The following is a 144179-nucleotide window of genomic DNA, read 5'->3' on the forward strand; positions in this document are numbered from 1 at the left end:
TTGAGTTTGTTCTTCTATGTCTGACTCTTTCAATGATTTGGACCATGTTGCCTTCAATGCCTTCCTTCTTCCTTGCTTCACGTTCGGACACTTTCGCTTGTAGTGTCCTTTCTTATTGCACCCATAGTAAGTTACTTCTAATTTGGGCTTTGTGGTTTGCTTCAGACTTGGTTGCTTGCTCTTGGATTAGATCATTTTTTTCTTCTTAAGCACTTTCTAAACTAAGTTGACTAGTTTTGTGGTGATGCGTCTTCATCTTCAGAATTTGATTCATCTTCAGATTCAGGTTCCAGTTGGTACTTGGGCTTCACCTTCTTAGTCTTGATTTTTCCTACAAGTAACGTGATACCTTTCACAGTAAAGGTAGAATTAGATTATTCATGCAATTCAAATTTTAAAAATATCTCATCTAATCTAATTAAAGAAAGGTCCTTAGATACTTTGTAAGCATCTACCATCGATGCCCACAAGGTATTCCTCGAAAAGGTATTTAATGTATTCCTTATTATATCACAATTCTCTACCTTCTAGCCAATCGTGTGTAGTCCATTAAGCAGGTCTTGGATCCGAGTGTGTAATTGGCTTGTCGATTCACCATCCTGCATTTTAACATTATATAACTTATTTAAAATTAAGTCTTGTTTGCTTACCTTAGTGTCGGTGGTCCTCTTATGCAATTTAATTAGCTTTTCCCATAGGTCCTTCGCACTTGTGAAGACCAACTCGGTTCAACTCTTCTTTGGTCAAGCCACATTAGAGGGTCTGGGTTACCTTTGCATCAACTTCAATCTTCTTACAAGTTGGTGCATCCCATTTGTCGTAGGGGATAAGAGCTCCGTCATCGATGGGATATGTGAATCCCGTCTAGATGATTATCTACATTTTCACCTCTGTTTTGAGGTGGTACTCCATTCATCTTTTCAAGTAACCGAAATCTTCACTGGAGAATAGTGGTGGGCATGTAGTGCTATAGCATTCTTGGTGGGCCATTAATAGAAAAACCTCACACATAAAAAGAACAGGGAATGTGTTGGGGATCTTGTGGCGGGCTAGAAGGGGAGTTGAATAGTCATACACCCCTAAGTCAATTACTTCTTTACAAGAAGGTTAGTTTGCGCAAGCAGAAAAGAAACTAAAATAAGAAATCAATCAAATGAACACAAAATCCAACACGTTCGATGTAACATGGTTTGGAGATTGTTTACTCCTACTCCATGGCTAGTCCTTGAGGTGGATGAACTCTTAATCCTAAGATGGATTAGTGTCCGACAATCTCCATCTAAAGTTTTCTCCTCGGTGGAGTAAACATTTCACAAAGTTTTCTTCCTCTTACAAGATAGAACTTAGGTTTAGGAGGAAGAGAAAGACTTGGAAGCTTTGGGTAAAGACTTAGGAGTTATTCAACAAGCATAAGTAAACTCCTTCATACCCCAAAGCTCCCCTTAAATAGGAGGAGAGAGTTGAACAACAAATCAACTCATCTCAGCACCAGTCGACTGGTCCATGCACCAGTCGACTAATGTAGCCATTGGACATGGCCAACGACACTCCATAGAATCCGTAATCCTTCCAACGGCCATATACTAGTCGATTGGTGTCAACACTAGTTGACTGGTCTTCGTAGCTGACGAGCACAAAACCTTTCTGTGCTCTCGTGAATTTGGACCAATCGACTGGTACCTTACATTCACTCACACTCATCCTTTCCGAAGTCACCCTTGAAGCCTTTTTCCTTGGCCTTCATCCCTCAGATGCACCTGAGCCCGCGACTCCTCTCCATGTCATCCTTCATGTTGCCTTGAAGTCTGCTTCCCTCAGCTCCACTCCATTGCTCCTCATATGGCGGTCCCTCAGATGTCTTCCACACCATCCTTCACCAACTCAAGGATCCAAGCCCTCGGATGAGCTTTTGCTCATGTGCTTCACCAAGCCCTGCAAAACTCAAACACATATTAAACCAATATGAAAGCCTAACTTAAACTCTTTGACACATACATCAAAACCATGATCATACCGATCAAACCTAGGTCGATTACACCAACAATCTCCCCCATTTTGATGTGTGGCAATATGTTTAAGTTAGACACAAATAACAACTTAAAAATTACAAGCATAGTATAAACATGAAACAAAAAACCCAAGCTCCCCCTTAACATATGCTCTATTACTCAAATTTCAAGTTTTTCACCAAATGGAGAAATAAAAGTTTCTAACTTAAACCTCCTCATTTCTCCCCCTTTGACACCATCAAAAAAAATTGTAACAAACAATCATACATCCATGGCATCAAATTTTGGTCTAAGCTAACAAAGACCAGCTTCTGAAAGTGCTGAAAAACATGTACTAGTTGACTGGTACACATGCAGTTCAAATTTCACCATTTTAAATCCAACTTCAGAAATGCATAAAAAATTTCAAAAAATTTAAAAAATCATGAAATTTTGAAAACATATTTCTTTTAAGGTCCTATATTAAGGAAAAATATATTTTTATAGAAAATCAAAGTATTTTAAAATTTTGACCAAATCTCCAAAACCTTAAAAACATACAATTGTGTATCAATTTGAAACCTTGTTTTAAATTCATATGTTTCAAAATAACTATACCACAGTAAATAAGACATATAATTATTTTCAAAACATTTGAAATGTCTAATTATGATCTATGGACAAGATGCCCAATAATTAAACATTTACTTTCCCCATAGTTGGACTATTATCACTATTTTGACACATTTCATAATTCCTCAAAATGCCATAAGCACAAGTGAATTGTGAGTATCATCCTATCATCTCACATATGTTTAGAAATATGATGTAAGTCCTTGTGAGATGAAATAAAGGTAACCTCTACTTAGCCCTCTTTATCATGAATTTCTATCAAGGCTAAGTGTTCCCTCCCCTTTAGGTCTAAAGTTAACCATATAGAAAAAATTGAATTATGGCTTTCATGGTTGATTAACCCAAAATCCTCTAACCTTTGAGGATTGACTTTGGCACCCAATATAAGTTATTCCTAATTGGGTTTACCAAATACTCCTTGGGAATCCATTGTCTATCTATGGTCTTTGTCTTGGATTGCCCCCTAGCAATTAGACAACGATAGCATTTTTCATTGTTGGATTCCTTATACACTAAACCCTTTTTGTTGAAACATGTTCGTTGGCTCTCAATGATCATATTTAGGGTTCTAGAGTCAATTTCAAATTTCTCAAGGACCTTGGTAAGGTATTCTACCTTTTCCCTTAATTTCCTATTTTCTTCTTCTAAACATGAATCATTTGAATTAGTAGAAGAAGCATGCTTATCAATATCCTTAATAGTCGTGGATCCTAATTTTTCTTCAAGTATGCTAATATCATGTTTCAAAGACTTGTTTTTCCTTTTAGCCTTAAACAAATCCTCATTTGTACTTGAAATAATTTTAATTAAAACATGAGGAGGAAGATTGTGTACCTCACTTACCGAGATGTCCGAATCTGAAATTTGACCTCCCCCTTCTCTTGAGTTCCCTTCTTCTTCACTTGAGCTCCTTTCTTCTTCTGGATGAAGTGGAGGAACATCATCAATTCTCATTAGAGTAAAATGGGAGACATGGTATTCTTCTTCCTCCGATGATGATGGAACATCCCATGTTGTGAATAAACTTTTGACCTTCTTCCCTTTTTCTTTTGTCTTCTTCTCCTCTTCCTTCTTCTTTCCTTCCTTCTTCTTCAAGAGAGGACAATCATCCCTCATGTGTCCTCCTTGGCAATTGTAGCATTTGATCTTCCTTCTTCTACTATTTTCCCTTGAACTTCTCCTAGCATGTGATTTGTTAGAATTAAAATTCTTAAATGATTTTCTCATCTTCCTTACGATATATGCCTCTTGATCACTATCCATTGAAGCACTTGACTCCTTAGAATCGGAGGATGGTCGAGATGGAGATTTCTTCTTCTTTCCTTTTTCCTTGTTTGCCACAAGTGCTACTCCTCTTAATCTATGAGCTTCTCTATCAGCCCTTCAACTCTAGTTTCTTGTGTTGGGTTTTTCGGGTCACAAAAACCGCTTTTTGCGTTGCGGAAACCCCGAAACCCCCATGCCACGTATCCGTGCGAAGAAATAAAATTACGTAAAACTTTCACGTATGAGTTTTCTATGCCTAGATCTACTTTAGATCTACAAGATAAGAGTTTTACCCTTGATGTGAAGCCCTTCGCAATCCCGCTCGTCCAAGGTTCATCGCCGGATCTCGAGAGTATCAAAGTAGATACTCCTCTATGTGTATCCACACAAGCAAGAGATGGAGAGACCGAACAAAAGCTGTGCTAGCACCTTTTAGGGTTCAGCCAAGGGAGGAGAGGGAGAGAAGAGAAGAGCTTAAGGAAGAAGATGACTTGAATGAAAAATCAATTCAAGGTTGTAACTCCACATAAGTGGTCGGCCACCTTTGGAAAAGGTTTATATACTCCATGGAATTTCAAGAGTCAAAAACTCTTGATCTCCCTCATGAGGTGGCACACTGTAACGCCCCGCCCCCTCCTGCCAGTGGAGGCGGTGTTACACTCTACTATACATAGCGTACGTATGAATAGTTTCTTTATTTTTTTCTTTCAAAACAGAGGAATTAATTTGTTCATTTAAATCATAACTGATCGTACTAGTATGCTTAACATGGTTATAAACTTAAGAAATCATAATCATCCATTCCTAACATAAGCGTAAGTAGAAATGGTCATGCAAGTCACCAACATAAAATAAACATAAGCAGGTCATTTATTTTCTTTAGCCAAGCCACCACCACACACATCTCTTGCCCCTCCTGCTGCTCCTTTAGTTTATCCATCCTTTACCTTTATCTGCGGTACAAGGAAAGTAAGCTATGAGCACACAAGGCTCAGTAAGATCCTTTCCTACTCACAAAAACCGTACATATCATATAAGAGAAATCATATCACAAATCATAGCATGAATGAAAACTCATACCATAGCATAAATGACAATCATATCATATCATAAAGTGAGCATCATATCTTGGCATAAACTTATCATATCATAGCATAAAAAAACATCATATCATGACATAAACTTATCATGGCACAAATGGCATTCATATCATAATGTAAAGTAAGCATCATAACATATCATGTCATATCATAATAATAAGCATCATGACATATCATATCATAGTATAAAGAACATCCTATCATAGCATGTGAGTAGCATCATATCATATCATTCCATATCATAAACATATATGCATGATGTCCTTTAAATCATGGATGATGTCATGTGCAAGATGCTTTTCAAAACATGCTTCATGTCATGTGCAAATGTCTTAAAAACAATATCATATAATACTTAAAAATAATCTCAACATGAGGGGGCCCGGCTTAGTACCACATGCATACATAAATGCGCGCATCCTAAGTAGACCCAAGGTAGCTAGTCTTGAACCTACTAGGAAACTAGGCCCGTAGCTCGACCTAGGGGCACGTAAGGAGCCCACCCTTTACTAGGCCTGTTTCTTAGTCCATCGACCTAGGGGCGCATAAGGAGCTCACCCTTTTGGTACAAGCCATACAAAGTAAAATATTTTGTCATATACATATCATATACATGTCATTCATAGCATATCATATTCATATCATTCATAGCATATCATGTACATGTCATTCATGGCATATCATATTCATGTCGTTCATAGCATATCATGTACATGTCATTCATAGCATATCATATTCATGTCATTCATAGCATATCATGTACATGTCATTCATAGCATTTCATATTCATGTCATTCGTAACTTTTCATAACATAAAGAGTGCTCTTAGTCCCACTTGATAGGGAAGCAACTCTTAGGCCTTTCATTTAGCTTGTCATAAAGAGTGCTCTTAGTCCCAACAATAAGGAAGCATCTCTTAGGCCTTTTCTTTCATTTCATAAAGCATTCATACTTGAGCATTTTACATATCATAGGAGACATTTTCATGCATGATTCATAAGCATACATAAATGAGCATTTAACACATCGTGAAAAAAAAACATAAGAATGCAGGGAACATAAGTTGGCATCTCCCAATTCATATCATGGCAAAGTGAAGCACATAAAGAGTCATAATTGGGTCTCAACATTAACTTGCTAAGGGTGGCCGAAACATGCAAGGGTCCACCTAGATTGCAAGAAATCATAATAGCATATAAACCCTAAATTAATTTCATAACATTTATCCTAAGGAGCTTCATAAGCATATTAAATTTTGGTTCCAAGCTTCCTAGGTCTAAACTTCATAAGGTGGCCGAAACATACAGGGCCTAGATCTAGGTTACAAATAGCATACAACATGTGAACCCTAAACAATTTTCATAACATTTATTCTAAGCAACAACATGAGCATATTGAGTTTAGGTTTCAAGCTTCCTAGGTCCACAACTATAAGTGGCCGAATGTCCTAAATGTGAAGCTAGGTTCTCAACCAAATTCAAGCATGAGGATATCATGTTAATTTCATATCATATCATGGGGAAAATCATGAGCATGTTAGAGTTGAGTTTAAGCTTGTCTAAGCCTTAAATTTCATCTTGGCCGAAAGTTAAAAAGTGTGAAGACCTAGTTCTAAACAACATGAAATCTTAAGTACATCAAGTTATCTTCATATCATATCATGAGGAAGATCTTAAGCAAGTTAGATTTGAGATTGAGCCTCACTAGGGTTTTAATTTCTTCCAAGGCTGAAACCCTAAGGTAAGGTTCTCCTAGTTCCAAGCAACATACAAGCAAGAAGCAATCAAGGAACATTCATAACATATCATAACAGAGATCCTAAGCATGCTAGTTTTGAGTATGAGCTTCTCTAGGGTTTGTAATCCCTTCATGGCCAAAACCCTAAGGTGAAGTTCACCTAGGTTTAAGCAACAAACAAACATGAAATATCAAGGAACATTTATAACATATCATAAGAGAAATCCTAAGCATGCTAGTTTTGAGTTTGAGCTTCTCTAGGGTTTGTAATCCCTTCATGGCCGAAACCCTAAGGTGGGGTTCACCTAGGTTTAAGCAACAAACAAACATGAAATATCAAGGAACATTCATAACATATCATAAGAGAAATCCTAAGCATGCTAGTTTTGAGTTTAAGCTTTCATAAATCTTACAACTCATCATGGCCGAAAGTTTCAAGGAAAAAATCTAGGTTTTTTAAGTCATCTAATTTGAAGAAAATCACATAACCACTTGTACCACAGGTGAGGGGATACTTACATCCTCTTGCTTGGTCTTTTTATTAAGAAATATACCCTTGTGAAGAAGAAGAAGAGAGCTCCTCCTTCTAGTATTTCCTTCGCTTCTCTTTCTTGTAAGAAGTAGGTCTTGAGGCTTTCTTCTTGGGGTTTAGTTTTCTTAGGAAGAGAGCTTGGTTGAATCTCGAAAACTTGGGAGAGGGATGGCTCAAGGTCTCGGCAATGGTGAGGAAAGAAAGGAGGAAAATGAAACTTTTTTTTTTCTATTTTCCTTCTTATGCCAAGTGGAAGGAAGAATACAAGATGAATTTTGCCTTCCCTTTCTCATTCACTCCTTCCTAATTATCCTTAATGAGGCAAGGTGTCCCCATTCATCCCCTTAGTTCCTCTTCTCTCATTCCCTCATGTATCTCCACGAAAATGGAGAGATGGAAGAAGGAAAAGACAACTTGTCTTTTGCTAGCTTTCTTCTTAATCATGAGAAGGAGGGAGAAAGCTACTTGATGTTTTCTTGCTTCCTTCTCTTAATCATTCATTTGATGGTCTAGTGGTAAATCTATAATCCTTAAAGATTAAAAAGGTTCAAGGTTCAATCCTTGACTAATTCCTTTTTATATATTTTTTTTGGTTCTATCTTATCTTTTTATTCTAAAAGAGAATCTTCACATACTTAGCTCAAGAAATTCGTGGGTGTTACACACACACATGTGCTAGCCTTGATGATGTGGCACATCACCATTAGCCACTTAATGTCAACTCACCAATGAAGTGGCAAATGGTCAAGTTAAACTTGACCCTTCATCTTCCTCTCAAGTCAAGTCAAACTTGACCACTTCTCTCCCTTAGTTGATCTTATCTAACCATTGGTTCAAGTCAATTTTAATTTCATGAATCTATATTCATTGAATTAAATTAATTAAATGAGTCTAAGTCTAAATTAGACTCACTTAACACATGAACCAAATTGAGTCCAACTCAATTAGCCTAATTTGGATTACTCTTAATCCAATTTAGTTCATCACATGAACCTAATTCTTTAGGTTCATCAAATGAACCTAATCTCCATCTAATCTCCCTTTGTGTGTGACCCTATAGGTTCTTATAATGTTGGCAATGCTCCTGAACCCATTTAGAAGCATAAGTAATGAGTGGTATCTAGCAACACATCATTACTACCCAAGTTATAAGAATGTTGAGATCCAACATCACCTTGTGACTACTAATTGTGACTCTTCACAATATATGACAAGTGTCCTTCTATCATAGACATCTAGATTGATCAATATGATGCATAGACCATGTTATCCTCTAATCAATCTAAATCTTGAACTCCAAGTAGACTCACTCGATCAAATGAGCTCAATATCTTATATTGACTCATTTGGGCATGGCCATGCACTTCGTGGTCTCACTCTATCAAGAATATTGATGTCTCTCCCATCATATAGGAGGGATAGATCCCATCTACATCGCACACATCCCTCCGCTTAATTTGTTACATACCCAGTAATCGCCTTTATAGTCCACCCAGTTACGGGTGACGTTTGACGAAGCCAAAGTATGTAACTCCTTATGTAGGGAACCATGGTGACTTCAGATCCAAGGACTAGTAGTCATACTAATAGCCACATGAGAAAGCATATGACACTCATATAATGATCCATGATACTTTCTCATGGAAGGTCATTCAGTATACATTCTCCAATGCATACCCATGTGTCAACTTGATATCTCTATATCCATGACTTGTGAGATCAAGTCATCTAGTTGACATACATGCTAGTCTCGTCGCATTAACATTGTCCTTGAATATTAATACTCGACTAGGAATGATTAAGAGTAGTGTTCCCTATATCATCTCACTATCGGTTCAACTAACTGATTGACATAGGTAAGAACCCTCTACTCAAGGATGCTATTATACTTAGTTATTTGGCACCAATACAAGTAAGTATAATAACCAAAACAAATGCCTTTATTTATATACAAGAATATGATACAATGAGTCCATACAATAATCAGCAAATGATTGGCTCTAGGGCTCTAACTAACATCTTGGAGCTCCATTGCTGAGAAAACTCATCTAGAGAAGATTTCTCTAGATCCTTTGAGATGTAGAATGAGTCTATAATATGTTAGTTAGAGCCCTAGAGCCAAGCATTTGATGATTGTTGTATAGACTCATTGTATCATATCTTGTATATAAATAAAGGCATTTGTTTTGGTTATTATACTTACTTGTATTGGTGCCAAATAACTAAGTATAATAGCGTCCTTGAGTAGAAGGTTCTTACCTATATCAATCGGTTAGTTGAATCGATAGTGAGATGATATAGGAAACACTACTCTTAATCATTCCTAGTCGAGTATTAACATTCAGGGACAATGTTAATGCGACGAGACTAGCATGTAGGTCAACTCGATGACTTGATCTCACAAGTCATGGATATGGAGATATCAAGTTGACACATGGGTATGCATTAGAGAATGTATACTGAATGACCCGCCATGAGAAAGTATCATGAATCGTTATATGAGTGTCATATACTTTCTCATGTGGCTATTAGTATGACTACTAGTCCTTGGACCTGAAGTCGTCATGGTTCCCTACATAAGGAGTTACGTACTTTGGTTTCATCAAACGTCACCCGTAACTGGGTGGACTATAAAGGCGATTACTGGGTCTGTAACAAATTATGTGGAGGGATGTGAGTGATGTAGATGGGATATATCCCTCCTATATGATGGGAGAGACATCGATATTCTTGATAGAGTGAGACCACTAAGTGCATGGTCATGCCCAAATGAGTCAATATAAGATATTGAGCTCATTTGATTGAGTGAGTCTACTTGGAGTTCAAGATTTAGATTGATTAGAGGATGACACAGTCTATGCCTCATATTGATCAATCTAGATGTCTAGTATAGTAGGACAATGTCATATTTTGTGAGGAGTCACAATTAGTAGTCACAAGGTGATGTTGGATCTCAACATTTTTGTAACTTGGGTAGTAATGATGTGTTGCTAGATACCGCTCATTACTTATGCTTCTAAATGGGTTTAGAAGCATTGCCAACGTTACAAGAACCTATAGGGTCACACACAAAGGATAATTAGATGGAGATTAGGTTCATATGATGAACCAAGAGGATTAGATTCATGTGATGAATCAAATTGGATTAAGAGTAATCCTAATTGAACTAATTGAGTTGGACTCAATTTGATTCATGTATTCAATGAGTCTAATTTAGATTATGACTCATTGAATCAATTTAATTAAATGAATTAGATCCATTATATTAAATTGGCTTGAAACAAATGGTTGGATTTGATCAACCATGGGAGTTATAATGTCATGTTTGACTTGACTTGAGAGGAAAATGAAAAAAAGTCAAGTTTGACTTGATTATATGCCACCTCATTTGTGAGTTGGCATTAAGTGGCCAATAATGGTGTTACACATCATTAAGTTTAGCACATGTGTGTGCCACCTCATGGAGGTTACAAATATCCTCTTTAATGGCCACATTAAATGAGAAAGGAGGTTACACTCCTTAATGTGGCCGTCCATTTATTGTGGATTGAATGAATTCATTTTTTTTAATTAAAGCCAATTCATTCCATCCTCTTCCTCCTCTCATTTTCTCCTCTCCCTCTCCTCCTCCTTGGCCGAACCACCTAAGGTGCTAGCACACCTTTGTTTGATCTTCTCCACCTAGTTTGTTCGTGTGGATACGCATAGAGGATCGTACACTTGACGATCTCGAGATCCGGCGAACCTTTGGACGAGCGGGATTGCGAAGGGCATCGCATCAAAGGTAAAATCTCTCAACCATGTAGTTCTAGTGTAGATCTAGATGTAAGAAACTTGTACATGTAAAATTTTGTTTTATTTTACTTCGCACGGATCCAGTGGCATGGGAATCAGGGTTTCCGCAACGCGAAAAAGCGATTTTTGCGGCCCGAAAATCCCAACAGTGGTATCAGAGCCACGTGCGAAGTCTTGTACGAGTTTAATTTGTATTTTTAAGGAAAAATATCAGTACTATACTTTTCTATTAATTTCTGATTTTTTTATGATTTTTATGGGTATTTTCTCGTAGAAGCGAAGCACAAGTGTTTAGACACTTGTAGGCTTCGACTACCGAGAAGATTTTTCCGAAACGGTAAGGTTTCGCCCCAAATCATTTTTGGACAGTGGGATAAGGCGCTGTAGGATCTCTTAGGAACACTCATGATGGTTATATCATGGGTAGGGGTACTACCCCTGGCCCCGCAAGGGGATTCGTTCCGCGATTGCGTCCGAAAATCGCTAAACGGGACCGCCGGGAATTTTACTCATAAAAATTGTAAAAAAATTGTAGTAAAATTACAGAAAATTATAGAAAATACATAATTTAGAATTATGTATTATTTTGTAATAGTCATGGCCCAAAAGACCCAATTGGATTGGAAAAATTGTGTTGTAATTCATAATATGGCCTGCGTGCCATTTTGTGTGTTTGCGCGTGTTGTACTTGATTCGCGACCTGCACGTTATGCCTTCCTTCATTTATATTCTTGTTGTAAATAGTATAAACTCGAATGTAACTCGAGTTTCACCCTTTTGTAATGTACAAAATGAGCCGGTGGATGGTCCACTCGAGACGGAGCTACGAGGAGGGCGTGAGCAACAAGGTGGTCAAAGGGGAAGAGCTTAAAGAAGATGTTGACCCTAGGTTGACCATCCAATCTTCTCATTGGCTTGAGAAGATCGTAGTAGGGCCATGACTAATCGCAAATAGTATAATTAATTGATTGTGTGTGTGTATTTGATGCATGCTAGTAAAGTAGTTAATTAGCGCCTCAACGATTCGATTCGATCAATCGCGTACATGATGCGCCATAACGATTAGATTAGATCTAAATCGAGTATATGATACACATCGTTGATTAGATTAGATCTAAATCACATCAACTCTAATGACTAACATGCCGTGATACCTATCACTACCTCGATCGCATGTTGTTGTTGAATCTGCCAAAGCAGAGCAACGCATACTATCTTGGTAGGGTACGGAGGGACAATTTTGGTCCCGCCTATCAATGCATGAGTGAGTACAACTCAATTAGATTGAGTAACTAGTTAACTCAATTGGATCGAGTTTAACTATAGGCATTTTCCAATGGTTGGTATATAGGTCACAATCACGTTTATATTAACTCTTGGGTGTATTAGCCAAAGCTAACTCGAGTTTTAATATAAATGCGGATCTTGATCCTATAAACAAGAGTTGCATAGAGATGTAATTGGTAATTAGTTACCTACCGATCATACTAAGTCTTGGGCGATTTAGCCAAAGCTAATTGAAGGCGTAGTATGATGTGGATCTTATCCCACATGAATTATAGAATTCAGTGGGAGCATCATTTAATTAAAATGCCTAATTAAGTGATTACTATAATATGATGTTTATTTATTTTCTGTATTTTTCTGTTGTAGATTACCATGACGTCAAACACGAACACCTTCTCTCTGCGTTCTGTCCTTGACAAGGACAAGCTCAACGGAGCAAATTTCCTGGACTGGTATAGGAATCTGAGAATAGTTCTCACCCAAGAACGTAAACTGTACGTTCTAGAGCAGCCCATTCCGGAGGCTCCTCCTGCCAATGCCACGCGAGTAGACAAAGATGCTTACAAGAAGCATCAAGATGATGCATTAGATGTATCATGTCTAATGCTCGCGACCATGAACTCTGAGCTTCAGAAGCAACATAAGTTAATGGGTGCTTATGATATGGTTGAACATCTTCGTCAACAATATCAAGGACAAGTGCGGCACGAGAGATTTGAGATCTCAAGGGCACTATTTCAGTACAAGATGTCAGATGGGGCTCCCGTAGGTCCATATGTACTCAAGATGATTGGGTACATAGAGAATCTACAGAGGTTGGGATTCCCACTTAGCCAAGAGCTGGCCACTGACCTGATCTTGCAGTCTTTACTAGAGATCTACAGTCAGTTTGTCATGAACTACAACATGAACGAAATTGACAAGTCACTTCCCGAATTGCTTAGTATGTTACGAACTGCTGAGCTCAACCTTAAGAAGGTTAAGCCCAACTCTATTCTGATGGTTCAGAAACACAAGGGCAAGGGCAAGCCTAAAGTCAAGGGAAAGTCTCAAGCCAAGGGCAAAGGCAAGGCACTGAAGCCTAAAGGAGGGGTCGCCAAGGATGTTACCTGCTTCCACTGCGGTCAAACGGGGCACTGGAAGAGGAACAGCAAAGTCTACCTGGAAGATCTTAAGAAGAAGAGAAGTGAGACTTCCACTTTAGGTATATATGTTATAGAAGTCAATCTATCTATTTCTTCATCATGGGTATTAGATACCGGATGTGCTTCTCACATTTGTACTAATGTGCAGGCGCTGAGAAATAGCAGGGCATTGACGAAGGGCGAGGTGGACCTACGAGTAGGCAATGGAGCACGGGTTCCTGCTGTTGCTGTAGGGACTTATTTTCTATCTCTGCCCTCTGGGCTTGTACTAGAGTTGGATGATTTTTGTTATGTGCCTGCTTTAACTAAGAACATAATTTCAGTTTCTTGTTTGGACAAGAACGGTTTTTCATTTATTATAAAGAACAAATGTTGTTCAGTTTATTTAAATGAAATGTTCTATTCTAGTGTACCTCTGAAGAACGGACTCTATATTCTAGACCTTGAGAGCCTTATCTATAACATAAGTACCAAGAGGTTCAAGTCAAATGACATGAACCCAACCTATCTCTGGCACTATCGCTTAGGTCATATAAATGACAAATGCTTATCCCAGCTCTATAAAGATGGTTTGCTGGACTCATTTGATTTTGAATCATATGAGACATGCGAGTCATGCCTACTAGGCAAGATGACCAAGACTCCCTTTAGTGGACACAGTGAGAGAGCGACTGACTTGTTAGGTCTTATACATAGTGATGTATGTGGCCCTTTCAATGTCACTGCTAGAGGAGTTATAGGTACTTCATTACATTTACTGATGACTTCAGTAGATATGGATGTGTACTTGATGACACATAAGTCTGAATCCTTTGAAAAGTTCAAAGAATTCAAGAATGAAGTACAGAACCAGCTTGGCAAGAGTATTAAGATACTTCGATCAGATCGAGGTGGGGAATACCTTATCCATGAGTTTCGTGACTATCTAGCTGAGTGTGGGATTCTATTCCAACTCACTCCTCCTGGAACACCACAGTGGAATGGTGTATCCGAAAGGATGAATCGTACCCTATTAGATATGGTACGATCTATGATGAGTCACACAGATCTTCCGACATCCCTTTGGGGCTATGCTCTAGATACGGCAGCTTTTATACTCAACCGAGTTCCATCCAAGGCCGTGATAAAGACACCATATAGGAAATGGACTGGGAGAGATGTCCAGGTGTCTTCTATGAGGATTTGGGGTTATGAGGCTTACGTTAGACGTCAAGTCTCAGACAAACTAGGACCCAAATCCGACAAGTGCTATTTTATCGGATATCCCAAGGAAACTAAGGGATATTACTTCTACATTCCCAGTCAACACAAGGTAGTTGTGGCTAAGACTGGGGTTTTTCTAGAAAAGGACTTTGTTTCTAGAAAGACTAGTGGGAGTACGTTCAATCTTGAAGAAATTCAAGATGCGAACAATAGCACTGCAGCCTCGATGGAAGTTGAACTGGAACCACAAAGTGTTGTGGATGATGATGTTCCACAAGGAGTTGAGGAACCACAACTAGTTCAAGTAGACATACCTCTTCGCAGGTCTGATAGGATACGTTATCAGCCTGAGAGATACTCATTTCTCTTGTCTGACCATGATGACGTTGTGCTCATAGAGGATGAGCCCACCTCCTATTAGGAAGCTATGATGAGACCAGATTCCAAGAAATGGCTAGAGGCCATGAGATCCGAGATGGAATCCATGTACACTAACCAAGTATGGACTTTGGTTGATCCACCTGAGGGTGTAAAACCCATAGTGTGTAAGTGGGTCTTTAAGAGAAAGACTGACATGGATGGACTTATCTATAAGGGTCGCTTGGTAGCTAAAGGTTTCAAGCATATTCATGGTATTGACTATGATGAAACCTTTTCTCCAGTAGCAATGTTTAAGTCCATTCGGATCATGCTTTCTATTGCAGCATACCATGACTATGAGATATGGCAGATAGATTTCAAAATCACATTTCTGAATGGAAACTTGCTCGAGGATGTGTACATGACACAACCTGAGGGTTTTGAAGATCCATAGCATACTGGCAGAGTATGCAAGCTGCATAGGTCCATTTATGGACTAAAGCAAGCTTCTCGTTGCTGGAATCTTCGATTCGATGATGCAATCAAACAGTTTAGTTTCATCAAGAATGAAGATGAACCTTGTGTCTACAAGAAGGTTGTAGGGGACATAGTTGTCTTCCTCATATTGTATGTGGATGACATACTACTCATTGGGAAAGACATCCCTTTGCTACAGTCTGTCAAGACTTGGCTAGGGACATGTTTCTCAATGAATGACTTAGGTGAAGCATCCCGCATTCTAGGCATACAGATCTATAGAGATAGATCTAAGAGGTTGCTTGGCCTAAGTCAGAGTACATATATTGACAAGGTACTCCTTCGATTTGCCTTGCAGAACTCCAAGAAGGGATTTCTGCCGATGTCACATGGTGTAAGTCTTTCGAAGACTCAAGGTCCCTCTTCTAGAGAGGAGAGAGACCGCATGGATCAGATCCCTTATGCCTCAGCCATAGGATCTATCATGTACGACATGCTATGTACTCGTCCTGATGTCTCGTATGCTTTGAGCATGACGAGCAAATACCAGTCAGATCCAGGTGAAAGTCACTAGATAGCGGTCAAGAATATTCTTAAGTACTTAAGAAGGACTAAAGAATATTTCTTGATATATGGAGGCGATGACGAGCTAGCTGTAAAGGGTTACCATGATGCCAGCTTCCAGACCGACCAGGATGATTATCGATCGCAGTCAGGGTTCGTGTTTTGCATTAATGGTGGTGCTGTGAGCTGGAAGAGTTCAAAGCAGGACACAGTAGCTGATTGTATGACAGAGGCCGAGTATATTGCTGCATTAGAAGCAGCAAAGGAGGCAGTTTGGATCCGCAAGTTTATCACTGAACTTGGGGTGGTTCCTAGCATTGCTGACCCTATTGAGCTCTATTGTGACAATAATGGAGCAATTGCACAGGCTAAGGAACCTCGCTCACACCAGCGGACCAAACACATACTACGGCGCTTCCATCTCATTCGAGAGATTATCGAGAGAGGAGATGTGAAGATTTGCAGAGTACCCACTGAGGCTAACATCGCAGATCCCTTGACCAAGGTTTTGGCACAGAGAAAGCATGATGGTCACACTAGGTCATTAGGCCTTAGAGCCTTTACTGATTGGCACTAGTGCTAGTGGGAGATTGTTAGATAGAGCCCTAGAGCCAATCATTTAATGATTGTTGTATGGACTCATTGTATCATATTCTTGTATATAAATAAAGGCATTTGTTTTGGTTATTATACTTATTTGTATTGGTGTCAAATAACTAAGTATAATAGCATCCTTGAGTAGAAGGTTCTTACATATATCAATCAGTTAGTTGAATTGATAGTGAGATGATATAGGGAACACTACTCTTAATCATTCCTAGTCGAGTATTAACATTCAGGGATAATGTTAATGCGATGAGACTAGCATGTAGGTTAACTCGATGACTTGATCTCACAAGTCATGGATATAGAGATATCAAGTTGACACATGGGTATGCATTAGAGAATGTATACTGAATGTCCCATCATGAGAAAGTATCATGGATCGTTATATGAGTGTCATATACTTTCTCATGTTGCTATTAGTATGACTACTAGTCCTTGGACCTGAAGTCGCCATGGTTCCCTACATAAGGAGTTACGTACTTTGGTTTCGTCAAACGTCACCCGTAACTGGGTGGACTATAAAGGCGATTACTGGGTCTGTAACAAATTATGCGGAGGGATGTGAGTGATGTAGATGGGATCTATACCTCCTATATGATGGGAGAGACATAGATATTCTTGATAGAGTGAGACCACTAAGTGCATGGTCATGCCCAAATGAGTCAATATAAGATATTGAGCTCATTTGATTGAGTGAGTCTACTTGGAGTTCAAGATTTAGATTGATTAGAGGATGACACGGTCTATGCCTCATATTGATCAATCTAGATGTCTAGGATAGAAGGGCAATGTCATATTTTGTGAGGAGTCACAATTAGTAGTCACAAGGTGATGTTTGATCTCCACATTCTTGTAACTTGGGTAGTAATGATGTGTTGCTAGATACTGCTCATTACTTATTGATGGACTTGAGTTGGGTGTTTTGGCCAAACACAGGAAGCCCAAGCCCATCAGGAGACCTAAACCAATTCCTCCACTAGGTTCCTGTTGTAGCCTCTATATAAAGCCTCGCATCCACCCATCCATGAGTTGTTGGTTTTGGTTTTTCGGTACCACCTCCTCCTCTTTGCCTTCTTAGGGCCGGCGGCACTTCTTTGTTTTCCTAGGGATGGCGGTCCTCTTCCCTTGCTTAGGGTTGGTGCCTCCTCTCCTTGGTGGTCGGCGCCTCCTCCTCCTTGGTGGTCGGTGCCTCCTCCTCCTTGGTGGTCGGCACCTCCTCCTCTACTCCTTGGTGGCTGGCGATTTCGGAAAGAAGCAAAGAGAAGGGTAGTTGTTGTCTTGGTAGATTGTTGCCCACACGACGTCCAAGAAGAGAAGAGAAATACAGCAGAAGATCAAGAGGTCTTTAGCTACAAAGGAAAGGTACAACTTGTTGGGTTTTTCGGGCCGCGAAAATCGCTTTTCCGCGTCGCGGAAACCCTGAAAGCCCCTAGCCAACGGATCCGTGCAAATAAAATTTTGAAAAACATATGAATACGAGTTTCTACCTAGATCTACACTTAGATCTACAAAAGAAAAGGTTATACCTTTGAAGCGAAGCCCTTCGCTTTCCCGCTCGTCCAAATAGTGTCAGATCTCGAAGTTGTCAACGTAAACAACTCTCTATATGTATCCACACAAACAAGTAGGTGGAGAAAAACCACACAAAAGGTGTGCTAGCACCTTTGGATGGTTCGGCCAAGAGAGGAGAGGGAGAGCAAAATTGGAGCAAGGAAGAAGATGAAGGAATGAATGAGATTAATTCCCAAAATGAAAACACATCATCCCATTCAAGTGGTCGGCCACATTAAGTGGGTGTGTAACTCCCATGGAATGCCAAGAGTCACAACTCTTGGTAACTCCCATAAGGTGGCATCCCACTTAAGCAACCATGATGATGTGGAGCATCATCATTGGCCCACTTAATGCCAACTCACCAATGAGGTGGCATAAAGTCAAGTTAAACTTGACCCTTCATCTTCCTCTCAAGTCAAGTCAAACTTGACTTAATCTCTCTCATGGTTGATCTAATCCAACCATTTAATTCAAGCCAATTTAATATAATGAATCTAATTCATTTAATTAAATTGATTCAATGAGTCATAATCCAAATTAGACTCATTAAACACATGAATCAACTTGAGTCTAACTCAATTAGCCCAATTAGGATTACTCTTAATCCAATTTGATTCATCAAATGAATCTAATCCTCTTGGTTCATCATATGAACCTAATCTCCATCTAATTGTCCTTAGTGTGTGACCCTATAGGTTCTTGTAACGTTGGCAATGCCCCTAAACCCATTTAGGAGCATAAGTAATGAGCGGTATCTAGCAACACATCATTACTACCCAATGTTACAAGAATGTTGAGATCCAACATCACCTTTGTGACTACTAATTGTGACTCCTCACAAAATATGACAAGTGTCCTTCTATCCTAGACATCTAGATTGATCAATGTGAGGCATAGACTGTGTCATCCTCTGACCAATCTAAATCTTGAACTCCAAGTAGACTCACTCAATCAAATGAGCTCAATATCTCATATTGACTCATTTGGGCATGGCCATGCACTTCGTGGTCTCACTCTATCAAGAATATCGATGTCACTCCCGTCATATAGGAGGGATAGATCCCATCTACATCACTCACATCCCTCCGCATAATTTGTTACATACCCAGTAATCGCCTTTATAGTCCACCCAGTTACGGGTGACGTTTGACGAAACTAAAGTACATAACTCCTTATGTAGGGATCCATGGTGACTTCAGGTCTAAGGACTAGTAGTCATACTAATAGCCACATGAGAAAGTATATGACACTCATATAACGATCCATGATACTTTCTCATGGCGGGTCATTCAGTATACATTTTCTAATGTATACCCATGTGTCAACTTGATATCTCTATATCCATGACTTGTGAGATCAAGTCATCGAGTTGACCTACATGTTAGTCTTATTGCATTAACATTGTCCCTGAATGTTAATACTCGACTAGGAATGATTAAGAGTAGTGTTCCCTATATCATCTCACTATCGGTTCAACTAACCGATTGATATAGGTGAGAACCTTCTACTCAAGGATGCTATTATACTTAGTTTATTTGGCACCAATACAAGTAAGTATAATAACCAAAACAAATGCCTTTTATTTATATAGAATATGATACAACAAGTCCATAATACAATCATCAAATGATTGGCTCTAGGGCTCTAGCTAAAACAACTAGTTCTTTAATTCTGATGCATAATTAGTTTAGTTTTCTTTGTATCAATTTTGAATACTAACACAAGAGGTCAATGATCTTGTACTTCAATCAAGGTGTGCTTTGATCCATCAAGAATTTGCTTGATTGATCAAGCACATGTCTGATCGAACATGCGGGTTGCTAGGAATAGTTCTGTACTTGTACAATTTTTGTACAAGGAAATCTAAACAGAACGAAATTCCAGCGCCTTCAAGTGGTATCAAGCATGTTTTCTGGTTCTGTGTGATTGGTTTTTAGCTAAATTATGCACTGATCATATATAAGTTTTGGCCGGATAATAGTAGGATGTGCAAGAAATATTAACTCTGTGGTTGCAGGCGTCCTAAGTCCAACTATTATGGCTTTGTGTGTTTGTGTGTGATTTGAACCCTCGGGCATGTCGAGGTTGTTTTGTGTGCATGATTGTAATAATTAAATACAGCCGGTTGTTATATCATTATTATTTTTTATGTTCTGTTCGATCTATATTACATGTAAATTCCTTTGTGGAATATAAGATCGATAAATGTACATTTTTAATTTTTTTATTGTTGCGGCTTGTATCCTTGATATGCGTGGTGCTATTTTGAGGACCGGAGGCACGGCGAAGAAGGAAGCGAGATAGACGTGACGGCTTGATCCATTGGCGGCATATTGGAGGACATCGGTCGAAGACCATAATAGTTGGAAATTTATTTTCATATTTATTGTCTTTATATGCTGTTTTGTTATGTGTTGTGATGTGTGTGCACATTAAAATTCCTCAATTTAAATAACTAAGTGGGAGAGGGATTATTTAAATAAATCTCACGGTCTCCATTACTAGTTTGTAAGTGATGCATTTTAAGTGCCTCCTCCATATCGGATGAGTTTGTTTATGGATCACTAGATAAACTTCCTCTATGGATGATTATAGGAAATTATTTAGGTATGTGTGATCTTCTCCATCTGAAGGGGCACAATCCTAATTAATGGACTAAGTATCAAGTAATGGTATACACTTAGGCGCATTTAATATTATCCTCCCCATTGGAGTCACTGCTATTATTCGTGTGACCGAAGATCAACCGACTATTAATTTTATTTGTCATAAAGTTAGGTTGACAAGATAATAAAATTAATGGATAAAACCTCCTCTTACAAATGTTTGAATTAGTATATGTCCACACTATCGTGGCATACGAAATTCACGGTGTTTTGAGGTGTTGGTGAATTTAAATTTTATTGTTTGAGGAATCAATATTATTTTAAATTCTAAAGTTTTGACCAAATATTTTATTTCGTGATTCTCAGGATTTCAAAATGGCTTTCAATCCTCTTACTCTTATTTTAAAAGAAAATAATCTTACTGGTCCAAATTATATTGATTAGAAACGGAACTTGGGCATTGTCTTAACTGCTGAAGAATACAAGTTCGTACTTTTCGAGGTCTATCCTAGCGTGCCTGATAAGGATTCTAGTGAAGAGAAGATAGAGAGACATAGGAAATGGGTCAAGGCAGATGAGATGCCGCGGTGTTACATTTTGGCTTCTATGTCAAATGTGCTGCAATATCAGCATCAGGCCATACCCACTGCCTATGACCTGATGCTCAATCTCAAGGAACTCTTTGGACACCAGAATCAGGCTGCTAGGCAGGAGGACATGAGAAACTTAATGACGACCACCATGACTGAGGCGACATCCGTAAGAGATCATATCCTCAAGATGATGGCTCATTTGAATTAGATGGAAGTCCTTGGAGTAGAAATCGATGGGGAAGCCCAGGTCGATATCATTCTGCAAACGTTTCCCAAGAGTTTTAAGCAGTTCCACCTAAACTACAACATGAACAAAAGGGTGTATTCGTTGGTGGAACTTCTGACAGAACTCCAAGGGACAGAAGGGCTATTTCGTCAAAGTTCTCAAGTCACATTGCTGAAAACATTTCTGCCTCTAAGCTGAAAGGCGGAAAGAAGAAGAAAAAATAAGTTGGTTCAGCAAAGAAAGTCATTCGACCTCAACGGACTGGGCCGCAGGTAGGTGTGAAGAAGCCGAAGGGTAAGTGCTTCACATGCAAGCAGTCTGGACATTGGAATGTGGACTGTTCTCGTAGAAAAGAGAACAATAAAGGTATATCTTATTCATTAGTTGTTGAAACATGTTTAGCGATGTTATCTACTTGTATCTAGTGTGTAGATACGGGAACCACTAATTATATCTGTAATTCATTGCAGGGGTTCCAGGAAACCAGACAACTACATGAATGGGAGATCACCGTCTACATAGGCAATGCTACGAGAGTGGCGGCTGTTGCAGTGGGAGATATTTATTTATCTTTTGATAGGAATAAAACTTTGATTTTGAAAAATTATCTTTACGTACCATGTTTTAGAAAGAACTTGATTTCAGTTTCTAAATTATTTATGGATGGATATTCTATTTCTTTTGATGACAAAGTGGTTGTCAAGAAAAATAGGGTGGTTATCTGTTCTGGTGCGTTGGTTAACAATTTGTATACTCTAAATCCAATAACACCCACTATGCAACAAATGGAAATTAATAACAGAAAGCAACCTTCAAAAATGAACCAAACATATCTTTGGGTTAGCTGATATTAACTTGAGTAGGATTCAAAGGTTAATAGCTGATCGACCTTTGGGTTCATTGGTAGTGGAAAACTTTCCGACCTGCGAGCCTTGCTTGGAAGGAAAAATGACCAAGAGGCCTTTTAAGGCAAAGGGATATAGAGCTAAAGAAGTGTTGGAATTGGTTCATTCTGATTTGTGTGGGCCTATGACTATCCAGGCAAGAGGTGGTTTCTAATATTTTGTCTCTTTTACATATGACTATTCAAGATATGGGTACATTTACTTAATGTGCCGCAAGTCTGAGTGCTTTGTTAAGTTTAAAGAGTACAAGGTTGATGTGGAGAAGCGTCATGGTAAAAGTATCAAGACACTACGGTCTGATCATAGCGGAGAGTACCTCTTAGGAGAGTTTAAAAGTTACTTATCAGAGGTCAGGATTCAATCCCAATTGTCTGCACTTAGTACACCCCAACAGAATGGTGTGGCGGAACGAAGGAATAGGATTCTTATGGAAATAGTTAGATCAATGATGAGTTATTTAGAATTACCAAATTCATTTTGGGGATATGCTCTGGAAACGGCGACGTACATTCTGAACTTGGTACCTTCTAAGTCAGTACCCTCTACTCCCATAGAATTGTGGAATGGGCGTAAGCCTAGTTTGAAACACATTCAGATTTGGGGTAGTCCAGCACATGTGCTAAAGGGAGACGCTGATAAGTTGGAATCACGTATAGAAGTTCGCTTGTTCGTGGGATATCCTAATGGAAAAGTACAACAAGTTCTTTAATTCCGCTGCATAATTAGTTTAGTTTTCTTTGTATCGATTTTGAATACCAACACAAGAGGCCAGCGATCTTGTATTTCGATCAAGGGTGCTTTGATCCGGCAAGAACTTGCTTGATTGATCAAACACATGTCTGATCGAACATGCGGGTTGCTAGGAATAGTTATGTACTTGTACAATTTTTGTATAGGGAAATCTAAACAGAACAGAATTCCAGCGCCTTCAAAACCAATATGAGAGCCCAACTTAAACTCTTTGACACATACGTCAAAACCATCATCGTACCAATCAAACTTAGGTCCATTGAACCAATAGAATGTTCCAAGACTGGGTCTTGGATTAGTAGTAGTACATGATAAAGAAAAACTAAGAACTCGAGTGGTGTTGCATCGACTTTGAAAAACAAAAACTCCATCCAGAAAAATTATCAAAAGGGGTGATAGCACCGATTCCAATTGACCCAAAAATCTCAAAATGTAAAAATTGACAAAAAGGCATAAGAATACATTTACTAGTGAAAATCACAAAAAAATTTGCTCGAATAGTGGTTTCACCAATTTAGAACGACCCCCCTCTGATACCAATTATAGGATTGTTGCGCTAGAGGAGGGTGAATAGCGCTCATCGCTTTTTCGCATTTTCAAAAAACATAGAATAAATGCAATGGAAATGAAAGAAAGAAAATAAAAGCAATGCAGATACTTTTGGTTTTACTTAGTTTAGAGCCTTTGACGTCTTCTACTCCAAGGTTCGCGATCATTGATCTCTTTCGTTTAGCAATCACTAATAGTTCGAACAAGATTACAAGTTTGAAGTACAATGGCTACAAAATAAAGTCACTGATAAGAAGAAAATTAGAAGTTGTTTGTCGGTTGTCGGAGCAGCATTTGGGCATTGTTGAATTATTCTGGAGCAATACGCAAGAGCAAAAATTGTTCTGAATGATGTTTGAAGTAGCTGTTGGGATATGCCTGATGCGGTATGTACTAAAACACGTTTCGTAAACATGCGCAATGAAAAATAAAATAATAATAATTCCTAAATTATTACATCACACGCATCACATGCATATAAGGATACAACATGTCAAACATGATCGCATAATTAAATTTTTATAGAAAGTAAATTTATGTTAGGTGTACCTTACGGATGACCTATAATGAGAAGGGCATCAACCGTAGCGATGTTGTCGAACCTCACCTCTATTCGTATCCTCGCCGAGCTCCTCAAGACACCTCCTTGAGTACAAGCCTCTCCTTCGGAAGTTACTAGCCACGAGCGAAGAAGAGGGATCAAGAGGAAGAGTAAGAGAAGCATACAAGGAAGAGATTTATTCCTTGTGGTGGTCATGGCAATAATGGGAAGGGCTTCCCCTTGTTGGCAGCAGCAAAGAGAGAGGGGAGAGGGAGAAGAGAAGAGAAATTGGGTTAAGATTTTCCAAAAACCTTACAAGCCAATTAATGATCTCATGTGTATAATTTCCTCTCAACCATATCAATATATATAGCCCTCATTAATAAGTTGGATTAGAAAGTCCAAATCCAACCCATTATTCCTTAACCAAAAATTGGTCCATTAACCCCTTGGTTTGGTTCACAACTAAACCAAGTTGGTTCATAACTAATTCATGATTAAACCAAATATGGTCCAACTCTTCCATAAGAGATGTGGCTCATCCGTGCTTCCATTATGATAAATATTTCCATATTTATCTTATGTATGGTCCAACCAAACATTTATCTCTTGATATAAGAATCTTATTCTTTAACTTATTTTACGTCTTTTAGAGACTCGTTAGTGCGTGTGACCCAATAAGTTCCTGGTTTATCTTGGTCACCCATAATTAACTACTTAATTATAGAACAATCATGAGTGACACCTAGTAGTACATCGTGATCCCCAATTAGTCAGAAAATCATAGTTGATCTTAGAATTAATTCTAAACCCTTCAGCAGCTACAGTGAGTCGTGCCTCGTTCCTTTCACTTGTCATATACCAACTTGGTTCAAGATATGGTTTGTGTCTTGTTCCCACTAGGCTGACTACATCACACCTAGTCCAAGTAATACTTCCTCGTTCTACGGATTCAAATTACTCATATACCCAATCATCCCGGGTCCACACCTTAATGAGATGCTTGCTTAAGATGTCAAAATATAAGTCCCCAGACCAAGATGACTTGTATACCTCAAGTCAAAGGAAAATTGCACTCGAGCTGTAGTAAGAACTTCATAGACATATCTATATATATGTAGAAAATCATATGAAGTCTTACAGCGAGTCACTCTAATGAACTAATTACCATAACTAGCATCCACGTTTAACTCTCGCCATCCCAATGTCTCCAGCCAAGTTGAAAATAGCTACTTGGCTGAACTAAGGAGTATAACTCGTGCTAGTCTTACAAAATTGATGATTTCCGAATGTATCAATTCGACAACTAAGGAAATTTCAATATATATATAATTGCACATGTAGAGATAATCACTAGTTGCGATCCAATCACAAATTCTCTAATGCTATGAATTATATTACAGACATTCCGTAAATGAGTTTAAGACAATCAAATATATAATATGCACTCAAATAGTGAATCTATACTTATCAAATAAATAGAAAAAATTATAAGGTGATTGTCTTAGAACATCCCTCAAATTCTAACACTAGTCGAGTCCTCTTTTTATAGCCGAGTTGAATCTGATCTAGATCCACTGATCTAGGGATCACTATTTGACTCGACCCTGATTGGTCAATTGATCCTCCCTGATTGATTGACTAATCCTTCTAAATCTACCCAACTTTCTTTCTAAATGCTGCCACTTCTGATAGAAGCCTTTGTTCGATCGATCGATCCTATCATTCAATCGATCAAACCTTCGACACTCCTTAGCTTATCTAGTTCGATCAACTTGATCTGATCGATTTACCATCTATCCACTGTTTGGTCGATTGAACCCAAGGTTTGGTTGACCAATCCCTTGGTCGAAAACTTAGCTGTGAGCTGATATGATCTTTGGCATTTGGTCGACTGATCCTGACGTTTAGTCGACCGAACAAGGCAAAATCTTAACGTACAAAATGTTAGTTTCCTGTAAAATAGAGTTAGAATAATAAGTAGATAAAGTATTTTAACAATCTCTGGATTATTCGATTCTGACTTTCAGATTTCCTGAAACCCCTAGGTCGAACCGATGTCTACTGTTCCCTCAACAGGAAATGCATCATCACCTACTCCTCTTAGAAGAGTTTATCTTTTACCAGACCGGTCCTCCAAACCATCTAGACTTTTACTCAGCATCCAAGACATCAGGACTTCATGATGGATGTCTAATCCCTGACCCATCCAATCTTCCACTAGTGTCCACAACCCCCACGATTTTTACCTAGTATGCTCAACTCTAGGATTTTAGCCAACATCTTCGATCAGCCAAGACTATACCCAGTCCCCTAGACCAGGACTTTGTTACCTAACCATAACTAGGACCTTCCACCTACCTAGCCTCAACTAGGACTTTCCTTTGTCTAAGATCACTTAGGACTTTCCTACACGCTTAGTTACACATGTTAGATCACAAGATAGCTTAACTTTAAACAACTTTTTCATTATCAAAATATAGGTTCGATCGTCTGGTGCTTCCTGATCCAACATTGTCACACCCTAGAGGAGTCCCTACCAGACAAAAATTCGGCAGCATCTCCCCGTACCGGTGACAATCTGAAGCATACATACATACAAACTACATCAGTCAAATACGGCTGGAATATATTCACAACCACGCAGTTAATATACTCAGCTACCCGGCTGGACAAAAATGAACAAACACAACCACGTCGTTTATAATAGTCCACACGGCTGGAAGTAAACACAGTGGAAAATCACTAAATAATATGAATGTAAAACCAAAAAAGTCACTAACTAAAATACCTACAACCACCACACTAGACTCCAAAATCCACATCGACCTATTGAAAAGCAAAATGCGCAAAACCAATATACCATCGAACATAAACAAGACTGAAAAGAAATCCATCCTCGAGAGTGTAGTGGGACTGGCAGCTAGTGTTGGTTGCTACTCGGAATACCATCCTAGTTCCCCTGTATAAAAATTTATACAAGCATAGAACTTTCCTAGCTACCTATGTGCTCTACTAAAGTTAAATTTGGATTGCAAACGATGCTTAACATTATTAATCCAAATTCAACCGATGTGATCTTCCTAAGTTAAACCATATTACAGAAGTTATCAAATATCTATTTCTAAGATCGGCTTCCAGGTTAAACATGGCGAGGCACTAGGCCTTCTTAGGTATGGGATCATCCACCACTTCTTAGACAAAGCCTCACAGAGAAATTGGATATTTAACTTCTTACAGTAAACTAGGTTTAACTATAGAGACCTCAATAGAAGCATAATATCGAAACATGAAATCAAAATGAAAATCGATAACCTCTTGTGTTTGGTTTTTCAAGATCTATACAAAAGATGAACTAGTTATGATGCAGAAACTAATAACTAGTTATACCTTATGTAGCTTATAGACTTCTTGATCTTCTATTGTATTCCTCTCCTTCTCTTGGATGTCGTGTGGGCGACGATCTACCAAGATGAAATCTACCCAAGCCCTCTCTTCTTACTTCCAAGTTTCGGCCACCAACAACCTTCAAGGATGATGAGTTCCGGCCACCAACCAATCTCCAAGGGATGCTAGGAAACAATGTCTCCTATCTCTTCTTCTTCTCCAAGCAAAATCCAGCCACCAAGATCTCTCCAAGAAGGTGATGCCGCCGTCCACAAAGAAGAAGAATAGGGGAAGAGGAAGGGCCGGCCACAAGGAATAAGAGAGGAGGAATAATAGATGTGTTGTTATGAGGTGAGGCATCTCTACCCTCTCTTTTTTATTCCTTGGTCTTGGCAAATAAGAAAAGTTTTAAACATAATTAAAACTTCCTTATATTCCTTGCCAATGACTAAAAAGGAAAGTTTTAAAATAAAATTTTAAAACTTTCTTTTCTTCTTGTCATGGTCGGCCATCCCCTTTAAATCCAAACAAGGAAAGTTTTAAACATTAAATTAAAACTTCCTTATTTGTTTCCGGTAAGAAATTTTAATTAAAAATTTCTTTCTTTAAATCCCTTGTTGGTTGTAAATGGAAAATTATATAAATTAAAATCTTTCTTTTAAAACATGTGGATGGTTGCAAAAAAAGGAAAGTTTTATCAAAAATTAAAATCTTCCTTTCAACTACAAATAAGGAAAGATATCAAACCTTTCTCTTAATCCTTTGTAGAAAGCTATAAAAGGAAAGATTTAAAATTTTAAAACTCTCTTTTAAAACCATGGCTTCCACATAAGAAAAGATTTAAAATTTAAAAAACTCCTTTTAATATATATGTGGTCGGTCACCCTTGCTTGGGCTCCAAGCTACGGCCGACCACAACTTGGCTAACAACTTGGTTTGGTTTGGCCGGCCCTAGCTTGGGCTCCAAGCTAGGCTTGGCCGACCACCAAGAGGTGGGTAAGAAGTTGGGTTTTTGGTGGATATAAGACTTTATAAATAAGAGGCTACAATAGGGACTGAGAGAAAGAATTGGTTTTGGTCTCCTGATGAGCTTGAGCTTCCCGTGTTCGCCCCGAACACCCAACTCAAGTTCATCAATAATATCTCATTCCACTAAAGAGTTATTATTGCACTAAGTTCAAAGAACTACAGAATTAAGGTAAGAAGTACCCTCCTTTATTTGTCGATCGTGCTAAAAATCTCACCTTGAGACGCTTGTCTCTAATCTAGGTCCTGCAATAGGATATACCATTTAGCTAAATCTCATCACATATCAACTAGCTAAACTAAATCCAATCTAATCAATACATGAAACTGGCAATCCAACTAATCCATTAGCTCTTATCACTATAATTGATTATCCTACCAATAAGAATGAGCTAACAATCCAACTATTGATCATACACATGCTACTACCAATCATGAACATGGATAACCAATTAATCAAAATAATCTTCTGTTAATATACCTAATGATCGAAATCAAATCTATCATGATCAATTGTCAACCACCCCAATCTGATAACAATCTCCATTTATAAATTCCCAATCAATCCGAGGTTATCAATGAGATGTAGATTAATCAACTAATTAATCTATTAAGAGTTAGTTTGTTACCTAAATCAAACAGGGGAGTCCTCTACGGTGGCAACTCATGATGATCAGCTGAGACACCCATCAGGACTAGCTGCTAGTGAAGCTACTGGGGGCCCAGCAAGGCTGCAGAAATCCATGGCCAAAGCTACAAGATCAACCATCCTAATTAGCACAAACTTCCCAAATCAGAAACCACAATCTAGATCTCTACAACCATAGGATCCAAATCGAAGTGCCTTACTAAAGCTTGTGTCCACAGCTTCCTCTCCAGCTAGAACCCACCTCAATGAACCCTAGTGACCGACGAAGGAGAAAATGGCCAGGGGACTCAGTATTAGGGCACGGCAGCAAGTGATGGAGAGGCGTCGCATTTACCACTGGCTCGTTGCAACCTGCTGTGGTGCAGTGTCTTTGATGCTGGCATGAAGAGGTGAGGCCGACGGCATCCGGGGGGGTACTTGTGCGAGGGAGAAAGAGCTGCGACTTTGGTGCTCACGTGAGGAGAAGAGGCCGACGAATGAAGCTGGTCGGAGATGCTCTCTGCCTTCTGTCCATGAGGAGAAGTTTGCCGTCAAAACTAGATTTGGCTGAAGGTTTGGCGTCAAAAGATGGAGAGGGGGAAGAGAGGACCGAACGTCCGGCGGCGGTGAAGGATGGAGCCGCCAACCCTTGGTGGAGGAGAGGGAGGTGCGGCGGTGGAGAGGGGGAGGAGATGTCGGGTAAGAAATTTAGTGCTGAGGAGTTTTTTATAACTATACTTAGGTTTAATACAATTAAACCCTAAGTTGATTCCATAATCAACTCTCACTTCCGGGTATTCCAAATAGGCTTTTCTCGAGCCCATAAGTGCATCCCCTCTAAATACGTCGTACGAGCTCTGATTAATTCCATAAAAATTTCTAAAAATTCCTAAAAATTTCGTTAAGGCTATTAGCCATTAAACCTTATTATTTAATTATTATCTGGTTCGGTATTTTACATTATCGCCTACTAATAAAAATTTGATCCCCAAATTTACTACTCAACTCAGGGATCCTCATCTAAGGATAACAATCAAGCAACATACTCATATACTATTCCAACCAAATATCATGAACAAATCTCCAACCGTAAGAGATGACTCTGTGGGTTATGAGCTCACCCTGCTTCTGCTGCTTCCGCTGCTTCCTCTCTACTATCTAACCACTGAAGGTAAGATCTACTAAACATAAATGGTCTCCACCACTGTCTCCGAAATCCATATCGCACACTAACAGATCCCCTAACATCTATATAGTACGCTTAAATTATCCATCTGTATGGGATTGGAAACCCTTACTACTCATGATCTACTATAAACTCTTCTAGAACTGTAATATGAATCGCGGATCTCCATCGGGTACGATACTCATAGATATACCATGAGGTCCGATAATCTCTCTACAATACCACCCCACTAAACAATCTAAAGAATTCATCCTACAGATCGATAGGAAGGAAACAAATCTAGTCAACTAATCAATGATTACCCATACCACATCACATCCACTCCATGTCCAGGTCCATTTAGTTAGATTAATCGAGAAACTCGATTTAATCATATCTAAACACGCAAGTAAATATGCATAGTTCTTCTACTAACATACACAGGGTGATCTATTTGGTATTGCTAACAATTCTAATACCTAGAAATAAATCACAATTCAAACCCAAAACCATTCTAGTTCCATTTCTCCCAAATCTGTTCACGAAATCCCAACACCACAAAAAAAATACCATTATGACTTAAAGAAAAATCAAATCAACAATTCCAAAACTGTTAGAATTCCATAAATTCACAAGAACCAACATACCTCATGATTTCTACTAACCGAAGCAATACGATATTTAGCAGAAATCATCTACTATTCAACTAGTAATAGAAAAACTAGTAATACTGTTGGTATTATAGGAGAAATCCTATGAGATTGAAATCCATGATTTCCAACAAGGTTTGATGGACCTAAAAACGATGGTTGACCCAACACCTATCATACATGGTATAGACAACTAGACAGTATACATGGTATAAGCACATGGTACGAACAACTAAACAAGTACACATGGTATAAACAACTAGCCAAGTACTAATAAATATGTATGATAACAGTTTACAAACATACCTCCTATAGCTTGGAGATGTCCTACCATTGTCTGGTCCCAAAACTCGAAAGTTACATCGAGGAATCAAATTGAGAAAGGAAATTTGAAACACCGACATAGGCATCGTAAAACCACGCTCAGATACCAATAAATTAGTATCAGATTAACTCGAAAATCCATAACACGAAAGACAAACATCGAAAACCTGTGGCTCCGATACCAAAAATTGGTATCAGATTAACTTAAAAATTCTGAATACGAAAAAAATAGACATCGTAAACCTGCTCTGATACCAAGTAAATTGGTATCAGATTAACTCGGCAAATCGTAAATCACAACAAGATCAAAATCCCAAAAACACACAACCCAACATTTGACTCGAACCATGCGCTGATACCACTAAATTGGTATCAGATTAACTTGAAAAATCGTAAATCAAAACAAGATCAAAATACTAAAAACATAAAACCCAGCATTTGACTCGAACCTAGCTCTGATACCACTAAATTGTCACGCCCCCAGAGGAGTTCCTGCTAGACAAAAATCCGGCAGCATTTCCCCTGTACTGGTGACAATCTGAAACATACATACATACAAACTACATCAGTCACATACGGCTGGAATATATTCACAACCACTCAGCTAATATACTCAGCCTACCCGGCTGGATAAAAATGAAAAAACACAACCACGCAGTTTATAACAGCCCACACGGCTAGAAGTAAACACAGTGGAAAATCATAAAATAATATGAATGCAAAACCAACAAAGTCACTAACTAAAATACTTGCAACCACCACACTAGACTCCAAAATCCACATCGACCTATTGGAAAGCAAAATGCGCAAAATCAATATACCACCGAACAGAAACAAGACTGAAAAGAAATCCATCCTCGAGAGTGTAGTGGGACTGGCAGCTAGGACTCTCCAAGCATCCTTAATTCATCTACCTGCTACCTGGCGAAAGAAAAACCAATTTGTGGGGGTGGTGAGTATTGGAACTCAGCGGGTAAAAGAAAGATAGTGCATGAACATAATATACAAATACAGAGTGCCAACAGTATACAGTCTCATAAAGAAAATAGTAGATACTAAAATAAAACCATAATAAATGATCATACCCGAAACCATATCCTAGGCCAGGTAATAGAAGGTCAGGAGTGGTACAAACCTGCTACAGTACTGCTTATAACTACAGAGGTAATAAGTGAGAGGTATCCATTTTACCAATCAATAAACCAGAGTCTAAACCCCTACAACGAGTGTATATCTCAACATAAGTAAGCATAACAACATAAGTGAACCATAGCAATAAGTGATGGCAACAGAAGTATACAACAGCAGCACAAGGGCGCTCACTTGGCTACCAGGATTCATAAACTCTAGTATTTAAGCCTGGAGGTCTAGAGTTCGAATCCTGGGTGAGGCAAAAATCCATTGGCCAGGGGTGGAAAGTTCTAGTGAGTAACGGCATGGCCTACGGTCGACGGTCGATGACCCGAGGGTCGCCAAATGGGCCACCAAACCAAACAAAAGAAGTATGTTTTTGAAAGAAAATGGTGATATTGGAACTGAGAGTGAGTCTGAAGATGATAATGCTTTGCTCCCATTGATGGAAAGTGATGTAGAAGAGGATTCTGTTGAAGGGGAAGCCCTTGTCACTAGGCGTGATCTAAATGTGCAAGTGAAGGAAGAAGATGAAGAACAACGAGACAACATATTTCATACCCGTTGCCACATCAAAGACAAGGTATGTAGTATGATTATAGACGGAGGAAGTTGCACTAATGTTGCTAGTACTATCTTGGTTGAGAAATTATGCTTGCCTACCACTAAACATCCTAGACCTTATAAACTACAATGACTGAATGATTACGGGGAGGTTAAGGTCACTAAGCAAGTGTTGGTTTCATTATCCATGGGTAGGTATCATTATGATGTTCTTTGTGATGTAGTACCAATGCATGCAAGTCATTTTCTTTTAGGTAGACCATGGCAATTTGATAGGAGGGTTATGCATGATGGGTTCACAAATAAATATTGTTTTAAGATGCATGGTAAACTTGTAACTCTTGTACCATTGACTCCTAAGCAAGTATATGAAGATCAATTGAGGATAAAAAAAGAGAGTGAAAAAAGAAAAGATTGTGAGAGAAAAAAAATGAAAAAGAAAAGGAGTGTGAGAAAACAAAAAGTGAGGATGAGAGTAGTGAAAAAAAGAATGAAAAAGAAACAAAAAAAAATAGAGCAAGAGAGTAAAAAAGGGAGCTTTTATGCAAAAGAAAGAGAGGTTAAGAGCTTTTTTTTCTCAACAGCCGATGATTGTACTTTTGTATAAGGAGGCTTATTTCAACACTAACAATCTTAACCCTTCTTTGCCTAGTATTGTTAAATCTCTTTTGCAGGAATTTGATGATGTCTTTCTGGAAGAAGTTCCTAATGGATTGTCACCACTTAGGGGAATAGAGCACCAGATTGACTTCATCCCAGGAGCAGTCATTCCTAATCGACTAGCCTATAGGTGCAAGCCTATGGAGATGAAGGAGCTTCAAAAGCAAGTTGAAGAGTTGATACGAAAAGGGTATGTTCGAGAAAGTTTGAATCCTTGTGCAGTTCCTGTTTTGCTTGTGCCTAAGAATGATGGAACTTAGAGAATGTGTGTTGATTGCAGGGCTATTAACAAAATTACGGTAAATTATCGTCATCCTATTCCTAGATTAGATGATATGCTAGATGAACTATATGGTTCTTGTATTTTCTCTAAAATTGATTTGAAGTCTGGCTATCATCAAATTTGTATACGTGAGGGAGATGAATGGAAAACTGCTTTTAAGACTAGGTATGGTTTGTACGAATGGTTAGTCATGTCATTTGGGCTAACTAATGCACCTAGTACTTTCATGAGATTAATGAACCATATTGTGTGTGCTTATATTGGGAACTTTGTTGTAGTATATTTTGATGACATCTTGATTTATAGTAAGAATTTAGATGAGCATGTCAACCATTTACAAAAAGTTCTACTTGTTTTGCGAAATGAGATGTATGCATTGGTGAGGGCTTTAGATACTTGGCAGCACTACTTGTGGCCTAAAGAATTTGTTATTCACACTGATCATGAATCGTTGAAGTATTACTTACTTTGAATATGCGTCATGCAAAATGGGTAGAATTCATTGAATCATTCCCTTATGTGATCAAGTATAAACAAGGTATGGAAAACATTGTTGCCGATGCTTTGTCTCGAAGATATACCTTGATCTCTACTTTAAACACTAAATTGATAGGATTTGAATACATTAAAGATTTATATTCTAATGATTCTGATTTAGGAAATGTGTTTGAAGTTTGTGAACATGCCACTTTTGGGATAAGTTGTGTGTGCCTAATTGTTCATTAAGGGAATTATTAATCCAAGAATCTCATGGTGGGGGACTAATGGGACATTTTGGAGTAAGAAAAACTCTAGAAGTGTTAGTAGAGCATTTCTTTTGGCCACACATGAAACAAGATGTAGTTAAATTTTGTGAGAAGTGTATTACATGTAGGCAAGCAAAATCTAAATCTTTACCTCATGAACTGTATACACCTTTATCAATTCCTAGTGAACCTTGGGTTGATATTTCCATGGACTTTGTTTTAGGACTACCAAGGTCCAAACGAGGTATGGATTCTATTTTTCTGGTTGTGGACAGATTTTCTAAAATCACTCATTTTATTCCTTGTAGGAAAACAGATGATGCTAACAATATTGTTGATCAATTATTTAGGGAGATCGTGCGGCTTCATGGAGTACTGAGGAGCAAAATTTCAAATCGTGATGCAAAGTTCCTAAGCTACTTTTGGAAGACACTATGGGGAAAATTAGGAGCAAAGCTTTTGTTTTCTACAACTTGTCATCCACAAATAGATGGACAAATTGAGGTAGTAAATCAAACTTTATCTACTTTATTGAGAGCTATCATTCAAAAGAATTTAAAAGGTTGGCAAGATTGTTTACCACATGTTGAATTTGCTTATAATAGATCTGTGCATTCTACTATTAATGTTTTCACCTTTTGAAGTGGTATATGGGTTCAACCCTTTAACTCCTTTAGATTTTTCACCTTTGCCAATCTCTGAGCGTGCCAGTTTAGATGGTACCAGAAAAGCTGAGTTTGTGAGGCAACTGCATGAGAAAGTTCGATTACAAATTGAAAAGAGGACTGAACGATATGCTGCGCAAGCCAACAAGGGGCAAAAGAAAGTGATCTTTGAACCTGGAGATTGGGTTTGGGATCATATGAGGAAGGAAAGATTCCCTACTAAACGTCGTACTAAGTTGCATCCCCGAGGAGATGGTCCATTTCAAGTCATTGCTCGAATCAATGATAATGCATACAAGCTTGACTTACCAAGTGAGTATAATGTGAGTGCTACATTTAATGTTTCTGATCTTTCTCCTTTTGATGTAGGTGATCAAGATTCGAGGACGAATCCTTCTGAGGAGAGGGGGAATGATGGAGTCAAAGAAAGAGAACAACAAGCTAACGATATGGATAATGGTCAACCCACTCTAGATATTAATGATGAACCATTATACATCAATGGAGGCCCAATTACAAGGGCTAAGGCTAGAAAGATGAAGGAAGCACTTAATGTACTCATTGAAGATGCGAAGGCAAAAGCTACCATTGAAAAAGGTTTGACCAAGAGCAAGTCATTCGGCATAGTCAACCTAATTCAAGCCTTAGATGAGCTTAATTAGCACTTAAAGTCTCATGTCTATGTAATAGGGATATGTAGGCTCAATTTAGACTCAATTTCTACTTTTATTTGGGTTGTAATAAACCCATAAGCTTAAAATGGCTAAGTAGTCTACATAGGCCTTTGCTAAATGGGCTTTCTTTTGGCCTTTTAGGGGTTTTTGGTCACCTTATAGCTATAAATAAAGGGGGTGACGGCCACACATGTATCTTTGACATATTTTTCAATCTAAAGCACGGTGAGGCTCTCGCTTGTTGGTTCTTCATTGAACTTGAACTTATCAATGCATCTTCTTGTGGTGTTCAAAGACTTATCAACCTCAATCACAAGGTTGTGGTGTCTTCCATCTTCTATACCAAGGTTCATGCTTTCCTAAGCATTGGATCAAGGTTTCTTTTCATCCATCTTGTCGATTTAGTTCTTTCTTTCTTTCTTCTTCCATTCGTTGTGAGTTCTTGAGATATCTTTCTCATTGGGTTCACATCAACACCTTTACCAATTCCTAGTGAACCTTGGGTTGATATTTCCATGGACTTTATTTTAGGACTACCAAGGTCCAAACGAGGTATGGATTCTATTTTTCTGGTTGTGGACATATTTTCTAAAATCACTCATTTTATTCCTTGTAGGAAAACAGATGATGCTAACCATACATGGAGTTCCGAGTAGCATAGTTTCAGATTGTGATGCAAAGTTTCTAAGCTACTTTTGGAAGACATTATGGGGAAAGTTAGGAACAAAGCTTTTGTTTTCCACAACTTGTCATCCACAAACAGATGGACAAACTGAGGTAGTAAATCGAACTTTATCTACTCTATTGAGAGCTATCATTCAAAAGAATTTAAAAGTTTGGGAAGATTGTTTACCACATGTTGAATTTGCTTACAATAGATCTATGCATTCTACTACTAATTTTTCACCTTTTGAAGTGGTATATGGGTTCAAACCTTTAACTCCTTTAGATTTGTCACCTTTGCCAATCTCTGAGTGTGCCAGTTTAGATGGTACCAGAAAAGCTGAGTTTGTAATGCAACTGCATGAGAAAGTTCGATTGCAAATTGAAAAGAGGACTGAACAATATGCTGCGCAAGCCAACAAGGGGTGAAAGAAAGTGATCTTTGAACCTGGAGATTGGGTTTGGGATCATATGAGGAAGGAAAGATTCCCTACTAAACATCGTACTAAGTTGCATCCCCGAGGAGATGGTCCATTTCAAGTCATTGCTCGAATCAATGATAATGCATACAAGCTTGACTTACCAAGTGAGTATAATGTGAGTGCTACATTTAATGTTTCTGATCTTTCTCCTTTTGATGTAGGTGATCAAGATTCGAGGACGAATCCTTCTGAGGAGAGGGGGAATGATGGAGTCAAAGAAAGAGAGCAACAAGCTAACGATATGGATAATGGTCAACCCACTCTAGATATTAATGATGAACCATTATACATCAATGGAGGCCAAATTACAAGGGCTAAGGCTAGAAAGATGAAGGAAGCACTTAATGTACTCATTGAAGATGCGAAGGCAAAAGCTACCATTGAAAAAGGTTTGACCAAGAGCAAGTCATTCGGCATAGTCAACTTAATTCAAGCCTTAGATGAGCTTAATTAGCACTTAAAGTCTCATGTCTATGTAGTAGGGATATGTAGGCTCAATTTAGACTCAATTTATACTTTTATTTGAGTTGTAATAAAGTCATAAGCTTAAAATGGCTAAGTAGTCTACATAGGTCTTTGCTAAATGGGATTTTTTTTGGCCTTTTAGGGTTTTTTGGTCACCTTATAGCTATAAATAAAGGGTGTGATGGTCACACATGTATTTTTGACATATTTTTCAATCTAAAGCACGGTGAGGCTCTCGCTTGTTGGTTTTTCATTGAACTTGAACTTATCAAGGCATCTCCTTGTGGCGTTCAAAGACTTATCAACCTCAATCCCATGGTTGTGGCGTCTTCCATCTCGTATACCAAGGTTCGTGCTTTTCTAAGCATTGGATCGAGGTTTCTTTCATCCATCTTATCATCTTTAGACCTTCCTTTTTCTGTTTTCAATTCGTTGTGGGTTCTTGAGATATCTTTCTCATTGGGTTCACATTTGTAGAGGATTAAAGTCTCCGGTTCCTCCTAAGGAAGCCCGAGCAGGTCACTTCTTAAGATCCCCGATCGATTGTGTATAATGGTTTAAAGTCTCTGATTCCTCCTAAGGAAACCCGAGTGAGTCACTCCTTAAGATCCCCGATCGGCTGTGTATGATGGTTTAAAGTCTCCAGTTCCTCCAAAGGAAGCCCGAACGGGTCACTCCATAAGATCCCCGATCGACTGTAGAGGTTTAAAATCTCCGGTTCCTCCTAATGAAACATGAGAGGGTCACTCCTTAAGATCCCCGATCGACTGTAGAGGTTTAAAGTCTCCGGTTCCTCCTAAGAAATCCCGTGCGGGTCACTCCTTAAGATCCCCGATCGGCTGTAGAGGTTTAAAGTCTCTGGTTTCTCCTAAGGAAGCCCGTGCGGGACACTCCTTAAGATCCCCGATTGACTGTAGAGGTTTAAAGTCTCCGGTTCCTCCTAAGGTAGCCCGTGCGGGTCACTCCTTAAGATCCCCAATCAACTGTAGAGGTTTAAAGTCTCCGATTCCTCCTAAGAAAGCCCGAGTGGGTCACTTCTTAAGATCCCCGATTGACTGTAGAGGTTTAAAGTCTCTGATTCCTCCTAAAGAATCCCGGGCGGGTCACTCCTTAAGATCCCTGATCGACTGTAGAGGTTTAAAGTCTTCGATTCCTCCTAAGGAAGCCTGAGCGGGTCACTCCTTAAGATCCCCGATCGACTGTGTATGATGATTTAAAGTCTCCAGTTCCTCCTAAGGAAGCCCGAGCAGGTCACTCTTTAAGATCCCCGATTGACTGTTTAAGGAGGGTCAATTTGTTTGCCCGAGGAGAATTTATGTGTTTGTCAGGGGATGTTCGCCTACACTTCTTCATTATATTCAAAAACTAAATGAACTACATGAATGAGTTACAGGCACACTTGTTCAAGTTCTATAAGGTTGAGTGGTTCGCGCTCCAAGGCCGCTCAAGGTTCCTTCCATCTGCGTCTTGGAGATAGTATGCACCAGAAGAGAGCTTCTGTATTACTTTATATGGTTCTCCCCACTGTGGTGCCATCTTGCTAACATCTTTGACAGGTTTGATGCGCTTCCATACTAGATCACCGACTTGGAAGAACCTTGGAATTACCCTCCTATTGTAGTTTTGTCTCATCCGTTGCCGATATGAGGTGAGGCGGGCTACCGCTTTGTCGCGAATTTCTTCTATAAGATCCAGCTCCATAAGACGCCATCCTGAATTACCATCATCATATAACCGCCTTTGATCAGATTCCACCCCCACCTCTATGAGGACTACTGCTTCTCCACCATGCACCAACTGAAAAGGAGTTATGCCTATAGCCTCTCTAGGAGTAGTACGATATGCCCACAATACACTAGGCAACTCATCTACCTAGCTACCACCAACATGATCCAATTTAGTTTTAAGACCTCTGCTTGTCCATTACTCTGTGGATAAGCCACAGAGGTAAATGCTTGTGTAATACCATATCCCGCACACCATTCCTTAATCCTTTCCCCTTGGAATTGTCTTCGATTATCAGATAACTTGTGTGGAATACCAAATCTACAAATGATATGTTGTCATAGGAATTTGATAACCATGTATTCAGTAATCTTGGCCTGTGGTTCAACCTCCACCCATTTTGAGAAATAGTCTACAGCTACCAATAGGAATTTCCTTTGTGTTGTTGCCAAAGGAAATGAGCCAACTATATTCATACCCCATTGATCAAAAGGACAGGATACTATAAAAGTTTTCAATAGACTAGTGGGGGGATGTCGACAAGATACTTAGGTCTAATCAGTCGGATACACCTCCTTCAACTAGACTTAAGGGGAAGGCTAGTGATACGGGTTATAAGAAGTGGATCATGTACAATAATGTGAAAAGAGATGTAAGGAGGAGAAAGAAGAAGTAGGGAAGCTCGGGGGAGATAGATACGATTGGTAAGCAAATCCTGGTCGAGAATGTATGACCGGTTGGGCTAAAATTAGCTAAGGGTATGATGCATGTGGATATGTTCGGATGCTTCTAACAAGACATACATGTTCATACTAGTCGAGCTGCATCTTCTTGTAAAGTAGGCCAAAAATATCCAGCCAATAATATTTTGCAAGATAAGGATCTCCCTCTTATATGACTGCTACAAGAACCCTGATGAACCTCTTGAAGAATATATTTTATATCCTCCAACCCTATACACTTGAGCAGAGGACTAGAGAACGCCCTTTTATAAAGATGGTCGCCCACCATAGTATACCGGGCAACCCTCTTCTTGAATATCCGTGCTTATTCTCCATCTTCTGGTAGAACACCCTGCTGAAGGAATAAAATGGTTGATGTTCTCCAATCACCTTGTATTTCTGCATCGATCTGTCGCTCAATACAGGATACCAACACAGTCTGCTCTACAGGCTTATCCAAGTTCCAAGGTATTATAGCAGAGGTTAATTTAGCCAAGTCATCTGCTACTTGATTTTCTAATCGAGGGATCTTCTATATAGTCACTTCTCGGAACTCTGATTTTAATTTATCAAATGCTTCTGCATATAACTTAAGCCGCTCGTTATTGATCTCGAACTTGCCTGCTAATTGTTATGCTGCTAGCTGGGAATCAGAATACATCCAGACTCGAGCGGCCCCTACATGGCAGGTGGCCTGTAACCCTACAATTAGTGCTTCATATTCTGCCTCATTATTAATGGCTCTATAATTTAGCCGGACAGAAAATTGCATCCGATCATTTCTTGGTGATATAAGAAGAACCCCAATACCACTACCTTATCGAGTAGAGGATCCGTCCATATATATTTTTCAAGTTCCATCTTCCTCTGGACCTTGTATTTCTATTATAAAGTCAGCCAGAGCTTGTGCCTTAATTGTCGACCGAGGTTGATAATGTATATCATATTCACTCAGTTCCGTCGTCCACTTGATTAACCACCTGGATGCCTCTGGGTTGACAAGAACTCGACCAAGAGAGCTGTTAGTTAATACTATAATTGCATGCGATAAGAAATAAGGGCGTAATCTTCTAACTGCTAACACTAATCCATAAGTCAACCTCTCAAGTGCAGTATAACAACACTCAACTCCTTTTAGTAAATGACTCAAAAAATATACAGGTTGTTCCTTCCGTTCTTACCTCACTAGAACTAAGCCTACAGCATGCTTATTTGCTGACAAGTAAACCCATAATGTTTCTCCTACTACAAGCTTAGCTAATACAGGTAAAGTTGACAAATAATTTTTTAATTTTTGGAACACACGGTCACATTCTTCATCCCATTGGAATTTAGTAGCCTTCCTTAGTATCTTGAAGAAAGGGAAGCTTCGGTCGGTCGATTTAGAAATGAAGCGAAATAGCACCGTGATCTGGTCGGTCAACCTTTGTGCTTCTTTCATGTTACACGGGGGAGCTATGTCTTGGAGCGCTCGAACCTTGCTGGGGTTAGCCTCTATTCTCCGCTCAATTACCATGTATCCCAAGAACTTGCCACTTTTAACCCCAAATAAACATTTGCAGGGATTAAGCTTAAGTCCATATTGCCGCAAGGTTCTACAAGTTTCCTCCACATCCTTGCATAAGTCAGCAGCTTGAAGGGATTTGATAAGTATATCATCTACATAAATCTCCATATGTCTCCCGATTTGTTTCTTGAAAACCTTGTTCATGAGCCTTTGATAAGTAGCTCCTGCATTCTTTAATCCAAAAGGCATAACATTATAGCAATAAGTACCTTCAGCTGTTATGAAACTAACCTTCTCTTGGTCCTCCTTTGCAAGTGGAACTTGATGATATCCTTGATAGGTGTCTAACATGCTAATGAATTCACACCCAGCTGCAGAATCCACCAATTGATCAATCCGAGGAAGAGGATAATAGTCTTTCAGGCAAGCTTTGTTAAGATCCTAAAAATCAATGCACACTCACCATTTGTTCCCTCCCTGGTTTAGAGACCAAGACGACATTGGCCAACCAGCTGGGGAATTGAACTTCCCGAATATAGTCTGCCTCTAGTAATTTATCTACCTCCTCCTTGATGATTATATTCTGATCAGCTCCGAAATCCCTCGTCCTTTGCTTAATTGGCCGAGCATCTGGATGCACGTGAAGTGAATGTTCCATCACAAGAGGAGATATGCCCATCACTTCCTTGGGTGTCCATGCAAATATATAATGGACCAGCTCGGTTTTGAGTTGAACATTCAGGTCAGACGCTATATAAGTAACAGCTTCCGGCCAACCAGTCTGGATTTGTATCTCCTCTTTCTCCTCATAAACCAGGACGGGCGGTTTTTCTTGAATAGTGTTGACCTCTATCCTCTGAATTTTTCTGGCTGCATTGGCTTTTGTTTTAATGAACTCCACATAACATTTTCATGTAGTTAATTGATCTCCTCTAACTTCTCCCACTTGATTGTCTACGAGGAATTTAATCTTCTAACAAAAAGTTGAAACGACCGCCCTGAACTCATTCAAGGCAGGTCAACCCAGTATAACATTATAAGCGGAAGGCGCATCCACCACCATGAAGTAGGATCGCCTCGTTCTCATCAGAGGCTCCTCCCCTAAAGATATGGCCAGCTTGATCTGACCTAGCGGTTGTACCTCATTGCTAGTGAAACCATATAAAGGGGTTACCATAGGTTGCAGCTCGCTCGGGTCGATCTGTAGTTGATCAAAAGCCTTCTTAAAGATAATATTAACAGAACTTCCTGTATCGATAAAAGTACATGAAATATTATAGTTAGCTATAACAGCTTTAATGATCAATGCATCGTCATGGGGTATTTCCACCCCTTCTAGATCTCTGGGCCCAAAGCTGATTTCAGACCCGTCCATCCTCTCTTGGCTGCACTCAATTGCATGAATCTCTAGTCACCGAGCATATGATTTTCTCGCCCGATTTTAGTCACCATCAGTGGACACTCCTGCTATCATGTTAATATTGCCCTGGGCGGCATTACTTCTATTTTCTTCCTGTCAAGCGGAGGATGGTTCCTGTTGCATCAGCTCGGGCGTTTGCACTTGTGTTTGCCTGGCCAAGAGTTGTAACACCACAGATTGTGGTTCAGTTGTTCTATACTCCAGCTTGAGGGGACTATTCTATCGTGGATAAGGTGGCTGATTAGAAAATGGAGCACGTCGGCGATATCGAGCATTACTCATTTGTTGATTCTTCAGAGCAAAACAGTTCTCTGTGTTGTGGGTGTTCATCATATGATACGTACACCATTTTCGTGGAGCTGACTGCAACATCTCCACATGCTGAACTGCTTGCGGTCGTGGCTCGGGTGGACGATGTGGAGGACCTGCACGCAGTCCTCTAGGGGGTTGAACAGGAGCCATGGGACGCTCATTAACTGGAGTAGGCTTATGTTGAATATCCTCTTTCTTACGAGCAGCTTGAACTTCCTCAACATTAATAAATTCAGTAGCTCTTTCAATTAATAAATTAAAGTTGGTGGGAGGATTTCTCACTAGATCCTTGAAGAAGTCACTATCATTAAGACCCTGAGAAAAGGCACTCACCAGAATTTCAGTAGTGGCAGAAGGAACATCAATAGTCACTTGATTAAATCTTTCGATATAAGTTCTAATACTTTCTTTGGCCCCTTGTTTAATAGAGAAAAGACTCCACGGAGTTTTTTTATATCTCCTGTTACTAGAGAAATGGTGGAGAAATACCTTCCTGAAGTCCTTGAAACGCCTAATAGAGTTTTCCGACAACCTTTTAAACCACCTCTGAGTGGCGCCTCCGAAAGTGGTTAGGAACATTCGACACTTGACTCCATCAGCGAATTATTGTAACAGAGTCACGTTCTCGAACTTGAGTAGATGATCTTCTGGATCTGTTGTTCCAGAGTATTCTCCAATGTTTAGATTCTGATAATGTTTAGGTAAGAGATCATCTAATACCCTCTGAGAGAAAGGAGTGACTATTCTCTCAGAGGAACTATCGTTGGCCACCATTTTCCCCTTACGCTTGTCTCTCACTGGTGCTTCACCAGAGGATTCCTGAAGCACTGGTCGACGTCCTCCTTTGATAGGAGTACGGAAAAAGGCCCGAGGATAATGAGTGGGAGAAACAATAGTAGGAGGTATGTAAATATTATCTTCCTCATCCATACCTCTTTCCCTTTGAGGATTAGTTGCAGAGATGGCCGGATTTACAGCCATGGGAAGTGTTCCATTAGTATTAGCCTGTTGTTGTTGTTGGAAAGCTTTCTGTACCCTTGCAGTGATGAGTAATTCTAGATCTTCTTGTGTTAAAGTGACAGTGTGGGTCTTTCCAGCGTCCTCCATCGCGAAGATTTAGATTCAGGTGAAAGTTCTCACAGACGACTTCAAATTTGATCCTGTTTAAATCTGACGAGATGAAGCGCTGGTGCTCTAGTGGAAGAAGATGGCGAAGGAGATGAATCCCGAGGATCTAAAAATTCTCCAGTGCTGTGGATCTCCGGCAAAACTCCGAGGGGTGGCTAGGAAGGCTGATGCAGAAGGTCCTGGTGCGGTGGATCTAAAGAATGAAACCTCCAATGAAGTGGATTCTAAGAGGATGATGTCCGACGAAGTAGATCTGATAAAGAAGAACTCCGGCAAAGCAAATCTACTAGAAAGAAACTCGCCTGCGCACCACGAGATTTGCCAACAAAGTGTTAGTGACCTAAGACAGGGGTGGGAATCTCTGGCTAGGCCCTCCGACGCTCAAGTCAACTCTCTTGTTCGAAGATGAAGAAAAAAGGAAGAAGAACAGTAAAACTGAAGTGGATTTAGGGTTTGAGTGACGATGTTCATCTTACCTTACCAGCGGAGAGGATTTCCCTTTTTATATCACCTCATATAACCTCTGCAGTCATGAGGTGGACCCCGGTTAATTAGAGTTTGTTAGGAGATGATGTCATCTGTAAAAATAGTTCAAGGAATCTTTTTTGTACCCGAGATGTACCTTCTTTGTCGTTTAGTTCACCTACAAAAGTCTCTAAAAAATATTTCCCGCCAAATGAAATAGGTTACCATATGACCACATATTGTTCACATATCATTAATATAACCGATGTATTTGTGTATTGAGAATATTTTCTGTTAAGCTAATTTTGATCAAGTATATCTAAAGGATGTAACAAGTTTATGCCCGGCCAGATTTTGTCAGGTCGATCTTATACTAATAGCCTTAGAAAATGTGTGTTTATATGCCCGCCCAGGATTCTATTATAGAGTGTATTATGTCTATGCTTGACCGGATATTTCCAAGCCGAGCTCATTCTGACAACCTTAGTTGGTATGTCTGCTCGCTCGTCCGAGATTATATTACTGAGCGAGTTATGTTCATGCTCGACCGGGCTTCTACTACCGAGTGTGTTATATTTATATTGTGTTTATGCTCGACCGGGCTTTGCCTATTGAGGCATGTTGAGCCTTATGATATGCAATTGGTCTTCGCTTGGCCAACTATAGAGATTGCTTAGGAATGTATACCTTTAAGCTCGGTCGGGCTTTGCTTACTCAGCGTTCCTAGGTTCATTGGCACTCTATTGTTTTAGTTTAACCATCACTTTATGCTCGGTTAGACCTTGACTGTCGAACGCGTCTGAATGCATTAATCCCTTATCCATCTCTTAGTTCAGTCGAGCTTGCATTCTCGATCAAGCTTATATTCTCGATTGGGATTTCATGCTCGACCGAGGTTTTCCTGCCGAGCGTATGTGTGCATGCTAATATTTTGCCTATTTCAGTTCGTTCGGTACTCCATACTCGGTCGAGCTTTGCCTGCCGAACATATCCACATGCGTCGTACCCTTAGTCAGTTTTAGCCTGACTAGTCATACATTCTCGACCGGGATTTGCTTACCATTCGTATCTATCTCCCCCCAGCCTCCCTACTTCTTCTTTCTCCTCCTTACATCTCTTTTCACATTATTGTACGGGATCCACTTCTTATAACCCGTATCAAAAGAAATAAGAGGTTAGAGCTTTACTTGATTACAATCTGGGTGGTTGTTAATCCAAGATAGTTGAAAATCTTACTAAAAGATTTCTTTCATGAATGCGGAGTAGCTTCTTACAAACTTTGAAAGATCAAAAACAAGTATTGAAAATGATTACTAACTGTGTAGGCATTGGAGGCACCTCCAATGTCATATAGAGCAACCTCAATGGATAAAGTTTTATCCACATAGACAACGGTTCTTCAATGGTTCTACTGTAACACCCGCGAAATTTTTTAGCTATACATATGAGTATTCTCTTCTAGAATAAAAGGAAAAGGGAAATAGAACCAAAAAAAAAAAAAGAAATAAAAAGGCTTGAACCTTGAATCCCTCACAATAGATAAAGCTAAATTGGTGTATGATAACCAATAGAGTCATGAATGATATATGATTAGCAAGGAATGGAAATTATAGTTAAAAGTAAGAGTATGATTAAGGAAGCAAGAAAATGTCAAGCAGCTTTCCTCCTCTTTCTCTTGGTTAAGAGAAGAAGCAAGCAAAAGACAAAGACAAGTTATTTTTTTTTCTTTCTTTTTTCTATTTTCGTGAGAATGAATGAGGGTGAGGGAATAGAGGAATCAAGGGGATGAATTGGGACATTTTTTCCTTTTTTCCTCATTGAGAATAAATAGGAATGAGAGAAGAGAAGGGAATGAGAGGTTGGCTACTTCTTCCTCCTCCTTCTTTCTCCTTTTTCCTCCTCCACCGAGACCTAAAACTCTCCCCTCTCCCATTTCCGAATCCAAGCTAAGGTTTTCTCCCTAAGAAAACTAATTCACAAGAAGGAGTCCTCAAGATCTACTTCTTACAAGCAAGAGAAGCAAAAGGGAAAACTAGAAGGAGAAGCTTCCTTCTTCCTCTTCACAAGGGTACCTTCTTTTAAGAAAAAAAACCAAGCAAGAGGTGTTAGAGTGTATACTAAAAGCCTAGCTTTTGGTATAAATATTTATCTAGAAATAAGAATCACATTGGTCAAATGTCTACATTTATGATAAATGTAGTTGTTCAATTAATTTATATTGTAGATAACATGGTGTGTGGTGTCACACACAGAGGATCATGTTATCAGTACCTTATAAATTATAAACAGTAGCTCACGACCATAATGGAAAGGAACAAACCATTGAAAGGTCGTAGTGTAATTAGGTATTAGTTTATCTTAACTATATAATTACACTAGTACACTTAGAGTGTATTGAGTAGGACCATTAGAGGTCGTTTCTTTTATACTGACTTTATAAAGAAACAAAGACCTCAGTTATTATGGAAGTGTGTGCTCTTAATCCTAATATAATAACAAGCACATATATTTGATATTTATTTCTTTAATTTATCAATGGGTGAGATTTAGTTCGATGAATCAATAAGCCCGATAAGTTGGGAAATGATATCACTTATAGTGTGTGTTGTTGATTATAGAAGGAAACTGTGTCCTAGTGATCTAGGTTGAGAATGTCCCCAAGAGGAGCTCATAAGGATTGTCATGTTAAACCCTGCAGGTGGACTTAGTCCGACATGACGATGAAGTTGAGTGGTACTACTTTTGGAGCTAGATATTAATTAAGTGAGTTGTCAGTAACTTACTTAATTAGTGGACATTTGTTATCTTAAACACAGGGAGACTAACACACTCATAATGAGAAGGAGCCCAAAATGTAATTTGGGATTGGTGCGGTAGTTCAATAATAGTTCTCTAGTGGAATGAATTATTATTGATAAAATTAAGTTGTGTGTTCGGGGCGAACACGGGATGCTTAATTTTATCGGGAGACCAAAACCAATTCCTCCTCTCGGTCCCTATCGTAGCCTCTAGTATATAGAGATTTATACCCACCGCATACCCACCTTCTTACCCATCCAATGGGGCCGGCCAAGCTAGCTTGGAACCCAAGCTAGGGCCGGCCAAGACCAAGTGGATGAGCCATGAAGGTGGCCGGCCAAAGCTTGGGTCCCAAGCTTAGGTGGCCGGCCACTAGAATATTAAAAAGGATTTTTATTAAAATTATTTCTTATGTGGATATCATGATTTTAAAAGAGAGTTAAAAAAAATTAAAATTTCCTTTTATAACTTTCTACAAAAGATTAAGAGAAGAGATTAATCTCTTTCCTTATTTGTAGTTTAAAAGGATGGTTTTAATTTTTGGTAAAAACTTTCCTTATTTGTAAATCATCTACATAATTAAAAGAGAGTTTAAAATTTGAAATCTTTCCTTATTTGTTGATTAAAGGAGGATTTTAAATTTTAAGAAAACTTTCCTTTTTAAACATGTTCATGATTTAAAAGAGAGTTTAAAAAATAAATATTCTCTTTTATAAGTTTCTACAAAAGATTAAGAAAAGATTTGATATCTTTCCTTATTTGTAGATTGAAAGAGATTTTAATTTTTAGAGATAACTTTCATTTTATCCACATGTTTAAAAGAAAGATTTTAATTTATTAAATTTCCTTTTTATAAACCAATCATGAAGGGATAAAATTATTGGAGAAATTTTTATAAATTTCCGGAAACAAATTAGGAAGTTTTAATTCTTGTTTAATTAAAACTCTCCTTGATTTGAGGAAATAAGTGGCCGGCCATGTTTTAGTGAGAAGAAAAATTATTTTAATTAAAATAAATTTTTCCTTTTCATGGCAAAAGAATTAAGGAAGTTTTTTATTAAAATTTCCTTATTTTCCAAGACCAAGGATTATAAAAGAGGAGGTAGAGGAGCTTTCATGGGTGAACAACCTCTATTATTTTCTCCCTCTTTTCTTCCTTGGTGTGGCCGGCCTCCTTCCTTTCTCTTCTCTCCATCTTGTGGCCGGACCTCTCTTCCTCCTTGAAGATCAAGTGGTGGCCGGATTTTAGCTTGGAGAAGAAGGAGAGAAAGTTTACATCCCTTGGAGCTTGATTGGTGGAAAAAGATCTTCATCTCTTGGAAGCATAGTGCTTGGCCGAAACTTGAAGAAAGGAGAAGAAGGTGCTTTGGTGGTTTCTCATCTCGGAAGATCGTTGCCCACACAACGTCCGAGGTTAGAAGAGGAATACGGTAGAAGATCAAGAGGTCTTTCTAAAAGGTATAACTAGTAATTTTTCTTTCCGCATCATACTAGTTATTTTTGGAAATAATACCAAATACAAGAGGCATGCGATTCTAGTATTTCGAATATGTTTTTCGATGTTGTGTTCTTTTGTTTTCTTTTTCCTTGTGATTTGATTATTCTTTTCGGTTAACCTAAAGTTATTTTAGGAAATTAAATATTAGCTTTCCATAAAAGGTTTTGTCTAGTCGGTGGTGGTTGCTCCCATATCCAAGAAGGCCATGTGCCTCGCCACGTCAGTACTGGGAACCAATTATGGAAATTAATATTTAATGGAATTAATAACTTAAGGTGATTTGGGTCGAACGTGTTAAGTTCCGCAGGAGACCCAAGTCAAAACCTAAAAGAACGAATAGATTAAGTTTTGGATAAAACGTGTTAAGTTCCGCAGGCGATCCAAAATTTAATTTAAAAGAACACATGGTAGCTAGGAAAAGGTTCAGACCTTTGTACAAAATTTTTGTACAGTGGAACCTCTAGGCTTTCCGAGTAGCAACCAACAAGAGGATGTAAGTATCCCCTCACCTACGGTACAAGTAGTTCATGTGTTTTTCCATGAGTTTAGATTGCTTAAAAATCTAGGGTTGCTTCTTGAAACTTTCGGCCACCAAAGTATAAAAAAAAACTTAAGGAAGCTTAAGACCTAAACTAAACATGCTCACTATGTTTCTTATGATATGTACCCTATGATAGGAGATTAGTTTAGTATTCTTATTCTTGTACGTTGCTTAGAACTTAGATTCATGTTCTTTAAACTTTCGGCCAAGGCATGAAAAAAAGACCTAGGAAAGCTTAAGACCTAACTAAGCATGCTCACGATGTCCCTTATGATATGTAACTTAGGATATGAGTTCTGTTTAGAATTCTAATGTTTTTTTTCTTTATGTTGCTTGTAACCTAGATCTATGCTTAGTAGGTTTCGGCCATGATAGAAATGAAGGCCTAGGAGAGTTTAAAAGTTAATCTATCATGCTCATGACTTTCTTTATGATATGGTATGAAGATTTCTTAGTGTTTTCATACTTGTATGTTGCTTGGAACCTAAATCCATGCCACTTTAGGGTTTTAGGGTTTCGGCCATGATAGAAATGAAGGCCTAGGAGAGTGTAAAATTTAATCTATCATGCTCATGACTTTCCTTATGATATGGTATGAAGATTTCTTAGTGTTTTCATGCTTGCATGTTGCTTGGAACCTAGATGCATCCCACTTTAGGGTTTCGGCCATGATGAGATTAAGGGTCTAAGAAAGCTTAAAAATCAAATCTAACATGCTCATGATTTTCCTTATGATATGATATAAAGTTAGCTTGATATTCTTATGCTTATATGTTGCTTAGACTTAGTTTCATGCTCCTTAAATATTCGGCCATAACATGATTAAAATACCTAGGAAGCATAGAACCTAAACTAAACATGCTCATAATGTTCCTTATGATATATGATATGAAATTGGTTTAGGGTTCACATGTTTTTATGTTGTTTGTAACCTAGATTCATGCTTGGCAAGTTTCGGCCATAACAAGATTAAAAGACCTAGGAAGCTTAGAACCTAAACTAAACATGCTCATGATGTTCTTTATGATAAGTGTTATGAAGTTGGTTTAGGGTTCATATGCTTTCATGTTACTTGTAACCTAGATTCATGCTTAGCAAGTTTCGGCCATAACAAGATTAAAGGACCTAGGAAGCTTGGAACCTAAACTAAACATGTTCATGATGTTCTTTATGATAAGTGTTATGAAGTTGGTTTAGGGTTCATATGCTTTCATGTTACTTGTAACCTAGATTCATGCTTGGCAAGTTTCGGCCATAACAAGATTAAAGGACCTAGGAAGCTTAGAACCTAAACTAAGCATGCTCATGATGTTCTTTGTGATAAGTGTTATGAAGTTGGTTTAGGGTTCAAATGCTTTTATATTATTTATAACCTAGGACAATACCTTGCATGTTTCGGCCACTCCATGGAATTAAGGTTAGAGACCCAATTATGATTTACTATGTGTCTCACATGCTATGATATGAATTAGGAGATGCTAGTTAATATTTTCCATGCATGATTATGTTTCCCTATGATATGTCATATGCTCATTTATGTATGCTTATGAATCATGCATGATAATGACTCTTATGATGGGCTATATGCTCAAGTATGCATGCTTTATGATATGACAAGTAAAGGCCTAAGAGATGCTTCCCTATTAGTTGGGACTAAGAGCACTCTTTATGATATGACAAGTAAAGGCCTAAGAATTGCTTCCTTATTAGTTGGGACTAAGAGCACTCTTCATGATATGATAAGTAAATATGGCATACTACTTTACTTTTTATGTGGCTTGTACCGGACCTTAGTGTCCAAGGGATGGGCTCCTTAGTTCGCCCCTAAGTCGACGGACGTAGTACGGGCCTAGTTCCCTAGTAGGTTCGGGACTAGCTACCCCGTCCTAGGGATTGCGCGCATTTATATTATGTGGTACATAGCCGGGCCCTCATGTTGAGATTATATTTAAGTATTATATGATATTTTTTTAAAAGACATCTTGCACATGACATGACACATGTTTTTGAAAGACATCTTGCATATACTTTTATGATATGATAGGTTATGATATGATATGATATGACATGATGCTCTTTTATGATATGATATGATATGGCATGATGCTCTTCCATGATATGATAGGTATGATATGATGCTTTTATATAGAATGATATGATATGTTATGATGCTCTTTTACATGATATGATATTTTAGATGATTATGTCTCCATGCTATATGCTTATGTGATTATGCTATGATACATGATTTTTGTGAGTAGAAAAGGATCTTACTAAGCCTGTGTGCTTATAGTTTACTTTCCTTGTACCGCAGATAAAGGTAAAGGATGGATAAACTAAGGGAGCAGCAGGAGGGGTAAGAGATGTGTATGGTGGTGGCTCGGCTAAGGAAAAAGACCTGCTTATGTTAATTTATGCTTGATATGAATTATGTCTACCTTATGTTAATGTTTTGCATGATTACTTAATACTTATTCATGCTTATGTTGGAAATTGATATTATGACTTTTTAAATTTAAAATTATGCTTAACATGCTCATATGATTATAAATGTTTAGATAATTAGTTATTGGTGTTTAAAAGAAAAGTAAATTAAAAACATAAAAGAATATATAAATAAATACTTCCGCTGTTTTAGAAATAGATTAATATGCATGTATGTTCCCGTAACCCCGTCATACCTGAAGGGCGGGCGTTACATCTACCACGTTGGAGGCGCCTACAATATGATCTGAGGTGCCTCAGCTACTATTCATCCAAGACACCTCAGTCACAACTGAGGCACCTCCTGTTGGATCGTAAAGTTCGCTGAGGGGGGTGAATAGTGATCGTCGAAACTTAATCTAGTACGCACTAACAAACTAATTTTACTTAGTTCGGAACCTCCGTCGACTCCTACTCCAAGGTCTGCACGTGAGAGAGCTTTCGTTAGGCAATCACTAATAATTCGCAAAATATATTACATAATTTAGGACATGAACTATAAAAAATACCGATAACAAGGAAAATGAAACTGAGTCGCAAGTCATCCGAGGAGCTTCGCAGCATCGCAGGAGCGTCTTTGGAGCAGCGTGCAATAGAGCAATCGTAGAAGAAGTGGTATTTGGCTCTTGGTGGAAGACTGCTTATATAAGTAGTTCCGGGCGCCTGGATCCCTTCTGGGTGCCTAGAGTGTAATGTTGGCCAACCAATCAGCACGCTCCAAGTTGGTGAGCGGATAAGCCTTGGCATTCCCAGCGCCCGAACCAGCTCCGGGCGCCCGGACCAGCTCTGGGTGCCCAGATCCCTTCTTGGCGCTTAGACTCCTCTTGTCCAACAACTCTTTTTCCTGTAAGAAAAGGTTAGTCCGAGGCAATAAAAAATATACTACCCTACAATAAAAACAAGTCTGTATTCATTGCTTAAAAATAGAATAAAAAAAAGAATAAACATTTGAAAGTAGTCTTTCAGGAATTTTTTTCTCCTACCTTTTATATTGTACTTAATTGTTTTCTTTTCTATTCTCAAAATCTTTTTAAATTTTTTTTTAAAGATTTCTCTAACTTTTTCAAAATTCTCTTAAAATTTTCTATCTCTTTTAAAATTGTAAATTTTTTTAAAGATTTCTCTAACTTTTTCAAAATTCTCTTAAAATTTTCTATTTTCAAAATTCTCCTAAAATTTCTCTTTTAAGAAATTATCTTTTAAACTTTCTAAATTTCTTTTAAAATTTTTTTCTTATAAATTTTTTTAACAAATATTTTCATAATTTCTCTTTTGTTTTCAAAGATTTCTAAATTTTTATAACATTTTCAAAAAAAAAATCATTCAAAAATCCCTTGAACTAAGTTTGGTAGGAGATAATTTGCCTTGTAATGTAATAAAAATTACATTACAATATTACTTTATTTGGTACAATTTTAAAATTATAATGTAATATAATCTAGATAATAAAAGGTAATAAAATTTTATAATCTAAATTACAAGGCCAACAACATATAATCCGATTACATTATGAGATCACTGTTTAACTAAAATTTAAATATCAAATATACTCTATTCCATTTCGGCATCAACCGATCACCAACATTGCTTCCGCTGCCGCCGCCCGTCGGTCGCCGCCACCGACCACCTCCTACCGCCGCCGATCACCAACGTCGCTACCACCACCTCCGGTCATCGACACCACCATCAGCATCGGTACTCGCCACCAGTCACCGACATCGCTGCCACCACCTTCGGTCACCAACGCCACCATCGACATCGGTATTCGCCACCAACGCTGATCACCAGCGTCGCAGGATATTTTTGTCATTTTATAATAATACGAATCATATTCCGTATAAAAATAATATTGGACACCAAACAAAAGAATATAATCAAAGATTATATACATTACATTACCAAATGTAGTAATATAATTAAGATTACATTACATTATATTACGAAATTTATTATTATATTATAAACTTGATTACATTACCCCTAATCAAATGTAGCCTTAATCTTTTGAAAATTCGTATCTTTAATATTTAGAACTTCTAAATCAAATTTGTAATTTCTTTATAATTTTCTAAGTGCTTAAAACTGTCTAAGTGTTTCAAAATCTTCATATGTAAATTTCCTATAACTTTTGATGTCAAAGAGTCAGAGACTAAATAAGATGAAGTTTTTTAAAAAGTATTATTTATGTCAAAGGGAGAGAGACTGATTAAGGGAAAGTTGCTTTTTGAAAAGTGTTTTGTTTTATAATACTCAAAGAAACATTAGTTTCATGAGAAGAGATTAAGTTAAAGGGGAGTTGCTTTTTTAAAACTATTTTATTATGCTTTTTCTTTTAACTAAAGTTCAAAGTTTAGATTAATTGTGATCTAACAATGTTAATCAAATGTGCAGGTAGTTTAATTTGAGAAGTCTTTAGTAGATCAAGTTGACTGAATATTATGAAAGGAAAAGTCCTACTAGAAATATGAAATACAAAACACTAGCAAATTTGAATACCATGAACATGCACATAATTTTTTTTTTATAATCTAGTTATCTAACCTAATCCTAAAAATGACTTATCCCACCCTATAAAAATTTCCCACTAATAATTAAGATAAATCAAAAAATACTCACATATACTCATCTAAACAATCAACATTCTTAAGATTATCATCCCACTAAAAAAAATTCCTACAATACAATGTAAATAGGATTTATCTCTTAGATGCTTGATTAACGATTTAAAGGTCTATTCATTGCACCATCACCCCAGAGGCCACAATGTGCATCCTTGCATATAAAATGGAAATATACAGTTTTAATAATTAATTGCTTCGCATTTCATATATTAATTTAAGATTAATAATTCTTCCATTATTCTACTAAAAAGGTCACATAAAAACTAAAGACGATTAGCTTAAAATAATACTACAATAGTAGAGATGCGAGAACTCAAGGCACTCAAAAATTTAATTAACACGCAGCAGAAACTTGCACCTTCTTACAATCATTTGGCAGGAGAGAACCCTATCTCGTTAATCAACAAATTCAAATAGGAAAACATAATAAGACTGATCAAGATGCCAAGCATGAAGAAAGTTGGCTTGGCTACTGGCCTTCCATAATCAAACATTACTTCTTTCCACCCCCAGATACATTGAACTTGAAGAAAATTATGTCCCCATCCTGAACAACATAGGTCTTTCCTTCCTGCCTATATTTGCCAGCAGCCTGAAATGAAGAAAAAAGTTGACATAGTGCACACACGTAAGGACATTTCTTGTTAGTTGCAGACAATAATTTTCCATACTATCTACACTCTGCACCCATCTACCCATTGTTTCTAGTTGCAGAAATGTCTATCAGAAAGCAATAATTAAGGTGATGCACATGCAATAAACTGCAGGATATGTTTAGTACCTTAACTGCCGCTTCATTTCCAAGTTCCTTAAGATCCTCAAACTTCATAACCTGAATATAGAATAGTGGACTAGTAAACAAAATGGATAAAAACAGAAACTGGCTTGGGAAAAGAAATAGTATGATAAGAACATACCTCAGCACAAATGAAACCTCTTTCAAAATCTGAGTGAATAGCACCTGCTGCTTGAGGGGCTTTTGTCTGCCGTCTGATCTGCCAACACTTCACCTGTGTAATTGTCAAGTATCCATCATATATGGAAGTAAATATTTCATGTCTTGTTTAATTGATCTTTGTCCAACAGCAATCTGCTAGCCAGGACTACTATACCTCATCAGGCCCAGCTGTGAAAAAGTAAATGAGATTGATTGCAGCAAATCCAGTCTTTATGATTTTTGTTAAGGCACTGTAAAGGAGCAATTAAAAAGTTAAAATATATATATATAGTTTGGCAACATCTGTTTCATGGGGGTGTGTCATGCATGTATCCAGTGACAGAAATGGCAATGAGAGATATTGAGGAATAGGAATACATGAGCACAAAAATCATGAGATCAAAAACTCATACAACTCTCGAGAAGAAAGTAAATGTTATTGAAATTGCCAGTGTTATTAAATAAAACCTCAAAAATAAAAAAAGACTACAGTGACCAAATTTGAGATGTTAATTCCTGTTGAGAACATCATTTTTAGATACTTCAAAGAAATAAAATGAAGTAAAGAAAATAACATGTAGCCAAATGACCATGATAAACATCAGATATTACAGAAAAGACAAACCAGATGTGGTTTCACACATACCAGGACCTTCACAAATCAGAAACATGTTTTAAAGCCACCCTCATGTAAGTAATAAGGCGAATGCCCACAGACATTTGTAGATGGCAAACATAAAGAAACAAGTATTCAAAATTTCCTTAAGTTCTTTAAACTATATGCATACTAAAATCAATTGTTACAAGGAAAACAAATTCATTGCATTTGATATTCTCAGTTATAACTCAATACAAACTACAAAATCATGATCGGCACATACACAGTACAAGTAGTGAGAGTGAGACCGTTAAATTAAAGGTAAAGTAACATCCAACCACTTCTTCAGCTATTAGCACTGAATCTCATTAAAAAATTCCCATAATACGTCAATATTCACTTTAGATGATATGCAAAATGCAGAGTAACTGACCTTTGTAGTTTGTTTTCCTCGCAGTATTTAGCAGCCTCATCCTCTGGCATATCTGCCAAATTCTTTTCCAAGATGCAGCTGAAAGGGATAATAGGCTCGCCACCATGCTCCTGAACCCTAAACAGTTTGAAATGAAAACTTACAATAGCTTGATAAAAAGCATTTGACTATTTTCAGACATGCAAAATGCAATACGCATGTCACATGGTAAGTTGTCAATTGAACATCGAACATTGAACTTCTGGCAATATGTCCCTAAAGAAGAAGAATAAGGTTTGAACTTGTGATCTCTGAATCATATACCAAAAAAGCACCCTAGCAAGCTCATCAGGCAAGCCAATCAGAAGAATGATGTGAAGTGAAGGCAAATCAAAAAATACATCTACACAAACTATATTAGGTGTTCTGAAATTATGAGATCTACCAAGCATGTATCTTTGGCAAGAACTTGTTCTTCTTCCTTTGGTAGTCCTTCTCATTCATGTTGACCTGCAATTTGATGAATATGGAACAACAATTAGCTGAGAGTTAAATGATGATGGACATCAATACTGTTGTGCTATTAAATTCTTGTACATATACCAGCAATTGGCATCTTTAGAAGAGCTCAAAGGATTATTCATAAACTGTGTCTATATTACACTAGTTCAGTCTGTAGGGAGGGAATACCTTGAATTCTTGCATATAGAATTAGGAAAGGAATTTTAACACATCAAAAGATTAAAATCTAGGACTTAAGTGTGAACACTTTGTAAATGTAGTCTAAATACCATATAATACAAGGTGTGATATAAAGTGTAATTTTTACATTAACTAAATTTACCGGTTTTGCTTTGTTATGGGTCTGAACTTTATACACAACATTAAAACCAAACCAAAAGAATAAGACATTTTAATTTTACAAGCTAATTTATCCCACTTGGTGGGGTCGACTATAGAGATCCTCCTACATCATTGGGTTTGATCCCATATTTTATCATCTATATTGAAATGAATTTTATTATTATATTTTATCCTTACTAATCAAGTCGTTTTTTATCTCCCTTTTCCTTAATTAATGTGTATTTGGCATAGTGTCACAACACCTAACGTGTCTATATAATCTTAAATGCAAAGGTTCTCTCAATCGGCGCAATCTCTAATATTTTCATTTCATTTCATGTCCATCTTTGTATATTCACAAATCTACTATAACATCTTTATCTCTATAACTCTCATCTTCAGTTCGTGTGCAAGATTCATAATCCAACATTTAACTTCATATAACATAAAAAGGTCCAACCATCATTTTGTAAAACTTCCCTTTAATCTTAAGCTGCCTTACAATTACAATTACCCTTCTTCATTTCAACTCTCGTATTTGTATCCTATGTAAAACATCTCTATCAACCACTCTATCTTTTTGGAAGAGTGAACCACTTGCAGCTTTCAGTTACAAGTAACTAGTCATCTCTTATTTTAACAATAGCCTTGCTACTTTTACTACTGCTAAAATTTCATCTATTATTTGCTCTACTAAGCTTAAAACATTTTACTTCAAGTGTTTACTTTTACTTCAAGTGTTTACTATCAAGATTCAAGCTTAACATTTACTTATTCACGTGTCTAATCGACCAAAAGAACGTCATCTGCAAACATGCACCACGATAACACATCTTAAATGTATCTAATAAGTTCATCCATGACTAGTATATAAAATATAGCCTTGATGCAACCATATCTTCATAAGAAGCACTTTAATTAATCCTCCTTGAGTCTTCCCTTTTGTCATTACATCATCATACATATCTTTAATTATTTCAATATACGTTACGCTAGTACTTTTTTTTTTTAGAATTCTCCATATAATTTTCCTCAAGACTATCATAAGCTTTTTTTAGGCCAAGAAATATCATGTGTTAGCCTTATTTTTTTCCCAATAATTTTCAATGCTTCTTGTTAGTATCAGCCCTAGTACCAATTATGAGATGATTGACAAGGGTACATCATATTTCACTTATTAATAAAAGACAAAATTGGTTATTATATTTACTTCAGTTCAGTACCGAATGAAAAAATATAATAATGTCCTAGAGTAGTAGGTTCTAGTCTATAATATATCAATTGGTTGAATTGATAGTGGGATGTTGTGGATATATAAAACACTACTTTTAACTATTTCTAGTCAAGCATTAATATATAAGGACAATATTAATACGTTAAGACTAGCATGTAGGTTAATGGATGACTTAATATCGCAAGTCATGGATATGAGATATCAGGTTGACACATCAGTATATATTAGAGAATATGTACTAAATGACCAGCCATAAGAATGTTTCATGGATCATTATATGAGTGTCATAAACATTCTCATATTGCTATTAGCATGAATAATTCTTAGAGCTGAAGTCACTACGGTTCCCTACATAAGGAGTTATATACTTTGATATCGACAAACGTCACCTGTAACAAGGTGGACCATAAAGTCAATCACTAGGTATGCAATAAGTTATGCGGAGGGATGTGAGTGATGTAGATGTGATCTATCCCTTCCATATGACGGAAGTGATATCTGTGGGTCCTTTGATTAGTAAGACACAAGAATGCATGGTCATTCTTAAATGAGTTAATATGCGATATTGAGCTTATTTGATTAAGTGTGTCTACTTAGAGATCAAGAAATACAAAGATTGATACGAGGATGACACGGTCTATGCCTCATTGATCAATCTAGATATCAAGGATAGAATGATTGAGTCATACAAGTTGATAGACACGAAAAGGTTAGGTCGGATCTCGATATTCTCGTCACTTGGGTAGGATGTCACTCATTGTTTATATATCTAAAATAGTTTGAGATATTGTCAACGTTACGAGAACCTATTAAGTCACACATAAAAAATAAGTTGATTTGGAGATAGGTTCATATGATCATTGGATTAAGTTTAATTCAAATTAGACTCAATTGGATCCAACTATTTGATTGAGTCCAATTCGAATTAGACTCATTGAGTCAATTTGGATTGATGGTTAATGAATTAGACTGATTGATTGATTTGATGAATTTGAATTCATGAAGGAAGAGGAATGTTCAATTTAAAATTGATTATGCATTGGATGAAGAGTAGTCAATTTTGAATTACTTATGTATTGGATGCATTGGATGAAGACAAATATTAATGTCAATTAAAACAATTGACATTAAGGCAATTTCATGAATGAGTACAAAAGGAGTTTTTGGATTTATTTTCATGATGAGAATTTTGTTCTTGCTCCTCTTCTTCCCCTCTTCCCTCTCTTAGCTGAAACCTCCTAGTGTGGTTGCTAGCACAACCTTAAGTGGTTTTTCTTCTCCACTTCTTGAATTCGTGAGACAGACAGAAAGTTTTTCATGTGGATACCGAAAGAGACGAGAACGTTTGATCATGCTAAGATCCTAGCTGTCGAGAGTTCGTGTTCACGCATCAAAGGTATAACTCCCTATAACAAATACTTAGTATATGATTTTCCTTCGCATGGATCTTCTAGACTGCGCTTTCTGTGTTTAGCGCTATAGTGCATTACAGTTGTATCAAATCCACTTGCGAAGACATATACTAAGTTGTAGTTAGATTTTATGTGATATAGAAATTGTACGATATGTTTACTATGATTTGCATGATTATGAGTAAGATTTCGGCCAAGGTCTCGGCCTAAGGTTTTGTGGGCAACAGGAATGAATATGCAACTCATACGGCAACGGGACCGCCGTGGCGTTGCGGCTCATAATTAGTCGTTAAAATCATAGTAAATTTTATGTCATAATATATTATGAATGTTATATGACATGATGCATAGTTATGACCCTTAACCTTCATATGATTGAATGTGTGTTGTAATTCATAATACGGACTGCGTGTCGTGCCTCTCCTTTTTCATTCTTGTTGTAAATTTAGACTACACTCGAATGTAACTCGAATTTCTTTAGATTTTGTAATGTACAAATTGGAGAAGAACTAGTCTACTGCACGATGGTGAAAAAGGGAGAAGGATAACAACACACAACAACCAAGGAAGCACTTGGAGAAGCTGCTTTAACCTAGGTTGACCTTTCGCTCTTCTCATAGGCTTGAGAAGATCGTAGTTGATGGGGCATGTATGCCATGATATGCTATGATTATATGTGATACATGTGTAGTTTAATCATAATTAGTTCTCTTTTAAATATATCTATCAAAATTTGGTACTCACTTGTACCTCGATCAATTGTAGCCAATTTTGCCAAAGTAAAGTGACTCGATTTATCTTGGTAGAATGTGACAGGACAATTGTGATGCCCGATTACTAAACTTTGGGTGTGACTTAACTAAGTTATCTCAATTAGATTGAGAATTTAGAAGCATATCTCATACGATGAAATTCAAATTATACTAGTCTGGGGCGATTAACCAAAGCTAACTCAAGATAAGTTATAATGTGGATTTCATAAAGATAGACAAATGAACAAATAGTCTTGTTCACCCAATGATACAAGAATTACATACCTATGTTATACTAAGTCTTGGGCGATTAGCCAAAACTAACTCAAGATGAGGTATAATATGGATCTTGTCCCACATAAATGTCATCGCAGTTGGACTTAGAGCTAGTAGTATAGGTAAAACCATATTCATGACTTGCTCCTACCAAAGTTTTACAAATTCAGTAGGAGAATCATTTAATTAAAGACCTAATTAAATTATTTAAATATGATACTTATTTCTACATTTTATTATTGTAGATCACTATGTCGTCAAATACATCGAATACTCTCTCCCTACAATCTGTTCTTGATAAGGACAAGCTCAATGAAGCTAATTTCCTAGACTGATACAGAAACCTGAGAATAATTCTCAAGCAAGAAAGAAAACTATATATCCTAGAACAGCCCATTCCTGAAACACTCCCCACCACTACCACTAGAGTCGATAAGGATGCTTATAAGAAGCACCAAGATGATGTATTAGATGTATCATGTCTTGCCACCATGAACTTTAACCTTCAGAAGCAACATGAGAACATGGATGCTTATGATATGGTTGAACACCTTAAACAATTATATTAAGAACAAGCAAGACATGAGAGATTTGAGATCTTTAAGGCTCTATTTCAATGCAAAATGCAAGAAGAAAGTCCCGTAGGGCCTTATGTGCTCAAAATAATCGAGTATGTGGAGAACCTACTAAAATTTAGATTTTCACTAGGCTAAGAATTGACCACTGACCTTATTTTGCAGTCATTGCCTAAATCAATTTGTCATGAACTATAACATGAATAAAATTGACAAGTTATTGTCTAAGATGTTAATGTTGGCAAAGTTTAGCACCATTTTGTTGGTACCAAAGAGCAAAGGCAAATGGAAGCCCAACAGTAAGGGTAAAACCCAAGCTAAAGGAAAGGGCAAAACTAATGCGTTGAAACTCAAAGGTGGGGTTGCTAAGGAACAAGCTTCCATTGTGATGAGACTGGACATTGAAAGAGAAACTGCAAGTTATACCTAGAAGAAGTGAAAAGGAAGAGAAGTGAGACTTCTGCCTCTGATATAAATGTTATAGAAGTCAATCTATCTATTTCTTCTTTATGGGTATTAGATACCGGGTGTACATCTCACATTTGTACTAATGTGCAGGGACTGATAAATAGTAAAATATTGACAAAGGATAAAGTGGACCTATAAGTAGGCAATGGTGCAAGAGTTATTGTTGTCGCCGTAGGAACATTTCTTATCTTTGCCCACTGGACTTGTTTTAAAACTAAAAGAGTGTTGTTATATGCCCGTCTTAACAAAGAACATTATCTTTCTTGTTTAGACAAGAGAGGATTCTCATTTATAATAAAAGACAAATATTATTCTGTTTATTTCAATGAAATATTCTATTGTAGTGAGCATCTTATGAATGGACTCTATGTTCTAGACGTTGAAAATACAATCTATAACATAAATACCAAACAGTTCAAGACTAATGATTTGAACCAAACATATCTCTAGCATTGTCGCTTAGATCACATAAATCAGAGTCGCATATCACAACTCCATAAGGATGGACTCTTGGACTCATTTGATTTTGAATCATATGAGACATGTGAATCTTATCTTTAAGGCAAGATAACTAAGACTCCTTTTAGTAGACACAGCGAAAGAGCTAATGACTTGTTATGACTCATACATACTGATGTATGCGGTCCTTTCAGAATAGCAACTAGAGGAGACTATCATTACTTCATTACTTGCACTGATGATATGAGTAGATACGACTATATGTATGTAATGAGACACAAGTTAGAATCCTTTGAAAAGTTCAAAGAATTCAAAAATAAAGTACAAAACCAACTTAGTAAGTGTATTAAGATACTTCGATCAGATCTAGGTGGGGAATACCTTAATCAAAAATTTCATGATCATCTCGTTGAGTGTGGGATCATATCTCAACTCACACCACCTGAAACACCACAATGGAATGTTGTATCAGAAAAGAGAAATCGTACTTTATTAGATATGGTACGATCGTTGATAAGTTAAACAAAACTTCATGCTTCCTTCTGTGAACATGCTCTAAAGACGACCGTTTTCACACTTAACCACATTCCATCTAAGGTTGTCAGAAAGACACCATATCCGATATAAACTGGGAAGAGTCCCAAGATGTCTTCATAAAGATTTGGGGATGTGAAGCTTATGTTCGACGACAAGTCTCAGATAAACTAAGACTCAAATCGAACAATTGCTACTTTGTAGTATAACCTAAGGAAACAAAGGGATATTACTTTTATAATCCCTCGCAAGGCAAGGTGTTTGTTCCCAAAACTGGTGTCTTTCTAGAAAGGGAATTTATTTCTAGAAGAACTAGCAGAGTAAAGTCGATCTTGAAGAAATTCAAGATACACAAACTAGCACCGACGCCTTCATGAAAAATGAACAAGTACCATAAGATGTTATGGATCATGATTTTGTTACACCGCAAGAAATTGTAGAGCAACAACCTGTTCAAGTAGCATAAGTTCTACGCAAATCTGATAGGACCTGTCATCAACCTGAGAGATTTTTTTTCTCTTGTCTGACAACAATGATATAGTGCTAGTTAGTCTCAACGAGCCTATATCTTATTAGGAAACTGTACAGAACCCAGATTCTGAAAAATGGCTAGAAGCCATGAGATCCAAAATGGAATTCATGTACACTAGCCAAGTATGAACTTTGGTTGATCGACCTGAAAGAATCAAACCCATTGGGTGTGAATGAATCTTCAAAGTGAATACTGACATGGATGGTCATATGCATACCTATGAAGGTAGATTGGTAGCTAAAGGATTCAAAGAGATTCATGGTATAGACTATGATGAAACCTTTTCGCCAATTGCAATGCTCAATTTCATTCGGATCATACTTTCTATTACAGCTTAGTATGATTATGAGATCTGGCAGATGGATGTCAAAACTGCATTTCTTAACGAAAATCTACTCGAGGATGTGTACATCACATAACCTGAAGGTTTTGCTGATCCGAAGCATGCTGGAAAGGTGCATAAGTTGCAACGATCTACTTATAGATTGAAGCAAACTTCTAAAAGCTGGAATCTTCGATTCGATGATGCGATCAAAGCATTTAGTTTTATCAAGAATGAAGATGAACCTTGTGTCTACAAAAGAGTTAGTAGGAGCACAGTCATCTTTCTACTTCTCATTGGAAATGATGTCCCTACTCTTCAGTCAGTGAAGACTTGGCTTGGGAATTACTTTTCAATGAAAGACTTAGGTGAAGCAGCCTACATTTTAGATCTTAAGATCTATAGAGATAAATCTAAATGATTGTTTGGCCTAAGTGAGTGCATACATTGATAAGATGCTTAATCATTTCACCATGCAGAATTCCAAGAAGGGATTCCTACCAATGTCACATAGTGTGTGTCTTTCAAAGACTCAATGTCACTCTTCTAAGGAAGAAAGGGACCGCATAGATCAGATTCCTTATGCATCTACTATAGGGTCTACCATATATATCATGCTTTGTACTCGCCCAGATGTCTCATATGCGTTAAGCATGACGAGCAGATACCAGTCAGATCCAGATAAAGGTCACTGGACAGCAGTTAAGAATATTCTTAAGTACTTTGAGAAGAACTCAAAATTATTTCTTGATCTTTGGAGGTGATGAAGAGCATGTTGTAAAGGGTACACCGATGCTAGCTTCCAAACTGATAAGGATGATTATAGATCACAGTCTGGATATATATTTCGCTTAAATGGTGGTATTGTGAGCTGGAAGAGTTCAAAATAAGACACAATCGCTGACTCTACAGCAGAAGCCGAGTACATTGCCGCTTCAACTGCAACTAAGAGGCTATTTGAATCCGAAAGTTCATTACAGAGCTTGGTGTTGTTCCTAGTATAGCAACCCCTATAGACCTCTATTGTGATAACAATGGGACTATTGCACAAGCTAAGGAACCTCGCTCTCATCAGCGATCAAAACACATACTACGACGATTCCATCTCATTCGAGAGATCATCATTAGAGGAGATGTGAGGATATGCATAATACCGACCGATGCTAACATTGCGGATTCTTTGACCAAAGCTTTGGCACAAAGGAAGCATGATGGTCATACTAGGTCACTAGGTATTAGATATTTCAATGATTGGCACTAGTACTAATGGGAGATTGTTAGTATTAGCCCTAGTACCAATTATGAGATGATTGACAAGGACACTTTTTGTATCATATTTCACTTATTAATAAAAGGCAAAATTGATCATTATATTTACTTCAATTCAGTGTCGAATGAATAAGTATAATAATGTCTTTAGATAGTAGGTTCTAGTGTACAACATATCAATTGGTTGAATCGATAGTGGGATGATGTGGATATATAAAACACTACTCTTAACTATTCCTAATCAAGTATTAATATACAAGAACAATATTAATACGTTGAGACTAGCATGTAGGTCAACGGATGACTTAATCCCATAACTCATTGATATGAGATATCAAGTTGACACATGAGTATATATTAGAAAATATGTACATGATCCGCCATGAGAATGTTTTATGGATCGTTATATAAGTGTCACAAGCATTCTCATGTGACTATTAGTATGAATAGTCCTTAGACCGTCACTACGATTCCCTACATAAGGAGTTGTATACTTTAGTATCGACAAATGTCACTTGTAATAGGGTGGACCATAAAGTATGCAATAAGTTATGTGGAGAGATATGAATGAAGTAGATGAGATCTATCCCTTCCATATGACGGAAGTGATATCTATGAGCCCCTTGATTAGTATGACACAAGAATGTATGGTCATGCTTAAATGAGTCAATATGCGATATTGAACTTATTTGATTGAGTGTGTCCACTTAGAGATCAAGAAACACAAATTGATAAGAGGATGACATGGTCTATGTATCTAGATATCAAAGATAGAATGATTGAGTCATACAAGATGATAGACACGGAAAGGTTAAGTCGGATCTCAACATTCTCGTCACTTAGGTAGTAATGATGTATTGGTAGATGTCACTCATTATTTATATATCTAAAATAGTTTTAGAGACATTGCCAACGTTACGAGAACCTATTGGGTCACACACAAAGAACAAGTTGATTTGGAGATAGGTTGATGAGAATTTTGTTCTTGCTCTTCTTCTTCCTCTCTTCCCTCTCTTGGTCGAAACCTCCTAGTGTGGTTGTTAGCACAACCTAAGTGGTTTTTCTTCTCCACTTCTTGAGTTCGTGAGACAGACAGAAGACTTGTTTGTGTGAATACCGAAAGAGGCGCGAACGTTTGATCGTGCTGAGATTCTAACTGTCGGGAGTTCATGTTCACGCACCAAAGGTATACCTCCCTGTAACAAATATTTAGTATATGGTTTTCCTTCACATGGATCTTCTAGAAAGGAACTTGTTTTTTCGCTACGCTTTCTGCATGTTTAGCGCTATAGCTCCTTACACTTCTATCATCTACCTTTCATGCATGAATCATATTTTCACTTCGATCACCTTTGTCTCCATCCTTAATCATTTTTCTATCATTCTTTTCCGATATTTTATAGTTTGCACAATTTTATACATATCATTTGTTTTTATATAAAAGATTATTGTAATTACCTCCACTAATCAGACATTTTCTTTACAAGTTAGTAACTTCATAAGTCATTTCATACGCTATGAGATGTCCTTAATTTGCCGCCTCCTTGGACGCTAATGTTAAAGCTTCTTCCAATAGACTAAACAAACCTACATAAATCGACACGTGTCAATAGGCATAGGAGATGTCCAGCAAAATCCCTCCGATGCTTTAGTTTCCCATAATGAAAGCTTGAGAGAGAAGCAAAATGCTAGAGATATGGAGAATAAGGTCCAGAGTCGTTACCACAACTAAGTTCCTTTTTATAAGACCATTGTAGGATGCCTCATGGTTGTTAAGCCTAGGGATTATAAGTCATATAAGTACAAACTCTATAGAGACTAACTAGTACAGACAGTCAAGGGGGTTTGATCAGTAATAGTCGAGTTTGTCCCGACCGTATCCTACAACAATCTAGTCGTGTAGGAGCGTGGCCAAACCATGCCTTATGACGGCCAATTTGGCAATTTGGGGCTCTAATTACTACGGCTTATGGCATTCTAGGGGATCTTGACCCATCATAAATGGTTTAAGGAAGCGTAATACTTGCTCAGAAGGGAAAGCTATGCATGGAGCTTAGAAGGGTGCCTTGCATGTCGAGCTTGGGCAATAGCCTTGAATCATCTTGAAAATCCGGGATGTCAAGTCATGGTTCTTCAGGTATCGAGCACAAGGGTGTTGTATCAATGCTTCAGCTGCCAAGCATCGAGGTGCTATGGCTAGTGCTCACGCTATCGAGCATTAGGTCATCATGGCAGATGTGTTAACGTCGCATGTCAGGAGGGTTATTGTAAAATACGGTACCTAAATAATGATTAAATAATAAGATTTAAGATTTTTTTTTTGAGAAATAATCTTAACGGAATTTTTAGAAATTTTCAAGGATTTAATCGGAGTCCGTAGGGCGTATTTTGAGGGGATAAAATTTTAAGCTTTGGAAAAGATCTGTTTGGAATACCTAAATTTGGGAGTTGATTAATTCTATTAACCTAAGGTATAAAACCAATACATAAGTTTTGGCTTCCCTAATTTCTTTTTCCTCTTCTTCTCTCGTCGATCCCTTTCCTTCTCCACCCGCGCTGACCTCTTCTCGCGATCTCCTGCCCAAAACGCCGCCGACCCCTCTTCCCTCTTCGTTGAGCTCGTGACGCCATGCCCTAGCCAACTCGACGCCGCTTCCTTCCTCTGGAGCTTCTTCCCTTCTCTCCCGAGCCGCGCCGCCTGAACTCTTCTCCTCCTCCGCCGGCCGTCTCCTCCTCTTTATCTCACGGCGCCGCCCTAACATCGCTGGGTCCAAATCGTCGCTGGAAGGGAGGTCCTCACCGCGCCAACAACAGCCGACCCTTCCCTCTGCCCTTGATCTCTGCCCTAGCGCCGGCCAGTCGAACCCTAGTTGTCCTCGACGCTGATCGCCACAGAGAGACCGCCGGCAGCAGTTTTTCATTCTGCCCTAGCTCAGGTAACCTTCTTCCTCTCGTGCCCTAGTTCTTGGTGCTTGCTGTTCTGGAGATTGGCAATTGTCTGTGTTGCTGCCACATAAGCCACAGGTTCCAGCAGCTCCGTTGTGTTCCGGCAACAACTTCATTGTAATTTCGGCCACCAAATTTTGGCGACGATTTTCTGCGGCTGTGAAGCGTAGGCTAGGATATCAATTTGGGTGAGTTTGTTTGGATATGTTTGATTCTTTATGTAGTTGGTTGTTCATATGTAGTTAGGTTAACTTGTGGTTAAGTTAGGAATAGGTTGTTTTAATTTGATTTAAGGTTAGGTTGGATTTTAATCTAATCGATTAGTGGAACGATTTGGGTTTAACAAAGTTAACCCTAGATAATCAATGGATTAGATTTTAATCAGGGATTTGTTTTAGCTAATTAATTTATGTAATTAGCTAAATTTGTATATTATGCATTGCAGGACTTTGATTCGAGACGGGCGTCTCGACGGAGGATTTCTAGATTCGATTTTCTATTGAGGCGGGTACTTCTTACTTTGTCTCTTTAGTTCTTTGAACTTGGTGCATGAGCTATTTTTGGATAAGGACCGTTTTACCTTGACTCCACTCTTATTTTCTTGCCCTTGATACTTCCACTCAAACCTTTGAGTTATTCGTTTCTATATCCATACAGTCTCTTGTTATCATCTATGATATTTAGCAGATACTGAATACCATGGTTGCATGTTTTGATTGTTGTTTAGTTATGTACCGTATTAAGCATGCTGGCTTCATGTAGCATACCTTATACCTAACTTTTGCTTATGTTTATATGATGACTGCTGCATTGTGCGCATCATATCATTGCATGCATGCAGGCGACCACTTCTTCCTTGTGGGGGAGTGAGCCGTCGGGCCGCGCCGCACACTCGGCCACTCATGGCTAGTGGTAGCTGGAGGAGATGCCGCTAGTCCTGTCGTGCCGCACTCGGCCACTTGCAGTTGGTGGTAGCTGGAGTTGCGAGCAGCAGGGACCCCCTTCACTGTGTAGCTAATTAGCTACTCAGCACCTGTCCATCCGGTCACTCGAAAGGAGTGGCGGCCTTTGGGTGGTACAGTTGTCATTGATCCGGTCTCTCGACCATACAGGGGTCGTGGTGCAGAGAGGTGGGCGGGGTGACCATCCATGCATATGCTGTTATTATACTGCTTTGGCTGCTGCTGTTTACATATGCTGTTATTGCTTACTTATGCTGTTGTGGTATATTTAAGCTGCCGTTGTTTCTTGCTGTTGTTCACTTATGCTGATATGCTATCTTATGTTGAGATATGCTCTCGTTGTAGGTGGTTAGACCTTAGTTTATTTATTGAAAATGTTTGTATACCTTACTCATTACCCCTGTAGTTATGAGCAGTACTGTAGCAGATTAGTTCTAGTCCTGACCTTTTATTTCCTAGCCTACGATATGGTTTCAGGTATGAGCATTTATTATGATTTTATTTTTGTATTTACTACTTCCCTTATGAAACTGTATTCCTTTTGGCATTCTCCATTTGTTTATATATGTTCATGCACTATCTTCCCTTACCCGCTGAGTTCCAATACTCACTACCCACAAAATGATTTTTCTTTCGCCAGGTAGCAGTAGATGATTCATGGATGCTTGGAGAGATGTTGGCTGCCAATCCGGGGTCCTGCGCTATATTGGTTTTATTTTCGCTTTACTTGTATTTTTGGTATATGGCATTTTTAGTATTGTATGAATTGGTCTGTGTTTGGTGTTTGATTCGTGGTGTTTTTGCTTCCGAAATCTTGTGGTGGTGCAAGTCAAATTGGCTAATAACCTTTAGTTGTGGATTGTGGGTTTACTCTTCGATTTTCCGCTGCGTTTTTGATACAGCCGTGTGGGCTAAATATTAACTGTGTGGTTATGTTGTTTTTATTTTTTATGTATATTTCCAGCCGTATGTGGCTGATGTATATTTTGTATGTAGAAATGCTTCAGATTGTCACCCGTACAGGGAGATGCTGCCGAAATTTCTTAGGACAGGGACTCCTATGGGGCGTGACAGTTATTGACGTAGGGACTAATACTACATTTATTGGACTGAGGTGGAGTTGAGCTACGTAGACTCGACATTCATGTTGGACCGTTGTGATCGCTAGATGGGGTGAATAGCGATTCACTTTGTTTGTTGTGTGCTCATTTGTAATTTGTTAGTTTAGAGAATGAAACAAACATAAGCACACAACACCACGATTTTACATGGTTCGGAACCTCTAGTTCATACTCTTCGGTCCCCTTGTCAAACACTTTACGAAGGAAGAGAAACATCTTATAATAACCTATTCTTACCAGCAATACGAGCAAGAATACAAAACTATAATAGAAAATAAATACAATGCAAATAAAGATAACTTTACAATAATGAATCTATACTTTACTCACTTTGTAGTTGCTTTAGATTGCTCCCTGAAGGTCTAGAATACAACAACACTCTCCTCCAAACCTTCCAAGAACCTATGTAGAATTCTCCACAAAACTTTTTTAGTGTTGTTATTCGTGACTGAAATCCGCCGATAAGTCAACTACTTGCTCCTACGATTGATTGTTCTGCTGCAATTGGAATGTTGCTCTACTCAAGGGCTCCTCCCAACTCAGCATCCAAGGCATCAGTCGACTACTCTGCACTTCACTAGTCGACTAATAGCGCCATCAGTTGATTGTTGCAATTGACTCCAATTGAATAGTCGAGTTCACCAGTAGATTGGTAGTCTCATAGCAATCGACTGTCAATACCACAAATTCATTCAAACCTCGAATTTATGGTTTCGGGTTCATCAGAAGATTGGTACTCCTATATGATTGCAAAATATTTTGTTTGATTTCAAGATTTCGAGTTGAAAACACTTTTAATAATTGAGGCTGAAAACATTGTTCCAAGTAATCAATTGATATGTTCATGTAGTCAACTGATACCATTCACAATAATGAAAATACCATTCACACTAAATTCCCTTGTGTCAGAAGATCATATCTCTAGAACTTCCTTGTATGACTAGTATATGTCAACCTAACTTACTAGAACCTCATCTTTACCTAGTATTGAGTTGACTTCAACCTACTAGAACTTTCCTTACCTAAAAACTTCTCATCTTTAGGACTTCACCTATTGTCTCAAGCATCCGATCCTCCTTGACCTATTTGGGCTTTACCTCTCGTGTCTAACATCCGATCCTCTTATGACCTATTAGAACTTCACCTCTCATCCTGACATCTAGTTCTCCATGACTTGTTAGGACTTCACTCATTGTCAAGTGGTCAATCAACTGTGACTCACATGGACTTTACTTCAACTCCTTATTGGACTTCCAACTGTAGGTATCAAGTAAAGCGTGACCTACTTGACTTCTCCACTCTTAAGTATCCAATCAATCTTGACCTACTTTGCATGCTTCTCTTAACAACTCTCAATTAGACTTCCAACTGTCAAATGTCCAGTCAGCCATAATCCACTTGGACTTCTCCACTCTTAAATATATGATCAACCACTCTCAATTAGCAGTCTTCTTTGCACATCCGACCACCCATCACTACAAATACTAACTCCCATTTGTTTCCAAGCAGCTTTTGTTGGCTCTAAAAGCTTTCCAATATAAGCTTTTTCTTTTTGAAGAAGTGAAGTTCTCTATAAATTGTATTCAGGTGGAAGATAACATGGAATTGTTTGTTTGGTAGCCAAATTAAAAGCACGAACATAATGAGGATTCCTAGCAATATTGAAAGATAATCCCCCAGTGTAAAACAACCTTGCAATTTCATAGTGGAGCTCATCTCTGGCATTCAAGTTAAATGATTTTTCAAGCGGGCCAAGTGGTCCTTTCCTCTTCTTTGTTGGATCATCATTTTGCAAAATACCACTAGAACAAAATGAGGATTTTGAAGCCATATTTGATGATGCAGATGACGAAGGCAACGAAACTTCTTTCTGTTTAAAATTTTTCCTTCTCAATTCCGCATCATCAATAAGTTGTTGCATACGCTTCATTTGATCCATTGTCTGCAATTCCAGCACCTTTTTGTTTTAACAGGTGTGCTTTCACCCTTGAATATGATCCTTTGCACACTTTACTACATATATTACATGACCAAGTGACATTTCCTCCTCCAACTGTCTTTTCCACCTTGGTTACAAATTTCCACAAAGGAGAATAATCATCAACATCCTCCTATGCACTCTCATTTTGAAAACTTTCCATGACAAATAGGCTAAAAATAACAATTAAGAAGTAACGGAGGGGAGCCTATTGTTAAACTTACTAGAAACATACCAAAATCAAAAACAAATTCGTGATCTCAAAAGAAAAAAACAAAAAAGTAAACTTACCAAAAAGAGGGCAGCGACGGGAAGCGACGGGGGGTTGTTGCGAGCAGCGGCAGGCTTCTGGGAGCAGCGATGGGCTTCTGCAAGCAGCGCCGGGCTACTGCTGGCTTCTGCAAGCAGTCGCGGGTTGCTGTTGAGCAGGCGACGCTGGGCTTCTGCGAGCGACGGTGGCGACGCCGGGCTTCTGTTGAGCAACAAGACCAGGAGACGCCGAGCTTCTGCGAGCAGCGGCGGGCTGCTGCGGGCTTCTGCGAGTAGCGACAAGCGACGAAGAGAGGCGGAGAGTGTTGGCAGCTAGCGGAGAGCCCAGGCGAGCAACGGCGCAGGAGATGGTCTCGATGAAAAAGTTCCGTCGCGATGAAAAAAAAGAATCGGGAGCAGGGAGAGTAATTTAGGGCTTTCTTTTCATTTGAATAAGTAGTCCTCGTAATTTTATTATTTTTCAATTTTACCCTCGAAATTTTTATTTTTTTTTGCATTTGTGCCCAAATGTGTCCGGAAACGTCTCATCCGTGTCATAGTCGTGTCTAATTAGTCAAACTTGTAAAAAGTCCGTATGGCAAAACATCTTCTGCCGATTCAACATCCCTCGTCGGCTCGTCTCAGACAATGGAAGACAATTCGCTGGTCAGAGGCACAGGAAGTGGTGTGAGGGATATGGTATCCAGCATGCCTTCACTTCGATGGTCTATCTCCAGAGCAACGGGCAAGCAGAAGTCACCAATCGGGAAATCCTCCGAGTCTTGCGCGCTCAGCTCGACCACATGGGAGGAAGCTGGGTCGACGAACTCCCCAACGTGCTATGGGCTCTCCGCATGACTCCGAAAGAGGCGACCGACGTAACCCCATTTCAGTTGGTATACGACGGCAAAGCAATCGTCCCAGTGGAAGTGGGAGTAGAATCTGATCAGGTGCAACACTACGACGAAAGGAACACCGAACTGAGGCAAATGGAGCTCGACCTGGTGGACGAAGCGCGGGCAAAAGTCACTATTCGGCTAACGGCCTACCGGCAACGTATGAGGCAAAATTATATTCGGCGGGTGATCCCGAGATCCTTCCAGGTCGACAACCTCGTCTGGAAGAAAGTGAAGCCAGTCGGCGATGTCGCCAAGCTCGAAGCACCATGGGTAGGAGGACTATTCAAGGTCGTACAGAAGCTCCGCTCAGACGCCTATTATTTGGAGGACGAAGAGGGGAGGCAGCTCGAGAGGCCTTGGAACGCAAACCATCTGCAACCCTATAAGGCTGGATGAGAGGCACACAAGTGAATCCTGTATTTTGCGGTTATTGTGTTGGCCGAGTGTAGGGAAAGTTTGAATAAAGAGTAGAGGCCTCTTTTAAGTACGTCTCCATCAACGGTCGAGAAATAACCTTAAACCCGGATGCAAATATATACAGATCGTCGAGCGGTGACCTTAAACCCTTGTCTCCATCGACGATCGAACGGCGACCTTAAACTCTCATCTCCATCGACAGTCGAGCGGCGACCTTAAACTCTCATCTCCATCAACGGTCAAGCAGCGACCTTAAAACCTTGTCTCCACCAGACCATCGAGTGGCGACGTTAAATGCGTGTCTTCGTCAGCCGTCGAGCAGTGACGTTAAACTCGAGTCCCCAACAAATCATTGAGCGGCGACGTTAAACGCAGGTCAACTAGACAAACGACAACAACAGACCTAACACTACGCAGGCGGTCGAACGGCTGACTGCAGATAAGGGTTGCCCAAAATCTCCCAAAAGGGCAAAGGAAGGGCCCGCTCGGGAGAACGCGTAGAATACTTATAGGAAAGGCAAGTCGAGGGGCGCGCATGCATATCACGGCCGAAAGGAAGAATTATGAGGCTACAATGTGGTTAAAGGAAAAACGGAATGCGAAAACAATAAGAAAAAGTCACGCCGAATGGCGGAGCATGCATTGATACTTGGAAAAGCTTACAAAAGAAGAATTACAAAGTTCAAGCTCTCAACCTCACTCTAAGTAGTCTAGCACGTCATCGGGCGGCAAGTGGCCCCCCTCGTGAAGCTGGCAGATCGTCCCTTCAATCGCCAAGTCAAAAAGGCGAAGGGCCCGATCAATGAATCTATCGCAGAACGCGTCCGAACGGAGGTAGGCTTACTTCATGGTTTCAAACCTACTCCCTTCAGCGTCCTGATAGATGCGTAGGGCCACCCGGGAGCCCTCCAGCTAATCCTTGGCGACGGCTATTTGGTCCCAGAAGGATTTTTCTTCAGCCGAGCGACTGCTCCGCTCGGTCACCATGAAGTCTTCGACCTCCTTGAGCTTCTAGGCGAGCTTCCTAGTCTCCTAGTTCTTCAACTCAAGGCCATTGATGGCCGACTCTATCTTCTTATCAAAGGTGGCAACTTATTTTTTTTATTGGGCCAGCATCACATCCTGGTCGGCAAACTTTTTCCGCTCAGCCTCCAGGAGCTTGTTACTTTTCTCCCGATCGGCCTTCAGCTTCTCGACCTTGGAGAGAGATGGCCCTTAGGAGGAAGAGGCGCCACTCGAGACTTTGAGTTTCCTGAACTCATCCTCCAAGTAAGCCCGCCTGTGGCACATGATCAGGCTCTCCATCTAATACTGCAAATAAACAAAAGAATGTTAGGGTCGAACGGAGGCAAACCAGAAATTTACAGTAAAAAACTTACCCTAATGGCCATTTGGGTATGGTTGTTAGCCAAGGCGCCCGGAGGAAGCATCATCGCGCGGGCCCGGGCGTCCTGCGAGACTTCGGTGAGCTTCCCCCGAATGAGGATCTGATGCTCAGGGGTACGGGGACTGGGCACTCGGCTCGCTGTAGTCCTTTGTTGGCAAGTGGAGGATCGTCGTGATAGAGCGTCGGCCGCCCGGAGCCGAGTGTGAGGAGGCCGCTGTGCCAGAAGCCGATAGGATCCCGGACCGTTGGACTGCAACGACTTTGGTGGTGGCGGTATGAAAGCCACGGGCGATGAGCCACAGCACCTAGCGGCAGCTCGACCAAGGAGGGCGTCCGGTCGGACGAGGAAACCTTCACAGTTTCAAGGAGCGTGGTCGGAGTCGAAGTTTCGACTCAAGCGGTTGCGCCCCCGAGGCGGCAGAACGTGGAGATGGCTTCGCTCGACGCCTCTTGCGCCGGGTCAGCGGCACATCGGAGGAGGTCGATCTAAAGGGCTCCTCGACAGGAATAATTTAGTGCTGCTCCGATTGAGGCTAGGAGCTCGGGGTGGCCCCTCCGCTCGGTGCATGGCTAGTCGTACCTTCACCTATTTCCACGGGCGTCTCCTCGCTCAGCCCGAGTGGGTCTTCATAAGAACTGACTGGTTGCCGACCTCGGCTCGCCAGCTCTTTGGTGGCCACCGCCTCAATTGCGGCATCCGAGAGCTTCAATTTGCCGGTCATCCGCGCTCACATCATAACTCTGGCTGCAGAGAAAAAAGAAAAATCAGTTAGCATCAAAGGGAAAGGATAAAGTGGTTGCATACCTAGGCTGGTCGACAGCCCGGTACATCCTCCAGCAATAGCTTGTGAATGTGATATTTCTGATCAGCCAGCATGGAAGTCACATGTAGATAGTCCGAGCGGCTCTTATATCGCTTCAGGTCGGGCTGAAGCGCCACTTCAAGTTGTCAACGGGTCACGAACTCTGGCCGCTCGAGGAGACGCAGGAAAAAGAAGTATTCTTTCTAGTGTTTATTAGAGGTCGGCATTTTGACAAAGAAAACTAGGCCGACCCGAGACTAGAAAAGGAAAGTCCCCGACTCAGATTGCTTGGGATAATAGAAGTAATGGAAGACTCGAAGAGTGAGGGGGATGCTGTGCAGCCGGAACAAGACAATGACGCCGCACAGCAGACGGAAAGAGTTCGGTACGAGTTAGGGGAGAGAAATGCGAAAGTATTTACAAACGGAGATGATAAAAAGATGGATGGGGAATCGCAGACCGGCGACAAAGTGGTCTCTGAACAGACAAATGGTATCGGTCGGAGGATTATTGGGTCGATCAGACGGAGAGGGTAGAACGATCTCGTACTCGGGAGGAAGTTCAAAAGTATTTCTCAAAGCCTCAGCGTCGCCCGCATCAAACCGAGACTCCATAGTGGTGTACCAGAGTCCAGGAACGGCGGCCGACGATTGCGAAGAGCTCGCCATTACAATAGAAAGCAAAAACAGCGGAAGAAATGCGACCGAAAGAACGAAAAGACCACTTGAGGGTCACCATGAACAGGGAAACGCCGGAGATCGAAAGCGAATAAGGAGGGAAGGAAGCTTATAGAATGAGGATTGCCGGAGCAGGAAAGGAGGAATGGTCGAAGAAGACGCGCAGAAGGCCGCTGAAGGAAGAGAGCAAAGGGTCACCGGAGAGCACAAGCACAAGGAACGAGAGCACCAAGGATGGGAACGCGGCAGCGAAAGTGGAGAAGGAGGTGAGGCTGCGAGCTCATATACCCCGGGATCGGCCGACCAGAGTCGTCCGATCTAGGTCATGAAAACCTAGGAGAGGATCCGACCGTTGAATTTAAACCGTCAAACATCAATACCCGTCACATTAGGCGTGCGACGGCTGTGGGCGTGACATGTGGCGTGCTACCACAGATCGGCAATTAAAGCCGGCATGGAAACCTGTTTTGCCTTAATGAAAAAGGATTTGCACGTTTCCCGAGAATTCAGGATGACGTAAGGCCAGGCTGCGTTCGCCCGGGACAGACGGAGGAAAAAAGTCCCAAGTGTGAGCCTTTGCTTGTCCGATCGGATCAAAGGAGCATGCTTATGACTGAGTGACCACCTTCAAAGGGCCGATCAGCTAGGGTCAGGCCCAGCCTGATACAGAAGGGAAGGCCGATCAGGATGGAACCTGATCACACAACAGTCCAGTCAGTCGGACCGCAACCTCTTTCGACTAGACTTGAAAGGGAGGCATGTGATGCGGTGATAAGAAGGGGCCCACCTTGGGAAAGGTCTTCGCCACGACGGAGGTCAAAATCAAGGCGGTCAATGCCCCCTATCACAGGTCGAGCGAGCGAGTGGTTCGCCCGGCCAAGATATGAAAGGCCCGATCTGACATCATCACTAGCTCGGCCACCAACTGAGCGTCTTCAACTGAGCTAAGACGTTCAAGACAGGAATGAACGCCAAGTGTCTACAGAAGCAGACCGAGCGGCTATCCCGCTCGGTCCAGACACGTGCAGCAACCAGACAGTAGAAGGATCGACCAAGCGGCTATCCCGCTCAGCCAAGTAGCAGATTCATCAACCAGACAACGGAGACTCCAACCGAGCGGCCACCCGTTCGACCCCGCAACAAACGACACTGGGACAGGGAATCCTCAGTCGAGTGGTCATCCCGTTCGTTTGAGCAACAAACACCAAGGGATATCTTTCAACATCCTTTTGGGAGTTAGTGCCGCCAACAGACGGCATGGTCAGGCAGAAGATCATACGGCGGAAGCTTCCACTGTCACTTCAGAGATATGCTCGGCTCGTTAGGGTATTGTGTCAACGACACTTTACTGACATGACTATTCACGGAAGATTTGGGGCGGTGCGCCCGCTTTAAGAAGTGTACGCACACACTACAGGAACCCTATATAAAGGGAGATCCAGGCATCGACAGAAGTATGTTTTTCTCGCAATCTCTACAGTTACGCTACAGTTTTCGTTGCTTCTTGATTCGTCGGAAGCGTCAGAGGGTCATCGCCGGGAATCCCTTCCTTGGCTCGGCACTGACGCTGCTTGTGTTGCAGGCAGGCGCGGAGTCTCTCGGAGGTCAGCAGGAGCGCCACGTCTCCGGTATCCACTTTCCTGACTTTTGGACCGGATCAGTAATATTATGCTAAGAATATGTATTTACTATTTAGTAATTTAGTGTCTCGCTTATTGTTAGAGTTAACTTATTTTCATGAATGGTTGACTCGGGATAAGACAAACAAAAGAGGTTAGAGACGGCTCAATAAATATTTAAGGATTCCCCTGGGACTATGTCAGAATTACCTAACTTGAGTTATGAGTACGAATGAAAATTTTTTTTCTCGAGTTCGAGCCGTATGAGGATAAAACCTCTTATACGTTTCTGGGGGAGATTGTTTATGTGCATCTATCCCAATGAGCCATCTATCGAATCGTTGCAATTGATGTTCGATCCCGACGAGAAGGGAGAGATCTTCGAAAAGTGGATTTTTATGAGTTAGAGTTAACTTATTGTTAGAGTGTCTCGCTTATTGTTAGAGTTAACTTATTTTGATGAATGGTTATGTACTTGTTTTTTTTACAACACATTTATATATTTTTGGTAATGTGCTATTATTCTTTATTAGTTTTGTAATTATACTAGAATATTCTTATAAATTCTAGTAAGGTACAATTTTGTTCACTTATTTATGTCATGAACCTTAGTATTCCTATTCCTGATTCAATACAATTCAGGATTAATGAAACCACTTATCTCGTCTATGACCTAAAGCTATTAGCTCAAACCCAATCCTACAAGATTGCAGATCAGGTCGTGTTTGGTAAATTGATCATGTGAACTTTTGTCACCCTTAGCTGGAACAACATTTTAGTGTTTGTTGCATGGGCAACAGTTATTTGAAGAAATCTCTATATGGTTTGAAGCAATCCCCTAAAGGATGGTTTCATCCTTCGCACCATTTAGAATGTGTATTGAGGAAGATGTCAACAAGGATTCAGTTGCACTTGGGTGGGTTGGCAGGAGATTGTGACTGCAAATGACTTCGCAAACATCACTAGACTGAGACAATTTTCTTTTACTTTTATATAAGGATTTGGGCATCCTACGATACTTTCTTGAAAAGAGGGGCGGGGCACTTTGGGAGAAGCATTTCTATCTACCAATTGAAGTATGTACTTTAATATACTCAAGAAAAATGCCCAACTGTGGTCAAGAAAAATGAAGTCATTAATAAGATACAAATGACTGATTAGGAAATTGAACAACCTAACAATTATAAATGCAAACGTACCATTCACAGTGAATGCAATCAATTAGTACTCAGGCATTTTGTCATCATGATTATTGAGAGACAATTTTGAGAATTCTAAGTATCAAAAGAATATGCTCGAGAAAGAGAAAGGTCAAAAAAACGAGAATCAAGGTCACCTTTGTCATGTAATTCAATATCTCCAGATAGGATAATACACAAAGATTGTCGCTTTGACATTTAGATGTAATTCAATGAAATTATCATATCATTTATCAGCTCTAATAGCCAGTGAATTTCCAGACCAAATTTCTTAAAAGGTTCTAAGCTTGAATATATCTACAACAAGCTATTTTTTCATAATATATTTAAGCAAACTTGAGGAAATATGAGAGACCTAAATGTAAATACCTTAAAATATGAGGCGTACAGTGCAATTTTAATTAATAAATAATAAACATGTCTAGAGGAAGCTACCAATGGAAATTACCCTACTTAAAGGAAGTTGGTACATATATGGCTTACTGCAGTCAGAGAAAAGGAATTACCAAATAAACAACAGGCTTAGCAGATAGCAATTGGAAAGTATTCAAGATCTCAATATCAGCAGCTTTCCAATCGCCAAGACGGACATCTTTACCATCCTTCAACCACAACTTTATCTGCATCAAAATGAAAGGTTTTTTTTGTAAGTATAACGCATAGACTAACAAATAAATGAGCTAATATGTCAATACAAATCACATGCAAATATTTTTCTAACGAGGCTTTGATATGGCATGAGTTTATTAATTCTTTAACTAAAGTAATTGTTTAGTAGATTAGTATAATCAAATTTCGGTTGATGAAACAAGTATATTATATAATGATGACTATTAGTCTTCTTCTCCCCTTTCACAGTCTTCAATTCCACTCTTCCATTTCACCTTCTTTAACCGACATCAAAAAGACAAAGCACCTTGTATGTCATCCATGTCATGTTATACCACCAGATTTATCCATCCATAGACCAAACAATCAAATTAAATTGAAACCAATATCTGGACCAATGCACTGTTCAACCTGGTCCAAGTCAAGTTTCACTTGCATGAGATAATGAAATCAGAGTAAAAATAATTACAAGGGATATTTTACTTATCCTTGTAATTGTATCGGGCATGTTTAGTAGATATATTGGACAGTGTGACTAGGAGAATTTAACAGGTGATTATTTATGTAATAGGTGTTTTTTAACAAATACAACGACCAAGCCTTTATTCCACTATGTGGAATCAACTATATAAATCCTTCTACGTAAGACTCGATCCCTTATTGTATGATCATTTATATTTAAATAAACTTTATCTTATTTTATCATTCCTAATCAAATCTTTTTTATCTCTCTCTTCCTCTATTAATGTGTGTATTTGTCTAATTGGGACATTTATTGAACGTCTAAATACATGTTCATACCATCTTAAACATGTCTCTTACTATTTGTCCTCAATAGGCACAATCCCAACTCTCTCTAACATATTTTTTATTTTGTCCATCCTCGTATATCCGCATATCAACAGTAACATCCTCATATCTATGACTGAGCCTAATGTTCATATAATTTAGCATATCTAACTGTTGTTTTGTAAAACTTTTCTTTAAGTTTTAAATCACAAAGAACATCTAACGTCAACCTCCATTTTGACCATCCTACTTATATCGTATGTAAAACATCTCTATCAACCCTCCATCCTTTTACAAAATTGATCTTAAATATATAAAGCTCTCAGTTGCAAGTAATTCGTCATCTGCTAACTTAACATTTGCCCTATAGCATCAGACAAAGGCTAAATGCATGATATAAAAGGATTGTGTCTGATATAGCCGAAATTATATGATAATACCAATAAGTATTCTAAGTAATTCCTTTTTGTCCATTTTCTTCCCTTAGTAACCAATCTCTATCTCCCCTACAACTTGCATCAAGCCTCTCGTTAATTTAGGTGCACTAGCATGAAAATTTGGCAATATAATAGTTTTTCAAAAATTTCATCACATGGAGTTATTATTCCATTCTTATATTCACTACTATTTGGTCCACTAAATAGTCAACAAAAAGATTGCTATTGATAAACAATTAGGAAGAGTTCCTTAATAGAAAATACCGTAATTTTACAAGTGGAACTTAATAAAGAACGGAGGATTCATTATTTAAGCACTTAATAGGTCAAAATTACCTAATGAAATTTCAAAATTTATTATTGTACAAAGTAAAACCTAAAATCTCGTGTATTTAGGAACCACGAGTTAGGCCTTTATATAGAAAAGAAGAAATGAACCAAAAGACCAAACTACCCCTATACTTATTCTAACACTCCCCCTCAAGCTTGAGAATATAGATCATATACGCCAAGCTTGTTACATATGTAGTCAATCCGAGGACCTCCAAGTGATTTAGTGAATATATCTGCTAGCTGATCATTTGAGTTGACAAAACTAGTAGATATTTCTCCAGATATGACTTTCTCTCTGACAAAGTGACAGTCAACTTCAATATGCTTTGTTCTCTCATGGAAGACTGGATTTGAGGCAATATGCATAGCGGCCTGGTTGTCACATATGAGTGACATTTGTGTAACCTCTCCAAACCTTAGTTCCTGAAGCAACTGTTTTAACCATATAAGTTCTTGACTAGCAATAGCCATAGCTCGATATTCTGCCTCTGCACTGGATCTTGCCACAACATTCTGTTTTTTTGCTTTTCCAAGAAATAAGGTTACCTTCGACAAATATACAAAATCCAGAAGTGGACCTTCTATCAGAGGGAGATCCTGCCTAATCTGCATCAGAATACCCTACGACTTGAGTATGTCCTTTGTCTTCATATAAAAGACCCTTTCCTGGTGCACCTCTGATATATCGAACAATGCGAGTTACTGCATCCCAATGTTCTTTGCATGGAGAGCTAAGAAACTGACTTACTACACTCACTGCAAATGAGATATCCGGACGAGTGACAGTAAGGTAGCTTAGTTTCCCTACCAATCGCCTATACCGTTCAGGATCTGAAAAAGGCTCCCCCTGATTTAGTAGGAGCTTGACATTAGGATCCATGGGATTGTCGACTATCTTTGAGTTTAACATTCCTGTTTCTTCCAAAATATCCATTGCATACTTCCTTTGGGATATAATGATCCCATCTTTAAACTGTGCCACTTCTATCCCTAAAAAATATTTGAGTTTGCCAAGATCCTTTGTCTGGAAATGTTTGAAAAGATGTTTTACCTGTGAAATCCCAAGATGATCATTACATGTGATGACAATATCATCAACATAAACCACTACATAGATGCAACCAGTAGACGAGTGGCGATAAAAAATAGAATGATCAGCCTCGCTTCGAGTCATGCCAAACTGCTGAATTACGGTACTAAATCTACTGAACCATGCTCTGGTGACTGCTTGAGACCATATAAAGATTTCCGCAAGCGACATACAAGACCAGAAGACTCCCCTTGAGCAACAAAACACGGAGGTTGCTCCATGTAGACTTCCTCGAGCAGGTCACCATGTAAGAATGCATTCTTGATGTCCAATTGATGAAGAGGCCAATGGCGAATTGCAGCAATAGACAGAAAAAGACGCACAGAAGACATCTTGGCAACAGGAGAAAAGGTGTCTCCATAATCCAATCCAAATACCTGAGTATAGCCTTTAGCGACAAGACGAGCCTTAAGCCGATCAACCGTGCCGTATACACCAATTTTTACCGTAAACACCCATCGACAACCAACCATTGACTTCCCAGGAGGTAGAGGAACGAGATCCCAAGTCCCACTGCTCTGTAAGGTACTCATTTCATCAAGCATAGCCTGTTTCCATCCTGGATGAGCAAAGGCATCACCGCAATCTTTGGAAGAGAAATGCATTTATGTGGAAGATGTATAATAATAATAGGACGGGAAAGACGATGATAGCTAAAGAAACATAAGGAGGAGAAGGATTACGTGGAACGATACCCTTCGGGCGCAATAGAACATCAGTCGGAGACGGGACCGAGGAAACGACAAGGACTTGGCTCCAAAGACGCCCACAAAGAAGGTCGCTGTTGGTCGACGACAAAGCGTAACGAGGACGACGCCGATAAACCCGCAGGAGGAGACGAGGCCAGGATAGAGGCGCCCGAGGGTAAAAGATAGTCACTAGTGCAGTGGAGAGGGAGAAACCCAAGCGGAAGGACCAAAAAGGAAACCGACTCAAAGAATGCGACGCCAGAAAGTATCGACGAAGAGTAGGGGAATAACACTTGTACCCTTTTCGAGATCGTGGGTACCAAGGAAGACACACTTACGAGACCGGGAGAGACAATGCCGTGATCAAGAGCGTGAGCAAAACAAATAGAACCAAAGACCCAAGTGGTAGAGGATGAAGGGATGATGTGGATAAAGTACCTGATGAGGTATTTTACCCTGGAGAGTGGACGAAGGCACGCGATTGATGAGATAACACGCAGTAAGTACCGCATCACCCCAAAACCGATGAGGGACATGAGAATGGAGAAGAAGAGTCCGAGTGGTTTCAAGGAGACGACGATTCTTGCGTTCTGCAACCCCATTCTGCTGAGGGGTATGAGGGCAAGACGTACGATGCAACACACCATGAGATGTCAAGAAGGTACGAAACCGAGTAGACAAATACTCGCGTGCATTATCACTTTGTAAAGTTCGAAGGGAAGTACCAAATCGAGTTTTTATTTCAAAGAAAAAGGATTTAAAAATAGAAAACAATTCTGAACGATCTTTCATTAGATATAACCATGTACAACGGGAAAAATCGTCTATAAAAGTAACAAAATACCTTGCCCCCATTGTAGAGGAAACACGACTCGGACCCCAAACATCAGAATGAACCAAAGCAAAAGGAGACATAGCCCGACTTTCAATACGAGGAGAAAAAGAACTACGAACATGTTTGCTTAATCGACACGACGCACAAGATAAAGACTCTAAGTGAGAAAGACTAGGATGTAACTGTTTCAACTTATTAAGACTGGATGTCCTAACCGAGCATGGATAAGAAGTGGAGACGCCACGAACCAACAAAAGAGGGTCGTTAAGTCGATATAGCCAAGCGAGATTCACATCCGCCAATCATCCTCCCCTGATTCATTCCCGTAAGGAAACAGACGCGTAGTAAAAGAAATGACACAATCAAGAGATCGAGTAAGTCGACTTATCGATTAAAAGGAGCGCCGGAACATAAAGAACATTATGAATCGAAAGAGACGAAGAAGGACGAACAATACCAATACCCGATTGAGTTTGGGAACCATCGCACGGTGACCATCGTAAATTATCGAGAAGTGAGAGAGGAAAAAGGGATTTATTACCTGATACGATCGTGGCCCCTGTAATCAAGAACCCAAGGACCAAGAACGAGATACGCCAAAGAAGGAAGTACCGTCAGAATGGTAAAGAAGGAACCTCAAGCCTGCCGATCCTCAAACCATTTCGTAAAGTCAAGATAAGAAGGTGTCAAGTCGAATCGTGTTAACCGCATGGGAGGTCAAGGAGCAATGTAACTCGAACAACTGGAAGCAAGACGAGGAGGACGACCATGAACTCCAAAGATTTATCAATCGCAGGTCCGGCTGGTAAACGATCACACCAAGGCGCCTCCACCTCATGCGAGGTGGAGGTCCTTTGTGGTGAGAGACTAAAGCTGACGAGTCGACAGGAACGAAAGAAGGTATCGTCAAGACTTTGGCTGGGACACGGAGGAGAGTCGCCCAGGTATTGTCCATGGTAGCTTCTGTGGGGCTGCTCAGGATCTGATCACGGACATGAGAATAATCTGTGGGCAGACCATATAAAGCCAGAGACATAAAAAATTTCTTCCGATTTTCAAGCTCTTCAGCAGGATTGGCCGCAGGTGGGAGCAATTCATTGAAGTCGCAAAGAAGGCTAGAGACTGAACCCAGATAAGTTGACATTGAATCCTTAATCCGATGAGCGCTGAGGATGGTCATGAGATCTTCACAAACTTGATAGAGTCGCCGAGAGGTGTTTGTAAAGAATTGTTAAGCCTGTGTCCAAACAGCTTTACAGGTTTTGTGAGTATGGAAGACATCCCTAAGAGATGGATAGATGGTGGCTCGGATAATACAACACAATTGAGCGTCAACCTTCTTCCACAGAGGACGATCAACGACTTGAACATCTTCTTCAGTTTGAGTGAGATGTGTCTCATACCCCTGTCCAACAAGCCAAAGCTCAATGTGAGATGCCCAAGAGATATAATTTTTACCATCCAACCGCCTCACTAAGAGAGGGCAAAAGATTCAACTCTTTCAGCAACCGGAAGAGATTCAACGCTTTGAGCAACGGGACAAGATTGAACTCGTCTAGCAACGGGAAGAGATTGAACTCTCAAATCGGAAACAACAACCGGAACAAAAGGAGCTCCACCTCAACGGCAAGGGCTGCTTCAACTTGGGTCCCTGGTTCCTTCGCCAATCGATTCAATGAAAGATAGAAGGGTACGGCATAGACGTGGCGGAGGGTGAGGGAGGAGGACGCGACCAACTCGAGGCCCTATGATGGACTTGCAGATGGCCTCGATGGAGAGATGCTTGCAAGAGACGTCTGCTGGAGAGGCCACGGCAGACGAAGACAGCGCCACTGGAGAACTCGCGCGGCAGAAGGAGACGGGCTCACTGCTGGAGAGTTTGCAGCAGAGAAGGAGAAGGCGCTCGCTGCTGGAGAACTCGCGCGGCAGAAAAAGAGAAGGCGCGCGGCAGCGAGGAAGGAGGCGACGCGGAAAGAGGCCGCGCGAGGAAGGAGGCGGCGCGAGAAGACAGCGGCAGCGGGTGTGCGTTCGAAGGAGGGCAGCGAGGCGACGTAGGCGGCGGCGCGTCGTCGACCGTCCAGGAGAGGCGGAAGCCGCGGAAGGAGTCACCGACCGCGCCGCGTTGCCCTTGTCGAGGAAGAAGATGCTCGCGGCGGCGAGAGAGAGAGACGCGGTGAGAGAGAGAAGCGGCGCTGAGATAAGAGAATTAGGTTTAGGGTTTTAACCTTGCTCTGATACCATGTACAAAGTAAAACCTAAAATCTCGTGTATTTAGGAACCACGAGTTAGGCCTTTATATAGAAAAGAAGAAATGAACCAAAAGACCAAACTACCCCTATACTTATTCTAACAATTATCAAAACCATAATTAAAGCAGGATTTTTATCTAACATAACTAATGTTGGTAAATTAATTGTTCAAAATCAAAATTATATCTATGTTTTTCAGATATTTCCACATAATTAGTTAATTAAACATAATGAAAATTCTATTATACAAAAAAAATTTACAATATTGTTTGCAACACATTAACTAATTACTATAAGAAATAATCATCTATTGGCTTTATGGTCTTTTTTATAATTTTTTAAATTGTTCCACACTCGGTCCTTCAGCTGAACAATCAAAAATATAATCATAGTCTATTTCTAATTTAATATTATTGCTTTATAAAAAGCAAAGTAAGGCTGCGTACAATGGATCATTCCTCGGGACCCCGCATGGCAAGAGGTTCGTGCACCAGGCTGCACTTTTTTTAACATTGTTGCTTTATAAAACACATACCATAATATAGGTAACAGCCCATTTATATTTCATTTCTAAGCTATGTTTATTCCTAGTCTAAATAGTAAATTAGTACATATTTCATTTGAAATATCAACTTGGGAGGATACAACAACAATAAGCCTTTATCCTAATGACGTCGGCTATATGAATCCTCCTACGTCATTCAGCTCGATCCCCTACTATATAATCATCTACATTTAAATGAATTTTATCTTATTTTGTCATTTTTTATCTCCCTTTTCTTCTATAATGTGTGTATTTGTCATGATCTCACATAACCGGGTATTTATTGAAACTTAAGTATGTGCTTGTACCATCTTAAACATGTGTCTTATAGTTTCCCTTATGTCCATCCTCATATGTTTGGATAATCACCTTAACATCCTTTTCTCTACAACTCTCATCTTTTGCTTGTGTGCTCGTTTCATAGCCAAACATTCAAATTCATATAACATAACAAGTCTAATTGACATTTTGTAAAATTTCTCTTTAAGCTTAACTTTAACATAATGTACTATCACAAAGAACACATGATGTCATCCTCCATTTTAATCGTCTTATTATACATAAAACATCAATATCAACCCCTCCATTCATTTGCAAAAATGATTCTAGATACTTAAAGCTCTCAGTTTACAACTAACTCGTTATCTCTTAGATTAACCTTTGTCTTACTACATCTAATACTACTAAACTTAAATTCCCTATATTCTATATATACTCTATTAAGCATAAAATCTTCTACTTTTAATTTTTCCGACATTGTTCAAGCTTAACATTTACTATTTTACGTGTCTAATAGATCAAAAGAAAATTATTCATGTATCATCATAACATGCTTAGCATCCATGACTAGTGTAAAAAAATATGGACTTAGTGTTTATTATATCTTTATAGGAAACGCTTCGATTAATCCTAGATTCTTCACTCTTGTCGATGCATATTCTCAGTTTGGATTGAATCAAAGTCTCACATTGAAAATATTTGGGAAAGATTATGGATTTAAAAGGATATAAGATATCTTCATTGGCATGACCTTTTGGATAGAGCCCAAGAGCAAAATCATGAGGGTCTAGGCCTAAAGTGGGCAATATCATGGTTTAAAGTGTCGTGCCGAAACGGGCGAAACGTCTCATTCCGCTCGACGACCCCGGCACCAGACCCACGACAGGTGTGACGTGTTGCGAGACCCCATGGTCACAGCAAAGGGGTCGCTCGACCCTGCGACAGTAGCGGAGAGGTCGCATAACCCTTCCGCTACTGCCATGGAGGTATCGTGCGACCCTGCAGTCACTGCAGAGGGGTCGCACGACCAACGTGGTCGTGCTGAAGGAGTCATGCAATCGCCTCGACCATGGTTGGTCGCGCAACCCTGCGACAGCACTAAAGCCATGCGGGCTCACGAGTGGTGTCAGATTTCAGATTTTTTTTAATTAAACTTAGGTTAATTTTTTTAATCAACTCCTAGTTATGGTGGAGATAATCTAAAGGGACTTTATTAAACCCTAATAAAATTATCTAATTAATTTTATATTTTATTTATTTTAATTTAAAAATTATAATAAAATCTTTATTTATTTATTTATCTATTTTCATATTTTTCCTTTTTTAAAAGATTATTTTTTATCTTGTTTATTTTTAAAATATTTATATTAAATATTTTTGTTTTTAATTAATATATTTTATATTTAAAAAATACCGAAACTATATCAGCACGGCACGATACCGAAACCGTATCATTCCGGTCCAGGACCAAACTTCGGCACGGATCGAAATTTTAAACCTTGGACAATATCATATCATTGTGGAGATATGTGAACATTCTTTGGGTACATCAAATGGTATCAGAGCCATGGTCAAAACCAGATGTCATGTGGGGAGGTTGTGAACGAAGTTGAGGGTGGACTCAGAGCAGGTCAGGTTGATCGGATGCTTGGTCAGGATGACCGAATACTCACGAGGAGACCTGAAGCAGATCAAGATAACCGGATGTTCACGGGGAGACCCAAAGCAAGTCAGGGTGATCAAATGTTTACGAGGAGGTCCGAAGCAGGTCAAGAGTGACCAGACGCAGATGCTTGGGGGAGGACCAGAACAGATCAGGGTGTTCGGATGCTCACGAGGAGGCCCAAAGTAGATCAAGAGTGATCAGATGCTCACGGGGGCCAGACCATGTGAGTAATAATGGTCCTTCGTTTGAGGGGAGGATCAAAATCTCACATTGGAAAGATTTGGGAAAGATCATGAGTTTAAAAGGATGTAAGATATCTCTATTGATATGAGGTCTTTTAGGTAGAGCCCAAGACAAAGTCATGAAAGTCTAAGCTCAAAGTGAACATCATATCATTGTGGAGATATGTGAACATCCTTTGGACACAATATATATATATATATATATATCCTTAATTGTTTCAATATATGTCACACAAACATCTTTCTTTTTAGAATTCTCCCTATAATTTTTCTCAAAACTTTGTCATAAACTTTTACGGTGTAAGTTTGCTTCTTTTTCCGGTAGTTTTCAATAAGTTATTTGAGAAGACTATAGCTTCTATCATCAACATGAATTCAATTTATTTTTGATCACCTTGGTCTCCTTTAATTTTTTTTCTTATCAATTTTTCTCAAAGTTTTATGGTATGGCTCATTAACTTAATTCCACTATAATTCACAAATTTTGTTATATAAGGGACTACAATACCTACCCTCTAATAACATGGGATTTTTTTTATTTTTAATATCAGATTAAATAACTTCATAAATAATCTAACTTCTTAGGCACTTTCATACCTATATTAGAATGTCATGTGGTTTAACTGCTTTCCCATTGTACATCTCATTTAACATTTGTTCTACTTCTGAAGTTTGGATTCTCCAATACAAATTTAAATGTTTATACTCCTCTATCCTACGTAAATTTCCTAAGCTAAGTTAGTACCTAAACCTTTCATTAAAAAATTCCTCTTCCATCACACTCTTTTATTTCCTCATCCTTCACTAGCATTATATTGGATTATCTTTAGTACATCTTATTTGAGTAAGATCCTTTATTTTCATCTCTGTTGCTTTAGTTATTCTATAGATATTTCTTTCTCCTTTTTTGTATCGTATTGTTGTTAATACAAGTATTCGAAAGTTTTATTCATAAATTCACTCACTATTTTTTTAGCCTCTTTTTTTGCTATTATATACTTTTTAAAGTTCTCTTTGTTCTTACAAATATACAATAACTTATAAGTTGTTCTTTTTTTTTTTACACTTTCTCTTGTACTTACTCATTCCATCACCAAGATGCTTTATTTGATGGTATCCATCCTCTAAACTCACCGAGTATGCTCTTAGCCACCACTTTCAAATTTGATGTCATCTTATCCTATGTCATAGTCTGAGTCATCATGTATTTCTCATGATATTTGTACTCCTACTCTCCCCTTAAAAATACTTTTTATTTCATCTTTAACTTCCACCCCTTGATTCTAGGAATAATGCACGTTTTCCTTCTATTGATACTATGCCTGAGGCATGTATCTAACATCATTAACCTATTTTTAGTGGTTAAGTTTTCTTCAAGGATGACTTTATAATCTTTATAAATTTTTCTATCCCTCTTCCTCACCATAAGAAAATCAATTTGACTTATTGTTTCCACTTTTGAATGTAGGTGTTCTCTTTTAAAAAAAAAATTATCGATTATAAGTTTCATATGCTATCGCGAAATCTAATATAGCTTTTCTTTTTTCATTTCTTAATCCAAAACTATAGCCCCCATGCACCATATCATATTCCTCATTTTTTATTCCTATATGTTCATTAAGATCTACTCCTATTAAAATCATATCTCATTTGTCAGAATTATTTATATTATCTTATTTAGCTCTAAACCTACGTTTAGCATTTTCATCTAATCTTGTTTGAGGTGCATATATGTTAATTACATTAATAGTTTCTTTTGCTACTGCTATCTTGAGAGTTATGATCCTATATGCATTCCTAACTACTTCATCCCTTAATGAACTATTTACAATAATCCCTACTTTATTCCTCATTTTACTATTTCTTGAGTTACTCAAATTGAGTATCATAATTTAAAACCTAAGTTCTCTACTATCTTTGTTTTCTTCCCCACCCATTTTCTCTCTTATAATCATAAAATATCAAAAAAAATTCTAATCATCATATCTATTATCTCTATTATTTTACTAGTGAGCGTTCTTTTGTTCTTATCTAATTTAGAGTGTGAGAACTCTTGTATATTTAAAACTACATCAGTTCTTATGAAGATGTAGCGATCCTCACCAAGACGTGCAATCGAATCCTGCATTTCTTCCAAAGAACAACTTAGCATTAACACATAGTTTAATAGATTCATATATAATATTTACCTTTTCTTTAAGGCTAGCTAGCAATCTAACGCAACTCTCCATTATCCGGGGGCTTAGGGACGACTATGACAGAGATATTCGCCGTGGGCGAAGTTATGATTACTTGGTAGGATGAAGACAAAAAGGAAAGAACCGCACTAAGGTCATGTTTACTTGGGAGGAAGAAACTAAAACTATGGAAATGTTTTCATCGTGGAAAACTTTCATCTGTCTTGATTATATTCCTTTTTTTATTTACTTCAAAAAAAAATAAGAGTTATTTTTCTTTCTTTTGTTTACCTCTTTATAAATCCATCGAGAGATTATTTTTTCATCATTTTGGCATCCATCCAAATCAGGTGAAAAGCAATTCCCTCCATTGTTTCAACGTGCACAACTATTTCTCACAGTCGCAACTGACCTCATGCGACAACGATAGACGGCCCCGTACGATGTCCTCTTCCTTCACCACGTCCTCTTCCTATCGACAACCCCATGGGGCGTCGCACGCGGCAGGGAGGAGGCGGCCCAGCAAGCAACCTTAAAGGTTGCTCGCGATCGAAGGTCGCTTGCACGAGCGAACTCAGCCTCATGAGGACGAGGAAGAGGGCGAGTGAGAAACAACCATACGAGGGTGAGAGACCTCTAACCGACTATAAGGTCGCTCGCCGTCAACCGCACGAGCAACCTTCACAGTCAAAGCCCTGTGATTCTTTTTGTTTTTTTTATTTTCTTTTCCATCTCTTTCCCTTCCTTCCATGCAAAGCTTTTTCTTTTCTCACTCCCTCATATTCTTTTCTTTTCTCTTCTTTTCCCTTTCCCTTACCCTTCCTTATGGATATTTTTCCAACATCAATTCCTTTTCTTCCCCTTTCCATCTTTCAAAGTAAACATAGCCTAAGAGAGGGAGAAAGGAAGGGAGAAAAGAAAAGGAAATAAAAAAAAGTTGTTACACCAGTTTCTTTACTTGTAAAGGGGGAATAAAGGAAGGAATTGAGAAAAAATAACTTCATGAGATGGTTTTTTAAAATGTGTATGTGTGTGTAAAAATTTGTTTTTCTCTCACCATCGACCTAATTATGTGCAGATCAATTTTGCAAAAATGAGGGAGGTGAATCCTCCCTTCTCATCCTTCTCTCTGCTCCTCCATCAAAGCAACACTGAAAAGATGATTTTTCTTCCATTCCCTCTCCATCTCTCTTCCGCATACATAAACATACCTTTAAAATGAGAGAAATTTAGAGTATAGAAACTATTTAGATCAATATTTAAATAATAAGTTTTAGCTTAGTAAAAAAAAAGACAGTCCGGTGCATGAACCTCCCGCTATGCAGGATCTCGAGGAAGGATCCATTGTACGCAGTCTTACCCTATTTTTTGCAAGAGGCTGTTTCCATAATTCAAACCCGTGATCTTTTGGTCACAAAGCAACAACTTCACCGTTGCATCAAGGCTCCCCTTCAAATTTTAGCTTAGTAGTGGAAAGTAATATAACCATATAGTAAGTATGAGTTCAAAAGTAGCTCGAAAAAACTAAATCATGGAAAAGAGTTTGTTACAAGATAAAACAACTTTACACAGACCGGAAATAATGTTTTATGGCAAGTTTGATAGCAACCTGGAAATGAATATAATGAGTATATTTATCACTTTCAAGTCTGATGACAGATTGGAAAGAATGTTTATGATAATTTTGATATCATCCTGGAAATGAATATAAAAAGTATATTAATCACTTTCAATTGTGAATTTAATTCCCATCAAAGGCTGGAATCTTCCAAGTGAAAGTTATTCAAGTCTATATAGATGCAAAATCTAAAAGCAACAAGAAAATGAAATCCATAGAAAACTTGCAGTCTATCATAAATATGTATATAATTAAAAATGGAATAAAATCATTACAACTATTGTGTAAGTCCAGAATCATAAGTGATGAAAAAAATCTGATAGTCATCATACCAACCTTGCCACATAATTCATGTTCAATTTTTAATTGTTTATCATTGCTTCTCTTCATGCTCTTCTCTAGGTCCTCCAACTTCTTGTCAATGAATTCCAAATCCTACAATGAGGAAATATAATTGTTCATAAAACAAAACAAAAAAAGGAATTCTGTACCTTCAAATCAAACAAAATCTCAAAACCAGAAATACACAATCCATGACTCATACTTAAGTATATCCTTGATAGTGCAAACAAAGGAAAAGGTAAACAAAGACTTTGGAAACTAACAAAAGTACTAACACAGGTATATTTTTTAAAATGGGCATTAAGTAAAAAAATGTCAATTTAAATTGACTTATATAACTACTATAATAGTAAAACACTTGCATTTCTGTAAATTCCCATTTTAGCCATCAAGAAGAAAAGGATAGAATAAAGTGACAATGAGAATAAACTTAAGAAAGGTTAAGAAAGCAGTTACATAAAACATTTCAAAAATTGTTTATTCAAATCATAATATTGTACGATAGCTGATAGTCCTCATGATCGTGTTTGTTCTACATGAATTTTCACTCTCCTTTAAGCCCTATGCAAGATTATATCACTAGTAATATTCCAATCAATTCTGTCTTTTATTATATTGATTACTATTTTCTTTAGTCTCTCCCTACCCGTGCATCACACATTAACTGCTCTAATAGATTCAACTATTTTAACTATTTGTCACCTTTGGACGTGTCTATATCATCTCAATATATTCTCGTATTTCGTCATCTATTGGAACTACACCTGAATGTTCTCAAATACTAGTATTTTTATCCTTCTATTAACAATTTATCTTAACAATTCTTGTATCTATTTTATTAATTCTCGTATCTTAAAATTTGACAGATTGATAAAAAGAAGGGAAAAAAGATATGTAGCTGAAACAAGAGAGAAGAAAATAAGGGATCTTACCCAAATAAGATGTGATAAATCCAATAATATACTAATGAAGGATGACGAAATAAAGAAGCGATGGAATTGGTATGTTCATTAACTTTATAATGAATATTTAGGTGTCCAACTTAGTATAGGAAATTTAAGTAAGGCGAGTACAAAATTTTAAATTTTTATCAAAGAATTTAAATTTCAAAAATAGAATAGGCACTAAATGAAATACAAAATGAAAAAATAATTGACTCAAATGATATTATGATAGAGATATGGAAGTGTCTAAGGAAGGGATATTGAATAGCTAACGAAGTCATTTAACTTGATATTTTTGACGAGGAAAATGCTTGATCAGTGGAGGGCAAAAGTACTCTAGTACCCCTTATAAAACAAAGGAGACATACAAAATTGTGCAAATTATAGAGGCATTACGTTAAATTTTCTAAAAAAATGATAGGAAAAAAATTAAGAAAACCAAGGTAACTGAATATCAATTTGAATCCATGCATAAAAGATCCACCATATAAGTTATAGATCTTTTCATACAAGTTATAGATCTTTTCATACAACTGATTGAAAAGTATTAGAAAAAGAAGCAAGACTTATTCATGGTATTCAATGACCTCGAAAATGTTTATGACAAAGTCCTGCGGAAAATTATATCGAGAATTCTATAAAAGAAAAATTTTAACAGACCATATATTGAAATAATTGAAGATATGTATGAGGATATAATAACAAGGGTAAAGACTCCAGGTAAATTAATTAAAATATTTTCTATAAAAGGATCGGCTCTAAGCTTATATATCTTTATACACTAGTCATGGATGATCTTATTAAACAAATTCAAGACGCATTAATAGTGTACGTTATTTGTTGATGGCATTGTTTTAGTCGATGAGACACATGAAGGATTGAATACTACGATTAAATCTTAGTGAGAAATGGAGACACATGAAAGATTGAATGCTAAGCTCGAATCTCGGTGAAAAATGCATGAAATAAAAGGGTTTTAGGCTTAGTAGAGATACAATATATAAAATTTAAATTTAGTAATAGCAGACATAGCAAAGCAAGTGTTAAGATAGGAGATGATGAATTACTTAAAAAATTAGAGTTTTAAGCATCTAAGTTTGTTTCTGCAAAAGGATAGAATAGTTGATAAAGATATTTTATATAGGATACAAGAAAGATAGTTAAAATGGAGGAGGGAGTCAAATGTTCTTTGTGATTATAAGGTACAACAAAAGCTTAAAGGGAAGTTTACAAAATGATAATTAGACATGCTATGCTATATGAAGTTAAATGTTAGGCTATGAGTCGAAAACATGAGCAAAAGATGAGAATCGTAAAGATAAAGATCTTAACATAGATGTATGGACAGAATAAGAATGAGAACATTAAAGAGAAAATTGAATTGTGCTATTGAGGAAAAATTATGAGTTGAATTTAAGATGGTACGGCAATTACTTAGGCGACTAATAAATATCCTAATTAAGTAATGAAATCATCCAGAGATTGAATAGTATTTGGACAGTCGTAAACGACCGTTGCTTGGAGTGTTTTGGACAAGAATCAAAATGGCCAAGCAAACAAGGAAGATGAGTAAATCAAGTTGTGCATTTGCATCTAAGTAGAAACGCTCATCGAAGCCCCACTAAGATCGAGGGGGAAAGAAGTCGACCAAATGGAGGGTTCACATGTTCTTGGTCAAGGCCTTCATTGTGGAGTCATTTACATTAAAGAAGAGGGGCAAGACGCAGGTGAGATTGGTTCTAAGGAAAAGAAGGCCCTGATGTGCAGAAAGATAGAATAGCTTAATCTTTCTTCTTACTTAATTCAAAGGATTCTTGTAAGGTAACCATTTATTAACTCCTTTCCTGCTTGTACTATGACTATAACTATGTGACTTTCGGTAAGAAAGAGTTCACACTTTTTTTCATATCTCCTTTGCCCTTCGCACCTTGGAATATAGAATAGATACTTTTGAATCTCCCCTCTTTTATTCATCTCACATGCACAGTTAAGTACGAGTCAAGAGCAAAGACCATTGAGATTGATATTTCGGATCAAGTTATGATCCTCATCGATCAAGAAATAGGAATAGAAGAGGACAAAGAACAGTTAGCAGAGCTTGTTCATAAGTAAGTTGCACATGAACTAGAATAAGCCACAGATAAAACAAGGGATAGTGTTTCCCGAATGCCCTGTTAAAAGGAATCATTGTATAAAAGGAGGAGATGAAGATCGGCTAGTGAGAGGGTTCTTCGCATTAATATCCCACAATTAAGGGAGTGAGTGCACCAAACCATAAATAGACAATGTCATTCTATCCATTCCCCTTTCCTTAGAATCCGAGGATCAATATTGCTTTACTCAAGCTTTCCCGAGTAAGTTCTATGCTATTGACCTCTATATTAATTAAATGTTCTTTTGTGAGATACGGCAATTAAATAATAAGTGTTATTTGAGAAATAACCTTATAGAATTTTCTGAAAATTTTTAGAAATTTTTCGGGATTTAAAGTTCATATGAATTCATTAGGCTTAGAGAAAGTCTGTTTGGAATATTCATTTAGTTGATTGAGGAAATTAACTGAAAGTTGAAAACATTTAACCTATGTTATATAAATTAAAAGCTAAGTCTCTCATTATTTCTCCCCAAGCTTCTTTCCTCGATTTTCCTTCCCCGACTCCTCTCCCTCACGATCTCGTCATCGCCGGTCGCCGGGCATCAACGCCGACCACCGGCCGAACCTTCCTCCTCCCACCAACGCCGCACGGTGGCCGCTACATACGCAGCCGCAATAGGAGTGGAGGCCAGCCCCTCTCCTGGCCTCCTCGCGCAAAGCAACACCGACGTCGTGCCCTATCTCTTGATCCGTCATCGCCGCACTTGCACGCTGCACAACCAACCACCGGACTCCCTATTCCAATCGACTATTGTCAATGACCCGCACCATCTCTCCCGATTCCCTCCTCGCTGAGAAGCTCGACACCAACTATGACTTGGTCGTAGGCAGCCAACCATCACCAGCTAGTTTTTTTTCTCCTCCGACCACTCTTCTACCCCAAGATCCAATGTCGGACCTCATTTCCTTTTCCGACGTGAAGTTATCATGGCATCATTCGGGCACCACTGATCCGGCAAGATCAAGGGAGCAATTAGGGGTAAAATTTCTTATTTAAGAAGTTACTTGATCCATAAACAGATTGATTATCAGATGTGGAGTGGTTGATTGTTGGATTGGGATGATTGGATTTGGTTAATTTCGAATAGTTTGGTAAATCCATTCCCATGGTTAATTGAAGTATTAGTTTGATGATGTTAAAGGGAATTATTAGCTAGTTTGAGTTGCCATGTTTGATTAGTTCATAAGGTATTGAACGGGGAGGAAGATGTTGGATGATAAGGTTGATAATAGGGTTAGCCTTTGATCCATAAACTTGATTAATAAAAGCTAATCATTATTTAAGGTTAATTAATGATCGTGTTTGATTAGTATTACTCTAATTAGTTCAGGGTTTCAATTTAGCTAGATGTTTGCATATGTGATTAGCTAAAACTCCTACAGTACACACCATATATGTGTACACTACAACATATAAACAATCAGTATGGTAACTCCTACAATACACACCATACACATGTGTACACTAATCACACATGTATGATGTGTACTATAGGTGTTACTAGTTTACTATACATGTTTAGTAGACACCTGCTAGATCTTTTCATACATATAGATATATGTGGCTGATAGATCACGTTTCAAGATATACTTATATTTATCACATTGTAGCATGGATGATGATCGCGTTTGAGTCATGTGTATTAGCATCTTACACATCATTACACTGTATACATGCCCTGTTGACCATGTCTCCTACGAGAGGTTGACGATCATGTCTCCGCTACGATGTTGAGAGAGATGACAGTGGTTGGTATGTTCTGTTAACCATGTCTCCTATGAGAGAATGATGATCATGTCTCTACGATTTTAAGAGAGTTGACAGTGGCATGTTGACCATGTCTCCTACGAGAGGATGACGATCATGTCTCCTCTACGATGTTGAGAGAGTTGATAGTGATCGGTATATCCTGAGACCTTGCCTTCCTCTATAATGTTGAGAGAATTAACAGAGACTGGTCTGTCTTGTCAACCATGTCTCCTACAAGTGGTTAAGAGTGTCGTCGGTAATGGTGATATGTTTGTTGTATTAATATCATTGGGCTGATATATCCTAGGCTACCCACAGGTAATTATGGTAGAGTGATCTCCCGCAGACAGGGACCCTAATATTTCGGACTGTCCACAGGTATTGTGGTAGAGTGATCTCCCGCAGTCCCTATCTAGTAGCTAGATGTCTTGGTCATTTGTATTTCTGATGGTGGAATGTTGCTCCCACAGTTGATGATATTCTTGGTGGTGGAGCGTTGCTCCCACAATTGATTTGTTTTCCTTATGATGGAGTATTACTCTCACATATGATGATCTAGTACTATCTTGCACTTGTACATGCTTGTGATATGTAGTACTCATGTTGATTATTACTTAGCACTACTTATGTTATCATTTGCTGAGTAGGTTGATTATGTAGTAGATGCATATTTATGTCATCTTCAGATGGTGAGTATTTTCCTTTGAGACGGTATACTTTAATCTCCATATTCTTATTTTAACCGTGCACTATCACCGTTTATTACCCATTGAGTCATTTGGACTCACTACCCTATTTTATCTTATTTTTCTCAGATAGCAAATAGATGATTGTGGAGTCGCTTGGAGAATCCTGGCTGCTAGTCCCACGTCACACTAAGATCGTTTTATTTCTTTTATGTTATTTCTTACCGCTCTACTTCTTGTATGTAATAATTTGTCTTGCTCTTGGATTTTAGCCTTGTGGCTACTTTTACTCAGTTATGTGTGTTGTTGTGTTATCTTGCATGGTTTGTATTTGTACCGATCGTATAGGTTGTGTATTATTATTATCTTCCGTTGTATTTGTTTCCAGCCGTGTGAGATATATTATGCTTTCTTATTCCAGTCGTGTGGGTTGTTATCATGTTGTATCAAATATTGTTACAAGGGGTGTACATACGTTCTGTCGGACATGTATACTTCCAAGGCGTGACATCTTTTGCCCAAAAAGGCGACTAATCTAAGGGTCAATTCATCCTCATAGGTTGTTCAAGAATAAGGGACTATAACTTTCCTATTGATGCAAGTAACTAAACAATTTTGTTAAGATACGAATAAGCCTTAAGAACCATGAATGCAAAATAAAGAATCTCATTTTTCACTTCCTATTTCCCATTGTTCCTTCAAATAACTAAAGTCTTTACCCAATCTTTAAAGCGAAACCATCTTCAATTTTCTCACAATACATAGAGTCAACCATCAACAGTCTTCACTGTTTAGCCAGCTATATATATATATCCCCCAGCTTACTCACCTCCCACTCTCACCCTTAACAAAGCTTTTGATTCCAGTGGTTCCATTCCCGTTCTAAGGAAAATTACTAGACTAGTTCCCATGAAAGATATAGAGCATACCATAGTTCGTGTGAAAAGCACCTTACATCTTTACATTTCCAAACGCTAAGCCATGCTGAAAACGGAGTAGTTACTCAAGATGAGGTAGTGAACCATCTTGTCTTCATGGGTCATTCAAATATAAGTGCATCGTAGTGAGAAAAGTATAGTGCTAGTGGCTTTCATTTTCACGCAGTGGTGAAGAATGCCAAGCACAACGCTGCGAAAATCATTCATTCAATCTTTCTTCAATGGGTCACGATGGGTCCCTAATTCAGTAGTCCCATGAGGGAAGGAAAGAGGGAGATGGGTGTTGGTTAATTCAAGAGGAAGGTTAGTGCATGAGTAGAGCATAGCAGAATAGAGGCGTTTAAGATGGTCCGGTAAAGACTTGAGTGATTAATAAATGCCTCAATTAAGTCATGTGACACTGTAACAAATACATATTAATTGAGGAAGGAAACTAAAGAAAACTTGGTTAGCAGCGATAAACAACAACAAGAACCAAGTCTTATCCCACTAGGTAGGGTTAGCTATATGGATCTTTCTACACCATAAGGCAATCTCTTACTATATCATTATTTATATTTAAATAAATTTTATCTTATTTTATTGTTGCTAACTAAGTCTTTCTTCTGTCTTCCTTATTTGATGGGGCATCACCAAACAGGAGTGTTTATTGGTCGTTTAAGTACATATTTGTATCATCTTAAATGTATCTCGAGGAGTTTTCCCTCCATAAGTGCAACCGACTTTCCTCTAATATTTTCGTTTCTTATCATGTTCATCCTTGTATATCTGCACATTCACCTTAATATCCTCATCTATACAACTCTCATCTTATACTCATATACTCGAGTTATAGCACTATATAATATAACAGATTTAATTGTCGTTTTACAAAACTTTCCTTATGCTCTCCTCCATTTAACCATCCTGCTTATATTATATGTAACGCATCTCTCAATCCCTCCATCATTTTTTGGAAAAATTATCTTAAATATTTAAAGTTGTTTCAGACAACTCGTCATATCTTATCTTCACAATTGTCTCATTAGCTAAATTTAAATTTCATATATTCTGTCTTTATTAAATGTAAAACCTTTCGCTTCTAGTATTTTAGCATTTACTCTTTCACACATCTCATATACCAAAACAATATCATCTACAAGCATGCATTACAGTACCATGTGTCAAGTGAATTCATCCGTAATTAGTGTAAAAAGATAAGGGCTTAAAGTTGATCCTTGATAAATCTATCTATATGTGAAATGTTACATTTCATGCATATCCTTAATTAGTTCAATATACGCTATGCTAATACACCTCTTTTCTAAAATTCTCCATATAATTTTCCTTGGGATTCTATCATAAGCTTTTTCTAGGTTGACGAATATTTTATATGAGTCTTGTTATTGTCCCGAAACTTTTCAATTAGTTGTATGAGAAGATGTATAACTTTTATTGTTGATCTTTTAAGCATAAATCCAAATTGATTTTTTAGTTACTATGATCTCCTTAATCTTTTTTTATTACTCTTTTCCAAAGTTTCATAGTATGATTTATTAGTTTAATACCTCTATAATTGACACAATTTTATATGTCTCCTTTGTTCTTATATAAGAGAACTAAAATATTTACCCGATCAAGTATTTTTTTCATGTTCAATATGCAGTTGAATAATTTTGTAAGTCATTCAATATATTGTTTCCCTGGACATCTCTATACTTGTATCGAAATATCATCTCGCCCAACTACATTTTCATTTTGCATCCATTTAAAGCTTGTTCTACTTTTGAAATTTGAATTTTGTGATAAAAATATAAATTTTCATACCTATTTGATTCATCACCGAAATCTTTATTAAAAAGTTGATGATTCTATTGCTCTTTTATTTCCTCATCATTTAATAGTATCATATTACATTCATCTTTAATTATCTTATTTGAATAAGATCTCTTGTTTTTCTCTCGCACGTTTTAGCTATTCTGTAAATATTCATTTCACCTTCTATCCAATTTTTTTATATAAGCATTCAAAATTTTCATTCTTAGCTTTATTCGTGACTTTTTTGGCCTCTTTCTTGACTACCAAATATTTAAAGTTTTCCTCATTCTTACAAGTATATAATACATTATAGGTTGTCCATTTCTCATTTATTTTCTTTTATAATTTCTCATTCCATCACTAAGATTCTTTACTTTGTATTGCACGTCCCTTTGACTCACCAAGTACACTCTTACCAACTATGTTCGACTTTAATATCATATTATACCATGATGTATTAGTGGTCGTATATTTCTCCCTCCTACCCTCTCCTTAAATATATTTTTTTCCCATCCTTTAACTTCTACCACTTAATTCTATAAGTTGTGCATATTTTTCTTCTATTGATATTATGCTTGAGGCATATATCCAACACTATTAACCTATGTTGAGTAGTTAAGTTTTCTCCCAGAATGACCTTATAATCTTTACAAATCATTGGTTAGCAACAATAAAATAAAATAAAATTTATTTAAATATATATATGATAATATAATAGGGGATAAAGCCTAATAATATAGAAAGATATAGATGATAACATAATAGGGGATAGAGCCTCATAACGTAAAAGGATCTATATAATCGACCCCACTTAGTAGGATAAAGGTTTGGTTATTATGGTTGTTGTATGTATTATTTTCTAATAGCTTGATCCACTAATCCATAAAAAATGCAATTCATTTCACAATCTTATACAAATTTCCTTAGCTAAAGGGGCACATGATGAACACAAGATCCCAACAACATCTCTCCATTTAGACCACCAATTGTTACCCTATAAGTGATATTCTTCATCAATATCCCTTCTTATTAAATAATAGATCTAAAATAATTAGAACCCTTACAAACTCATAACAAAACTATGTTAAGAGTTATCCTCATTCACAAATTCACATTCTCATAAACTTAAAAAAAAAATAATGCTTCATGTGTATATATAAGGGATACTGGTGAATTGCCTTGTATGACAATGGCTTTTTTAATTGTTCAAAGTGATGCTATGATGTTTCAACATCTAGTAGATAAAGTATCCAACAAAATATGCTTATGTACCATCAAGGGCTAACATTGAATTTCTTTGACTTTGCCTAAAGATATGTTAATCCATGATAGACAATATATAAAAAAAAAAAAAAATCAAAGCACATCATACTTGCAAGTAGAATCATAACTTAAAGGATAGTGTACATGTTCATCACTTCAATATTCTTTTGATTCTTAGAAAAATAGAAATGATATAACAAATAAAACTATGTTAAGAGTTATCCTCGTTCATAAATTCACATTCTCATAATCTTAAAAAACTTAAATTAATGTTTTATGTGCATACATAAGGGAAACTAGTGAATTGCCTTAGATGACAATGGTTTTCTTAGTTGTTCGAACTAATGCTATGACATTTCAACATCCAGGAGATAAAGCATCCAACAAAATATGTTTGATGTACTATCAAGAGCTAACATTGAATTTCTTTGATTTTGCCTAAAGATACGTTAATCCATGATAGACAATGTAAAAAAAAAAATCAAAGCACATCATACTTGCAAGTAGAATCAAAACTGACAGATCAATTCATTCAGAAAGCAGCCACGTAACAAGAAACAAGATCTGATTCGCCACTCTTATCAAAAAGCACAAGCTAGGAAAAATTAGAATTGTGTTATCAAACCCACCATTCCAACAACATGAAAGCACTTGAACACATTAAATAGAAAAATAAAGATAAATGGTACTAGGTATTAGTTGATTGGCCCACCAGCAAATAGAAATCGTTATGAGGAATGATAACAGTACCTTAAGTCGTAGTTCTTCGCCTATGATCTCCAAGTCCCTAATAGGATCCACAGAATCATCAACATGAACTATGTCTGGATCTTCAAATGCTCCTTGAAAAGGTGAAAGAAACTTTGAGAAACTAATGCAAACATGAAACCTACAGTTCTATGATGAGCAAATATAAGAATTTTTCAAATATAAAATCCAAGACACCAAAAAGATGGAAGATTAACACTAATGAATATCTGAAACTGAACAATCTCATCCAAATATAAGAACACACAACCACACATTAGTATTGATGTAGTCAAATAAATATGTGCATCTTAAACTTCTTAAAACATCTGGTAGCCCTACTGTACTGTCATAAAAAACACAATATTCTTCACAAATCAAGCAAAAAGGTATGTTTGCAAATGAAATACTTTAAGCCGAGTGATCCAATAGAACCAATACTAATATCAATATATATTTGTTAAAACCTACATTTCATAAACAGGAAGAATTTTATAACTGAATGAATCTAGGATGCAAAAAGATAATAATTTCAATCATAATGCCCATTTCCAAAAGAAAAAGTAATTAAAATGATAAAACTCACTTAAAACATGAAAAATTCCATCGACTGCACGAATATGGGACAGGAAGTTATTTCCTAAGCCCTGTCCCTCATGAGCCCCTCTCACTAGTCCAGCTATGTCGTGTATCTCTAGAAAAGCGGACACCTGCACAGGAAACACAAAACAATTCAGTGGACCTGTTATGTCTCTTAAAGAGAGGAGAAAAATGGGAAAATATGACTTCAGAGATGCTCTATTTAAAAAGAATTTGCCACATCCTAAGGAGATTTTTATTCTATACCAAGCAATCACCTAAAAGTAACACAATATCAAACTACAGGGAAAACATCACAATGTTCATTAAGGATGTTTTTCTCTGCCAACAATAGAGCAAATACTGCTATCCCAAATGTTAATATCACAAGTGTTTGTAGTGACAGATTTTCATATTGCACACAGCCAACCGGCATACCTTTGTGTATTAATGCAAATATATATATTATGTAATTAAGGTAGCTTTGGAATTTTGGCTAGGCAAAAGTCACAAAATGCAAATCAAACTCACTATCATGGCAATGACCATTGCTTAGAGGCATACAAGAATGCTCCGTGTTACTCCGAGTTGATCATCTAACTGTTGTAACTTATTGCATCAAAACAATTAACACAAAATAGTTCATTGCTTCCTACTATTCTGAAATCCTCAATCAGCATTTGATAAGTTTTGGAATATTATTCAAAGTACAGTGACTAAAGAAGCAAAAAAATTACATTCTGTGGTGAAGTTCTTCAATTAAGCTTACTATAATCAAAGTGGTTAATAGTATCTGAGGTTTAGACAAGGAAAGATTTTCAACAGCAATTACAATACAAGAAAATACACCTCACTCTTCGGCTTGTATAATTGGCAGAGCCAATCAAACCGATCATCAGGAACGTTGACCCTTGCTTCATTAGGTTCTATGGTGCAGAAAGGAAAGTTCTCAGCAGGGATTGACAATTTCGTAAGTGTGTTGAAAAGGGTTGACTTGCCAACGTTTGGTAATCCAACCTGCAAATAAAAATAGGTTGAATTACACTATCACATGATACAACTCAAAGGTGTCTTCATTCTTCAGCCAGGCCAACACGTGAAATCATAACATAAAACGAAGAAGCTTATACTGTTTAAATAAAATAAAGATCAATCAAAAAGAGTCAAACGAAAATTAGTCAGCGACATATGTTTTTAAGCTACATAGAGAGATTCGATTATTGTCAAGTAAATGAAATCTAAATAAGAAATTTAATAAAAATGTTAGTTTAAACAGACAACCCACGCAACATATACACCTGTATCCCAAACAACACTTTAATCTCCTTTTCCTTACAGAAGCGAGGAAACCATTTCTGAAAAACGAACGAGATCCAACAACAGAGCAACAAAGACGCTATGCTTAAATTTGAACTCGAAAGTTCCGAAGCTTACAATTCCAATCTTCAAGTGTGATGAGAAGCGCCCAAGAATCGGCCGCTCCGCAACAACATCCTTCGATTTTGCAGCTTTGGGAGGCATCACGAGGGCTAGCAATAACCTCCACTGTGGGTTTATCTAGGGATATTCGTGGCCAAAGATGCGTCCTTCTAATGTTTTAAGCTCGATTTCGCTCCCCAAGCTAGATCTGTTGTGAAGGCAGGGAAGAGATATCGAGCGACACGAGAACGAAATGGAATCTGGCAATATATAGCGAACCCTAAACCGGTCATGAGACTGGCTCAAGTCACCAGCGCCGTCCAAAGCTTGATGGACGGTCTGCGGCCAAAACTTGGGTTAAAAATCGAACTGACGTTAAATTCAACTCGAATAAATTAATTTTTTTTTTAATCAATAAAATTTTAAAAAAAAATAAACTGATGATAAAATATTAATTAATTTAAATTTTAATTAAAATTTAAATAATCAAAGTTCAATTAAATTACTATTATTAAAATAATCATGATAATTTTTAAACTATTTTAAAAATTAAACTAATCCGATTAAACTATTTTAAATAACTAAATAGTTAAAGTTCAGTTAAACTATTTTAAAATTTTAAATAACTATTATGAAAGTTCGGTTAATTTGAAAATATCAATTTAATCAAATTTTAATTTTTAAAACTTAAATTGATATAACTGATATTTTAAAAAAATGAATTTTTGAATTAATCTAATTGAACTTTTAAATTTGATCGGTTCGATAGATTAATTCGGTTTAATCAAATTTTTGCTCAACCTTTTAATTCTGCTAATATTTTTAAGATTTTTTGGACTAAGTCTCGAAGATCTAATTTTGTAAAATTTATGCTCTATTTATTTAGGAAGATAAATTTAAAAATTAAGGAAAATTGTTCGTAGAGAAATTTTTCCACTGTTTACTTCGTGAGAAATGATACATTACTCTTCATTTCTCATGTTTATTTGTTATCAAATAATGGGTGGATGGATTCCTAAATCCATTCATGGATCTTTTTATGCTATTTTTCGTCTGTCCAAAATCAGGTGAAACGACCTTCTCTTCCCCCTCTTCCTCATGAAGAGGCATCGCGCGATTTGTGCAGTGGCACCAAGCAAGGTCATTATGAGGTTCTTTATCTTGAAGTTCTTAAGGCTCTCTCGCACCGGCCTCTGCCTCCCACACCTTCTTCCTCCACTACTGCTTTATTGAACATAGAGTTACCATCATTTTGGGGAGATGGCTTTTTAGAGCATCGTCATTGGAAGCGGCAAAATCTGCAAGGAACAAACAATCTGAGATGAAACGAGTCTCGTCTTTATCCGAGTATCTACTACTAGGGAACTATTTCCTATGTCTCCATATGAAGAATGCAATAGCAACAACGGCAAGCACTTTGAGAGCGAGGAGTGGGAAAAGAACTATAGTGATCTCAACGGTGCCGAAGCTATGTCAAGAACGAGGCATAAAGTGTGAGGGAGGAGGCGATGGAGGGGAGGAGTAGGAGGGGAAGAAAGGGGTGGAGGGAATTAGGAAGACTGACAAGCCGAAAGGGGGCTTAGCCGGAGAGATGGGAAAGAAAGGGATGTGGAGCACCCTCCGGCTACTAGAGGCGATTGGAGTTGACATCGCCGGTGGTGGAGGGAAGAGCAAAGAAAGGTGAGAGGCTAGTGTTGGCATAGAGGATCTGTCCACCTCCAACACCATGCCAGTGTCGGTGCCAACGAAGCCAAGAAGCTTGCAAAGTCGTTTGCCTCGCGTGTCTTCACCTTTTTTTTTCTTTTATTTATTTCTTTCTTTCCCTCTCCTTTCTACTGTCTTTCCACAAGATCCCTTTCTCGCCCCTTCTTCCTCTTTTCTTTTCTCTTCCTTCACTCGAAGGCATTTTTTCCCGCAGTGATTCCTTTCCCTCCTCAATCCACATCTTGAAGGAAACATAGCATTAACAAAACACATGTTATTCTTAAATTACCATGGCCAATATAATGGTAAGCAGTGGGACATAATTTTTAGACAACGAAAATTCAAATATCACGTAGGGTACATTATACATGAAAAGTTCAAATTACTTGTGATATTGAGTAGTCCGTGTCACGCCCTGGAGGAGTCCCTGTCCGAAGAAATTTCGACAGCATCTCCCCTGTACGGTGGACAATCTGAAACTTTCTACAAACACTATATACCTCAGCCACATGCGGCTGGAATAATAACAATAAATAAACCATCACCACGCAGTTAATATCAATTTCAGCCTCTGCTGACACAACCACGCAGTTTATATGACAAGTAAACAGCATAATAATACCCTGACTCGAAATCAACCCTACTCAACTACACTCGTAAAGCTCAAATCCGATGATAAGATCAACTTACCTCTTCTGCCGTCTAGGCAGGCATGTAGTAGAACAAATCTAACAAAAATCCATCAACAAGGACAATCCAAACAATATCCAAATCCTTAAATAAAATAAGTCTAACACAATCTAAATAAGAACCAAAAGATAAATACAGCTTGTGGTCTGCAGGGGACTAGCAACTGGAACTCTCTCCTGACAGCATCAACCTGAAAAATAACAACAATGGAGGCGGGGTGAGTCCAACACTCAGCAGGTACAACTGATATACAAAGTAAGGAAATAACACCTAGCACTAATCATGCGTACAGTCTCCTGATATAAGAAAGATAAATATGCAACTGAAGTAAACAGGAGAGAAACTGTACTAACCAGGACCTGAGTATAAGGTCAAACAGTCTGAGTGATAGGGAAATCCTATATGCATGTTAAACATAGGTATCCAAACAATATGCAGTATATAAATGCAGCAAACACAAACCCAAGCAATAAATGCATCATGCATATGATGCCAATGATGCGTCTTGGTCACCCCTGACGTCAGTCGATCATCTCACACAATAGTGAGGCCGAGTGGGTAGAGTTGTGACAACCGTGCACTCTGTCGTCACTACTCCTGATGAGTGACCGAGTGGACGGGATGCTGTCGGAGTACACCTATCCTCCTACCCCAAATCATAAATGGGGGAGTGCAATGCTCTCAACTCCCGGTACACGATGACGGGGAGGAATCCCTCCCGGATAACACGTTGTGTCACACTACCCATGAGCGGACCAACGGTGCCTAACAGAGTCCCTGCTGCAACACACTCTGCCTGAATCGACCACTAACCCATGAGTGGTGGTGTGTGTAGATCCATGTAACTGGCGATGTGCTCAACAATAATGGAGCGGACTATCGCACAGCATGCAATCATGCAAATGGTGCATGACACTAACCACAAAATATCCTGACCTAATCCATGTGTATATAAAAGTGCACCATAGGTCAATGAATCAAATCAAATCAAAGGTACACAGAAGGTATAAAACCTAGGTCCTGAACATGGTGAAGCATGGTATATCACTACCCCTATAAGCATGTATCAACAGGTAAGGAATACATGAGATGTAAAACAAACAATCAATCAATCATGTAACAATTATCGGGTAGTGATTAACCGGAATAAATAAGAACATAATTAATGTAACTTGTTATATTCACTACTATGTATATCAAATGACATAAGTCAAAAGTACCCGCCTCCGATAAAATGATCCAAATCTGACTCCGAGATACTCGTCTCGCGTCAAATTCCTGTGTCAAATAAATAAATCTTTTTATCTAACTACACACCTATAAATAGCTAAATAAAAATCTCCTACACTAGATTAGGGCACAAACCCTAATCAACAATCACATAAATCTAACCCAGAACCCAACTCATACCTCTGTAATCTGAGCCCCAAAATCAACACTTGCTGGCCAAGACTCAACAGGTTCTGGTGTCACTGCTTGTATTTGTGATCAAACACAGATCAAAAGAGTACTACTTACAAGGAGGAACAACAAGGATCCGTTGCTCACCTCACTCACCTGTGAGCGGAGAAAGAAGAACGACAGATCGGCAGTGGAAGCTAAGCCGCGGTAGGGAGAGCCTCTGGTCCAGAAAGCCGATCACCACAGATTTTTAGGAGGAGCCAAGGCTCGGAACTAGGGCACGAATAAAACCCTGCCGCCGGCGCTAGGGCATATGAAATAGCGACACTGGTTCGGGTCAAGAGACGGCAGTGGCACCGGCAAGGTACAGCGGCGGCAGTCGGCGTTGGCTGTGATTGGCGGCGACGACTTTAATGCTAGGGTAGAGAAAAGGTGGCACCGTGAGATAGGTGTCGCGGCTGAGGCTAGGGCAAAGAGGCGACGTCGCTCGACTGCTTCGTGCGGGAAGAAAGAAATCGGGGCAGAGGCTAAGGCTTGCGCACTTGGAAAGAAAGAAGAAGATGTAAGGGCCGAAGCTTATACGCGAGGGAGGGGAATGAACCGCCGCTTGTGGCAGTTAGGGCAAGGAGAAGGTCGCGAGGGGGAAGAAGGTCTCGGGGAAGAGGGAAACGGCGAGGAAAATAAAGTAAGGAAATAAAAAAAATAAAAGAAAAAAGGAATAAACAGGCTTTTCCGGACCCCGTTTTTATCCTCGTTAACTTGTCCGTACGAGCTCCGAAAAATTCCCGAAAAATATCCAAAAATTCCTAAAAATTCCCTTATTAATATTCGCCTATTTTATGATATTTTACATTCTCCCCTACTAATAAAAATTTGGTCCCCAAATTTCGTTATCTACCATCAGCAAACACTAACAGCAGGTAAAGCGTATAAATGCTGAATGGTAAATTAAATCACATACCTCAAGTAAAAAGATGGGGATATCGAGCTCGGATAGTATCCTCGAGCTCCCAAGTAGCCTCCTCGTCCGAATGATGCTGCCATCCGACTTTAACCAGTCGGATAGTCTTGTTCCGCAACTGACGCTCTTTCCGGTCGAGAATCCGTACCGGAACCTCCTCATATGTAATGTCAGGCTGAACTGGAACTGGAATATCTGCCAGCACATGCGTCGGATCGGGTACATATCTCCTCAGCATGGATACATGAAATACATCGTGCACGCCTGACAGGGACGGTGGTAGTGCCAGTCGGTAAGCTACAGCTCCGATCCTCTCCAAGATCTTGAAAGGGTCAATGTACCGCGGAGCTAGCTTACCTCTAAGGCCAAATCTCTTCACCCCTTTCGTGGGTGAAACTCGCGGAAATACATGATCGCCAACAGAGAACTCTAGTGGTTTGCGTCTCCGATCAGCATAACTCTTCTGGCGATCATGCGCCTCTGTCATCTTCCGTCTGATAGTACGGACCAACTCTGCATCCTGCTGAACTCTATGAGGTCCCAACAACTGGCCTCTCCAACCTCATCCCAGAGGATGGGTGTCCAACAAGGTCTACCATACAACGCCTCAAACGGTGCCATCTGGATAGCCGAATGAAAGCTGTTGTTGTAGGCAACTACTAACAGATGGTCCTCCCAACTGCGAAATCTATAACACATGACCTTAGCAGTCCTCTAAAGTCTGAATAGTCCGCCTCGACCGTCCATCCGTCTGGATGGAAAGGCAGATCAAACGGAGTTGTGTGCCCAAAGCCTGCTGCAGAAATGAGACGTGAATCGTGGATCTCTATCCGAAATGATACTCAACGAACACCATGTAGTTTGATAATCTCTCAATACAGATCCGCCAATCGATCCAGGGAATCGCTAAAAAGTGCGCGGATTTGGTTAATCGATCAACGATTACTCAAATCGCGTCATGACCTCGTCGTGTCCTCGGCAACCCCACCACAAAGTCCATGGTAATGTGATCCCACTTTCACTCAGGAATAGGAATCCGCTGAAGTAATCCTGTAGGTCTCTGGTGCTCAGCCTTCACCTGCTGACAAACAAGATATCTAGCTACGAAATCCGCGATGTCTTTCTTCATGCCGTTCCACCAATAGGAACGCCTCAAGTCTCGATACATACGGGTCCCACCTGGATGGATCGCAAATCGAGAATGGTGAGCCTCCTGAAGTAGCTCTTGTAAGACCGGATGAGACTGAGGTACGCATAATCTGCCTCGGAAGTATATAACACCCTCCTCGTCTCGTGTGAACTCGGTCTGCTGCCCGAAAGCTATCTGACTGCTAATGAACTGCAAATGTTGATCACCAGCCTGAGCCTCTCGAATCCTCGTCCTGATCGACGACTGAGCAACCATAGTAACAAGAATACCCTACTCTGTCGGTCCTTGCTCCTCAAGGTCTAACTCAGAGAAACCCTGAATCAAGTCCGTGACTGAAGTCCGGTGGCAAGCCAAAGTCCCTCTGGACTTCCTGCTGAGTGCATCGGCAACCACATTAGCTTTACCCGGGTGATAGCTAATGGTACAATCGTAATCCTTCAGGAACTCCATCCATCTCCTCTGTCGGAGATTAAGCTCCTTCTGAGTAAAAATGTATTTGAGACTCTTATGATATGTGAGAATCTCAAATGTAATGCCATATAAATGATGACGCCAAATCTTCAATGCATAAATGATGGTGGCTAACTCCAGGTCATGAACTGGGTAGTTCTTCTCATGCTCCTTCACCGACGAAGCATAAGAGACTAGCCGCATCGTAATAAAGACCCAAACCCCAGAGAAGCATCTGTAGAGTACAACCATCCTCCGAAGGTAAAATCAAACCGAGCCGACACTAATCTCCGTCAGCCTCGAAGCGGTCTCGCAATCCTCGTCATCGTAAACTTCACGCCTTTCCTAGTAAGGCGTGTCGCATAGCAATACGTGAGAAACCCTCGATAAACGCCGGTAATATCCGCCAATCCTAAAACTGTGGATCTCTCGAATCGACTTGCCGCCCCAACCGTGACAACCTCGATCTTCGAGGATCAATCAAATACCGCTAGAAACCACGTGTCCTAGAAAACCGATCAAGATAGCCGTAATGCACACTTGTCAACTTGACACCGATGTCGACGAAAAATCTCCAAAACTGTACGAAGATGCTGTGCATGCTCCTCCTCGGAATGAGAATAGACCAATATGTCATCAATGAAAACGATAACAAACTGATCCAGATACTCCAGAAAAATGCGGTTCATCAAGTCCATAAACACTGCTAGAGCATTGGTAAGCCCAAATGACATTACCAAAAACTCATAATGATCGTATCTCGTACGGAAAGCTGTCTTCTGGATATCTGAGTCTCTGACCCTCAACTGATGATATCCGGATCACAGATCAATCTTAGAATACACTGATGTACCTCTGAGCTGATCAAACAAATCCTCAATCCGTGGTAAAGGAAATTTATTTCTGACGGTCATTGCATTCAGCTGTCTGTAGTCAATACATAACCTCATAGTGCCATCCTTTTTCTTGACAAATAATACCGGTGAACCCCATGGAGAAACACTAGGGCGAATGAATCCCCTGTCTAAAAGCTCCTGGAGTTGAACCTTCAGCTCGTTCAACTCTTTTGGTGTCATACGATACGGAGCTTTCGATGTCGGCTCAATAGCGAACTCGACTGGCCTTCTGGGAGGCAAACCAGGTAGCTCCTCTGGAAATACATCTGGGTACTCCCGGACTACAGGAACGTCGGAGAGCTGCGAACTACTGCTGTCCTCAGTACTAATAATCAGAGATAATAAGAAACCATGATAGCCGTGAGACAGCAGCTTCTGCGCCTGAATCGCCGAGATAATCGAGATGCCGTCATCTCTGATGCCAGTGAAACTCCACGAGGGTTGGTTCGGAGGCCGAAAAGTGACCACCCTCGTCTGGCAATCAACGGTAGCATGATATATTGACAGCCAATCCATACCAAGAATGATATCAAACTCGACCATCTCCAATACTAGAAGATCTACCGTAAGTATCATGTTGCCAAAATCTAACGGGCAACCCCTGATCTCCTGGGTGACGTCTAAAGTGTCACTGGACGGTAGGGAGACAGTCAATCGCTGCAGTCTAACAGTAGGTAATCTACCAATCTCCCGCATAAAGGTACGGGATATAAAAGAATGCAAGCTACCAGTATCAATCAATATATCAGCGGAAAATGCATAAATGGAAATCATACCGCGGAAAATAGATCCGTCGGCCCGCTGTGCATCCTCCCTAGTAATCGCATGAACACATCCAGTCTTTGGCGGAGGAGGAGGTGGTAGCCGCCATACCGCCGCCAAGCGTAAGCCCGCCATCGAGACGGCCGATAATGCCGAGGAGACCGAGAGGACGGATCGATATCGTGCAATGACCGACCGAGTTTGCATCGCCTGAGGCCGAGGTCGATCCGACATCGCCTCGCCGATAATAAGGTCCTCGAAGTAACTGGGTGCTATGGAAGCACCGAGTACTCGCCCAAGCATGCCAAATGCTGCTGCTGCAGGTGAAGCTGTCCCCTGCTGACGATGTGAAGACTAGGCTTTCTGCCCTCCTCGATATGCCCCTGACTGACTAGACTGTCCCCTCTGACCTGACCCTCCGGAACCCGTGTGCTGAGCCTTCAGCTGACAATCTCGGCTCTGGTGTCCAGGCAGTTTGCAATAATAGTAAACTGGCTGTCCCAGAGAGCAAGCTGAGGTGAGGTGATCTCTGGATCCACATCGAAAACAGTGAGTATCGCTGGAAGGTGGTTGCCGGTTCTGCTGAGAAAACCGGGAACGTCCTGAAGAAGACTACCCTAACTTCTGAGGCCTACGAGATACCCCAGAAGTACTCTGACCTGATCGACTGCGACTACTCTGCTGTCCTGTCGACGGTGTCTGCTAGATCTGCGACTACTCTGTCTGGGTGCCTGACCCGTATGCTTCCTCTTCCTGTCCGGATATGCTCTCTGCTGAGCTAACTCTATCATCAAAGCTCGATCCAGTGCATCTGAGTAAGATACGATCCCTAAACCGGCAAGCCTTACATGCAGATAGCCATCCAGTCCCTGTATAAACTGCATCATGCGGGATCTGTCCTCCGCAACTAACTCTGGACAGAACTTAGCCAATCGGTTGAATTCAGTATTATACTCTGTCATCGTGCGATTGTTCTGACGCAGACTCATGAAATTCTGCCGGAGAGCCATCTGATATGATAGTGGAAAGAAACGACTCTCAAAAGCCTCTCTGAACCTGGCCCAAGTAACGTTCCGCTCGCCGATGATAGAACGCGTTGTAATCCACCAGGCATTAGCCTCATCCCGTAAATGGAAAGCAGCCAGCTTTGCTTTCTCCCACTCGGAGCAAGCCATGTAGAAGAAGGTCTGCTCCAAAGTCTCTATCCATGACAGGGCCATACTCGGATCGAGGTCTCCTCGGAAGAGAGTGAATCGAGTCTTCATCGATTCTGCCAATACTGGAATCCTAGCTCGTGCTGCGACAATATCAGTGAGCTGTGTCGGGACGGCTGCAGGAACTGGCGGAACCACTGGAACAGGTGCTACAGGTGGTACCGCGGAATAAACTGGAGGAGGTACTCCCGGTGCTACTGAATAAACTGGAGCATAAGCCGTCGGTGGTACTGTCGGGTGAACATAAGTGGCCGCAGCTGGAGGTACAGTAGGTAGTGATACCGGCGGTGGAGCAGCTACTGCTACTGTAGGCACTGGAAGCACAGGTGACACTGGTGTCGGGTACACTGTAGGTCCAGGTGGCGGTGGTACTGAATAGGCTGTAGGCTGCGCTGGAGCAGATATCGGGAACGCCAATGGTACCTCTGATGATACCAGAACTACAGTAGGGATAGGCACACTCGGCGTAACCGAGATAGGTACCTCTATAGGAGTCGTCGGGGTTTGAGAGCCCGACGCGCCCGCAGTATGATGAGTCTATCCCTGACTGACAGGCTCATCCACAGTAGGCATCTCTAGCATATCCAGAGATCCCGTGGTCCTCGCACGTGGTCGTCCAGCACCACGTCTCGCCGCAATACGTGTAGACCTCCTCATATCTGTTAAGTTATATTACAGATATTACTACCAATATAACAATCATAAAATAAACATCATACCTATTTGCTGTCTGGAGATGTTCCGTCGCTGTCCAGTCCCCAATTTGACCTCGGAAATCCATATAAATCTGAAACGGAAATCCGAAACATAACCACAACAGAAATCTGTATAAATCCAAAATAAATGCCCAGTTTGACTCGCAAACCTGGCTCTAATACCACTAAATTGTCACGCCACGGAGGAGTCCTTGTCCGAAGAAATTTCGGCAGCATCTCCCCTGTACGACGGACAATCTGAAACTTTCTACAAACACTATATACCTCAGCCACATGCGGCTGGAATAATAACAATAAATAAACCATCACCACGCAGTTAATATCAATTTCAGCCTCTGCTGACACAACCACGCAGTTTATATGACAAGTAAACAACATAATAATACCCTGACTCGAAATCAACCCTACTCAACTACACTCGTAAAGCTCAAATCCGACGATAAGATCAACTTACCTCTTCTGTAGTCTAGGCAGGCATGTAGTAGAACAAATCTAACAAAAATCCATCAACAAGGACAATCCAAACAATATCCAAATCCTCAAATAGAATAAGTCTAACACAGTCTAAATAAGAACCAAAAGATAAATACAGCTTGTGGTCTGCAGGGGACTAGCAACTGGAACTCTCTCCTGACAGCATCAACCTGAAAAATAACAACAATGGAGGCGGGGTGAGTCCAACACTCAGCAGGTATAACTAATATACAAAGTAAGGAAATAACACCTAGCACTAATCATGCGTACAGTCTCCTGATATAAGAAAGATAAATATGCAACTGAAGTAAACAGGAGAGAAACTGTACTAACCAGGACCTGAGTATAAGGTCAAACAGTCCGAGTGATAGGGAAATCCTATATGCATGTCAAACATAGGTATCCAAACAATATGTAGCATATAAATGCAGCAAACACAAACACAAGCAATAAATGCATCATGCATATGATGCCAATGATGCGTCCTGGTCACCCCTGACGCCAGTCGATCATCTCACACAATAGTGAGGCCGAGTGGGTAGAGCTGTGACAAGCGTGCACTCTGTTGTCACTACTCCTGATGAGTGACCGAGTGGACGGGATGCTGTCGGAGTACACCTATCCTCCTACCCCAAATCATAAATGGGGGAGCGCAATGCTCTCAACTCCCGATACACGATGACGGGGAGGAATCCCTGCCGGATAACACGTTGTGTCACACTACCCATGAGCGGACCAACGGTGCCTAACAGAGTTCCTGCTGCAACACACTCTGCCTGAATCGACCACTAACCCATGAGTGATGGTGTGTGCAGATCCATGTAACTGGCGATGTGCTCAACAATAATGGAGCGGACTATCGCACAGCATGCAATCATGTAAATGGTGCATGACACTAACCACAAAATATCCTGACCTAATCCATGTGTATATAAAAGTGCACCATAGGTCAATGAATCAAATCAAATCAAAGGTACACAGAAGGTATAAAACCTAGGTCCTGAACATGGTGAAGCATGGTATATCACTACCCCTATAAGCATGTATCAACAGGTAAGGAATACATGAGATGCAAAACAAACAATCAATCAATCATGTAACAATTATCGGGTAGTGATTAACCGGAATAAATAAGAACATAATTAATGCAACTTGTTATATTCACTACTATGTATATCAAATGATATAAGTCAAAAGTACCCGCCTATGATAAAATGATCCAAATCTGACTCCGAGATACTCGTCTCGCGTCAAATTCCTGTGTCAAATAAATAAATCTTTTTATCTAACTACACACCTATAAATAGCTAAATAAAAATCTCCTCCACTAGATTAGGGCACAAACCCTAATCAACAATCACATAAATCTAACCCAGAACCCAACTCATACCTCTGTAATCTGAGCCCCAAAATCAACACTTGCTGGCCAAGACTCAACAGGTTCTGGTGTCACTGCTTGGATTTGTGATCAAACACAGATCAAAAGAGTACTACTTACAAGGAGGAACAACAAGGATCCGTTGCTCACCTCACTCACCTGTGAGCGGAGAAAGAAGAACGACAGATCGGCAGTGGAAGCTAAGCCGCGGTAGGGAGAGCCTCTGGTCCAGAAAGCCGATCACCACAGATTTTTAGGAGGAGCCAAGGCTCGGAACTAGGGCACGAATAAAACCCGGCCGCCGACGCTAGGGCATAGGCAATAGCGACACTGGTTCGTGTCAAGAGACGGCAGCGGCACCGGCAAGGTACAGCGACGGCAGTCGGCGTTGGCTGTGATTGGCGGCGGTGACTTTAATGCTAGGGTAGAGAAAAGGTGGCACCGTGAGATAGGTGTCGCGGCTGAGGCTAGGGCATAGAGGCAACGTCGCTGGACTGCTTCGTGCGGGAAGAAAGAAATCGGGGCAGAGGCTAAGGCTTGCCCGCTCGGAAAGAAAGAAGAAGATGTAAGGGTCGAAGCTTATACGCGAGGGAGGGGAATGAACCGCCGCTTGTGGCGGTTAGGGCAAGGAGAAGGTCGCGAGGGGGAAGAAGGTCTCGGGGAAGAGGGAAACGGCGAGGAAAATAAAGTAAGGAAATAAAAAAAATAAAAGAAAAAAGGAATTGTAAATATAAACATTTCCTTTCTTAAATGGTGTAGCCTAAACAGGCTTTTTCGGATCCCGTTTTTATCTCCATTAACTTGTCCGTACGAGCTCCAAAAAATTCCCGAAAAATTACCGAAATTATCCAAAAATTCCGGAAAATTCCCTTATTAATATTCGCCTATTTTTCGGTATTTTACTGTCCGACAAGACTAATTTGTGCTTCTCGATTTTGTTGGATCGAAAGCGCTAGAGGGGGGGGTGAATAGCGCTCGTGGCTTTCACTCGTTTCGGAATCGCAAAACTAAAGTAATAACGCAACCGAAATAAAATAACCAACACACGCAAACACAAGTGATTTACTTGGTTCGGAGCCTTGAGCGACTCCTACTCCAAGGCCCGCGATCGTTGATCGCTTTCGGTGGGTAACAACTATAATATCGAAAATGAATTACAAGTTAAGTACAAGGAAAACAGTAAACTTATACCAACGATAGAAGGAAAATAACAATATTAAGTCTCCGGGTCGTCGGCGTCAAGTCGCAGCTTCGTCGAATCGTCTCTTTAGCAATTTGTTGCAAGAAGATAGCTCGTGAGTTGTTGAAATAAGCTGCTACTCGAACCCCTCTTTTATAAAGTGCTAGAGGCGCCTCCAAGCCTATCCGAGGCACCTCCAGGCTGCCGAGTCGCACGCGTGGATCAGCACAGAACTAGTCGCACTTATTTGCTTTAAGGTGCCTCCAAGCCTCTTCAAGGCGCCTTCAAGCCTTGGTCCAAGGTGCCTCCAGCTACGTCCGAGGTGCCTCCAGCTCCTCTGGACAGTTGGCTTCGGCTTGCACTCGAGGCGCCTCCAAGCTCCATGGAGGCGCCTCGGACACTGTTTATCCGAGGGTTAACTTTGGTTTTTTGTATCTGCAAGATGTGTTAGCTCCAAAACAATAACCTACTCTGTAAGACAAATATTAGCACACATAAAAGACAGTAAATGACAGTCTCTGAATTGTCCGGGTCTGACTTCGGATTTCTGACCGGAAACCCTAGGTCGACCAGACGCCTACTGTTCCCTCTACGGGGAACGCGTCCTCACATACTCCACTCAGGAGTGTTACTTGATGCCAGTCCGGTCCTCTAGACCGACTGGTCTTTCTGCCTAGGGTTACCACCCCTAGGACCTAGGGTTACCGCCCCCTAGGGTTTTTCTCCACCTAGGGTTACCACCCCATAGGACTTAAGGTTACCCCCCTTAGGATTTTCACCACTTAGGGTTACTACCCCCTAGGACCTAAGGTTACCGCCCCTTAGGGTTTTCTACCACTTAGGGTTACCACCCCCTAGGGTTTTTCACCTGTCTAACCACAGTTAGGACTTTCCTACAATCTCTTTTAAGCACATTAGATAACAATTAATCTTAACTTTGAATCCCTTTGCTATTATCAAAACTAAGGTTCGATCGTCGGATGCTTCCCGCACCAACAATCTCCCCCTTTTTGATTATGGCAACCGGAATTCAAAGTTAAGTAAAGACATGCAGTAAAGAATAATCATAAGCATGATAAACACAAGCATGATAAATTTAGCTTCCTTAAAATAAGCTCCCTCTTAATACTAGCTCCTCTTTTTCTTTAAGTTCTTTTAATTTTCAAAGAAAATTTAAGTAAGTTCTTTGAATTTGCTAGCATTTTCAAATAAACTCAAGGAAAATTTAAGTAAGTTCTTTGAATTTGTTGCTCTCCCCCTTTGTCATATATTAAAAACTTTTGTAGAGAGAAAGAGACACTTTGAAAAGTCTAAGATTTAAAACCAATAAATTTGATGTTCAAAAAGTTTACTATAAACCAACATTTTTGTAGTTTTTACTTAAAAAATGTTGAAGAACTTTTTCTTACTTAGCCATCATTTATGCAAAGTTAGGTTAAATTTTGAAAAAATTGACACAAATGATTTTCAACAGGCAAGTTTTGAAAATAGTAGGCTAACTTTTCAAAAGAGAAATTTTGAAAGGCTTTGTTGAAAAATATTCGTTAAATTTTTAAAGTCTTTTAAGAATCATTAATTTCGAATTAGTTTAAAAGATTATGAAAAGTTGGGTTAACTTGAGACCTTAATTTTCGAAATGGAATTCAAAAGGGTTAGTTTTCGAAATGGATCAAAAGGGTTAGAATTTAGATTCTATTAAATTTTAGAAGTCAAAACGAAATTTTTAATAATATGAAAAATCCTTAAATGCAAGGGAGGGCCAGTAAGGTTAAAACTCTAATGTCCAAGCATGAGTTTGAATATTTATCAATTACCTTTAGCAGGGTATCAGAGCCTTAAAGTTCAAGCTTAGTTAGTTTAAAATTTTAATATCCTTAACCAACTGTCTAACCTTTAGCTATTGGCTGAATACCTAGAGGGTACCAATTTTCACTTGGTTAGTCAAGTTAGTAATCCAGTTAGATTTGACTAGGGCTGGATCATTTAACTTGATTAATGTAGAGTTAGTTTTAACGCCCAGACTCACTATGATGCACAGATACAAGCATTCTGGAGTCCAAGCTGTACCCTATGCATCTCACGCTGTTCTAAGTTTCTTTCAAACATAAACAAGTTATGTCTAGTGTGTTTGTGAGATGCTCTGGCTGAAGCTAGGGGAGCATGGTATCTACTGGGATGATTCTAGGCTAAGTCCAAATTTTGAAAGACTAATAAAGTTGGGATTTTGAAAACATTATGGTGCTTTTAGCACGCGCGTTTTCCATTTTCATTTTCTGAAAAACGCGCGTTTTCTAAAAAATGGTGTTTGGTTTACGTTTTTCGTGCTTGTTTTCTAAAAAAAATAGCTAGTGTTTTCTAGAAAAACAGAAAATGACAAAAAGTCATTTTCTGTTTTCTAGAAAATGCGCGTTTTCTAGAAAACGAAAATGGAAAATGCGCATACCAAACACACTCTTATTTTTCCTAGAATTTGAAAAGTTAATTTTAAAATTAAGCAGTTTTGAAGATAAAAATTTTAAAATCAAGATCTATTCTACCCCACATATGAAGCAAAATAGAAGACCATAAAGGACTGGTATGCAGAAATAAGCAGAGTAACTAACTTCTTCTAAGTAAAAGTACAACTAGACGAGGAAATGAAAGTGTCTGTGTCTAACATCCTGGGTATAATGCATGAGATGAGAGCGTCAAAGAGTAGGGTCATCAGGTGGAGGGTCGTCAGCTGGAGGTGGTGCAAGGGGTTGCTCAGGTGCAAGCTGTCCCTAGCGACATATCTCACCCCGTAGAGAAGTGAATCCGTCAGCTATCTCGAATCGTAGGGATCGGAGGAAGCGATGACTATCTAGAACAGCCCGTCGTGTCTGAATGGATTGAACTTCTAGACGAGCGAGTCTATCCTCGATCGAGAGTGGAGCCGAAGTCGAAGGTCCAGCTGGAGTGGAAGGCCCAGCGGAAGTGGAAGGCCCAGCGGAGGTGGAAGGTAATGGATCTCCGAAGAACTCCTCGGCTAAGAAATCGGGCCACTCCTCTCCCTTGCCCGGGACAATGTCGGGCGGTGCATCCTCGTCCTCTGGAGCAATAGGAGCAGCAGCTGGCTGTGGCCAACCCTTCCAGACTAGAATCCCCTCAGCGGTGACCTTTATACTGGATAACCGAAGGCTACGCTACCCTAACTCGTCGTATAGTGTAAGGGGGATAAGTGTCCCTACGGCCGTGTCTATCCTGAGGGAAGAAAAAATCTGAGTCAAGATATGACAGTAGGGCATGTGGACTACTCCTAATGTGACTGCACTAGATGCATGTATGATGTTGTGGAACATATGGAGTGCAATATCTATATCTAAACGCTGACTCAGGGCGTACAGAAAGAATGAGTGTGAGGATCGCATCTTCGTGACGTCCCGAGATGTGATCGGCAAAATGCATGCTGTCAGGACTCTGTACATAACGTAGTCCTAAACCCTAAGAAGAGTTGACCTGAACTCAGTTAGGCCAAATGGTCTCTCCTCCCTGAAAAAATGCATATAGATGGTGTCTAATGTGATATGGGAATAGGGATCACCGAATGGTAGATCCCTACCCAGGTAGCATAGGAATGCACATGTAGACTCCCTAAGCTCTAAACTAGTGCTAATCAGGGAGAGAGTGAACTGGAAGTCTGTTCCACCAACTCTGGTGGAATACGTGCTATCATCAACCTTCTCGAGGTTGTGATAGAACTGTGCACACAAATCCTGGTTTACTGTATTATTGCAGTAAACCAGTTCCCCTAACTGATAGTGTTCGATCATCTGGATTGCGGGGTGACAGAACTGGGCAAAAAATGACCTACCTACGTACCTAGGTTTAATAGATTCAAATGTAAATCTAGCAAAGTCTACCTTATATCGCTCTGAGGGGAATCTAGGATCTGTAGACGGGGTCCTAGCCGGTGTAGGATCAACATGTCGACGTTTTCTGATTTATGCAACATATAACATAAAATGCATAAAAATAACATATAAGGACAATAGGTTGGTTGAAGATATACCTAGGAGGTATTGTAGGATGATTGAAGGAGTTTGGACGGGTTGAAAGCGCCTTAGAGGGAAGAAATCGCCGGATTTTGAGAGAAAATCGCGTGGAAAAGTTGAGCCGTGAACGAACAGAAAGTATTCTATTCATTTATGAAATTAGGGATTTAAGGCGCCTTAGACGATGCTGAAGGCACCTTAAGTAGGCTGTTGAAGGCGCCTTGGAGAGTATCTGAGGCGCCTTTAGTTAAGGCGGCGGGAGATTTCCCGCCATGATTAAGGGCGCCTCCCTCGTGTGGGAGGCGCCTCTAACGCGCGGCTACGTGTTTAACAGGATTTTTTTTAATAAATAAATAGGTAAAAATAATTTTCGTTTTGAAAATAGTTAAGTAATTTTTAATTTTGAAAAATGTTAAGTTAATTGAATTTTGAAGAAATGTTAAGTTAATTAAATTTTGAAAAAATGTTAAGTTAATTAAATTTTGAAAAAATTGTTAAGTTAATTAAATTTTGAAGAAATGTTTAAGTTAATTAAATTTTGAAAAAATATTAAAGTTAATTAAATTAAAAAAAATGTTTAAGTTAATTAAATTTAAAAAAATATTAAAGTTAATTAAATTTTGAAAAATGTTTAAGTTAATTAAATTAAAAAAATATTAAAGTTAATTAAATTTTGAAAAATATTAAATTAATTAAATTTTGAAAAATGTTTAAGTTAATTAAATTTGAAAAATATTAAATTAATTAAATTTTGAAAGATATTTAAGTTAATTAAATTTGAAAAATATTAAATTAATTAAATTTTGAAAGATATTTAAGTTAATTAAATTTGAAAAATATTAAATTAATTAAATTTGAAAAGTTAATTAAATTTTGAAAAATATTTAACTTAATTAAATTTTGAAAAGTTAATTACTTTTGAAAAATATTTAATTAAATTTAAGTTAATTAAATTTTGAAAAGTTAATTAAGTAAATTAAAATTTGAAAAGTTAATTAAATTTTGAAAAATATTTAACTTAATTAAATTTTGAAAAGTTAATTAAATTTTGAAAAATATTTAACTTTGAAAAGTTAATTAAGTAAATTAAAATTTGAAAAGTTAATTAAATTTTGAAAAGTATTAAGTTAATTAAATTTTGAAAAGTTAATTAAATTCTGAAAAATATTTAACTTTGAAAAGTTAATTAAGTAAATTAAATTTTGAAAAGTTAATTAAGTTTTGAAAAGTATTAAGTTAATTAAATTTTGAAAAATATTTAACTTAATTGAATTTTAAAAAGTTAATTACTTTTGAAAAATATTTAAGTTAATTAAAATTTGAAAAGTTAATTAAATTTTGAAAAGTATTAATTTAAAATTTGGATTTAATTTAACTTAATCGAATTCCTGTTTAATTTTGATTCTTAATCATCTCACCCGATCTAAGTTTTTCAATCAGGGGATCCTATGATTTTGTGAGATGAATTAGGTTCAATTGTAGGGTTTGTTTTAACTTTGTGTTAGATTCAGATTTAACTTTGGGCTCAACAAATGGACATTTTTTGGATAAACTTCTGGGCTATAGTGAGTCACTTGGACATCATTAAAGTAAGATCCTGTTACTTTAAAACGCTATAAACCTGTGCGGGCTAAGTAAGAATGATATCTTACCCAAAGTCTTACTCATAAGTCGGGGCAATGGTTAAATAGTGAGAGATCCTAAACAGGTAAGACTCCTTGGAAAACAAACAAGAAAAGAAAAAGATAAGATAGAGTATTCTTAAATCCAAAAAAAAAGTATAAAAAATTACCGCATTATTACTGTTGTTGTTACCTACTTTTATTCTACTGCTACTATTTACTACTGCTATTTTGTTTTACTACTATTGGTATTATTTACTATTCGACTTTACTATTTACTATTCTATTTATTGTTCTACTATAACTATTTAAAACTTAACTTATAAGAAACCACTTCTAAGAAGCATAAAACCTTCTAAGAAGCATAAAAATATATATATTTAAAAAAATGGTCTACTGCCACTATTTAGAACTTAACTTCTAAGAAATCACTTCTAAGAAGCATAAAATTTAATATCAGAGCCCTAAGACGCTCTAGGACCTAACATTTTTATTGGGATGTATACTATAAGCCTAGCTTTTGTATGAACATCCGTTTTGAAATATTTTGAAATGAGAATCACTTTGGTCAAATGTTTGCATTTTATATTTATATATATATGTCAATGAAGTTGTCCATTTAATTTATATTGTAGAGAACATGGTGTGTGGTGCCACACAGAAGATCATGTTATCGGTTCCTTATAAATTATAAATAGTAGCTCACAACCAAGATGGATTGGGACAAACCATTGGAACGGTTGTAGTGTAATTTGGTATTAGTCTGTCTTGACTATAAAATTACACTAGTACACTATGTATGTATTGAGCATGACCATTTGAGGTTGTTCGATTTGTACTTACTACATAAAAGAACAGAACCTCTGTTATTATGGATGTACGCCCTCTTAATCCCTATATAATAACAAGCACATATACTTAGTATTTATTTCTTTAACTTATCAATGAGTGAAATTTATTCGTTAAATCAATAGGCCTGATGAGTTGGGAGATAGTATTATTTATATGGTGTGTTGTTGATTATAGAAGAAATCTGTGTCCTAATTATTTAGGTTGATGATGCCCCCTTGAGGAACTCATAAGGATTATCATGTAAACTCTGCAGGTGGACTTAGTCTGGCATGATAATAAAGTTGAGTGATACTACTCTTGGAATCAGATGTTAATTAATTGAGTTGTCAGTAACTCATTTAATTAACGAACATACGATATCTTAAACACAGGGAGATTAATGCACTCATGATAAGAAGAAGCCCATATTTTAATATGGGATTGGTGTGGTAGTTCAATAATAATCCTTTAGTGGTATGAGTTATTATTGATGGACTTGGGTTGGGTGTTCGGGCTGAACATAGGAAGCTCAAGCCCATCAGGAGGCCTAAGTCAATTCCTCCTCTAGGTCCCTGTTATAGACTCTATATAAAGCCTTGCATCCACCTATCCATAACTTGGTTTGGTTTAACTTGGTTTTGGTTTAGTTTTCTCCATCCTCCTAGGGTCGACGACAAGGTTATAGAAAGGGAGAAATTTTTAAAAGAATTCTATTATTTTTCTTTCTTTATAACCGACGGCAAAGGTTATAAAAGGAAAGGTGGCACCCCCTAAACATAAGTTTTCCACAACTCTATTGCTTAGGGTCGGCGGTACAAGGTTCTCCTTCTCTCTTGCTTAGGGTTGGCGGCACAAGGTTCTCCTTCTCCACCTTAAGGCCGGCGGCACAAGGTTCTCCTTCTCCATCTTAGGGACGACAGCACAAATCTCTTCTAACTCCACCTTAGGGCCGACGGCTTGAAGGAGAGGAAGAAGAGGAGGGGGCGCCCATCCTAGAGCCTCCTTTTGGTGGTCGGCGGTTTGGAAATAAAGAGGAGAAGAAGGGTGGTTTTTGTCTTGGTAGATTATCTCCCACACGACGTCCAAGAAAAGGAGAGGAATATAGTAGAAGATCAAGAGGTCTTTAGCTATAAGGGAAAGATACAACTAGTTCTTTGATTTTGTTACGTAATTAGTTTAGTTTTCTTTGTATCGATTTTGAATACCAACACAAGAGGCCAGCGATCTTATACTTCGATCAAGGTGTGTTTTGATCCGTCAAGAACTTGCTTGATTGATCAAACACATATCTGATCGAACATACGGGTTACTAGGAAAAGTTCTGTACTTGTACAATTTTTGTACAGGGAAATTGAAACAGAACGGAATTCCAGCGCCTTCAACTTTATGAACAAAATACAATTTAAGAACACTCAATACGAAGAAGCTCTTTATTTCTCTCAACAATTCACTAAAACCAAAGACATTGGCTATAATAATTTTGCTCTAGTAAGTCAAGGAGACCAAATACTAGTACAACAAAATAACATCATATTAGCATTACTTACCTCATTACATTATAGCCTTATAGTATTAAAAACTCAACTCCTTATGAAAACCATATTTATAAAAACAACCACACAAACAATCTAAAAGAAGGCTTAGAAAACCTAAATAAAGACCTTGGTAAACTTTCTTTAGGAAAAATAATTATCAGACAATCATCCTCTACCTATAAGTTTCTTAAATACAAAACCCAATAACTCCCTTCTAATGGATCTACGAACAAGAACACAAACTAAAAGCTTTTTTGGACCATCACAAACTTTAAGACAACCAAATAGCTAGAAATTTATCTATGATATCCAAAAGATTATCAACAAATATTGCTACTTATCAATTGGAAGAACTTATAGATATTGAACAAAATCTAGACACATTTTCTAATGAACAATTAAATACTCTAAATATAAGAAGAATATATAATCAAAGATTATTATCTTTCTCCACAGTACTCTATAGACATCACAAGACACAACCACTTCATCTACCAAACGGTGGTGAAGAGAGATTCACACTTATGACTGAAGAATCTACACTAACACTTTTGCAAAGAAAATAACATTTAGGACTAATTATATTTGGCCTAAGAGGACTTACTAGAAAAAGCATAGGAGTCAAAGTATTTTTAGTCCTTTATGACTCAAGTTTTTCTGACAATAATAAAGCCGTTATTGGACTCATTGAAGTTGATATGAATAACAATTTAGGAATTATATACTTCTGTCCCAACTTCAATATGACTATTCCAGACTTTATAAAACATATTAAAATCTTAGTTCAAGCCAGAGGATATGGAGACTTTCAAAGACATAATCTCTAAATAGACATAATTTTTCTAAGAAAAACAATGACCAATATTAACAATAGTTTTAAATTTCAAATTACTAATATTATTGAAACTTTTACTACAAAAGAAATTTATTTCCTCATACCTAAAGACTTTTCATCTAATCTACTTACCGGATTAGATTGGACTCTTAATTTGGAGTTAAGTACTAAACTACAAACTTTACAACCAATGGAATCCATCATTTATAAAGATAGACATGGTAGTTTTATAGTAAGATTTTATAATTACAAACCCTTAACATCACAAAAAGAGGATCATGAAGAAAATCAAACTAATATGAGCTTGATGAATATATAATATAGCATGTTGTCAAACCATATAAGCCACAATAATAAAGATAACTATTTATTTTATGATGACTTAAATGAATATGTTTACATCTCATTTGAAATAGCTACCTATTTCGTTGAAGAAGACTTAATAGAATTAGAAACCTTTGATCTTTTGCACCATAAATTAGAACATGATTGGATGTTATATTTTGATGAAGACCATAATATAGTTGCTAAAAAGAAAGATTACTTCTCAACAGTAAACCTAATAAATCCAACAGAATCTAATAGTACTAGTAATTTCAGACCACAACCTTTATAAGTAAGATATCCTGGAAGCTCTATGAGAACTATAGATTATGGAGAATGACATCCTCCAAGAACAAAGATTACTCTTTAATCTAATAATAATCCTTTGTTGAGAACAATAGGAAAAAGAAGACCACCTGAAATAACTTACTTTGGCAAAAATTCAATCTTACTAAATATTGGAGAATGTGATGATCCACAACTTTATGATACCTATTTAGAACAATGGATAGTCTCTGTAAAAAGAGATTATCAAGCCAGACACAAACTAAACATAGAAATAGGTGAAGTTATGATAAAACTAGGTGAAAATTACTTAGGCGATGCTGCTAGGGCAGCATGGGAATCCTATAAAACCACTTATCCCGAGGAAGTAACAAGAATTGCTTCACAAGGAAATAACCACTACAAGAAAAATGTTCATAGATAGCAATTTTCCACCGATGTCTATGACAAAATCGACTAGCGTCTATGAAGGCGCTGTAAAATGTTTGACATTTTAGACACTGGTTTGTAATCGATGTAGTATCACTTAACGACACCGATTTCTGAATTGGCTATTAACCGGTGTAGTATCTTACTACACCGTTTTCAGTAACGGTGTAAGATCAATGTAATATCTATTAATAACACTAATTTTGGCAATGATTTTTGATCGATGTAATATTAACGACACTGATTCCAGCAATGGTGTAAGACCGATGTAATATCAGTTAATGACATTGATTTCGGCAATGATTTTCTATCGATGTAATATTAACGACACCCATTTCAGCAGCGGTGGAAGATCGATGTAATATCAGATAATGACACCAGTTTGAGCAACGGTTAAAAATTGATGTAGTATTGGTTAATGACACCGATTTCAAAAGCGGTGAAAAGACGGTATTACCACTTAATGACAACGTTTCAAAATCGATGTCATTGAAGCTAAAACTGCTGTAATTACACTTGTTTTTTCCCTCCTGTTTGTAAATTATGATCGAGCAAGAGTATAAAATTGATCTGATTCCCATTAGTACAAAATTAAGTTAATATTATAAAGTTACTAAGCAAATCATAAATAAAAATGTACCGATGTATTTAAGCACACCAAGTCAATATCCACCGATGTAACCAACATATAAATATTTTTCTTGCAATATAAAAAGATAATAGATATTGTAAAGATACACATCAAGTTAATATCCACAGATTAAATTCCATGAAAATGCATGCATCCTCCAAAGCTTTCAAAAATCGAATACCTTTCCTACTCAAATGTAATCTAGCATGCATTCAGTCCACTCGAACCGCACTTCATCAATTTCAATCGTAGAGTACTTGAGATTTGTAAACTGTAGAAACACATAAATAATATATTAGTAAAACCAATATAATCTAATCCCAATAAAATGTTTAGACATTAGGTTATCAATCAAGCTTAAGTATTTGCACTGAAAATGCATAATTAAAAAACACACAAGTACAATATATAGCCAATCAAAAGAAGCAAAATCTTGTAAGGATGAGAGATTATAAGAAAAGTACGTCTGATCCAATCAATAATTCAATGTAAAAAATGTAATGTTCCGACGTTACAATATCAACAAAGCTTAATTACTTGCACTGAGAAAGCATGATTGAAAAAAAAATAAGAGTAGGATATGAAACCAATCAATAGCAAAATATTGTACAAGAAGAGAAATGACAAGAGAAGATTATCCAATCCAATCAATAATCTATTGCTAATGAAATGTGTAGATATGAGGATATCAACCAAGCTAAGTAATTATGCTAGGAAGGCTTGATTAAAGACACAATAGCAAAAATCATATATAGGAAGTGAGATTATCAGAAAATTATATCTAATCCAATGAATAATCTAACATAGATAACATGAGAAAACATAGATTGGACACCCTAGAAACACTATTGTGCAAATATAATAGAACACAAATTAATCAAGCAACACCTATCTTGTTTTTCATCATCTGAGGAATTTGAATAAGATAGAAAGAAAATGATCCATGAATTGTGACATGTAAAACACATTACATTATAAAGAAACCAATTTGAAAAGATTCACATAGTAGAATCAACCACATTAAACAGAGAAAAGTAGACAGCAAAGTACTAATAACTTTGTAAAAAGATACTAATGAGTTAGTTTTCAAATCAAATATGCAAAATGGAAGATATTGTATTATTACCATTGATGGAAGTGAATCCATATGGCCAACTCCAAAATTTTTAATTATATCTTTCATATATCACATGATATAAAAATCACATTGCTCTGCATTTGGTTGTCGAGGAGCTTATGTTAGAAAAGAAATATTTAAATAACTTTTTCGAGGACAATGCAACAGTTGCTAATTACAAGGAAATACCTTGACAACTTCCCATATTGGATGTTTTGTGTTTGGTTTGTATTTAGTTTCTGTCAATTTTGGTTGTGTTTTTATTGTATCAGCCGAGTAGGTTGTATTATAAACTGCGTGGTTGTGTGTATATTCCAGCCGCCTATGGCTGATGTATATTATGTCTGTAGAAATGTTTCAGATTATCATCCGTACAGGGGAGGTGCTGCCGAAATTTCTTCGGACAATTATCAGCCGAGTAGGCTGACAATTTAATGGTATCAGAGCAGGTTTACAATACTTGCTATGTGTTCTGGATTTTCGAGATTTATCTGATACCAATTTATTTGGTATCAGAGCTCGGCTTACGAGTCTTATTTTCATGTGTTTCGGATTTCGTGTTTTGGTCTTCTTGATGTGACTTTTCGAGTTTTGGGACCTGGCAGCAGCATGACATCTCCAAGCTATAGGAGGTATGTTGGTATACTGTTATCCTACATTTTTGTTAGTATAGGTACCGTTGACTATTACAGTTTATGACATGTAATAGCACTTTGTATCTGGTATCTGTCTGGTGTTGTAGCCATATTACATGTGATGGGTTAACCACTGATGATGATCGACCTTAATAGAGGTTAAGAGTTATAATCTCTGGTGATTTTTCCATATCATATTACCAGTAGTTTACCTTCCGTTACTACTAGTTGGTTAGGAGATTGAGGCATATACCAGCCTCTATTATTATTAGTTGGGTAGTGGATAATATCTACATATTCATGTTAACTTAGCCAGTAGAATACCATGTTATCTTAGTTAATTTCGTCAGTAAATAATTGATTCACTCTTGTTAGATCGGTCAGTAGAAGTCTGATTTACACTTGTTGATTTGGGTAGTTATGGATTGATTACCTTAGTTGCTTGTAGAGGATTAATGTATTCTTGATTAGTTATTAGATGACCGATTTAGTTATGTTGGTCTGATCAGTAGGGTACTGTCATACTCTATTTTTAGAGGTTCGAATCTTGGGATTATTTGTGCTTAGTTAGGTATCTAGAGCACATTTGAGTACATGACTCGTACTGACGTGGAAAAGACTGAATTGACCGTATACCATTGTCGATTTGGTCAGTCTATAGAGGATCGATGTATCCTATTCCATGTGGACTTTAATTTTAGACTGTATGTACCTAGTTGGATTGTCTATGATTGCGTTTTCCTGTATGATCTTTATGTTAGATTTTATTTAGTTATACCCCTAAACCACGAGAGTAGGTAGCATAGGGTTTGTGTGGTAGATTGGATTAAATATGCTGATTATACATACCTGTGTAGTTTATACACTTGATTATTATGTGTTGTAGGAGTTCTATGATAGACGGTCAAAATTGCATGTAGGGGGTGAATATTTGTCCAGATGATGATTATTGTGGGTTTCTAGTAGATTATACCCGAGTGGTTAGGCGTATGTGTCTGATTGGTTTATTGGAGGTATTTTGTCGATTTATTCTGAGTTGTGATATGAGCATATGTGTTCGGTGTAAGATTCGAGGTATCTTGTTCATTATATTTGTTCCGTGTGTACACTCTGTTGATACAGTCTGACCTGGATGTTGTTTTGATGTTGACACTGATTTAAGTTTCAATCAGATATTGAATTAACTCAGACAAATCAGGGTTGACTTGGTTGACCTGATTAATCTGATTGGGAAAAGTCCGAGCAAGGAGCTTGGCACGGGAGAAGTCCTGGTGAGTGAAGCCAGGCAATTGGAGAAGTCCTGGTGAGTGAAGCCAGGCAATTGGAGAAGTCCTGGTGAGTGAAGCCAGGCAATTGGAAAGTCCTGGTGAGTGAAACCAGGCAATTGGAAAGTCCTGGTGAGTGAAGCCAGGCAAGGGAAAATCCAGATGGATCAAGGGTGATCGGACATCTGGTATTGGGAAGTCCAAGTATGGAAACTTGGCATGTATAGTCGGAGAAGAGCTCGGTAGCTCGGTCTCTGGACTGTCAGGATTAAGGGTAGCAAGCTTGGAAGCTTGCCTCTTAAATCACAGCCTTGGATCGGTCTGATGACCGATCCAGTGGCACAAGTGGCACGGGTGATCGGTCGGCAGACCGATCCAGTGACACTAAGTGTGCCCTGATCGGTCTACGGACCGATCAGTAAACACTCAGTAGCATACTGTGTTGTTACTGAATTGATGCCTGATCGGTCCGGAGACCGATCAGGCTTGTGCGCGCGACACCTGATCGGTCTACGGACCGATCAGTAAACACTCAGTAGCATACTGTGTTGTTACTGATCGGTCTGCCGACCGATCAGTGAGAACTCAGTAGCATACTGCGAATACTCAGTATGCTACTGTATCGATACTGACCGGTCTCGGGACCGGTCAGATTGATGCCTGATCGGTCCGGAGACCGATCAGGCTTGTGCGCGCGACACCTGATCGGTCTGAGGACCGATCAGGTTAGTTCCTGATCGGTCCGCAGACCGATCAGTAACGATCGAAAAAGAAATTTGAACGTATGGATCGGTCTGCAGACCGATCCATACTATAGTCTGTTTTGCATGCACTTTCTCTGATTCTTTCTGATTCAAAGTTGCTTTTGCCTAAATATTTCTAACCATCTGCTGCAAGATTTTGAGGTGCAGGTTACTGGTAATTTGCAATTGGTTGATTTCAAATTGAGCTTCATTAGTAGAGGATACCAGAGAGACTTTTGCTATGTTCCACTGTAAACCTGTTAAAGCAGCAAAGTCGTGGCTGCGATCTGGCGGTGATCTGGCATCGATCAGCTCAACTCATGGTGATTGGGTGGAGCTCAGAGACACCAGTGAAGACCAGAATTCCATTGGTGTGAGCTCAGATGATCAGATGAGAAAGAAGCGTGATTGGCGATGCTATGGCTGGATGCAGAGATTTGCTGCAGTTTGGCAGGGATCCGTTGCGGGCGAAAGGCAGAGATGGCAGAGACATAAAAGGCTGGTTGAAGAGAGGGTTAAGAAGAAGTTCTTTTGGGGAAGAAAAAGAAACACTCTCTGTCGATCAGTGCAAAAGCTTTGACGCTCGGGGCTGAGAAGCGGCTGTCTCGACTTGCTCTCTGTTTCACTGACCTTCGCGTGACTGTAAGCTTAATTTTCATTCTCCTAAGTCACCAAGCTCAGTAAGTCTTGTGCTATATTCTACATACCTGTTGAGATTTTGTTGAGAGGTCACTCCACCGAGAAGGAGAAAGTTCATAGCCGGGTGTTCACCGGGGTTGATCTACCGAAGATCGGCTTGTCCACCTTACGGACACCGAGGAGTAGGGGCAAGTTATCCCCGAACCTCGTAAACACTTGAGTCACTGTGGTTTGCTTTGTTTCTTCTCTTATTCTTATTCTGTTCTTAACTTGTTTTCCGCTGCGCTAACCACTCGTGTGAGTTTTATCTTTAAGTTTTAGCTTTTGAAGAGGCTATTCACCCCCTCTAGCCATCCAAGATCCTAACAAGTGGTATCAGAGCTTGGAGCTCTTCATCCGGCTTAACAACCTAAGAGCAAAGAGATGGCCATGAGGGAAGGTTTTAGCACAAATCGACCACCTTACTTTGAAGGGGCAGATTTCCAGTACTGGAAGGGACGCATGGAGTATTACCTAAAGACGGACATTGCCATGTGGTTCTCAGTCAAGGAAGGCTACACACCACCAAGAGATGAGGAAGGTAAGGAGCTCGAATCGTCAAGGTGGTCTACCGAACAACTCCGCAAAGCACAAGCCGATGCCAAGGCCATGGTCACCTTGCAATGTGGAATCGCCAAGGACCAACTAGTCAAGGTAGGTCCTTTTACTAGTGCAAGAGATCTATGGAACAAGCTCATTGAGCTTCAAGAAGGACTCGGGACTCTCGAATTGCCAAGAGAGACTTGTTCCTCAACCAACTCCAGAACCTCACCATGAAGGAAAATGAGAATGTAAGTGAACTTCATGGTAGGTTTAAAGAGATCATTAACGGTCTCCATTCCATAGATGAACATGTAGAAAACCGCGATCTTGTAAGGTATGCACTTAAAGCTTTTCCTAGGAATGCCTTGTGGTCATCTATGGTAGATGCCTACAAGGTATCCAAGGATCTTTCAATTGTCAAGTTAGATGAATTTTTCTGTGAAATGGAATTACATGAACTTGCTAACAAAGGCCAAAAGGAGAAAGGTATTGCTCTTGTTGCAGGAGAAAGGAGCAAGGATGGGAGAAGAAAGAAGGAAAAGAAGAAAGAAAAGGAGATCTCCTCATCCACCTCTTCCTCCGAGTCCGATGACGAAGGCGAATCATCGTCATCAAGCGAAATGGCGAATTTCGTGAGGAGGATCATGAGAAGAAGCCGAAGATACAAAGGTAAACCTAATGATCCGAACATTGATAAATCTAACGTTACGTGCTATGAATGTAGTAAGAAAGGGCACTACCGAAGTGAGTGTCCTAAGCTCAAGAAGGAAGAACGAGCCAAGAAGAAGGAAGAACGAGCCAAGAAGAAAGAAGAAAGAAGCAAAAAGAAGAAGGCCCTTAAGGCCACTTGGGATGAGTCATCTTCAAGCTCATCCGAGGAAGAAGAGAAGAAGGAGAAGAGCACTCGCCATTTAGCACTCATGGCAAGGGAGGACTCCGGAAGCGATGGCAACTCAAGTGATGCTTCAAACGCGGCCTCATCATCCTCGGATGATGAAGAGGTAACCTCTTCTCATGTAGAAAAATGTTATAAGACTATTACTCATTTATCTACATTGCTTAAAAAGTCGAAAACAGAAAATAAATTGTTAAAAGAAGAAGTAGAAATGCTAAAGGCTCTTAGGGAAGATGAGGTTGATGACCTCCATCTAGAGCTTCTTGAAGATGAGAACAAGGCTTTGAAGAGTGAGGTTGAGAAGCTCAAGAAAATGCTTGAGAAATTCTCAACTAGCTCTAAGACATTAGACATGATCTTAAATGCCCAAAGGGCAGTCTACAACAAAGCCGGGATAGGTTATCAACCCAAAGAATCGAGTTTTATCTCATTAGTGTCTAGGACCCAATACCATAGATCAAATGATTCTAGGGTTCATGGAACTAGGAAGGGTATGACCAAAGCATGGGTTCCTAGGTCACTTCTTGTAGATGCATTAGGTCCCAAGATTTGGGTACCTAAAACATCTATCTTTCGTATCTTGTAGGCATTGATCGAGGGGGAGCACCTATCAACTTGGTTTGTTGATAGTGGATGCTCCAAGCACATGACCGGGGACAAATCTCTATTTGCTTCTCTTCAAAACAAAAGTAGAGGTAATGTGTCCTTTGGTAACAATGGTAGTCTTAAGGTAATAGGAGTTGGAGACATTCATATATCCGAATGTCTTCATATCAAGAATGTCCTTCTAGTCAAGGGAATGACTTTTAATCTCCTAAGTGTCAGTCAATTGTGTGATACGGGTTACACAATTGAATTTCATTCAAGTCAATGTTTGGTTAAAAACATTGACACACTTGACACAGTACTAGTAGGCACAAGGGTAGACAATATTTATCAAGTATCATTTAAAAGTGCTACTAATGCTTTGATTAAGTGTTTCATGTCAAAAGAAGAAGAGTCTTGGCTATGGCATAGAAGGTTGGCACATGTAAACATGAAGAACATCCGGAAGCTAGCAAACAAAGGATTAGTGCGAGGCTTACCAAGCATCAAATATCAAAAGAACAAACTATGTGATGCATGTCAAAAGGGTAAGCAAACAAAAGCGGTTCATAAAGGTAAAAGCATTGTAAGTACTTCTACTCCGTTAGACTTATTGCACATGGACCTATTTGATTGCAGTAGTGTAATATCTTTGAATGGAAGTAGATATTGTCTTGTGATTATTGATGATTTCACTAGATATACTTGGACCTTCTTTTTGAAACATAAGGACCAAACCATAGATATTTTCATTTCTTTTTGTAGAAGAACGGAAAATGAAAAATCAACCACAATTAAAACCATTAGGAGTGATCATGGTGGTGAATTCCAAAACCATAGGTTTTTAGAGTTTTGTCAAGAGAAGGGTTATAGACATGAGTTCTCTACTCCGAGGACCCCACAGCAAAATGGGGTTGTGGAGAGAAAGAACCGAGTCCTACAGGAAGCTGCACGAAGCATGCTCAATGAGTACTCTTTGCCGAGCTACTTATGGGCCGAAGCTGTGAGTACAGCTTGCTATGTGCAAAATCGAGTCCTAATACACAGATTTTTAGGGAAGACCCCTCATGAACTTTGGTTTGGGAAACCACCTACAATTAAACATCTTAGGGTGTTTGGTTGTAAGGTGTTTATCTTAAACACAAAGGATCATCTTGGGAAGTTCACGGCTAAGGCTGATGAAGGGATACTGGTCGGGTATTCACTCATCAGCAAAGCCTATCGAGTCTACAATAGTAGGACTAAATTGATTGAAGAGTCCTCTGATGTAGCTTTTGAAGAAATCCCTAATTTAAATGATCAATCAAGGGATGTAGAACAAATTCAATTCGAACTTAGAAGGCTAAGTTTGAATGACCAAAACATCGAAAGAGTCGAAATTGACTCTGATAATGATGAGCAAGGACAACAAAGAACTCAGGTGGATCCATTGCCTGATATTGAGTCCTTGTCTGTGCCAAGTGAGACCACTCATGAGGCACCATCAGCACCAAGGCAGTCTAGGCTAGACACTAGTCACCCCCAAGACCAGATTGTGGGAGACATCCATCAAGGGGTTAGGACTAGGTCATTCTTTAGAAATGAGTCCAATGAGGTCGCTTTGATCTCAGAAATTGAACCTAGATTAATTGATGAGGCATTGCATGATCCTGAGTGGATCATAGCTATGCAAGACGAATTAGGTCAATTTGAAAGGAGCCAAGTATGGGACTTGGTTCCCAGACCTAAGAAGACCACCATTATTGGAACCAAATGGGTCTTCAAGAACAAATTGAACCAAAAGGGAGATGTAGTTAGAAACAAGGCAAGACTTGTAGCCAAGGGCTATAGTCAAGTTGAAGGCCTTGATTATGATGAGACATATGCTCCAGTGGCCCGATTAGAGTCCATTCGCTTAATGCTAGCTTTTGCTGCACATAGAGGTTTCAAGCTCTATCAAATGGATGTAAAATCGGCCTTCTTAAATGGTCTCATTAAGGAAGAAGTTTATGTTGAACAACCACCGGGATTTGTGAATACCGAATCTCCAAATCACGTGTACAAGCTCAAGAAAGCACTTTATGGGCTTAAACAAGCACCACGAGCTTGGTACGAAAGGTTGTCAACATATCTACTAGAGAAGGGCTTTGTTAGAGGACAAATAGACCCAACACTATTTCTACGTAGAGATGGTGAAAATATTTTTGTAGCCCAAGTATATGTCGATGACATAATTTGTGGCTCAAACAACAAGGGCTATTTAAATGAGTTCATCACTCACATGGAGAGTGAGTTTGAGATGAGTCTAGTGGGAGAATTGACTTTCTTCCTTGGACTCGAAATCAAACAAACTAGAGATGGTATTTATGTCCATCAAGCAAAATACACTCAAGAGATGCTCAGAAAATTCAATATGAGTGACTCTAAGGAAGTGTCCACTCCAATGGCGACAAACACTCGCCTTGACAATGATGAGAGTGGAAAACCAGTTGATCTAACGCAATATAGAAGCATGATCGGTAGTCTTCTATATCTCACAGCCAGTAGACCCGATATACTTTTTGCTGTGGGCATGTGCGCTAGGTATCAAGTCTGTGCAAAGGAATCTCATTTAATTGCAGTTAAAAGAATTTTGAGATATCTTAAGGGCACAATAAGAGTAGGTCTTTGGTATCCTCGTACCGAGTCTTTTGACTTGATAGGTTATACCGACTCCGATTATGCTGGGTGCAAATTGGATCGGAAAAGTACGAGTGGGGGTTGCCAATTTTTAGGTTCATGTTTAGTTAGTTGGTCAAGTCGGAAGCAACATTGTGTTGCTCTCTCCACGACCGAGGCTGAATATATTGCCATGGGAGAGAGTGTATCACAGTTGTTGTGGATGATACACACCCTAGAGGATTATGGACTCTCTTATAAGGGTGTACAAGTGCTATGTGACAACATTAGCACGATCAACCTAACTAAAAATCCAGTCCATCATTCGAGGACTAAACACATTGAAGTGCGTCATCACTTCATAAGAGATCACGTAGCTAGGGGTGACATTGCACTCACATATGTTGAGTCAAAGTCAAACCTAGCTGATATTTTTACCAAACCCCTTCCGGAGAATGAATTTAGTCATTTAAGGAGGGAGTTGGGAATGTGTTTGGCCCCTTAGGTCATTAGAGTTTCACCATGAACAATAAGGACTATTAAAATGACAAGAGTAATTGGGACAAAAATTTGGGCAACTTGGGAACATCTCACATACACTATAAGGTTTAACAAAATGTTTTTGTTTGCTAGAAATGGGGTGAGATGCTGGGATCAACCAAATTATTCAAAATGTATCATGCATCCCTTGAATAATTAGGTTGAAGAGACATTAATTGAGTTTGGGGAACACCATTACACAATTCATGTGTATTTGGTTCCTAGATCTTACTCATACATTCCAACCAAGGAATCTTGGTTGGACTTTTGTCTAGAAATTATCTAACATAGTTAATGTGTTTGGTTGATACTTTTTGCTTGATACATTTCATGACTTTGATTGATGTTAGGACAAGTTAATAAAGAAGTATTAGGAACTAAGACTTATTTTGACAAACTTGAAACTAATCATAGAGAGGACGAATTTTGGAATAGGTTATAGGTAGCCTATGTCAGTTTTGGGACTTTGCTTCACTACAGATTGTAGTTTCAGCAATTTCCTAAGTTTGTGGAGATTCACTGATTTTGAAGCTAAGAATCGAGAAGGTTTAAATTTTGAATTTCTAAGCCTTGAATGAGTTCAATTCTTGAGAGCAAATCATTAGGAATTATCCATCTGATATCACCAACTATAATCTATGGGCTTCTAGGATCCTAGGAAGTTGTTGGAACAAAATTTAGGATTTTTGATACGAGTTTCAGATATCAGAAGTCTGAAGTATCAGACACTGATCGGTCGCTGGACCGGTCAGGAGACTCCCTGATCGGTCCACAGTCCGGTCAGGGGCTCTCTTGCGACAATATAGGTTCTGTTCGCGTTTTGAACGGTCCCGGGACCGATCTGAAGGATGCCTGATCGGTCCAGGGACCGATCCGCTATCTCCGATCCAAGGATCTGATCGTTCAATCCTTCTCCTGATCGGACGGCCGTCCGATCGGGTTGGTCACCTACCCTCTTAAAACCTCCCATTCTTTGGCGTCTCACGCGAACCCTACCTCTCCACTTCTCTCGTTTCTTCTTCCCAGCGCCGGCCGACCCTCGTTTCTTTCTCCGACGAACGAAGTAATGCCTCCAAGGTAACTTCCTCTTCCCATTCTATTCATCCTTAGCATTTTTTTTAATTTAGTTCTCACTGCATTTGCGTTTTTGGGTCGGTACTCATCTGTTGTGGTCTTGTGCTCCCATGTGTACCCCGGTCATGTCCCATTTCCCATCCTTAGGAAGAAATCTGCAGGGGAGGGTACCTCTAAGTCGGATAAGTCCAAATCTAAGGTTCCTACCTCTTCCCGACCTCAACCATCCAGTTCGGGGAGATTCCCGAACCAACAGTTTGAGAAAAACTTTAAGGACAGGACTTTCAAGTTGCTCCCGTGTAGGTCGGTTGATAAGAAGTACATGAACGAATTTTGTCCGTCCATAACCGAAACTATCGACTACTACAAACTTGACACCTTGGTATATTTGGAGAGAGACATCAACCTTGACTTAGTCTCGGAATTCTATAATAATCTTCATCAGACTTTGGATGGTAATTATAGAACCCGAGTGGCTAAGCAAAACGTTGATTTCAATATGATTGACTTCTTGGGTTATTTGGCTTGTCGTGTAAGTACGGGGTTGCTCGCTTTCTACCCTGATTTGCCAGACCCCGTGCCTCCTCCTCTCGATGCCTCACCTGACTCAATCTATGAGTATTTCTTTGGACACCCCAGACAGGATGGATTAGATGAGTTGGATGACGACTTTCCCACATTTCCAGCCCTTAGCCTTTCTCCTCCTGACTATATCCTTTTTAAAGTGGTCACACAATGTCTTCTACCGATCACCACTAAATCGTTGGCAGAGATTCGCCCGTATCACTGTCTGATGCTTTACGGGTTACGTCGGCGTCTAGATTTTGATATCATGTCCAATATCTATGCATCCATCGTATTCCATAGCACGCCAAGCGGCGACAATGTCTATATGCCTTATGGGCATGTCATTACTGATTGGCTCGAGACTTTGGGTATAGATGTCTCTAAGGGGAGGTTGGTGAAGATGGTTCGCCAGGATTGTCGACTTGGGAAGCGTGCGTTTTCCAAATCTGGCATCCTCAGTCAGGATGGGACCATTAGGTGGATGGATGGGAGGGCACTGGGTGAGTTACCACTCCCACGACAGGGTGCTCGTGCTCCTGCTCCAGCTGCACTTGTCGAGGCGGATCCAGATCTGCGCTGGCAGATCGCGGAGTTGGAGGACCGATTTGATCGCCACGAGGAGATGGTGGCTGCTGAGTTCGTTGGTCTACGTCTCCACATTGACCGACGCTTTGAGACCCTACAGAGACATCAGCTGGCTACTCATCAGGCGTTTATGGGATGGATGGCCAGCCACCCACCACCTCAGCCTTCTACAGACGATCCATCTTCAGGCAGCGGCGTGCCCCCTCAGGGATTCTCTTATCCTGTTGCTGATGACACTGCTCCTCATGATGAGGATGCGAGTTGATTTTGATTATGTGATTGATTGTTGATTGTGCTACTTTGTTCTAGATACGATGTTGATTGCCTGTCCTGGATGGTTGCTATTTTAGACATTATGTTTATTTTCATGCGTTTTGTACTCCTATGATATCTTTTTCATGCTATGTATATGACATTGCTTGAGTTCTATCATATCTTACTTCTTTTTGTGGATTATGATATGGGTTTAAGGGGGAGGTGTTTGTCAGTCCTCATATTTTTTATATATACCTTTTCGGTGTTTGACAAAGGGGGAGAGAGTATTTGAAGTTTAGAGACGAATTGTAAACTCAATATGAAAAAGGGGGAGAAGATATTTGAGATATATCCGTCTTAGGGGGAGGTCCCGATTTCCCTAAAATTATGGATATGAAAGCATTTCTGATCTAAACTTAAATCGTGTTGTCAAACAACAAAAAGGGGGAGATTGTTGATACAGTCTGACCTGGATGTTGTTTTGATGTTGACACTGATTTAAGTTTCAATCAGATATTGAATTAACTCAGACAAATCAGGGTTGACTTGGTTGACCTGATTAATCTGATTGGGAAAAGTCCGAGCAAGGAGCTTGGCACGGGAGAAGTCCTGGTGAGTGAAGCCAGGCAATTGGAGAAGTCCTGGTGAGTGAAGCCGAGCAATGGAGAAGTCCGGTGAGTGAAGCCATGCAGATGGAAAGTCCGGTGAGTGAAGCCGGGCAATTGGAAAGTCTGGTGAGTGAAACCGAGCAATTGGAAAGTCCGGTGAGTGAAGCCAGGCGAGGAAAATCCAGATGGATCAAGGGTGATCGGACATCCGGTATTGAAAGTCCAAGTATGGAAACTTGGCATGTATAGTCGGAGAAGAGCTCGGTAGCTCGGTCTCTGGACCGTCAGGATTAAGGGTAGCAAGCTTGGAAGCTTGCCTCTTAAATCACTGCCTTGGATCGGTCGATGACCGATCCATCCAGCTGCTCACTGATCGGTCGGCGGACCGATCCAGTGGCACTAAGTGTGCCCTGATCGGTCTACGGACCGATCAAAACACTCGAGCATCTTGTGTTATTCGATCGGTCCGCCGATCGTGAGAACTCGAGCATCTTTGCGCTCTTGTATCGTCTTGACGGTCTCGGGACGGTCGATTGATCTGATCGGTCGGAGACCGATCGGGCTTATCTTGTGACACGATCGGTCTACGGACCGATAAACACTCGATGGCATCTTGTGTTGTTCTTGATCGATCGCCGACCGATCGGTGAACTCGATGGCATCTGCGAATACCGTATGTATCGATCTTGACCGGTCTCGGGACCGGTCGGTTGATCTGATCGGTCGAGACCGATCGGGGCTTGTGTGACACGATCGGTCGAGGACCGATCAGTTAATTCTGATCGGTCGACCGATCGATGCGATCGAAAAGAGATTTGAGCGTATGGATCGGTCTGCAGACCGATCCATACTATAGTCCGTTTTGCATGCACTTTCTCTGATTCTTTCTGATTCAAAGTTGCTTTTGCCTAAATATTTCTAACCATCTGCTGCAAGATTTTGAGGTGCAGGTTACTGGTAATTTGCAATTGGTTGATTTCAAATTGAGCTTCATTAGTAGAGGATACCAGAGAGACTTTTGCTATGTTCCACTGTAAACCTGTTAAAGCAGCAAAGTCGTGGCTGCGATCTGGCGGTGATCTGGCATCGATCAGCTCAACTCATGGTGATTGGGTGGAGCTCAGAGACACCAGTGAAGACCAGAATTCCATTGGTGTGAGCTCAGATGATCAGATGAGAAAGAAGCGTGATTGGCGATGCTATGGCTGGATGCAGAGATTTGCTGTAGTTTGGCAGGGATCCGTTGCGGGCGAAAGGCAGAGATGGCAGAGACATAAAAGGCTGGTTGAAGAGAGGGTTAAGAAGAAGTTCTTGGGGAAGAAAAAAAAAAACACTCTCTGTCGATCAGTGCAAAAGCTTTGACGCTCGGGGCTGAGAAGCGGCTGTCTCGACTTGCTCTCTGTTTCACTGACCTTCGCGTGACTGTAAGCTTAATTTTCATTCTCCTAAGTCACCAAGCTCAGTAAGTCTTGTGCTATATTCTACATACCTGTTGAGATTTTGTTGAGAGGTCACTCCACCGAGAAGGAGAAAGTTCATAGCCGGGTGTTCACCGGGGTTGATCTACCGAAGATCGGCTTGTCCACCTTACGGACACCGAGGAGTAGGGGCAAGTTATCCCCGAACCTCGTAAACACTTGAGTCACTGTGGTTTGCTTTGTTTCTTCTCTTATTCTTATTCTGTTCTTAACTTGTTTTCCGCTGCGCTAACCACTCGTGTGAGTTTTATCTTTAAGTTTTAGCTTTTGAAGAGGCTATTCAC

General features: G+C 39.0%; 1 protein-coding gene across 1 annotated transcript; it reads right to left on the bottom strand.

Annotated features, from left to right (window-relative positions):
- Positions 1-55365: 55365 nt before the first annotated feature.
- On the bottom strand, positions 55366-106453 carry LOC122015748 (obg-like ATPase 1). Its single transcript, XM_042572768.1, has 12 exons — positions 106225-106453; positions 105640-105807; positions 104798-104921; positions 104215-104306; positions 93926-94024; positions 80539-80652; positions 57545-57609; positions 57121-57237; positions 56265-56340; positions 56070-56162; positions 55934-55984; positions 55366-55744 (listed from the first exon to the last, which is right to left on the bottom strand). The coding sequence occupies exons 1-12, from the start codon at positions 106309-106311 to the stop codon at positions 55646-55648; spliced, it is 1185 nt and encodes a 394-aa protein (XP_042428702.1). The 5' UTR covers positions 106312-106453; the 3' UTR covers positions 55366-55645.
- Positions 106454-144179: the final 37726 nt, after the last annotated feature.

Source organism: Zingiber officinale, chromosome 8B (genome assembly GCF_018446385.1).
Source record: "Zingiber officinale cultivar Zhangliang chromosome 8B, Zo_v1.1, whole genome shotgun sequence".
Taxonomy (NCBI): Eukaryota; Viridiplantae; Streptophyta; class Magnoliopsida; order Zingiberales; family Zingiberaceae; genus Zingiber; species Zingiber officinale.

Bases quoted from the DNA above. Each gene is read 5' to 3' on its own strand.
- LOC122015748 (XM_042572768.1), bottom strand. From the start codon at position 106,311: ATGCCTCCCAAAGCTGCAAAATCGAAGGATGTTGTTGCGGAGCGGCCG. The intron at 105,808-106,224 runs GTAAGCTTCGGA...TTTTATTTGCAG, and splicing joins CACACTTGAAGATTGGAATT to GTTGGATTACCAAACGTTGG. The intron at 94,025-104,214 runs GTACTGTTATCA...TCCTCATTGTAG, and splicing joins GCGAAGAACTACGACTTAAG to GATTTGGAATTCATTGACAA.